Source organism: Magallana gigas, chromosome 6 (assembly GCF_963853765.1).
Source record: "Magallana gigas chromosome 6, xbMagGiga1.1, whole genome shotgun sequence".
Classification (NCBI taxonomy): Eukaryota; Metazoa; Mollusca; class Bivalvia; order Ostreida; family Ostreidae; genus Magallana; species Magallana gigas.
The window spans coordinates 2,034,734-2,158,599 of NC_088858.1; the positions used below are offsets into that span (position 1 = coordinate 2,034,734).

Here is a 123,866-nt window from a genome sequence, read left to right on the forward strand (position 1 = left end):
GGTCCAGCAAATTCACGGAGATGCTACAGCTGTTTTGAAACTCTCTGCAAGAGAATTTGAATCAGCATGGGATTCACGGTTATCCATTTTTGGACGCTGATGATGCGCAACAGAGACATAAGTTTAATCAAAATTGATGTTTATACATGCATATCTAATTAAATTATCTCAAGCCAAAACTCTTGTTAAAATGGTTCTTCTTGATAGTGAGCAATAGCTACAATATCTCCGATTATTTTATCTGAGGTTTTCTGGGGAAAAATAGGAGATGGCTACATTATTACAGCTAAATGAGTAGCCTTTTTAAATAATCAAATGTTGACAGCGTTTACTCGGGAATCATGCCCGTAATGGTTACATTTTGAAGATTTTTTTTTATAAGTACTAGTAAATACGTCTTGGCTTGTGTCGAATCGTCTCGGGACCGAAACGCGGTGTCGTGGCATTTCGGAATGTCTCTGTTGATTTTTCTCTCTCGGAAGGTCTCGGGTTGCAGGTTGGGCTTTTACTTTCGAACTTAGGCTTAGGGCAGTTTACTGTGCAAACAACGCAGAAATTTAAAGCGTATTAATACGAAAACGACACTAAATTAAGCAGACACGGACTTTGTTGATGATGGCTACCGAGCGGTATGACATTGTCATTTTTGGTGCCAGTGGGTTCACCGGTCAGTTTGTGGTTGAAGAAGTAGCCCGGGTGGCCCCGACAGAGAGACTGACATGGGCGGTGTCAGGTCGGTCCATGGAAAAAATCCAAAAGGTCCTCAGCAAAGCTTCCAAAAGGACAGGTAACACACATATAAACAATTTTGCCGGCTTGCCCAAATCGCGCAATGTGAACGTCTAAAGTTTCGTTGATCAGTTTAAACTTCAAGCAATGCATGGTTTGCATGCTGGCCAAGTACAAAGTTTTGTGTAGCATCTATGAACAGTGGAAGTTTGTTGGTTCAAAACTTCAGATTTGATATTGTGATGCAGCTGCATCGTTATTTTTTTGTTTGTTTGCAGGCAATGATTTGGAGGCGACTCCCATTATAATAGCTGACACATCCAGTGATGAGTCACTACTGCAGATGGCAAAGCAAGCCAAACTTGTTCTGAATTGTGTGGGCCCTGTGAGTGAAGCACGCATTTCTCCTCAGTCAGCGATCATTTGTTGTAAATTGTTTTTTAAGTGTTTAAAAAGAAATAAAAAGTATACAATCAACATGAAGTGACATTTTTAGATTAAAAAAGGAAGAAAATTATAGAAATATATAATCTCACTGAAGTAAATAGAGCATTGAGTCATACCTGACTGTTTGTAACTTGAGGCTGGGCTCAGTATGTTTTACATTTAATTTTTCAGTATCGTTTCTATGGCGAGCAGGTGGTGAGAGCCTGTGTAGAGGGGGGAGCCAACCATCTGGATATCAGCGGGGAACCAGCCGTGAGTAAACCACCCAATTCTGTCAACCATTTTCTTTTTTTTTTTAGCTCACCTGAACCGAAGGTTCAAGTGAGCTTTTCTGATCACCCGTTGTCCGTCGTCCGTCCGTCCGTCCGTCCGTCTGTCTGTCCGTCCGTTAGCTGCAATAATGTAGCCCTCTCCGATTTTTTATATCTGATGTTTACTGGAGAGGGCTACAATTCCACAGGATCTCCGTAATGGTGCAAAATTAAGTTTTTAATGCGGCTGACTTCGGTCTGAAAAGATCGATTTTATATTTGTCTTCCTTGAGATAAAATGATTTTTTAATTCAGGTTAAACAAATTAATCGTATATAAATCAAAACCAGATAAAACACATCAGCATGTTTACCAGTCGTCTTTTTCAGCAGCCATGACAGTTCTCGCGTGATTTTATGGGATGTACGCTTGGAGTTTTGATGGGCTTGATAACGTGAATGTCAGTGTAAATAATTGATCTTACCTCGTTATATCACTAAAACATCATTTAAGGAAATGGTATATAATGGAAAATTCATATTTACCGCGTTAATTATGTTTATAATAGGGGAATTCCTATATTCAGTTCAAGATCCGCTCCTGAATTCTCATTGGCTGTCCCAAAATAAAACCGGTCAAGGTCAGTAGACATGGCGGACAAATTCAACTTTCGTTGTTGACATACACGAAAAGTAACCGATATATGGACTATACTTGATATTTTTGGATTAATTTATGCCATAGACATCTACAACGTTTGAGTTCAGGTAAGAAATGCAAATGTTATTGTCATTTATAAACGATTTGAGACGAAATCGTTGCGGGAGTGAATCACTCCCGCACTTGCACCATTACAGAGATCCTAGGGAGTTGTAGCCCTCTCCCAAAAAAAAAAAAAAAGAAAAAAAAAAATCGGGAGAGGGCTACATTATTGCAGCTATCCGTCCGTCTGTAAACTTTTCACATTTTTGACTTCTTCTCAAAAAGCTCTGGGCCAAATTTAACCAAACTTGGTACAAAGCATCCTTATGAAAAGGGGATTCTAAATTATTAAAATAAAGGGTTCAACCCTTTTTAAAGGGGAGATAATTACGAAACAGTGAAAATAGGGTGCATGTCTTTAAAAATCTTCTTCTCAAGAACCACTGCACCAGAAATGCCAATATTTACACAAAAGCTTGTATATATAGTGAAGATTCTAAATTGTAAAAATTATGACCCCCGGACCAAAACTGGGGCCCCAGGCGGGGTTCAAAATTTAACATGGAAATACATTGGAAAAATGTTTAAAAATCTTCTTCTCAAGAACCACTGCGCCAGAAATGCCAATATTTACACAAAAGCTTGTATATACAGTGAAGATTCTAAATTGTAAAAATCATGACCCCCGGACCAAAACTGGGGTCCCAGGCGGGGTTCAAAATTTAACATGGAAATGCATTGGAAAAATGTTTAAAAATCTTCTTCTCTAGAACCACTACACCAGAAATGCCAATATTTACACAAAAGCTTGTATATATAGTGAAGATTCTAAGTTGTAAAAATCATGACCCCCGGACCAAAACTGGGGTCCCAGGCGGGGTTCAAAATTTAACATGGAAATGCATTGGAAAAATGTTTAAAAATCGTCTTCTCAAGAACCACTGCACCAGAAATGCCAATATTTACACAAAAGCTTGTATATATAGTAAAGATTCTAAATTGTAAAAATTATGACCCCGTACTAAATTTTGGGCTCCAAACGGGGTTCAAAGATTAACAAAGAAATAAATATGATTAATATTTTAAAATCTTCTTCTCAAGAACCACTGCACCAGAAATGCCAATATTTATACATAAGCTTGTATGTATAGTGAAGATTCTAAATTGTTAAAATTGTGACCCCCTGGCAAAAACTGGGCCCCCAGGCGGGGTTCAAAGTTTAACATATATAAGAAAAATGTTTAAAAATCTTCTTCTCAAGAACTACATTGCAACAGTTTGGGATATTACTATGCATACATCCTTGGCAATTGTAGATTCTAAAGTGTTAAAATCATGACCCCCGGACTAATACTGGGGCATCAAGAGGGGTTCAAAGTTTAACATAGAAATATATAGGAAACATGTTTTAATAAAAAAATCTTTTCGAGAACTACAATGTCATTCTTTGTGAGATTACTTTACTTGGATCCTCAAATAATGAAAAATTTAAATTATAGAAGCGATCTGATACTGGGGCTCCAGGAGAAGGGGTTCAATGTTTCACATAAAAAGATAGGAGGGAACATGTTTAAAAATCTAATTGTAGATTCTAAATTGGTAAAACCGTGACCCCCGAACTAATACTGGGGCCCCAAGACCCCCAGACCAATACTGAGGCCTCAAGTGGGGTTCAAAGTTTAACATAGAAATGTATATCTAAAATGTTTAAAAATTTTCTTCTTGAGAACTACAATGCTACAGTTTGAGATTATAATGCAAGGGTCCTCAACTAGTGTAGTTGTTAAAGCCAACCATAAACCCCAGACCAATACTGGGGCCCCAGAAAGGGGTTCAAAGTTTAAAATAGAAATAACATATGCTAGGAAATAGAATGTTACAAGGAACTGTTCAGGTGAGCGATGTGGCCCATGGGCCTCTTGTTTTAAGTTTGACAAGATTTATTTTAGTGCAAAATGTTACATTTTTATTTAGCACACAGACACTGGCTCACATATACTGTATGTTGTATTTGATTTCTTTTCTTCACTGGTATTGGTACCTCCTTTAAAATGTACACACAAATATAACTAAAATATATTTGTTTATTCTGGTAGATGATGTCACTTTGAAATTAATTTGTTAATATTCATCATGTGTTAAAATATTTTTAAAACATTCATAATTCATGGCATATTATATTACATGTACAAGAGTATTGGTTTTTTTTTAGTTGAATGATTAGAACTGTTAGTAGATGTATTATAGATGATGCTTTACACTGCTTAACATTATTTACCAGAATTTATTTGTGGACTTTTACTGACAGTATATTGAGAAAATGCAGTTGAAATACAATGGAGAAGCGGAGAAGAGTGGAGTGTTTGTGATCAGTGCTTGTGGCTTTGACAGCATCCCTGCAGAGTCGGGAATTCTCCACGCCAAGCAAAAATTCCAAGGTTGGGTATCCAAACTTTTCATACTGCTAAAACTACAATGCTACTTATTTATTCAAACTATATTTTATACAATATAATATATTGAATGGGATTAGGCAGCAGGCACAGCCTATTTTAGCCCTCTCCCTACTACAAAGTTACCTCACTTCAAACACTTCATTTGTAGTTATTATAGTGTAAGATGATATAGATCAATCTATTATTCAAGTTATTTAATTTCCCTCTATAGCCCTTGTTATGAATCTATGTGGTAAGTGTCTAAAATTATTCCTAATGACATGATTAGAGTACTAATAAGCAATTTACTCCAAGAGAGAATGATTGAAAATGATAATTGATGTTGTTCTCTTCAAGGTAGATCATCCTTTTGTACACATAGATTAAGTTAGCTTTTTCTTAATAAAAAAAATACAGGAAATAGTTTTAGCATACCATGTAGGACAAAATTCAATGGGGAGATTTATAGTGAGAGGAGTGTAAAAAGCATGTCTCCTCCCTTAGCCCATATTTTTCTTCTATCATTTATTTCCCCCCCCCCCCCTCCAAAAGCAAATGCTCTTTGAGTATCTAAGTACCAGTATTTGTACCGGGTATATGTTTGTGACTTTATAATTGAAAGAAGATTCTTTGTTTGGTTTTGGTTTATAGCACACTCAGGAGTAGCAAAGATCAAAGTCATAGTGTACTGTCACTCAAAGGGCAGTGAAACTAGTAGATGGGAGTAAGTCTGTGTGAGGAGTGAAGCATGTGGAATTAGTGGCTGACAACAATGTGAAATCAAGACCACCCCTTGTTACTTTTGTTATTACAAGTCCCACTGTTTGAACCTTGGATGATAATAATGCATGAAACATCCCCCTTTCTAAAATCTGATTCCTCTAATAGTAGAAGATAGAGTTGTATTAAATTCATAATTATTTTTCTTTTAATACTGTGTTAAATAACATTTGAATACTGGTGCTGATGTGCATGAAAAAAGAAAATCAACCTTTCCCAACCTTCAAAATCTCTTAAGAGTTTGAGATAATATATGAACTATCAGATACCGTACATTGTACAATTGTTTGAAATGTGTGCTGAGGTGTGATAGGTTACTTGTCTTTAGGATTTGACCTGATTATGATCAGCTCTAACTGTTACTGTTTATAATGGTGAACCAAACAATTGTAAATGTGATATAATGTAAACTTATTACATTTGGCTGTGTATTCTATTTATTGTTTTTGGCGGTATGCGGTTTCCGCTAAATCAAGTACATTGCTAAATGCCATGCATACAGTGTCATGTATATATAAGAATAATCACATTTAGGATTACGCTAATTCCAATCCACGCCAATTTATTCAAAAAGTAATTTCTGCCAAATATCGTACACCCCAATTATAATACGTTTACAGTAAGTGAAATGTAATACGTTTTCAATGCTCATTATGTAGCATTGTATTAAATCATCCACTGAATCTACTTGATTGACACTTCTGAGAATAACCTGGGTTGATTGACCTTTTGATTGACAGGTGAGATCAACACCGTTGAAAGTTACCTTGAACTGCATGCTGGTCCCCACGGAATGGCAGTCAACAACGGCACGCTGGAATCTGCCATATATGGATTCCTGAACGAGGGGGAACTGAAGTCCATCAGGAAGTCCCTGTTCCCCGAGCCCCTCCCTCCCCCCAAGTACAAAATTGCCAAAAGGTAAACCACTACCTAGGTCATCCAATGCTATCACTTGATTTATATCCTGTAGAAGTATTTAGAAAATATTTTCTTCTTGTGAGCTCTTGAATACCTGTTTGGTAAACTCACATATTGACAATGCCATACCTGACAATGTGATGTAGTTTGAATGGTTTCTATTCAAAAATTGTTTGTTAGGCCTGGCAGGTCAGGAAAAATGAAGAAGAGTTAGAAAAACAATTGAATTGGTGAATTAAAAATGGAAGCAGTGATTGATCCTCTAATCCTTTAATTCAGGGGGATGCTGTTTAAGAATGAGGTCAACAAGAAGTGGACCGCTCCATTCCTGGGCAGTGACAAGTCCGTCGTCTACCGGTCCCAGCGGTACAATTTCAGTCAGAGGAAGGAGAAAGCGGTGAATTTTACTATTCAGTTATTAGAACAAGTTCTTCTCATGAAACAACTACTTACATGTGACTCATGATGTAACCAGTTAAATGACATCCTCCTCGTAGAATAAAAACCTCTCACTTAAAATGACAACTTATCCCAAACTTTCAATTTTACACTGACCTGTCTCACTTTGGATTCAGTATCAGCGTTTAATGCTTATGCTGTATTGACCCTTATTGTAATAATCTCTATTTCAGATTCAGTACCAGCCCTACATGTGCTATGTCAGAATTTTGGCTGTTTTTGGCTTGCTCTATTTCAGATTCAGTACCAACCCTATGTGTGCTATGACAGCATATTGACCGTCTTCGGCCTGCTTTGGTTTGGCCTGCTGTTTGGGATCATGACTAAATTCAGCTTCACAAGGAAACTTCTCCTTCGAGTGAGTTATTAGCCATATCAAAACAATTTCAAAGAAAAGATTTGAAGTGATATTTGAAATGGCTTTTTTCAATTTAGTTTTACTGTACTTTTTCAACAAACTTAAGGTAACCTTTATGCCAACTTTGATTTCAGTATTCTTCTTTTTTTACTGCTGGATTGTTCAAACCTGAGGGCCCTTCCTTGAAACAGGTTATATATTCAATTGCTTCTACATGAATTAAACAAACACAGAAAGATCTAACATATTTCTGTTGTCTGTAAATTTACAGTTTTAATTCCTTTACAGCTTAAATCATGTCCATTTGTGAGATTTTCATTATGAAAACATATTTCCAATAAATTTACATGTAAATTTCCAATGGATACTGGATTATGTACATGATATTTTAATGTAGATTGAAACCTGTAGCTTCTCCATGACATTTGTGTCCAAAGGCTGGAAATCCCTCCCTGAAGGGGAACCCCAATCCCCTCCAGACACAGTTAAAATCACCAAGGTCACTGGTCCAGGTCAGTCTAAATGAGGTCATCAGAATTTAGGTCATGTATAGTGACAGTTCAAGGAGTCCATAGTTTCTAAGAAATTTCTAAATAGATCAATCATATATCAACTATATTTTTGACATAATGGCAAAGAGTAGATATAATTCTCTAAATCTTTAGAAAAAGTTACAGTAAAACTCTTTTATAACGATGTCCTAGGGATTAATGGATTTACTTTGTTATATCAGTAATTAGTTATATCCTTATAACGAATTCATTATATTAACCATACAGTGAATTCACTATATACATGTTTTTTTAACCAGACTACAATTTTTAGCTAATTCAGGCTTAGAATGAAAATACATTCTTTTGATTCCTTTATAAATCGCATTGTAAACTGAAGAATTTATGCTAAAAAAATTCATTCAAACTATTATGTTAAATGGTTGTGCATAATTTTTTAACTGTAAACAAATTCATTATAAAAGTGTTAAATTTCGTTATTATTCACTGCTACAGGACTCAAATTCAGTTCGCTAAATCCGTAAATTCGTTATGACCATAAAATTTTGCAAATATTTCTTAAGAATTTTACCGGGGACTCAAAAAAACTTCGCTATATCCAAGAATTCGCAATATCCGTGTTCGTACTAAATGAGTTTTACTTTAGTTAAAAACATCAAACATCAAATACATGTACATGTTTGTCTTGTGCAGAATGCATTATCATTATTTACTAAGTTTACCATGTTTTCCAGAGGTGGGATATGTGACCACTCCAATCTGCATGGTCCAGGCAGCTGTTGTTGTTTTGAAGGAGAAGGAAAAACTCCCCGGAAAGTAAGTCAAAAAAGTTTATAGCTGTTTGATTTTGGAAAGTTAAATGCATCTTTGAAATTATATATCCATATTAATCTATGAGGTTCTTAGTCAACATTTAGATATACAGTGGGGCCTCAGATATCCGGACGCCAGATAACCGGACGCTTCAGTTTACGGACAATTTTATTTGGGAACAGATTTCTTATACGTTATTTTGTCTCATTTATCCGGAATTCCGCGTTCCGGATCCGGACGGTCTGTTTTTACCACAAAACACTCATTTACTACTAATGCTGCTTCATTTAACCGGACGGTAAAATATGATGATATCCTACTCAGTACAAAAGATTACCCCTGTCAATTAAGTTTCCCACCTTTTTTACGTGCTAGATTCTCATGAGTAGCTTGTATAAACACACTGACTTCCCAAATCACTTTCATGGAAAATTGCAGTGTATCACACACATATCACAATTGGACACAAAGAATTTAGCTAGATACGGTTATCATTATTGTCCGGTTAATATTTCATGACAAAATAATAAGATAAAGCAGAGTTCTTTATATCTAAAAACGTTCATATCGACAGAAAACTCGATCTAGCATGTGCATGTTGCTATATGGAATGAAAGGCAAATAAAACCTAATATCAAAACTGGGAGCCATTGTATACAAATACATTATCATTCATGACAACAATAGACACATTTCAGATATCCGGACGCTTCACCTATCCGGACGATCGGACTTGGGAACCAAAGCGTCCGGATAACTGAGGTTCCACTGTATAATGCTGATTGCAGGTTTTTCCATTGTCTGTGTTTTAATTCCAGGGGTGGTTTACTCTTTCTGGGAATATCTACATTTGTATCTGTGTTCTGTTTACAGGGGGGTGTACTTTTTCTGAGAATATCTACATTTGTATCTGTGTTATGTTTACAGGGGAGGTGTACTTTTTCTGAGAATATCTACATTTGTATCTGTGTACTGTTTACAGGGGAGGTGTACTTTTTCTGAGAATATCTACATTTGTATCTGTGTTCTGTTTACAGGGGAGGTGTACTTTTTCTGAGAATATCTACATTTGTATCTGTGTTCTGTTTACAGGGGGGTGTACTCTTTCTGAGAATATCTACATTTGTATCTGTGTTCTGTTTACAGGGGCGGTGTACTTTTTCTGAGAATATCTACATTTGTATCTGTGTTCTGTTTACAGGGGCGGTGTACTGGCTCCCGGATCGGCTTTCCAGGACACAACTCTACTGCAGCGTCTTTCTGAACACAACATCAAGTTCCAGGAAGTCGACAAATAAACAGCTTAAAGTATCCAGGACTTGCTGCTTATGCATTTAAAGCAATGTTGCTGCTGCTGCTCTGGTCAATATATGAGGGACCTGTGCTCAACATTTATAGTCAAATCAAAAGAACATCCGTCATCAGTGTTTGTTTCTCTTTGTTATAATATAAACTAGTGTTAGTGTTGATACTGTTATAAACAAGCAAACTGTACTTTTATAAGGAGGTAGCAAAGATTTAATGTTTGAGTGATGACAGACTACTTGAGAAGAAGGAGAATGAGTGTAATTTGTAATGGACCAGGATCAAATAATGACTCGTGATATATTATTAAAGGAGTGCTTTATCATCGGTCTTTACTGTATAATACAGTGTGCTGCTTTTTTCTGTGATAAAATTATTTTTGACACTTTTGAATTCTATTTCTTCATAAGGTATTGTTTTAAAACTAAAAAAGTTTATGAACACAATAAGATTTTACCTTATAAAATCAGATTTATGCTACATCTTATTTGCACTATTTACTTTGAATTCATTCAAATGATTACAGTTTGGTTTTGTTGATTTCCTTTTTCTCTGTCAATTTTTTTAGTTGAATAGCAATACCAAATGTTGAAATCCCCATAATGTTTGTGTGGGATGATTATTTTTATACTTACACTGTCACAGTACTAGATTTAAGTGTATGATTTGTTTAAAGTTATTTGACAATCAACTGTCACTCAATTAAATCTTCATGGTTTAGTGCTGCTTGTACGGCCATCTTCTGAAACAACACAGAAACAATCCAACATTTATTATGAAATCGTTAGAATTATCAATGGGCAATTTTTATGAATTGTCATTATTTTTACACATTCTTGGGTACATAATTTGGTGGATTAATTTAAATGAATAATGAATAGAGATATTTTTTTCATAAATATAATTTATTGAGGATTGTTATTTATGGGTGAGTTTACCCTCAAAATCCATGAAAACTGAGCCACCACAAATATTGGGGATTCTACAGTGTATATTAAATATATGTAGTTCCAGTATATTCCTAATTTATGCTTACTTTGGAGAGGTTGCTTACAAAATATTTTCTTTGTCTAAATGAATAATTAAAGTTAATTTAGCAAATTGGTTCTTTGGTTATTTTTCATTTGAAGGATGCAGGAGATCCAAGATGCAGTACAGTTGAGTAAACGACAAAACAGGTGGTGAATGGTTGTCTCTGTGTATATATATAAGTAAACACATGACGTAATATTTATGTGTTTGCTGGACTACGTTCAAGATCGTAGCTGCTATGTAGGGCTACGTAGTTGAACGGAAAGCTAGCCTAGCCGCTACGTAGATATTCGTAGCCTAAATATTTTATGCTAAGCATCAAATTCAAGATGGCCACCTTAGTTACCACTTAACATGAAATCTATTTACTTATTGATATTTTGTTCATCTTTTAAGTTGTAATAAATTTTAACATGTATGTTTCCGCTTGAAATTAACCAATTAGGTCGATGTAATTAGTCTTTAGTTGAATATTTCCAAAGTCAAATCTGAGACCTAGCGGTCCGTTCAATAGACCTAGATATCTACGACCTAGCAGCTAGGCTAGCTGCTACGATCTTGAACGCAGCACAGATAACTTTTCAAATTTCGCGGTAATAGCTCTTCAATTTTAGAGGTAAAAAATGCTTTGACAAAGTGAAAGTACGCAACATGAATTAAAACAGTATTTAAACATGCCTTGTTTTCTGTTTCCTTTCAATTGGAGATACAAAGCGCATAATAACATGTTAAGGATCTGCATTTGACATTGAATCGGTAAGTGGATCTATTGTCATATTCAAAATTGGGAGGGTTTGCATGTGTAACGAGGCCGAGGAAAGTCCTACCACAGGGGTGTGTAGAAAAAAAGCAACTACCTGAAAATCTGATTGTGCATTTATACTGCATAAAACTTCTTCAACAGTTGCTCAATGGTTAAGAAGACATCCTAAATATATCATTTTTTTTCTCGGACTTGGTAGCGCCATGCCTCGAGGAGCTCGGATACAGCCCCTGCCGTGGCCGGAGGTTCTGTTCTACAGGACAGTACACATCAGTGCTGTAGTTTACATCACATGGCTGGTTTACAGTGCTTCTAGAGGTAACAAAACTTCTCCCCAAAAACACAAACCATTGAAGTCGGCAATCTGAGGTCTGGTAAATGTCCTTGTCCAAGGGAGATTCGTTGATACTGAAAAATTTTGACGGAAGTGTCTTCTGGAAGAGACGATCCATCAAAATTTTTCAGTCTCAATGAATCTTGCTGAGATTAGGTTAACCCTTTAGGCTTTAGCTGAGTTGGTAGAGTGTTGGTTTTTGAACTCATTTTACTGAAAGGTCCTGGGTTCGAGGCTAGCTGTTGTCGTCGATCGTCCTCTTCTACATTACATTTCTCTATTACATGGGCGCCCAACAAAATAACCCAGGTGGAGTGGATTGAAGACTTTCATATGAGATTTCTAGGGGATAGAAATCTCAAAAAAGGGGGAAGAATATGATAGATGTGTATATATGCTTAGTACTACTACACTCCTACTAGCTTGTGCAGGGTTAACCCTTTAGCTCATTCGGTAGAGCATTGGTTTTTAAACTGAAGGTCCTAGGTTCGAGTCTAGTTGTGGGTATTCCTCCTCTTCTATTACACTACATTTGAAAAGCTTTATATTAATTAAGATATATGTCATACATTTGAGTTGGACTTATTATTTTACATAATATATGGTATAGATGTTCCTCTCGATTTCCTAATTAGGCCTAACAAAAAAATAGGTTTGTTTCCCCTTTCAGGCTGAAAAAAATTAGGGTCGGTAGGTCGGCTTTTTTTTTTTTCATCTTTTTTTTTTCCCCTCTCCATCTGTTCAATTGTGCATATTAAACCATTTATCTATTAAACTGGGTAAGATAAAAAAAACAAGTATTTGTTGTCATTGTTTAAATGATCTGATGAACTTTTTCCCCGGCTGGTGGGAACATTTCTCGAGCTCAATTGGCATGACATGTGATGCCATTTGTAAATAACAAACATTTACACAACACTGATGACATCTAAATAAGTTCTATAAGCGTTTTTACGACTTAAATTTAGAGGACACAAATAAATTTTAAAATTGGATAAAAACAAAATTTTAACAAAAAACGGAGAAAAACGGAAATTTACGAAAAAACTCGAAAAAATTTTTTGGGTCGGCGGGTTTAAGTTGGGGTCGGTCGGGAAAGCGGAAACAAACCTATTTTTTGTTAGGCCTTACTAAGAAAAATAAATTTAAACTATTGAATCAAACTAGATCTGGTAAATTTCAAGATGTTAGAATAATTAATAACCAAAAAAGGTTCTTATTAGTTAGGACATTTATATATATAAAAAGACTGAAGGAGAAAAGTCTTCAGTTAAATAAAGTTTAAACAAGAAGTTTTGTCTACAGAATATGACGGAGCTTTGAACATCTACGCTTTTGAGCGGGGCTGGTGGTGGATTGGAGCAGATAAGGTAACCACCTGTCATTACGGCTGGGGAATATTTAGATTGTCAAAAACATACCAATATAAAGCATAGAACTGTCCTAATGTTTGACTGTATTTGATTTTATGCTAATACGCATGAAGATATTAAAGATATTGAAGATTTAAACAGCCATCTTTATAGTATATAAATGGGTTGAAACATTTTGATAAAGCTTTTCAATCCACAATTAAATTTATTAATGATTTATGATTGTTTATTATTAATATGTAATAAAAAAATCTATTAGCAATTCAATTGTAAATGTCAAATATACTCTTTCTAACTTTCTCTTCATGAAACATTTACAGTTTAAATCCAATTTAAAGCATCATCAAGACATCATTTGTGTGACTTAAGCAACCCACTTAATGCAATATATATAAAGTAACATCGTCTGGATTATGAAATGGTTAAATACAATCAAATTATAGAAACATGTTAAATTACATGTATATGTAGATGGGAATGTATGTATTCTGCAATGAGCTGAATATCTTTGGGATTGTTGTTTGTTTAGGACGTGTCTAACTATGAATGGCACTACTTCTTCAAGTGGTTCTGGGTGATACTGCCGTTTTATGTCGGACATTTTGCCTTGTCAAAAATCATAGAGTGGAACTTTGTCTGGGTGAGTATGATGACAATTATTTTTGCAAAGTATAACACATCTATTGTAGCTGTCAAAAAAAAAAATTCACAGGATACAAAGAGTTATTCTTCTTTAAACAGTTTGATTGTTTTATTGCCATTAGATGAGGAGATGGGTGGATCTAGCCTACTCTGGGGGTGTTCTTCTGTATCTGATGGGCTGGCAGACCATTCTGTTGTTTCTAGGTCACTGTTTGGCGATGTACATTGTCTCATTTACGCGATCTTTTTTCATTTGCTGGATTGCCTCTCTTTGCCTCCTCATGACCTTGAATATAGAATTCACATACTCCCTCATGGTAAGTTTAAATATAATTTTAAATGTTACATGTGCTCATGTTGCATTATTTTTTGATTATTGTATAATTTTGTTTAAGCTCAACAAAATTTTTTTTAAAAACAATTCCCTAGTTACAGCATTGCACCACATACTTTCAAAATGGTTATATTCTGAAACTAAATATGGTTTCCTTTTATTAAAGAAAAAAAATCAAGATTCATGTGTCTAGTAAAACGACCCCAAATTTTGTGAATGTCTATGAATCATGGTGCCTTGTTTTTACAGCAAGACTGGTGCTGCAAGGATCAGGACGGCAAGTTCTACCTGCTGGTCTACACATTGGCCTTGACCCATCTACGCTACTCCAGCTTCTGTCTGGAAAAGTGTCTCCCAGAGGTCAAAGGTCAAAGTCCATCCAGAAAAGACAACGATAAAATAAAATCTGACAACACTGGACCCCAGCAGAAAGATCCCCACCATGAGGAAGAGCCTCTGGGGACACAAGTGTGTGGGGAGGGATTTGTAGATTTGTTGTTCTATGTCTTCTATCTGCCCCTATTTTTCACGGGGCCACTTTTGACCTTCAACTTCTTTCGAAAACAGGTAAGTTTCTGTTGTAATGTGCTCATATTGTTTTCATGTGAATTTCATTCTATGTAGGATATAATTTTTTAATAAGAATATTTTCTCTTTTTATTTTGCAAACAAATGTGAATATATTCCTTTTTTTTTTTCAGATGAACAGTCCAAGTTCACCTGGTTCTAAGAAGACAAGGCCACTGCTGATTGGCGTGGCCCGAGTCCTCTTCTGGGGCATGGCCAATGAGTTCCTACTTCACTTCCTGTACTTCAATGCCATTCAGCAGAATGGCGCCCTGATGCAGCGACTTGACCTTTGGACCCTGGCAGGGGTGGGCTACTGGAGCGGTCAGTTCTTCATGAATAAGTATACGGTCCTTTACGGGGTTCCGGCAAGTCTGGCCCGCCTAGAGAACCTGGACCCCCCGCAAGGTCCCCGATGTGTGGCCTACATCTACACATACTCAGAGATGTGGAAGTGAGTTTCAGACCTAACAGTTATTAATAGATCCTTTTTACATAAATTTGGATATTTGGGAAGTTGCAAATGGATCTTATACATAGTTTTTGAAGTAGACTTAATTATTTTCAAATTTTTATTAATATTTTGATATTCATGATTTTTATTTAGGTACTTTGACAGAGGGATGTACAGTTTTATTAAAAGGTATTTTGTTCTTCTTTTATTAGGTCAGTTTACAACTTTAACTGTTATATGGTGTATCATTTCATTTGCAATTAGTGACTGATATAATTCAAAAGTGATAACATTGTACAATATGATATGTCATTTTCTAAGTGTGCACTTTGTCAAAGTAAACATAAAAACATGCATGCTGATAAATTTGAGCAGTCAGAATATGTTGGATGAAAACTGAATCAGTAAGGTAAACATGTACGGCAACTCGTAAACAGTTACTATATATTGTGACTGGAAAAGTATTTAACTATATTAAGACCTGAATACAGAAAGCCAATCTGTAGACTGCGGATATCAGCGCATAGACTTTTTATTGAATCGGGCAGATATAATAACACACCTAGAACAGAAAGAATATGCAAAAATTGTACACTTAATAAAATTGAAGATGAAGAACATTTTCTTATCCAATGCAGCAAATTTACAAAAGAAAGAGAGGAACTATTTGATTTAATTTCATCTAAAGCAAAACATTTTACTAGTTTAGAAGATAAACAAAAATTATTTTGGATTCTAAACTGTGAAGAATTAGATATATTAAACTCTGTTTGTAAATTTTTACAAAAGGCATTGCCTTAATTTGTATTTCCTATTCAAATATTGGTTTTTATTTTTTCAATCATATGATAAACTATTTCAGATTTGTATGTTCATTTTTATGTATGGTGTTTAACATAAATATATAGAAGACACTATATTGAATGTATGGAAACATACATAATTATATATATATATATATACATATATACTATTTAATTGTTCATGTCTGTCTTAGCTATTTCAATCATCCAGCTCTTTCCCTCTTGTATATATTTATAGAATGTTTTATGTTCATTGGATGTTGTATGTCAACAGTCTTCATGTTGCCCCTTGAGGGCCCTTAATTGGTTAATAAAGAAATTGAAATTGAAATTGAAATTATATGATTAGTAATATCTGTTACTTTAAATAAATACATGTTTTTATGTTACTATAATTAGGTACATCTTTTTCCCACTGGGTGGATCCCAGGGTGGTGTGTTGAGACAGACCGCAGCCTCTGTGGCCTGTTTTACCTTTGTGTATCTGTGGCACGGGTCGGAGTACTATGTGTTCCTGTGGACGCTGTTTAATTTTGTGGGGGTGGTGCTGGAGAGGATAGCAGCGGTCATTCTGGACGTCCCTGTTGTTTATAACACAGAAGTAAGTTCCACAACAAACACCCTCCTAGCTCCACAGATTAAACTGATATCATGTAGATATAAAAACAAGTACAAATAGTTACCTTCTTATATTTATTAATTTTTAGACTCATAAAAGTTGCAACATGTACTTTGACACATAATTACCCTACAAGTTGATAATATACTGAGCATTTCTTCAGAGACGGTATTTATCCAAGGAGTGGATTCGTCGTCTCCATGGTTTCCTGGCTGTGCCTTTATTCTTGATGTCGGCCATCACTGCGTTTTGCTTCTTTGGTGGGAGTTCTGTTGGGTTCATCTTCTACAGCAGATACATCTCCTCAGGTAAGTGTGTGTATCAGGTAAACTACCTCAGGTAAGTGTATACAGCAGGTACATCCCCACAGGTAAGTGTGTGTATCAGGTAAATTACCTCAGGTAGGTGTATACAGTAGGTACATCCCCACAGGTAAGTGTGTGTATCAGGTAAACTACCCCAGGAAGGTGTATACAGCAGGTACATCTCTACAGGTAAGTGTGTGTATCAGGTAAACTACCCCAGGAAGGTGTATACAGCAGGTACATCTCTACAGGTAAGTGTGTGTATCAGGTAAACTACCTGAGGTAGGTGTATACAGCAGGTACATCTCTACAGGTAAGTGTGTGTATCAGGTAAACTACCTGAGGTAGGTGTATACAGCAGGTACATCCCCACAGGTAAGTGTGTGTATCAGGTAAACTACCTCAGGTAGGTGTATACAGCAGATACATCCCCACAGGTAAGTGTGTGTATCAGGTAAACTACCTCAGGTAGGTGTATACATCAGATACATCCCCACAGGTAAGTGTGTGTATCAGGTAAACTACCTCAGGTAGGTGTATACAGCAGGTACATCCCCACAGGTAAGTGTGTGTATCAGGTAAACTACCTCAGGTAGGTGTATACAGCAGGCACACCCCCACAGGTGACTGCAATAGGTACATCAAATATGATGGATGGATTCATTATTTACCTATCTTAGATAGATGTATAAAACAGGTATATCACCTGGTAAGCAGGTATGAATAAAGTAGATGTCTACAGCAGGTAAATTACCTTATATAAGGATTTTTATTGCAAAAACTGGGTTTCTTAAAAATTGGTTTCACCTTTGTGGCACCATGCCTTTGATGGGTTGTATATTTTTCAATTTCCTGTCAATAATTGCAGAAGTCTTCCTAGTTTCATTTTTAATTAACGTGCATTTGTGGATTTTCTGATTTATTATACAACAAAATCACAATACATTCTGAGGATCTTTTATTTTGAAAGATTTCATGTCACTAGGACCTGAAAATTTGTCCCTTTCATCTAATGCTATGTTGATATCCAAAAGATATTGAATATCATCTTGTAGAAATTAGTTTCATAAAACTACACTGCATCTCTGCCTCCACTCTCAATGGCCTTCAGGGGAAAAAATTGATGAGTAATGATTTGTAGGCTGTCTGGAATATCCAGGATATCTCCTCTTCCTGGTGTTGATACTACAGGAATCTAAGCTGCTTCTGTTTCAGTATCAGGTTTTGTAACTCTGTGGACATTAAAAGGAGAGAGTCGGCAACATTAGATCGGAAATGTTTCATATAGATTGGATTTAGCTTATGGGGTAGTTTCATTTTTTTGATTGATTTTGAAATAATATCTCAATATTGTTATTTCTAGGGTTAGGTTTTTCCCCCCATAATGTATATATTCAATTGTTGGCTGATATTGAATGGTTTCTCAGTCATGTTTGTCCTATGAGTTTTGTCTAATCAAAAGAGGAGTTTCAAGCTATAGGAAACATCTGAAAATATACACAGGCGAATTCTATTTCTGTCAGATTTTGAATAGATATACACATTTTGTTTGATAATATTATTCGTTGTCAGGTATTTAATATTTTTATAATATTGTTGGGGTTTTGAATACTGGTAGTATAATAAATAAGTCAGAGCAAACAGAAAACATATAAACACTGGCATATGTACAGACAAATCCCCTAAATATACATGCATTATTTGTTATTGTAGATTGAATAAAATATCAACTGAAGATTTTTTTTTTCATTGTGTATTTCCATGAAACATTAAATAAAGTTTAGAGAAAATTGATGATAAAGTAAATACTCATAATATTTAAATGATCATAGATGTTTGATCTTGTGCCAGATGAGCTATTTTATGACCAAGTTGATTTTATGGCTTGAAATGCCTAAGAGAAAGAGATTGCGGATAGCTTTGATTACTCTAGATTCACTTTAAGCCCTGGCAATTATTTCATTGATGCAGAATTGTGGGTATTACCTAGCGGATTTGTACGTATTACTCCAAAGATTCTCCTGTCAAGGTTACTAGGAAGGTCAATCTATATTTACTATAGCCCCCTGTATGTTTTTAGCTCACCTGAGGCAAAGTCTCAAGTAAGCTTTTCTGGTCAAAATTTGTCCCTTGTCCGTCGTTATTGTCATTGTTTTGTTAAAATAAAATTATTGAAAATTTGTTAGTATTTTTCGAAAATTTTCTTCTCAAAAACCTTATGACCAGAAAAGTTGAAACCTGGGTATAAGCATCCCTAGGTAGTGTAGATATAAATTTGTTCAAATCCTAATCCCTGATCAAATAAGGGTCTAATTCTGTTCTAATCAGTTAAGGTTATTGTTGCATAGGTGAGCAATGCGGCCCCTGGGCCTCTGTTGTATTATTATTTTGGGTAATCTAATAAGGCACTTTCACTGAATTTGGCTGCTCCGAGTACTTTCTGATTTTTGACACTGGTTGGTTGAAGATAACACAAACTCCCTGACAAGTTGAGAGAGTGTTAAACTGTAAAACTGTAATGGATGTATTGCTGACAAGATGTCATAATACATTGTTAATCTGGGCCCTACATCAGGGTTAAGCTATAATTATATCAGGGATAAAGAGGATGTCTTAGATTACAGCACAGATATCAACTGCTTGTGGTCTGCCAAGGACCTTTTGTATAGTGGAAGTTGTCAAATAACTCAAGTTTATTTGGGTTTTTATGAAGATGTAAACAATTTCACTGATGCCTTCTCCTTTAGGGTTCTGATGGGGAAAAGATAAACTCTATGGACTGTGAAAACTATTTTTTGTGTTGGGTTTGCACAAAGGGGATGAAAAGTGCATATTAAAGAGAAGGAAATATTACTTTGAGTCTTAGTTCTGGGATCAGAACCTATTTCCTGACAATTCTAAAGATGTAGTTCTCAGAACTAGTTGTCCTCTGGAATTAATCATTAATTAGGACTTTCAACTGAATGTAACTTGGTATTTAACATTAAATCAATGTTTGATCAATGCTTGAAGTAGTCCTTCAGTCACTGCAGACTCTTGCATCATCTGGACTCTTTCCAATCAGGTAAAATTTCAGGTAAAATTCAGGTATTCAGGTATCAGGAATTCTCAGGTGATTCACCTTTTAATGAATATTTTTAAAAGATAAACATGTGAACATGTACTCCTTCTGTATTATAATATTCACTGGAATACAGCAAAATCTGTGTCCATAAAATCATGGTTCCAACCTTCTCTTAAACATGATATTGCATAAATTTGATATCCCAGAAACTACAGGCTTCATTGGTTGAGGAGACAGAGCACTTTAGCTGTCCTGGTAATCACTTTATTGGCTATGCAGTCATATTATGGTCTCCAGACATACAATTTTAATAAGTTAAATATTTGTCTTGGATCTATACTCGTGTATGGAAATAGAACATTGAATTCTGACATTATATTAGGAAATACAACTGGTCATGAAGCCCCAGTTTTTGCCTACATCAAATAAAGTACAGATGTCACACTTGGCCTAAATTTTGTGCTAAATTTGGTTAATGAAAATAATTATAGAAAAACTCATTAAAGAAGACCTCTTAATGAGCTCTGACTTAGATTTATGGACCTGATGGTATACAAATGATATTGTTTCCTTGCTGCTTTGTTACTTTAATGGTGACACTTTCTAGGAAGCTGTACAAAGCTACTCTGTATTTATTTCCCAAGGATCAGGGTTGGAGTTCATCACAAATTTAAAGTTAAAGGCTTGACTGTCATGGCAGAAATTTTTCATTAAAGGAATACATCATATCAAGCTGCGGCCTCAGCTACTTTGTAATTTTCCGTATTGATTTAATGTTCTTTGGTGATCTTTAGATGCATGTTTTATGTTGAATGCCTCATTTTCTGGATTTACAATACAGTTTGTTTGATATATCGCGTCATTACTGTGTAACTTTCGCCTTTGTTAGATGTAATCGATTTACGTTCTCTGATTTATAGAATTTTACAAAGACACATCCAATTTGAGTCTTTGAGATCAAAGTCTTTGTTCAAGGCATCAGAACTCTCCTTAATTCTAATCCACACATACAGTGATCTGTTTATGAGTTTCTGCCTCAAATCGTTTGATACACTAATCTGTTTATTTAAGTGAGTATCGTGGTTCATAAGTTCATCCTTCACAGGTTCATACTCCATGAGTTCTTACTTCAAATTATTCACTTGTTCATCAGGCTTAATTGGTTCACTTCATATTCATAAGCCCACACCCTGAATTACTTGTATTAAATACATGTAATAAACCTGTACATGCATTCATATTAATTACCATGCATCTGTTCAGTTTGTACCATAAAGTTTAAACAGACAGTTAAACCTTTGTGCTCTGAATCACCCCCAAATTTACCAGATCTGTTGTGATCTGTTCTTTTCATCTTTAAATCAAATTTAATACAGAGAAATTTTTCAAAGATCAGTTTTGGTACTTTTTAGTAGAAGTCATGATGCTTATTGCCTAAGATATAATCCCATTGTACTAATCCCATTGTACTAATTAATCCAGCTGTTCAGTTTGTACTATAACTTGATTAGTCTCTTTCAGCCTGAACCCCACTATCTAAATAATTGCTCTGAAATTTTTAGATCTGTTATTTTGATCAAATGTATTTCAGTGATTATTTTGATAAAAGTTTGTCATAGGTCAAAGCTTTAGGACTTATTAGTAGAGATCAGTTCTTGCCCAAGATTTTTAATCCTGTTGCACAATTGCACCATGGGATTTGGTCGTCCCATTGTAAAATGTTATGGGAGATTCCTTCCATAATAGGTGTTAATTCTAACTGTTGATTAGGGTATCAACAGCACGCAAATATACAATTTTCTAATTTACAAAGATGCTTTCAAAATGTAATGAAAAATTGAGCTATGTAAATGTGTATTCAGTTTCTCCACTTAACACATTGCACTAATTAATCACTCACAGGGTTAGAAACCTAATTAAAACTCAGTAATTATTTAGAAATGGTGTTCCATGTATTAGTGAGATGAAACCATTATATTATGTGTGTTAATTGAACTTGTTCTCTACAGAATTATGATGACATAATGTAAAAATGGCTTATGGTGATTATTTTTTTGTTGTTCTTCAGGAAATTTCCAGGCTCTGGGGACAGTCTATGCAATCCTCTATTGCTGTGTGCAGTCAAGCATGGAAATAAAGGACAACTTGTATACTAGTGAAAAAACAAAGGTCTCATAAACAGGTAAACATTGGTAAAGAATAGGTAAAGAACAACCAAAGGTAATGGGCTGGGTATAATAATGGGGAATCATTTTAATTCCTGGCGGGTCAATGTTCATGGGTAGCCAAAATTTTCCTGATTCGTGGGGACCTAATTTCGTTGGTAGTGTAATCGGGATAATTTTAATAAATATTATACAAATGATTGTGTACAGGTTCGTGAGGATGTAAATTCATGGGGAAGGGTTGCCCTCGAAAACCACAAACATTGGTCCCCCACGAACAATAATGATTCCACAGTATAGCTAAAGGCATTGCAGGAGATTCACAGGAGAACCTCTACTGCTTATGACTGTAGGGTGGGGTCCATAAAGAACCTCTACTGCTTATAACTGTATGGTGGGGTCCACAAAGAACCTCTACTGCTTATAACTGTATGGTGGGGTCCACAAAGAACCTCTACTGCTTATAACTGTATGGTGGGGTCCATAAAGAACCTCTACTGCTTATAACTGTATGGTGGGGTCCACAAAGAACCTCTACTGCTTATAACTGTATGGTGGGGTCCATAAAGAACCTCTACTGCTTATAACTGTATGGTGGGGTCCACAAAGTGTTTTCTTTTTCATAGATTAGATACAGGCTGATTAGATTATTGAATTATAACATATTTCCCTCTCTCTCTTTTTTTTTTGGGGGGGGGGGGGGGGGTTATTTGGGGGATAAAGTTGGGGGAGGGTGTTATAATTGCTTATTATTCCTAGATCAGATAGCACTTATAAAAACTATGATGGAAATGGCGATGAGATATTTTTGGAATGCCAATTCAATCCTTTACCAGTACATTGTTATTAGTTCTAATAGTGCCCATTGTTGTAATCAGAAAATTCTCTTGATTGTAGTTGTTTGAGTTGCCTCACTGTAGGTCTGTAAAAGTGCAACAGCACTAAGTTATGTGAGCAGTGATGTAGCGAAAAGTGAAAATGTTGCCATAAAACCATTAACTAGATAACAGTCATTTCAGCAGAACCGACTGCAAGCGTCCCAAAGAAGTATTGTCATTAATTGCTTGGGTAACCATGGACAACAATTGACTTTAGTAACCAATTAAAACAAACATTACATCAATGTTAGGGTTTTGTAAGCACCTTCAAAACATTCCCTGTCAAGATAAATTATGAATCAAAATTGAAGTAATATGAATAAAGAGATAAGGAATGGTCTTATTAATTAGTTTTAGCGTTATTACGAAACTGCTGGAAGAGCGTAAAGTGCCTCTGTTGACAATTTGCATTACAATGTTTAATTATTCATCAACTTTCAATAGCTGGTAATCAGACAAATTTGGTAGTTTAAAAGAAACAACAGCCATGCCTGTGTCTGTGCAAACATTACGTGTAGAAATGAGAAAGGTTTTCTAATTCACCGTCCGTGCCAAGATAAATTCAGCCCAGTGGATAACCAGCACTGTTAGCTGGTCCCCGCAATAGAACCTCAGACCAACCCTAAACACAAAACCTGTGTTGGGTTCATGATTTTGAAATTTAAATTCATCATAAAAATATTGGTGGGTGTAAATTATGTTTAAAAAAGGTGAAAGAGTATGAGCAATTGACTGTTTGTGGTTTATCTTTGCTCAACAATTTCTTAACTTTGAGTCAGATTTTTCAACTCCAAATACATTCTCCAAGTTTTAAATGACATTGTCATTAATGATGTTTAAGAAAGTCCAAACAATATGTAACATATTTTAAAGTGAATGTCATATCATAATAATATAATGTCTTACTATTGTTTTCTACTACTGTATCATAATTTAAAATCTAATCATAAAACTATATCATAATATTGTTTGTTTTCCCTTGGACTGAAATGTCACATTTTCATTGGTTTAAACATAGCACGTGATTGCCTCATATATCTCTATATTTGTTCTGTGAGAAATAATATTAGGCAATATGGCCGTCATTGGTCGACGCTTCGCTTACTCATTTCAACATTTCATAGTATTTTATACATAAACTGCATCCCGTAAGTTCTTAAAGTATTTGGAGTAGTTGCCCTTTGAAATTCTTTAAAATTAGAGTAGTTGCCCTTAGATTATTGACGTCACATTGTTTTGTCTGGAGCAGAACAGAATGGCAGCGTCGAAATTGCTCAAATCTCTGCAGAGGAAAGGGTGAAAACACTTAAAATTGAATAGCAACAAAACATTGTAAGTAACATGGGTGAAGCAAAGATTTTGAAAGAGTATTTGAAAGGTGAGATTGAAAATTTTGAAGAGTTTTTAAAAATGAGTTAAATTGGACGAGATGTAAGGCATCTTGTACATGGCTTTGCGTAGATCATCGCTATTTGTGAATAAATATGTCGCTTGAGAGTCCTCGAGAAAACAAAACACTTATTAGGTTAGTTACTGACTCACTACGGAAATATATTGGGTTGATCAATCTCATAGAAGGCTCGGCTTCGCCTCGCCATCTATGAGATTGATCAACCCAATATATTTCCGTAGTGAGTCAGTTACTAACCTAATAAGTAATAATATTGATCTTGTATCACAAAACAATATCAAGATAATGTATCACAATTTAATATAGGACTGTATCATGATTTATTGTAGAAGCAGAAATATTCGTTGTGGATTTAATTTTGTTTTTTTCGTTTGCAGAATTAATCAACACAATTAAATCCATGTTGAATTTTGAACACAAGTACAGTATTCATAAATACAGAGCTGATGCATGATACATCTTAGAGATTATGATATGACTAACAAAATATTACATGTAATTGGTTTAAAAGCAACAAAATTTTAACCCTAAGAAAATATGTGCCTTTACAGTATCGTTATAAAAATTAATGTTATAATGACGCATCATGATATTTTGTCATCTTACCATTTCCTAGTTCTTTTATTATGATATCATCAAATAATTTCAAGTGCTGTATCATAATATTGTATCACACCACTGTATCATAATATTGTATTATACCACTGTATCATAATACTTTATCATAATACTGTATCATAATATTGTATAACACCACTGTATCAAAATACTGTATCATAACACTGTATCACAACATTGTATCATAATATTGTATTACACCACTGTATCATAATACTGTATCATAATATTGTATCAAAATACTGTATCAAAATACTGTATCACAACATTGTATCACAACACAGCATCATAATACTGTATCACAACATTGTATCATAATACTTTATCACAACACTGTATCATAATACTGTATCACAAAACTGTATCAAAACACTGTATCATAATACTGTATTACAACATTGTATTATAATACTGTATTACAACACTATATCACAACACTGCATCATAATACTGTACCACAAAATTGTATCATAATACTGTATAGTTATACCAAATCATCACCAGTATCTTGGCATTTAAACTATATCAAAAAAAAAAAATTATGAAAGAACCCAATATCCAAGCATTTATTATGATACTTCATAAATAATACTGTATCAAAGATCTGTGTTCTGCCACCATTACCTTTAATTTGATCTGAAAGGGAAGCACGAATTATAATTGAACAAAATTAGTTGTGTAGAACACATGTCCAAAACTGAGATTTGGCCCTACAGCAGGAGCCATGGTGTTAGGAAGGGTCCTATCATGCTTCTATATGAAGCCTTTACTTGATATCTTTCCAAGTGTGCTTTTGATAGTAAAATACTTTCGAAAAAAACTACCTTTGGCAATTTTCTCTATCAATCGAAGTATTGACATAAGCCAAGGTTATATTTAATACGTTTCTGTGTGTTCCCCACGCTAGTAATTGTATGCAGGTATATAGATCTGATTATATCATGTGTACTTGACTGACACACTCACACAAAACTGGTTCCCGCTGTTCTGCGTGGTTGTTATACTCAAAGGAATTCAGAGCAACCACACTTCCGGTGTCTTCTGATAATAATCAATATCATGTTTACTGACCGTCAAGTATGAAAAACACAAGTCTACTAAGAGTCTTTTGATACTTGATTTTTTAAAAAAAAAGTGTTTATTAAAAAAATATTTATTAAAAAAACCCAACTATTAGACTGATTTCAGTGGTTAATATTTTAAAAATCTTTTTTTGCAGAATACCTTCTAGTTATATATCAGCAGAAGATATCTGATGCGATGGAAAACAAAAACCTGAAACAATTACTAGTTAATGTTTCCCTATTACATGGAGGTGTGTCCTAGCGTCAGATGTTCATTCTGTGATCCAGCTGTAAACGATGGGCAATACCTTTATACGCTTCAATTTAAGTTTTGGCTGTCGTAGCAGATAGTTAGATGGATGGCGGCATCAATGGTGCTAGTAAAATATAGATTGCCTCGTCGCTCGGGATCAACTAATTACGATATAAAGTCATTGTTGACTCCATCTATGGAGTCTAATAATGGCAATCGGAATCAGAAACTGTGTGCGAGTCTCGGCCCGATGGAAGTGGAAGCCAGCCGGCGAGAGGACCGCTTTGTCTTCATGTGTGAAGAAGAGAGCCAAGAAACTTTACAGGGTGTACACACCTGGAAAACGGACACAACACGTGAATGTCGCCTTGATTATAATGATATCCATCTTTTCTCCAGAGGCTAATCACGTGAAAGCAATATTAAATTATTGATTGCTAGTTTCAGTGTTTTGCTATACATGTTGTCGGTCTGATGATAAAAGGCGAAGATCCATTAGCAAAAACATAGTTTTTGCGTGACAATTTCATTCAGCTATCTCTGGTTGTTTAAATAGTAATTTTTTATCAATTTCAAGAAGTAATTTAAGAAAAGTATCTATGATCATATATTTTTAGATGTATATACTTTGGTAAATTTACATATATAAAATATAATTGGAAAAAATTGATTGTGTGACGCATGTTAACATTCAATTCAGTAATGAATTTCATTAATAAAAAAAAGAACAGGAACACTTCAACAATTGTTTTATTTCAAATTTATTCAAAGTGAAACTTTAAAAAATGTAACTAAGGTGATGAAACTTTGGGAATGTCGTCACATGACTACTACACCCAATGGAAAGGTAGAGAAGTATGATTAAAAATAGTAACAAGATATCACAATTCACGGGTTAACATGGAGGTACTCGTCACAATAGGGTTATTGCAATCAAAATAATCTACGTGCAGCTCGTGTCTGGAAAAAAATGGGGACAGGGTCGGGTTCGGACATTGTCCAATTATAATTTTAGAACTCAAAATTGGTTTCGTTATGACGTGTGTTTCGTCTTTGCCCTCAATGTTTTATTTATGGATACAAATAATTTTGGCATACATAAACAATATTCATGTCGAGAAGGCAGTGTTAAAACGTGTGGGCTAAGGGATAATTGCAAACTAATTTTAAACGTTTTTAAATGATAAATCTATAGATAAGGTTCAAATCTACAAAAGAGATATCTTTAATATAAAGCATGTAGAATCATGAACAGGAACACCTTTGCACATGCACCAAAACCACATACCCTGTTTGTACAACAATGTAGGCCACCGTTTAAAATCACATACCCTGTCGGTTTAACATTGTTGTCCAATCTCAAAGTAAAATTAAAAAATTAAATCAGTTATTTGCATGGTTTGGAAAAAATGGTGGAATATTCAAACACGCTTATTTAATATTTGGGAAAACCCCCAATTTTATACTCTTAGGATTTTCGTCAGAAGACTTTCTACATGAATAATAAAAGAAACTATGTAAATGATAGTAAAACAATAGAATAGCCCCACCCCCGTTTCCCTCTTCCCTTGATTATAATAGTGTTCAAAATATTCAGACATCTCGTAAAATGATCATTCTCAATAACCTTTGAAAAATCGTCTTATTAACAGTTATAATCATCAACGAAAGCCCATCGGCAGAAACAAATAGCTAGAATCTAAAAATGTCAACAATGCAAGGTTCATGGTTGAAATGCTTCGGAGAAATATAATCTGGTCTGTTACATGTAAATGGTTGTGGGGCAATGAATATTGAATTTTAAAAAAAATCGGAAGGGGGGAGGGGGTCAAACATTGCTCATCACCACTTGCCCCCAAATCGGGTTTTACGTCACATATATCTAACAGTAAATATGACTATAATAATAATGGAGGTTTTGGCTTTTCACTTGGTCTATTGATAGTGGGTTTTGATAATTTGATTTGGTTTTTAGTACATGTACTTTTAAAATTGTCATAAGCTGACATCTTACTACTGGTATATCTGTTTACCGACTCCGGTAAAATGCATTTCATAATGAATCTATATCATGATATGTGTCAACAAACAAAAATTCAACAGTATTTTTTTTTAAAAAAACATCGTCATGGCAACCACAACGTCATAACTAAGCGGAACGGTTCGTTCGCTCACATCTCACAGGACAGAAACGGAAATCCTGAGTTTGAGTTAGTACGAGCGGTCACTTGGCGGGAATCTATCACATCGCTTGAAATGTCTTACATCACTAACAACAACTCGTACAGAAAAGTCGAGAATATCTCCGGAATACCACTTACGAAGCATCATAAGATGTCAAGGTCCCTGTCTTTGATATGAGCCTCGTCTGTGTCCAGAGGTATCTTAATTCCGCCCGCAAGTCGCCGTGTGTCCGGACGTCCGTCTATCCTTGCTTTACTTATTTTCTGGATGTTTGAACTGTATTTAAGGCCGGGGCTTATGGCGGGCCGGGGACTCTTGGTTTTCATTTTAAGTACATCATCCGCCATGGACATCACATTCCGAGGACTAGAAGCGTCAATTACGCTAACGTCACTGACAGACGCGGCAGGTCCTAGGGACGATGTTACCTGACGCGATGAAAGTTTGGGAGAAATCGGCCGCGGTGTTGTGGACATTCCCATAGGGTTAGCAGAATATCCTGCCGCTGGCCCCAACGCCAGCATCAACGGATATTCGTCTGCTTTTGATACTGCGCCTTCCTTGGACCCGGCACTTTGTCCACTTCCGGATGGTGACGTTGCTCCTGAACTAGCTGTGCTACTGGGATTTGAAGTTTTATTTCCACTTAACGGTCTGGATGTATTTTGTCCAGTTGTTGGTTGGCGTGTAACTCCAGTTGTTGGATATCTATCTTGACTGTTTGTAGAAGACGAGTTTGAATCTTTCTTTTCGTTTGAAACAGGTTCATTGTTTTTGTTAAAAGTTGTCTGCCCATCATATTTACTATTGTTTATCTCAGAACTTGGTAAAGATGTTAATTTCGAACCACTGGTTTCTCTCTGAATAGCTTCCTTATCCCTTCCACTTCCAATAAATTCTTCTTTATTAGATTGGTTTCCCTCATGTCGAAGCGGGGAAGAAGGCTTTGAACTTCCCGTTTCCTGTGCTATTACTGCCTTATCTCTACTGGTTTGTCTCCCTTGATTAATTTTCTTTGTATCGTTATTGGGCGATGAGATATTTCTTCCAATGGGTGATACACCTCTATGAACACCCGGACTTGGCGAAATGTTTCTATTATTTCCAGGAATATTTGTTGTATTGGAATTTATTGGTGTACTGCTTCTTTGCGTTCCCTCCTTCGCTTGATTATTTTTCATGTGAACATTTGTTGATGTTCCATTTGGATCCTTCGTTGTTGAAGGATCGGGTTCAATATTTGGATTTTTGGAATCAGCAACATTCGGGGATTGTGTACGACTCGAAATTGATACAAGGTCTGATGTTGGCGGTTGCAAATGGTTACTATCTGCTGATTCTCTTGATGCAGAATTATACGACAAATTGGCTTCATTTGTGTCAGTCGGACTTGAGTAAGAACCTCCTGTATTCGACTGTTGCCCTATATTATTGGGCGATACGCCACTGTTCGCCAATTGTACGCCACTTCCTGTTGAGGAGTTCCCGCTGACCGGAGAAACGCCGTACGACGTCGAATTAGACTGCGTAGAGTTGACGTTGTGGTCGCGCGGAATATAAAGTGAACTTTTTTCAGAGTTCATTTTGGGAATAAAGTCAACATCCCGGATAAGAACCACTGGTTTTGCCTCCTCCTCCTCTGTTGTTTCTGCCTCCGCCCCACCATCAGTCTCCTGTGAATTTTCGTGGGAGGAACAAGAAGAGGTACTGGGAGAAAACATTCGCAGAATTTCGGCGATCTGTTCATCTATTCTATTCATCTTTTGGTGTAAGATGTCCATATCTTCCTTCATCTCCAGTTTGATGTCATGAAGGGATGTAAGCATGTGACGCTCGGCCAATGACATGGCGGAGACAGATTGGTTATTATTGGTCTCGTGCCGCACAACCAAAGATTGTTCGATCGTTTCCTCATTTATATGGTCGAGTTTCACGTTACTGCGAATTATCCCACTATCCACTGATTCAGTCTTCCGTAAGTTATTTTGGGTTTCTTCCTTCTCGTGTTCCTTGGTGGGTTCTGAATTCTTTCCCACCATTTTGCCCCATTTGGAGCCAGGTTTTGATTGTGGTTTTTGAAGATCCCCATTTCTCAAGTCTTCCTTGCTTTCGTTATTTGGTTTGTTTTGTTTGCCCTCACCGTCTGGAGGACCGGAACCGTTCATCATCTTCCCCCACTTCGAGGACCCTCCCCCGGTTTTAGGCGCCGAGTTTTCGGACACGTTTATAAGGCGAGCAAAACTTCGAGACTTCTCCGTCCCCCCTCTTTCCCCTCCGTTCATGTCCGACTTGCTCCCCTTTTCGGGGTCCGTGTTGGTTTGCATCGCCTTGGCGTCACTTATTTTTCTGAACCTGGAGATCAGTTTTCGAACTGGATGGTCACTGGATAATTCCAAAGGAGGGTCATTTTTTCTTTTTTCGGCAAGTTCTTTCTCTTTCTTGACGTCGGCCACTTTTCGGAAGATAAGCTATTGTAAAGAAAAATAAATAAGACTTAATTGTTATTTTACATTTTGCTCTTTAATCTTGAAACATGAATTAATGCAGCTTCTGTGAAAATGTTGGAGAGAAGAGCGTACCCTGTGTCTGAGGTTGTAGGTTAGAGTCAGGTTCCTAGCAAAAGAGTTGGCAAAGGCGTGGTAAAACTCCAGCACTTCCAACAGTCGGCCTCGTTTGATGGTGTGAAGGTCACAGTAGGTCAACGCTCGCACGTTTGCCGTTGACTGACCAATAGTGTGTTCTTTCCAGAAATTGTCACCAAAGACATCACCCTTACCTTAAAAGAAAGCACGCAGAAATCGTATAGAATTGGTTTTGAATAGCCCTCGTATTACCAATAATGTAAAATCAAAACTCATAATAACTTGCCATTCGGAAGTGTAAGGAATTCTTGACATCCTACGAATTGATATTTCACATAGAATTAGCAGATCTTAATGTTAATGCTTACTGAGAATGGCAACAACTTCGTCGTCCTGTATGACCTCTAGTGACCCCGTGACGACAAAACATAACGCATCAAGACTCTCTCCTTGGTGGAAAATCAGATCGCCCGGTGCACTGTGGGTCATGTTGAAATGCATAGCAAGGGCCCGCAAGCAACCATCGCTTGCTAGCCGAAAGGCTGGATGCTCTAGGAACACCTTTCGATTTAGATGAACACATAGATCTGCCTTCATATCTTTCGGGCAATAATTCAGGACCTGAAGCAAATAAAAGAGTTCCATTGCAAACATTTTGTTTCATTTCAATAATGATTACAAATTTGATTTCTGTGAGTGTTTCAAACTTTCACCTTGGTTGCATCGATTCCTTTTGTGATTGCCCAAGTAGACACGATGTAGTCCATCACTCGCTCACTCAGAGATTTCGGGACATCGTGCAACTTCATGAATTCACGCACACTATTTAGCATATCGTGGTAGCGTGCAAAGTTAGCGTAGAACTGTTGAAATATGGTTGTCACGTTGGAAAATATAAGTGCATAGAGAAGAGCTGTAAGAGAAAGATAAAACGTGTATTTCCGAATGCAACCAATAAATTATTTGAGAGCAGACAGAGAAAGACTGTGTAATATTTACCTCCAATTATCATCATAAAAATTGAAAATAGCTTCTCATGCTCTGTATTAGCTGCTACATTCCCAAATCCTACACCGGTCATGCATGAAAGAGTGAAATAAAGTGATGTCAAGTACCGCATCCCCTTCCCGGGGCCTCCTGTGACGTCAGGATTCACGGTAGTGTTCGCAAAATAGAAAACGTCCCCAGTGGTGTTGGATAAAAAGGTCAACCATCCGTATGATATTCCGCTCTGAATTTCGCTTAATCCAATACTGTACCAACCACACGCGAACCAGTGAGCAAATAGAATAAACACAAGGATGAGGAGAACAAGCATGGCTGCTCCATACTCCAAATAATGATCCAATTTTCGGACAACTCGACCAAGTCTTAATAAACGGACAACTTTCAATGCACTGAAAAGAGTACTGATACCCTGTAAAAGAAAAAGGAAATTTTGTATTACATTGATAAGATATTGGTATGAAATAGCAATAGTGGAAATTGTGTCTTGTTCCTATGGTAACTTACGTCATCAACATATTGGAATGCATTGAACACATCATAGGGGAGACAAGACAACACGTCAACCACGAACCAACTCTTCAAATAGTTCATTCGGATAATTTTAGAATCGGAGATGACCTCCCCACTAGGTCCCACAAACGTTGTGTGGAAATTGAGGATAATGTCGACAAAGAAGACGACGTCAACGATACTGTCGATGACGAGAAGCGGAACTTGGTCCATGGTTTTGTTTTTAAAGGCGGTGTTGTAGGGGACCGTCACAGCTGTGTAAAAAGTCAGAAACAGGATGATCCAGTCCCAAACGGTTTTGAACAAGCAGTAATGAAGAATGATATGAGGTGGCGTTTTTGGCGCTTCTAGTCGATATTGTGGTAAAACATCAGAATTTAAACTCATCATCTGCAAGGAAGGAAAGAATTAAAGCTTGTCATCTTATTATAAATCTTATTATAAATTTGATAAATGCCATTGACCTTATTGAAGCGCCACCTACGTTTGCAATTTGTGATGGTTTGGAGTTGTCGAACTTTGTGGTTGGCATGTGAGAGGAGAACTGTAGAAGAGTGGATCTGTTCCTGGTAACAGAACGCGCCAACCTGGCGAATTTGCTCAAACCTACAATGATGAAAATGGTCATGTATTCAGGGAATCTATATAAAAGTTTAACTTGAATCTTATTAGGATTGAATGGAATCAATACTGAAGGGATGTTAAAAAATGGTAAATTATACTATTTAATGCTATATGCTTCTTTTTTTAATCACTAAATACTAAGTATGCAAGAGAGAGAGAGAGAGAGAGAGAGAGAAAGAGAGAGAGAGAGAGTACAACACGTGTATGCAAACACGTGTCTTGGTCTCTCGAGTTTGTCTCACGTGTGTTCTTTCTAGATTAATTGAGGGATATATTGACTCATTTGTTTAGACGTTTGAAGACTAATATAAGTCATGTCATAAACTCCTCGGATTTCAAAGTTACCTAAACATTGTCCTTAACCGCCGGATGCTGTGTTCTAATGTCGCGTTCTAAGGACGAGTTTATTTGTGGGGCCATTTAATTATGTCTTTACAACACAGAGCAGTCTGTCTTTATTAATTAAATCAAGCTCTCCAGTCGCAATGTGCACGTGTCTGTAGTAGAATCACGTGCATCCATACATCGATGATCTCAAAGCACATGTTTCTAAGAGTCAATAAAATTAAGCCACGTAAATTTGAATTTCTTTTTGTTTTCATAAAATGTAGTATAGATATTAACGAACGTATCTTTTCTTTGGTCAGGGTGTATATTTTAGCATGCTCTCGCTCCGCATTAGATAAGGTTGGTGTTTTGTTTTGTTTAGAAGTCGTATATTCTTTAAAAATGCAATATGTTAAAAATATTTATGGAAAAAAGGAATAAATTGTATATTTCTGGTAGTTATAACATATCTCAGTGTGTACATCACAATCTTTAAGGTTGAAATTCAAACCAATGGCTATATCACGTTAACTAATAGTATTGAAGATATATAATTTGTTGTTACGCATGCTCGAAAAGAGCTCAATACTCTTGTGATATCTAAGAAACACTTTATCATAAGTGTTATCTTTTTATTTTGTTAAACAATTGCTTAAACATATATCATTCGATTTGATTAAACATCTTCCGATTAAAAAATAACTGCTATGAGTTTGAAAAGATATAGTGTCATTTGACTTTCACAATAAGGAAATTTAATACCATTTCATTTAAAAGTTTCAGGGACCTTTGTAAAAAAAAAAAGATAGTTTATACATGTAACAACAACAGAATCTAAGACGACAGGTCCCCATAAGTTTTCTTTTCGAAGTTCACTTTGCATAAATGTAATTAAATGTACAATCTAATATTGGTTTACGCCTTGATGCTGTAAATACCAATGGAAAATTGTGTTTCGGTTACAGCAGTGACTTGTGTGTACTGTACTCTATAGAATAAGTTCACGCGGTTTACTGGGTAACTGTCATTGGGACTCGATGAGGCATTGTTTGACGGGTTAGGGTATTTATAGATCACCCAGAAAAAGCTTAATAACTGTTACATTATATAAGTGATAATATACAGTTAAAGGAGACTGAGGTGCGTCGTAAATACAGTGGCACCATCAATGGAGTCCATTAACACGTTAACCTCTGTTGTTGTTTATCAGTCAGTGATAGATATGTATGACCAACAACACCGTCCCTTTGTGGCGCAAGTTGATTCACCACATTAAGGGTTTTTGTACCAGAAAAAGAAAAGGTGTGGATACGTGGATAGATAGAAACAGATTAAGATAGTCGGATGGAATGAAGGATAAATAGATAAGCAGAGAAGTGAATGGACGGGTATTCATGGTTCTTAAATGGATGAATGGCAATATTGAGAGATGGACATGTGAATAGACAGATATAAATATCTGGATGGATAGAAAAATTGACTAGTTTGTGGTGGTTTGTAAATGTTGGTCAATGAACCACTTACTGCCCTCCTCGTCGATTGGCTGCTTTAGGGCCGTGATGTCCTTGAATGTACACAGAAACAGCACCACCTGTTCCTTCTCGTTTCTGATCGGTGCAATGTGCAACAGGAGCCATAGTGGGGTACCTGTCAAATTCAACACAAAGTAGAATTATTATTAGGTCAGCACACATATCTGTACAATTATCAGTAAAGACAGATGAACACGAATGATTTACATATTCATTACATGTATAGTGGTAATAAAATATCTCTTTTTGAGTTGTTCATGTTATCACTAAAGGGTCACAGTGCTACCCGAGCAGTTTATTTTTTTTTCTGTGTTAGTGTAATGAAATCTCACGACAATAATTAAGAGGGCTCCACGGTCGTGGTTATTTTTAGGGTAAATTTAACTCCTTTAGTCAAAGAGCTCTGTCTAAAGGTATCTGTTTAAATTCTAAACCTAACTATTTGTTGTTGTTTTTTGTTCTTTACTAAATAGAAGTTCATGGCACCGAACATCATACATGTATTTAAAAGTGTAAGAAAGATCTGACGAATTCTTAAAAAAATGTTTCCAGATATAAGACTCGTTGCGATAATTCTTTATCTCACACCATTAAAACAAAGGGGAGCAGGCAGACAGACCGACAGAAGGACGGACGGACGGAGACGGATAATTACAGTAAAATGAGTGAATTGCGCGTGTTTATCATGTTTTCTTATAGTATTTGTGTTTGTACCAACGAAGGTAAACGTTCAATACAGTAATAAAGAGATCTAATTATTATTGTTAAACATTGTATATTTGTGCTGGTTTTACACAAAAGAGACTCATAAATAAATTTATGAATTAAATGGAGACATAAAAATAGCAAAGACTGTTATCCAGGTACAGTAAGGTAGATTCCGATTGTGACGTCATGCCTGCAGGTGGCCGTCCGTGAACCAAAGTCAACACTTACCCGACAAAACATCAATGGCCAAAATTTGTTAAATAAGCATTTGAACGTTTGCCATAAAAAACAATACACAGTTTTCCTTTGGAACCGACCTGCCTAGTATTTTTCAAGTGCAAATACCCCAGTTTTTGCTGGCATTCTGGGAACTGTTTAAATGACCTATACATATTTGGATACTTGAACTGTCTGAATCCCATTTTACCTGCACTATTCAGGTGTAATATAAAGTAATACTTTCCATCTCTCCAATTGTTAACAGCCTATTACAAAAATAAGCATTTAACCAGTAAAATCTTTGGTATTGATAGCTGACGAAATATACTATATTATTTTAAATCAACTGATATATACATATTTTTCTTATTAAAACTACGGTAAAATATACATGTAGGATAAATAAAAGGAAATGAATTGTGAACATAGACTTTAAAAATATCATTATTATTCTCTGAGACTGTTGATGAAAGGGAAAAGGGGACATGCTTCTGTCTTGACTAAATCATGGAGGAAGATAGCTTTGTTAGCGCACACTCTCACTGAGTTTGGTTAATTACTAGACTCACAAAATTAAATTAAGATAGACGGCTAAACTCTCAATGGAGAGAAAGAAAAAAGAAATGAAGCGGACAGACACGCAGGAAGACAGGGAGGAAAGAAAAAGACAGGGCGACAGAATTGAGAGAGAGAGAGAGAGAGAGAGAGAGAGAGAGAGAGAGAGAGCTTAGTTAAAGCAATATGAGCTGCAGTTTTCTAAAAAAAAAATTTACAAATGTTATTTTCTAATAAAATGACAAAAATATCATGGTACTAAAAATTTTTGTCAGCCATATTTTGTGGGAAAAGTCGTTAGGAAGCCTAAATTGGAGCAAAATTGAATTATTGTCGTACAAAAATTGTTCTGCTATAAATTCCTTAAACAGCTTATATTGCTTTAAGGAATGATCAGAAAGACATGTTATTTAATTCCATTTTACGAACACTACGCTAAAGAACATTTGCGACCTTTATACACTGTACTTACTTGATAAAACGTTTTTGTTAATTATGTCAAATATGTTCGGGTTTTTTTTTGGAGACACAATTAGTTTAGCCAATAAACAGGTATCTTTGATAGTGTGTAAAACCAATCTTTAAACTGGTATCTGCTATAATCGACCGCACTGATGTCGTGAGAGGAGTCGGATGTAAAGCTCATTGCAAAATAACTTTAGTATGAGTACAGTAACACTTCCTAAATAGAATGAGATCGTAATTACAACTGATATCAGAAGATGACCATCTTGATCTCACCATAAAGATCCTATACTGAGATCGCCAAAGCAATGTGAGATCAGAAAATCGACCTACACAACAACTTAGATTTTGATAAGATCGCCAAACACCGATCCTACACCCAAAATCGCCATTAGATCGACAAAATGATTCTACGACTGAAATCGTAGTGAGATCGCTAAACCAATCCTACCACTGAGATCGTACTTATATTGTAATCACAGCGCATTGGTGTGTTACACCTTAGATTGCTCATTTATATTTCTTCGTATCTTTTCATTGAAATTCCTAATAATTATTTATCGGGAACGGAAACCAAGACTACAGAAATTGAGCACCACTCCTCTTTTGATCATTTGGATATTGCTCACGTAAAAACGTTAGGTAAGATTGTGCTTGGTTTTTTATGTGCAGGACATATGTATGCTGAAGGTTGATGGGGGTGGGGGCTATTTGACATCCATCACATGGAATTGTTTTAGGCATTATTAACTCGCTATATTTATAGCTAGTGACCATGTGTAAACGTAAACTCGCTATAGCTAGTGACCATGTGTAAACGTAAACTCGCTATAGCTAGTGACCATGTGTAAACGTAAACTCGCTATAGCTAGTGACCATGTGTAAACGTACGGTTTTTCTTGTAGAGCAGGATCTCTACTTGTGTTTGCTCCATGTCTTCAAACGAACTCTCGATCTTGTCCACCGTCTCCTTGTCCGACAGGTCGCCGTACATAAAACTGCACGTGCTGCTCTTCTGCATGACCTCGGCCCGGTTATACCCGGACAGCTTACAGAACCCGTCATTGCAGTAGACGATGGGGTAGTCCATGATCCGGGCATTTGCCAGCAGGAAGCTGCTATCTGTAACCAGAAGGAGACAAAGTTAGGCGTTAGAATGAAGACCACGGTCTCCAGACACACACATGTTACATAAAATAACAATATCTTTGGTACATTGATCGAGGAGCGATTAAACTTTCAGAACTTTGAAAAACAAACACTAAGTTCATATAACAACAAACATTTTTGAATTGCTAATTAATATATTGAGGAAGATCTAATCATTTAAAAAACTGAAAAATCACTGGAATAAACAGGATCTTGTTTACCGGATCCCATTCTCTATTTATTTTATGTTTGATTAAAACCTACATGGCGTTGAATGTTTTAAATAAGACGCGGTATAAATGACACACAAGAATGGGTTTTGTTTGGACAGATTTTTATAAAATTCAAGCTTTTAGGGTGGATAAACCACGTATAGAGCTTTGGAAGTCCTCCCTATAAACGTATTTACTGCTTATATATGTACCAAATTTTGTAGAATTCTCCACCCCCAACAAGAACTGTACATGAAATACATGTAAACACCACCAGAGCTTTCTGAGATAAAGATTATTTTATACTTTATTTTTTTAAACTTCTTCAAACCCTCTGGTGTTTATCAGAATTAATGTCAGCGGTCGGATTTGGCGCGGATTTTGGTTTGATGATAGGTTTAGTGACTGTACCCTGGGTGTAGTATGGACAACTGACTCCCGGGCCGTGCTGGTTAACCCCCGGCAGCCCAGCAGGTGCCCCTGTATAACTGTTTACATATGTCCTCGTTACCGCGGCAGTTATATGGGTAAATGTAATTTCTTTTCAGTAATATATTACAGGCAGACCGCACGGTTATGTCTGTTAGCACGAGTAATATGTTTGTGTACTATAGGTATAATAATTAAGGTATAAATAGCTTCTTTCAATGATTTATCGAAGACTAGATATAATTTGCATTGTGGGCTGGTGTTTGAACACGGACCTCCTTTCTCCAATTGCCGCACACCGACATACCAACACTGGGGTCCATGTGCTATGGTTAACCAGCCGGATGTCAAGCATCGATCTCACAATCGATGCCACACGCTGTCTGTGCCTTTTGAAATTTAATTTGCGTCAGTTTGGCCATCAATACCCGTGTAGATTTGTACAGCCACATATCAATTATTCTACCGTCTTTGATATCTCCCAGTTCCGCTGCATATTTTTGATTGGTTCTTCACTGCACCCAGTTAAAAAGTTATTATGACGTCACGTGTATCACTTTCCTGTTTTGCATATTTACCTATTTTAAATAATGAAAACAAACTAGTCAATAGAACAGTGAGCGTGTGGCGGCAGGGGGCCTATCGTCTGCTTATTGTCGCCAGCCACTTGGGCCTCTCCACCTCATCGATCTTCTGCAATCTGCGATTGATTTATTCTGGTTTAAATATCGGATAACGACAGGCCGTGATTTAAATTGCAATAATTGGAACCTAATGAACATAAAGAGCCAGAAACTCATTACGTTTCGCGGTAGCCGAACTATGTTTCGGAGAATGAAAGTTCCCATAGCCCGTTATTTGTTTTCACGAGTCTTACAAGGAGACCCATTATTACGTAAACCCTTCAGAAAGTTTTCGCTGAAAAAAAAATTAAATCACCAATTTCTTCAGTTGAAGATTTTTTTCATTAATCATATTTTTTGTTGTTGATTGAATACTGTTAATGTAAGTGTTTTTTTTTTAATGTATTAGGGATTAAAAATCAATAGGAACCATCTTGTCAGGCAACCTGATCTAGTTCGCTTGTTTTATAATAAAATATCTGCAAATATTCCATTTGTTCAATAAAATGATAAAGCATTCATATAGATTTCTTGTGTAAAAATAAAATAAATGGATTTTTAAAAAAAGTCAGCAGATTGTATTTAAAAACAATAGATTTCTGGTTTAAAAAAATGATATGCAAGTCACTCTGTGGACTGTAGCTTTCTCTAATATATATAATTAACAATTAGTGATTCAAAAATTCCAATGTAGAATTTAAATACTTCTGTATCAGGACTTTGTATAGGTATCCTGTATGATGTCAAATGCACAAAGACACGCCTTTTTAATTCCTTTTATTTGGGCGTATATTTTGTAGAGACGAATGAATTTTATATCCCTTTTCTTTGGTTTTTTAAATTAAAATAAGGTCGACATTCAAATGTCCAAATTTTAATGATATCCGAGAATATTTAAGGAATGAATTCAATATGTATTTGTTTTGTACGATATAAAACGGTTTGGGGTAGTTTACGCTTTATAAACTGCGAAGCGGTTTATAAAAAAGCGTAAACTGTTTCAAACCATTTTATATCGTTTAAAACTAATAAATATTGAATTCATTGCTTATAATTTAATTTTTTTTACTCTTCATTGTAGATAAAAACGGTTATTTGACCTTTAAAATGACGTAAAATTGTACAAAATTCTAACGTAACGTCAGGCGTATTGATACGTTTTTGACATTAGTCTTACTGTCATGTTGTAAATTTTGAATTTACCGGGTGGTAGTAAATACAAAATTTACAAGTTGTCATGTTGTAAATTTTGTATTTACTGCCACCCGGTTAGTTCAAAATTTACAACATGACATTACTATGACGTAGGTAACATTCTTTATACGATATAAAATAATTTTTTAGCCAATCAGAAAGCGCGTTACAACCAGAATTAAATTATATGGTTTTAATTTAAAATATTTGGTCTATGTTTTATCCCAATCACAAGGCCCGTCCTGTTCAATCAAGCTAACATACTATAGAACATTGACCTCAAGTCTATTAGGGTAACCTGATCTCCATTACGATGAAATGAAAGCCATTATTTGTCATTTGAAACCAAATTTTGCGACGCATTTCCTGCACGGCACGTGTTATGTCAAAGGTGCATGGTCAGGCGTCGGAAAACAGATACAAAATGCTTTCTTTATTATTATGAAAACTCGTAAACATTTGAAAAGATATCTATGACCCGATAGTAAATAAGTCGTAGCAAGATCCGAGTGAGGTATTATACTCTATAAGCAGAACTTTGTGTTGCCTTTTAGTTGTTTCATTTCTTACCTAGGTTGGAAAATCGTTTTTGTTTGTTTGTTTGTTGTTTTCGTTTTTGTTTTTTTTTGGTTTTTATTGGGGGGGGGGGGGTGGGGGTAATCGGACCAGTTGACATAAATGACAAGCCTTCTGGTATTATTGGGATTTTGACCTGCATAGATGGAAGACATTACATTAGGTCAACCTAGATGACCAGGTACATGTAACTGGAAGTTCTTTGAATCGATTCACGTGTCGAAAAATTAGTTGGGATGTAGAAACAAAATCTTGCTGTAGAAATTACTAACAGCATCACAGAATCGATGGGCTTGCTGGTGTAAGCACTGCCTGCTTCCTGGTAGACGCAAACTGGGAAGTTATAGACAGGTGCTCTGGTAACGGAAGTGTCTATGCAAGGGTATTATGACGTCATCTTGGTAGTGAAAAAGAAAGAGGGGGTTTTATTTACAAAGGATTATAAGAAATGATACTTAAAAGAGTTCAGTTTTAATTAAAAGTTCCAGACTTTGCCTTTTGGCATCGTCGTGGTTTGTTTATTTGAGATATGTCTGAGATTCTTTCCTGATGCCAATTCGCGAGATAAAGAGGTTTCTGACAACTGAGTTCTCCTGTTCCGGTCTTCGCTTAAAAGGTCACATGAACTCTACGTAAATGTCTTGCAGTAAATCGGTCAATTTTGTTCGCAACAGATCTGAAATATAATCGAATTATGAGGGATGCACGGGTAAACTTCTCTGGTATTAGATAAAGGTCATCATTTTAGTATCGCTGTGTTCATAATTAGAAATGTGACTTTTTTACGCATCTTTAGTTCAGAAATCAATGAGAAATTTTAGTCTATTAAGCAATGAATAGGATTGATTGTTTTTAATTGAATATAGTGTTAAAAATATGTTGGCTAATAAGCAAGCAAAGCAATTGCGGTTAGTGTAATGCTGTGACCACAGAAAACGTACATTTGTATTTAAATTTTTTCATAACCTTTTAATGAGTTTTGGGGAACATTTAATGGCGAGGGTATAAAAGATTTACACACATTAAATAAAGGATTTCCACGTTTATTTAAATTAGAATAATTTCTCTCACATAACAATCTATCATATATGGACGAAAAAATATCTATGATAAAATTTCATACTTAGTTACAAATACACATGATTTATTTAAGTAGATTTTGCATGATAATCATGACAGTTATGTTTCGCCATATACGTATATTTCATATTCGGATCAAAGGTAAAAAATCTAATACAACCGACTTAGTATCAATGTGTGATGGTCACGATGGAGACGGGATTCTTAACACGCCATCTGTCGGTAGCAATGCACCGAGGGACATTGCCGCTGTGTGGAAGAAGATTATATCTACAATGTCAACTATTATCTTATGATTAATAATTCACAAGTCGAGGAGCTTCGTGCACCAAAAACTTGCCTAGGTGTTTATTGGGAATCAAATGGGAGATTAGACCGGCGAATCCGAACCAGTTCTACGTATTACAGTGTAGAATTTGATTGTAAAAGATGAAAAGAGAAATATTAAAGCAAAGTTGGTCAGAAAAAGGAATCTTACACTCACCAGAAAACTCTTGTCTTTATCAATTTGAAGGAAGGGATGCAAAACAAAGACAGAAGTTAACTAAGTATAACGAAATGCACTATTAGGAATGATTTTCCTAATAGACCAGGACACATTTGGTTTTCTATGTACCAGGGTCTTCAATATTTTTTCTACCGGCACCTATGCGTATATGCTTATATTGTAAATTTCTAATCACCCACCAATAACTTATCATAGCTGTATCAAAATTATTCATTTAACATGTCCATGAGTTATTTCTAAATGAGAAGTAATTACTAGTATAACGTCTTCATTAACATGGACATATCATCTAAGACATATAAGTAAATGGTATATAAAAAGAACGAGTCCTCACACATTATTTTGCAATCTCATGAACATGTTCAGTTATACCCAAAGCAGTCTTATGGAAGTTGTTTGTGCCAATCGAAAGAAAATTTGTTTACCTGCGGAACACAATAAAAATCAATTAAATGATTATCAATAATAATGCTCTTAATTGCAGGGAACATATATCATTACTTCAATCAGACGATACCGTGATGACGTCAGTTCCTGTATTTTTAACAAACGATATTTAAACAATCTTTTCCTATATAAACAGGTTTTCAGAAAAGATTAAATTAAGACAATCCAAGACTATAATTCCAAATTTGCCGAAAACATTAGAAGGAATAAACTAACAAACAAAGCAGACGACAGTGTATCAAAGATCGATGAGATCTCGTGGGATCTCGCCCAGAAGAAAAGAGCCATCCCGATCTTGTATCAATATATACAATGTGTATATATGTATAAGTCGGTATTTGAAATCTCAAAAACTCGACCCAGGTCAATCAATGAAAATAAACAGATTTGGCTAACGAGCGTTCAGTGGTAGGGGTGGAGAAAGAGGCTGCCCCTGAGGCCCTCAAGTTTCCGGGGGATCTTAGAAGATTAGTTAATACCGGTTCAAAGAGGTCACACAGTTATGAATTGATCCAAGGGTCGCGGTGTAGGTTTAGACTTGGATGTAATGAAGATATATAAAGTTCATACTTTAAGACATTAAAACTTATAATACGATAATTATAATATGATATATGATAATTATTTATAGAAAAAAAATCATAACGAACGTATGAATCTTCTAAAGTCGCATACTTATATTCCTTAATTCAAATATTTGGGTACTGTATTTTCCAGAAGTGGATCTTTTTGTAAAGCAAAAAAACACTTGGTTGAGCAAGCACAGAAAGCTATGTATATCCAGCTTCTATCGACAGTCCCTGTGATACAAGCCAAGGATTCTGTGGCAAGTGAATGAGCCCGATTCTATTAAAATCACACCTCGGCTTTCCTGCCCTGCATAAATTAAAGCAACTAGACTTTGACCCGTGCGTGCACGGGTTGACATTGCATATCGAACATTTAGAAATAGGTACATCGATACACCTTATTATTGACATTTACATAACAAAGCTATAAGCCTACAATAATGCTATTAATTTCACTACACTTTCCTTAGTTTGAATAACCTAACTGTGTCTCGGGAAAAGCCCCTCCCTTACTTATACCCGTAAAGTAGCAGAAAATTGCAGAATCGCTCTGGAACGATTTTGGAGAAAGTTAATGAATGTTGTTATACTTTCATGTTAAATACTGAAATCTGATTGGTTAAGACGCAGTTAATAATATTTACTATTACCCTCAGCGGTAGCAACGCACTTGGCAACGGGTAACATTAAAAAATGTTACATGCGCGAAAATTATGCGCGTACGGTTCGCTGTAGAATTCACGTTATTCCTATATAAAAGCAGTAAAATTTTCTTAAAAATTTTAAAAAAGACATTCAGTATAACAAAATAAATAGTGCCTGTTTGGGAGGATAACAGTTGAAATTGACACCCCTCGAAAACCATTGTCAACCTCCGCTTCGCGTCGGTTGACAATGGTTTTCTCGGGGTGTCAATTTCAACTGTTACCCTCCCAAACAGGCACTATTTATATAATGTTGCCTTGAAAATAACAGTCAAATACATCACAACAAACCTTTTTGAGACTGCAAATACCTTTCAACTAAAAATTTTAATCCATAGAATGGAAGAACTCAACACCTTTTCACCAACGTAATCGTATATTCTTTGTAAAACTGGGTCTGTAGGACATTATTCATTTTTACGATAAAACATATTCTATCTTCACTCTCCTAACAATGTGAATAATGTAACATTTTTGCATGTAATCAAATATTTTTTGTCATCACGAAGATGAAAGTAAGTGCTTAGTTGAAATGTATACTTTCTCTCATAAGAAATCATTAATTTATATGAACAAAATATATAGCGAAAGTCCAATGAAAATTTACCCGTATTTGTATTATCATTTCTGAGTTTATTCAGGCAGATGTGATATTGTGGAAACAAATATAAACTAAAGATCCCGTTAGTGTGAATGTATTGCGCAAGTGCAAGATTGTAAAATCCAAAAATATCCAGGTGATTTCCGGGATTTTTTGAGGAATTTTCGTTGATTATTAATTAGCGAAGCTTAACTGAGAAAAAATAAAAACAAATTGGTAATCTTCAAGTACCAAAGATGTTTAAAATATATAAAACAAAAGACAGTATTCTTCCGATTTCTCGGTATTAAAGACTAAAAATTCGAGTCTATTATTTTAATATAGTAGTATAGATATGAGCTGCATTTTTCATGTTGATTTTTTTCACTAAAATGTTCTTCTCTATTAAAATGACAAAAATATTACGGTTTTTAAATTTCTGTTAGCCATATTTTTGTGGAAAAGGCCGTTAAAAAGCCTTATTTGGAGCAAAATTGAAATATTGTCATCCTGTACAAAAATTGATTTGCTATATATTCCTTAGAAGAGAAATATTTCCTTTGACAAAAATTAATGATTTTTTTTTTTACAATTTATTTATCACAAACGTTTAAGTTATATGCAGACTTATCTCACTAGCAGGGTTTTGCAGCAAAATAAAATTCAAAAAAATACAGCTCATATTGCTGTTAGGAAGCTGGATGGTCCACAAACTAACCATCATATATATCTTACAATTTTAAGATAAGACTACTTAAGTCATAAACTTCCAATGAGTAATTATAAAGAATACATCATTATCTTTGAGCGTTAAAGTTTTTATATTTAAGGTCTTCCGTTTTCCAACGGAAGACCTTATTGTTTTCGTTCGGTTTCTTTTTCCCTATTATTATTATTTTTCTTTTTTTTTCCAACCAATTTTGTGTACGCGATTTCTCTGAATCTACCCGACCGATTTACATGAAACTTTCAGGTCTGATAGATAATGATCTGAACCTTATTGGAAATTTTTTTTAATGATGACGTCACTTCCGGTTTTGAGTTATTCACAATTTAACGATTTTCAGAGGGTCGGCTTGTCCAGGGGTAAACTCCTAAACGATTTAAGATATTGAGTTCAAAATTTCAGGGATTGTAGACAAAAGGTTGTAGATCTGACATGTGGTATATATATTTTCCTGTGACCAAAAGTGCTGAAGCTCGCCCGAGCTCGAAAATTACAGTTAAAAAAGCGTCGTGATTTTTCGTGGTCTTCTTTCAATATCTCTTTCCTCGATAGTATTTTGTTATAACATGTAGAACAAAAAATCTTTATAAAGTCAAGAGCATTGATGTGACATCAACAAAAAGGGGCTGGCCCTTCAAATAAGGGGCTGAGGGGGCTCTAAAGTCTTTAAATGATAACTTGTTACCGTGAAATATTTTGTGATACGTTATAGAACCAATTATGTTCATTCTAACGTTATCCACCTACACATGGCAATTATTTACTCCTATGTTACGTAATTAGGGATTTTAAGGGGCCAAAAGTCCAAAACTTTCATGCTAAATATCTCAAAATGGAGGGAAATTTTAAAAAGCAATATTGAACAAAAGATGCTCAAAATATTAAGCTTAACAATAATTAACCATTATTTCTTTGTTATGCGGTCCCTAATAGGAGTTACAGGGTCGGCCCCTAAAACGACCCTCTCAAAATATCTAGAGAACGGTACAAAATTTGTAAACACATGTTGAACAAAATGTGTTTGAATTGATTAGAGCTTTCATTTAAAATCATGAAAAAGGGGCTGGCCCTTCAAATAAGGGGCTGAGGGGGCTCTAAAGTCTTTTAATGATAACTTGTTACCGTGAAATATTTTGTGATACGTTATAGAAGCAATTATGTTCATTCTAACGTTATCCACATATACATGGTAATCATTTCCTCCTATGTTACGTAATTAGGGATTCTAAGGGGCCAGAAGTCCAAAACTTTGATGCTCAATATCTCAAAATGGAGGAAAATTTTGAAAAGCAATATTGAACAAAAGATGCTCAAAATATTGAGCTTAACAATAATCAACCATTATTTCTTTGTTATGCGGTCCCTAATAGGAGTTACAGGGTCGGCCCCTAAAACGACCCTCTCAAAATATCTAGAGAACGGTACAAAATTTGTAAACACATGTTGAACAAAATGTGTTTGAATTGATTAGAGCTTTCATTTAAAATCATGAAAAAGGGGCTGGCCCTTCAAATAAGGGGCTGAGGGGGCTCTTAAGTCTTTTAATGATAACTTTTTACTGTGAAATATTTTGTGATACGTTATAGAAGCAATTATGTTCATTCTAACGTTATCCACATATACATGGTAATCATTTCCTCCTATGTTACGTAATTAGGGATTCTAAGGGGCCAGAAGTCCAAAACTTTGATGCTCAATATCTCAAAATGGAGGAAAATTTTGAAAAGCAATATTGAACAAAAGATGCTCAAAATATTGAGCTTAACAATAATCAACCATTATTTCTTTGTTATGTGGTCCTTTAAGGGAGTTAAGGGTCGGCTTCTAAAACGACCCTCTCAAGAATGGTACAAAATTTGTAATTACTTATTGAACAAAAAATGTTTTAATTGATTAGAGTTTTTATTTGAAATCTTGAAAAAGAGACTGGCCCTTTAAATAAGGGGCTGAGGGGGCCTAAAGTCTTTTAATGATAACTTTTTACTGAGAGATATTTTGTGAAAGGTTATAGAAGCAAATATGTTTATCCCACAGTTATAATATATCCAAGCAATGTAATGATTTTTTCATGTGTTACGTAATTAAGTGTTTTTAGGGACCAAAATTCCAAAATTTTGGACACCCATATCTCAGAAAGGAAAAATATTTTAAAATGCAGTACAGAAGAATAGTTGTTCAGAATGATGTTCTTAACAATATGTAACCTTTAAAATTTCGGTAAAGGGCCCCTTTAAGGAGAAATGGGATCGGCCCCTAAAACCTCCTTTCTCATATATCTCCAAAACGGTAACGAATTTTTGAACATTTGTTGACAAAATGTGTTAAGATTTAAATGTCCTTTCATTTAATATCAAGAAAAAGGGTCTGGTCCCTTAAATTAGCGGATCAAAGGGCTCTAAAATCGTTTATCTGTAGCCCTTTCAAGAGAGCCATTTTGTGAAAGGTTATTAAAGATAGATTAGGTATAATACGTCATATACTAACAATATAACGATTTTCTCTTGTGTTACCCAATTAGGGTTTTTAGGGACCAGAGGTAAAGAAGTTTAATCTTTTTTATCTTAATTGGAATTGGAAAAAATGCTAGTAATTAGTAAAGCAATGTAAGAGAACTTATAAAAAGCGGTACAAAAAAGCATTAGTACTTCACTCTTTTTTACCTTATCATGTTTTGTTGTCGAAATTCAAAGTCGATGATGTCATATTTCCTTCTAAAAAATCGGACGGAAGACCTCCTCGTTGCTCGCAACGAGATCGTGTCTAGTTTTTTAATATTATTATACAAAGCTCTCCTTTTAAAGGAGATAGACATAGTCTAAAAATGGCCACAACCAGCCCTCTTAACAGCTTGGTTCGCGGGTACCTGGGTCGATGTATAAATCTTGTCTATTTTATATATAACACCGATTGAGTCAGCATGATATGTGCTATTGCAAAATGTTTTTTTTTGCAAATGTTTTGCATTACATGGAATTTTCACTTAAATTCAGTGCAGTTCGGCAACAGATAATTTAAGCTGTATGGGCGGTCGCTAAATTAAACATCAGAGTCACAAGAAATTTTTTAAAAATAATATCCTAATAAACTATCATCTAATAAAGGGGATAAAACCCGACCTTTTAGCTTTGATATTCAATCGATCTATATTATTTAAAAAAAAATGATTGGAACTGGTATAACATGTTATACATCATAGCTATTCTTTTTCAGAAAGTTTAGATTGTCTAAACATTGCGATTTCCATATATCTCTGTGAAATTAAAGGGAGTTAACAGTGACCGTAATTTGTTTATTGGATTGTAAAGTTTCTTATTGCACAAAACAGTGCACGCAGACCTGCGTTTGAAATAGAAACTGAACATTATAAAAAATCCGAAACATACACTTATTCATTAGCACGATTGGAGACAAGCGAGAGATTTCCCTTATTAGTCCTCAGTGGGCCGAAACATGCAAATGTGGGGAATTGAAAATTAATATTTGATGATGCCATTATAAGACCAACACCTCTCTCTCTCTCTCTCTCTCTCTCTCTCTCTCTCTCTCTCTCTCTCTCTCTCTCTCATTATTAAAAAGAATTGTCGTATAAACAAAACTCTGATTTGAACTTTTGAAGCTATATAGACACATATTGAGTTCTTTATCATGTAAAATAATTACATATATTTAATGAATATAATAGGATCACTCATGATTTTTGGCTTATGGTTCTGCGAAGTTTCTGTAGACACACAACAAAATATTTCATTAAACCATTTTGATGTCATTTGAGAGTTATATGTCAATCTTTTTTTTATACATTGATGATATACGCTGCATACTGGAGCAATCACATGATAACATCAACTGTTTCAAGTGTTGTATGGCTCACCATTCCTCATCTAGATAAGCCAAAGAAACTTGTACCCCAAAACTATAAAAACTTACAGTAAAAGTGTATAATCCTTCCATTTACCAATTTACCGGAAGCGCCTACAGTTAAATGAGTAACATTATACATGTAGTTAAAAAGGGGGGAAATATATAGTGATTTCTTAACTCTTCAAACACAAGTCAAGGTGTACATACAATAAATCCAGCGTGATAACAAAGCCATACCAAAGCCACAGCGTACTACATTTGTAATCAAATAGATCGACAACGGAACCTTCAGCCTTACAGTTTAATCTGCAAATCCCAAAATACCTCCCCAGGGCCAAACTTGTGGTTTCCCAATAAAATCAAAAAGGATAATTGTTGATTACGGTCATAATTTCTCTATCATTGTCTTATATTAATAGATTACGACCCTGTGGCTAGACACTGATTGTGCCGAATAAATCATATTTTTCCAAAATCACATGACCACTTATTTAAACAACGTGACATCGTAGATGCGGATGGGTTGCATTAAAATACTAGATCATAATTTTTACACAGTACCGTGCACTTTTCCACAAGTCGTATGAGTGGAGAAGGCTAAACTAGGAAGATTGCTGCTATGTAATATTTTACATATAATAAAAGATTGTTTTAAAAAAAAAATAAGACGTATGATTATACAGATCGTAGACCTTTTCGTTGTCATGGAATCAGAATTCATTCAGTCGCTGGATACATATTTATTTCGTGGTTCTAATTAAAAATTTAGGTGATAAATAATTAGCATCTAAAAATTTGGACAAAAGTGGCAAGTACTTTGGTATTTCTACCAGATATGCGAGAACTAGGAAAAGTATTGACACGGTGGGCCTAGTGCGACACCTAGCGGTTCTATAGTCATTATATCGAACACTTGATTAAAAGGTTGAGTATCACAATTACTATAAATAGAATCTGCAAATTGTTGTGTTATTTTCCCTTTACGAGAAAAGGATAATTACTGCAATACTTTGGCTAGATTTCAAGTTCGATTTTTCACTCAACATGATAGCATTGTTACAGATTACTGTTTAAAGTTTTGTTAATATATCTTTTTCTCTGAATGTGAGTACTGACAGTAAATGTTAATCATTTTAATCATCGTAAACTTCTAGAATGAGTCAAGAATATCCGAGAGTTTATATACAGGTCAACTACAGACAGTGCACGTATGGGGCAATGGTGGAAGGGAGTGAAGTATCATTAGTTTCAGAGAGACAGCGAATGTCTATATTTCTGTTTTCTACAAATACAAATGTTTTCTGTTCGGACGCAGGCACCAGGCGTTATATATATTTTTTCTCATAACAAAGCAATAAACTCTCTACCTAATAATACACATTGCGTATTATTAAATACCTGGGGGTGTACACGTATTTTATTATTACGAGAAAAAATATAATGTCAAATGCCTGTTCTGAATGTTTGTCTGTCTGTTTTCTACATATCTCTGTTTTCTGTTCCTTCCATTTGTAGGAAGGTTTTGTCTTTTAATAATCAGGGCTGTTTTTTACTGAAGAACTTACGACAAAATCGTCCATCTCTTTAGTCTCATATAATGATCCCTAGCGAACAAAATGTACACAGAATTTGGTCGCTGGACTATAGCCATGGAGTTTCGTCACTTCCTGTTTATGGAGACAAACACCTGCGCTTCTGAGACCATTCACAACAGGTTTCTGTCAATCTAGTAGTTCGTAGCACTTTAACTACCTACTCTTTTTATTTAAAATTTCACGTTGGAGACTTTTTTTATCAATCACGAACTTGTCGTTGGACCTTGAATAGTCGCATTATTTATTGAGTTTTCCATTTACTGACGCAAGTTTATTACAAAAGACCTTTTCCTTTCTATTATAGTAAGAAACACCATTCTCGCTTTTCCTCAGCGCATCCTATAATTTATGTACTGTACATAACATATTGCTTTAACCATGACCTACATCATCTCTCATTTAATTCAGGTACTTAAAATATACAAAAAAAACATGGCCTATATAACTTTTAAGGTGGAATATAACACCTGGAAAAAGTCGCTCAAATTAACATGCAGTAAATTACTTGATTATAAAAGATATAATGATAAGGAAACTGTACATATGTCAATTAAGGTGGAATACTGTAAATTCCTAATTAAACGCGAGGAATTAATATCCGCGTAAAATCGCTAGAAGCATCCTTCACGGATTTTAAAATCTCGCCATTATTTTCTGAGAGTTGAAAACTATAAGATAAAAGGAGAACAGTTCAAGGTTCGTGATTTTTTATTCTCGCGATTTGATACAATCCAGCGGGATCGCGGAATTAAGTACTCGCGTAATATAAGGAATTTACAGTAACACACCTGGAAAAAGTCACTCAAATTAACAGGAAATTTTTTGATAATGAAGGATATAATGATAAATAAACTGTACAAATGTCAAATAAGCGAAAAATTTGCAGTTTGGGGATAAAAAGTGAATATCTGAAATAATTATTCCAGTAAGTAACAACAAAAGCCGCTGCGGAATTCGAACTCGGGATGTACAGATCACAAGTCCGACACTTTATCCACTCGGCTTTGGTGTAACTTACATATTTCAGTCATAAAATCGTTTTAATAGAACAAAAAGGTGTTTCGATTAGAGGTCAGCCATTTTGTGATGATGTGTTATTCCACCTTAAGAGAGCGGATGGTCGCAGTCACTTTTTTAGACTCTATTAATTTTCCGGAGAGAAGAGCTTTGTGTATAAAGATAGAGGAAAACATTCAAATCTTTGAGTTAGAATAGATGGAATGTTTCTTTACAAAATAATAGTATATGGTTTAAAAATCATATCTAAAACTACAAGGTAGATCTGATGGGCAATTTGTGGACCAAACAGCCTCCCGATAGAAAATTACAAGCGACACTTGTCGTTACACGTGCTCCGAAACTGACTTTTAATTAATTGCTGCTGCACCATAATTTTTTCAGGGAATAGCTGAATAATTGTTCATGATTTTAATAATACACAGTAGTAAAAAAATTAAAAATACAATTATATACAATGATTTTGCCACGATCAACCAGTGTTTTAATGATTATGTTGTAATATAAAACTGTATGGGCCAAGCTTTCGATCAAAATCTTCATATTGAGAACGACAGTTGAAACCATTACAATATTCCAATTAATTTTTGTTCGCAAGTAACCAATCATTGAACTGTTTGCAAAAATATTACGCGCGAGGTCTTTCATGGAGGCTGGCAGCTGGAATGACGAGTAGATGTAATAGATACATAACAATTTCTATCAGAGCCCGCCAGGTTCGCTTCTCTATGCCGTTCCGTTCAATCATATTGATTTGATGATATTCATGATGTGACGTCATCACTATTGAGAAATGTTCTGTAGTCATAACATAGCCCAATAAACATAGGAAATTCTATGCAGATTGGTGAAATTTTAATGTCACTATTTATCCAGAAGTGCATAATTTATTATTTCAAGTTCGTTGATGTAACAGGTTTTCTTTTACTAAACGAAACTCGGTAATACAGTAAGATGATTATTGTATTTCGAAACACGGACATGAATTAAATATAGGCAAACTTTACGAATACTTTCATCGTTATTGAAATGCAAGCTGCTTGACAAAAGTTGCAGATAAAAGCTTTTCTAAATATATAATAAGAGAATCATAGGCATGAAACACTGGTACTGACACATTCAAACCCTTTCAATTTTGTTTTAAGGGGGTTTTTCACAATGACTGCTAACAAATGATAAAGATAAAAGCCTTTCTTAAAATATTATAGAGAATCATGGACAAAACACATTGTTACGCTCGAGGGCTCGATGGTCGTGGCCATTTTAGACTGTATTGATCTTCTTTAGAAGAAGAGCTCTATACAAAACTATGCAAAAATACCCAAATTTTAAAGGAAAAATGTATGGACCTTTTCTTTACCAAATAATTATTTATAGTTAAACAATTCATATCTTAAGATTTTAGGGAGATCGGTTGGTTAATTTGTTAAGATTTTAGGGAGATCGGTTGGTTAATTTGTTAAGATTTTAGGGAGATCGATTGGTTAATCTGTTAAGATTTTAGGGAGATCGGTTGGTTAATCTTAAGATTTTAGGGAGGTCTATTGGTTATTTTAATCCAGACACTGACCATCCTGCCTCTTTAACCTTAACAACTTTGTAATAAGAGTGATTACTTTAAGACTGCCCACAATGAAGTTTCCAGTGAAAACTCAAGAACACTCCATCCTGTGCTAGAAACAATATGACCGCGTTTTGATCTTAATAATTTGATGACCTTCTCATCTAGGGGTTTTACACGATATTATGTCGACTTATAACTGAGGTATCCTTCTAGAAAGCAAGATAGGAAAAAAGATAACATAATTTTTTTTCTCATATATAAAAACTCCAGACACTAACCACCCCCCGTTGACCAGCATGTACGTGTTAAGTACATGTACTACTGAACCAGAGAGGGAAAATGAATCTCCCCACAGAATATCCCTGGCTTTCATATGGCAGACTTTCGCTTAAATCCGATTCACTGCTTTCATGACAAAGAAGACAAAATAAGCATGGTATAAATTTGTTAAGACTCCGTTATCCATTGAAAGGATAACCTGTCACGAGATATACTAGTATTACTGTAGGGAGGGTCATGCAAAGTAAGCTCTTAAACTGATGGTGTCGTCCAAGACCTTTGGGGGTTGGTGATGGTGCAGGGGAGGATTTGTATCCCACAGCAGCCCTCCTTGTATGACCGAGAAATACTCCCCACCCCCTCTCATCTACTGGACACCGTGACACCCTTGGTAACGATTTATGTACAAGTGTTATCGTATCTTGTTTGCCTTATTTCATGCGGGTCTTAATATGCTGTTCCATTTTATAAGATGTAATTAATTGATGTTTGATTAAAACCAACGGAGCGAAAGGGTTAATGATTAGGAGTTGTAATCGGAGACAAGGCCATTTCCACGTGGTTGACATATCCTTGAGAGGTCACTGCTCTGTATTCGAGACGTTTTACTTCCTTAACTTTGTGTGTGGTAGTCTGGTGTGGTGAAGTTCGATTCAGCCCGCAACCAATTGATGGCGCCGCCATCTTGTTCTGTAAACATACTGAATAGTCAAATAGAACACAATTTCAAGAAGTCTTGTTTGTGATGACAAAATTGTCAGAAATTATTAAATGGGTGTCGTGCCGAAGGAACAATAGATTATCCCAAGAGTTATTCCCCTTTCTAACGGGACATATGCCGTAAGTCGACAAGAAATACAAAACGGTTGCAATGGTTCCTTCGCCATGTGCAATTAGTTGTAAAAATTCAATGTCATTGCCTTGAATGGCGCTACCCCGAAATGGATGTGACTTTTGTCTTAAACAGGTCAAACAAACCTATTTCCTGGTCCTTATGACCCTCACATTACGATCTTATGATGTCGCGTACAACAACCATGCCCATTTTATCCCAAATTATATTCATGCAATGCCGTGTACAACAATTAGTTCATCCGATCCCAAATTACAGTATTGCAATGCCGTGCACAGTTATAAGGTCAATCAGATCAAAAATTACAGTCATGCAATGCCGTGCACAGTTATATGGTATATCAGATCAAAAATTACAGTAGTGCAATGCCGTGTACAGTTAAATGGTATATCAGATCAAAAATTACAGTAGTGCAATGTCGTGTATAGTTATTATATAGGTCCATCCGGTGTACATGCCGTGTACAGCCATTAGGTCCATCCAATCCCATATACAGTCATGCAATGTCGTGTACAATAATTCGGTCTATCCGATCCCAAATTAAAGTCGTGTAATGCCGTGTACATTATTAGGTCAATCCGATCCCATATACAGTCATGTAATGTCGTGTACAATAATTAGTACCCAAATTAAAGTCGTGTAATGCCGTGTACATTAATAGGTCAATCCGATCCCATATACAGTCATACAATGTCGTGTACAATTATTAGTCTATACGATCCCAAATTACAGTCATGCAATGCCGTGTACATTATTAGGTCCATCCGATCCCAAATTTGAGATGGGTGAATAAGGCGTGTAAAATGCCCATATGAGGAATGATAAGACACTGCAAAATTAAAATATCATAATATTTTTAACAAATGATTAAAAACAGTGTATATTTAACGTAACATCGGTTTGTAACCCTGTAATATTTTAAATACTTGTAATAGGTTGATTTAAACTGGCGTATGCGTGTCAAACCTCAAAATAGTGTCATTTTTATAACTTCAATGCCTTTTCTTTTATAGAGTGGGTCTGAACTCCATATTTTTGTCATAATCTAAATGTGGTTTAGTGGAATTTAAACCGATTTTAATCAACAAAAATGTGGAGAGATGACCCACTATACTTTAAAAATGTCATTTTGTAGTCCAACAATTGAACTTTTTAGAAAAATATTACAAGGTTGTAAATTCGTGGCCAATATCTCATATAGCATTTAAACAACGCACTTTGTTGTGAATGAAATGGCTCAGTGGTTAGAGCACCACGCATTTGGTAACATTATAGAACATGGGTTTTTAGGTTGTGGGCTCGATACAACTAAAACTTTAGGATTTATTATTTTTTTCTTATCGTTTTTTGAAATACATGTATTTCAAACTGAATAAAGTTAGAAATTACCCTTTCGTAAACTTATACTACAACATATCAAATATATTTAATTGAAAAAATGTTAAATTTGCAACTAAACCGAATAGGCAGTTGCGCCATCTTATTCCCCCATCTTCTTACAGATGTGTAATGCCGTGTACAATTATTAGGTCTTTCCGATCCCAAATTACAGCAGTGCAATGTCGTGTACAGTCATTAGGTCTTGCCGATCCCAAATTACAGTAGTGCAATGCCGTGTACAGTTATTAGGTCTTTCCGATCCCAAATTACAGCAGTGCAATGCCGTGTACAGTTATTAGGTCTTTCCGATCCCAAATTACAGTAGTGCAATGTCGTGTAAGGTCTTTCTGATCCCAAATTTTAGAATTGCAATGCTGTGTACAGTATTAGGTCTTTGTAAGATATTGTATAACGATTGTTTAAAGTTTATGTTTTACCTAAGTTTCGAAATTCAAAGAATTCAAAACTATCAATAAAAATATTGTTATAAATAGTTTTGGGTTCTTTGAATGACAAAACTTTGATATTACATCTATATTAGTATCCATAGTAGATCTCTTTGTCCGTCAAAATCTCATGATTAGTATGTCCAGGAGCTAATGTTTATAGCCCAACTTACGTATGTTCCTGGCACTTGAGAATTAGTAGTACATCTTGTCATACCATTATAATTGCTTTTACAAAGAATTATCATGGACAAAATACAATGATACATACATATTTCTTATCAATTGTTGTCGAGCGTTCGAATCGCATTTCTGATCTTCATAAGAAATATAAATAGGAAATCTAGCCAGGACGGTGGTCTCTAATTGTCAGCGTCCGAACTGGTCAGTATCTAAAATATCACTAATGAATGGAAGTCTGGCATTGAATTAGAACCTCTTTTATTATATTGTCAGGGAAAATAAAAACTTTATTGTTGAGAATTTTATCATATTAACTTTTGCCTGATCAGACGAGAAGTATTTGTAATTTAATGCACCACCTGTGCATCAATGGCTATCTGGGCGTAACCTGATGAACCTACATGTACTGGGTCTAGTGGTGGATGGAGAATCGTACATGTACTGGGTCTAGTGGTGGATGGAGAATCGTACTTCTTTAGGAAATATGACTGATTGTGATCCAAAGTTTACAAATATTCATAAGAGGGAAGCAAAAATACTCTATTTGTATTCAATTATTTTGTTATATTTTATAGAGATTACCGCGGGTCTTTGCAAAGTCAACCATTGTGTCAATATTTTGAATATCTGAGTTCCAGCTAGTTTTCCAATTCAATGCATTATTTACGTATTTTTTTTAAAAAGTGTCTACTAGTATCTCTGAAAAAAAATAATTCACATTATGTTATAGTATTTCTCAATTTTATACAAATGTTTTACAAACTTTCAAACATTAAATTTTAAAAACTGATATTTAAACATATCATAAAAAATTCAAGATATTCAGAATCTAAAGTTAGACTCAGATTTGTTCTCAGGTTATGGTATTGGATCTGAAGTAAATACATAAACAATGTAGACTGAATTATCCCCTATAAACAATTATGAATTTACATCCTCACATATTACATCTAAACACATGTATAATGGCAAGTTTGTATAACATTTGAATAACATTGAGAAATACCACCACATGATGAGAATAAAATTTTGATAAATGTCTGATTTTCAAAATTATATAAAAATTATATGCGCTGATGTGAAATTTTGTCTTTTGGGTTTTTACTCATATCAGTTAGTGGTTATATAGTATAAAAGACTCTTATTAAATGTGTCTATGATTGAAGCAGAAGCCACAGAACTGAATCTCTACATGGAAACACGGGTCAAGAAGTAGTTTGCAGCTATTTTGATTGGCCGACCACTCAACTTCCTTAAGGGTATTAATATCATTTTGAATGAAAGTGCATACACATTCACTATATAATCACTGTTTTAGAATTGTCGATGTGCATGATATCTGACCATAAAATGCATTTCGAAAATTCTTAAAAAGGTAAGAATTGTGAGAAATCCATGCGTGTTTGAACCCATGAGTTTAGGATTAGTAGAAACACTTGAACAAACCAAATTTGTGAAAAAAAATTGAGAATGTAAAAGCATAGCCACTTAATATATATCAGATTCAATGTTTCCATGGAGCCAAAAAACCTCATCTCATTAGAAATATTGTACATGTGACGTTGCTTTGGCCATTTGTAATAATGCAAAGTACATAACATAGACATTAATTAATCTTGGTCGACCAGCGTCAGACTAGCGTAACAGAGTTCATCATATAGAGTACATTGCTTTCACATCGGGATTTCCTTAAACACAAAAATACCGTAGGAACTTTAGAATTAAAATCCAGCTACTCCATCAAAAGAACTGATCAATTTAGCCGAGGTTTTGCGGGCGAATTGCCTTTGAGTTCTTGATGGTAGTTTTTGTTGAGGCTACATGACATTTACCGATAATGTTCCTTGATGACAGGGGTGGGGTTAGGAATGAGGTGGGGTACATGGCAATTACTCTTCATGATCTTCAATGGTAGTGTTTTGTGGTGCTGGTGGGGTAGAGGGTGGAATTACAGGACACTATCTAGTAGCAATACTTGATCATAGTGGGTACAAAACAGTTACTACCAGGGATCTTATTGGTATGTTTTTTGTTGGGGTGGGGATGGGGTGGGTTTGGGTAAAATGAGGAAAATTACTGGCAGTGATATTTGATGGTTCTTTTGGTGGTTACACGACGATTTCTAGTTACATGATGGTTATTTTTTGTGGGGATTACGAGACAGTTGCAAGCAATGGTCCTGTGGTTTGTAAACAGGGTTGATATACAGTATTCCATCAAAGTATTCATTACAATTCAATGACATATACTTAGATTGATGTACTTTGTTTTATTGTTCGCAAGTAGATATAAGAACCGGAAGCAAAGGGATGAAGCCTGCAGCGAGGCAAGAACAGGGGGATTCCTGGGTCTGTGGAAGGAAGGGAGTATGTTCAAGTTCACTGTGATGAGTTCATTTCTCTTTCGCGTCCTTACCAATGATCCCTATATAACCGATAATTTACAAGCCTGTATATTGCGTGAATGCGACTCTTTAATCATCTTAAGGATGTAGCCGAGTATTATTTGCTCATTATGAATTTCCAAAACCTAATGGCACTGTTCCTATATTCCGTATATTTTAATAGGCATATTTTCAACAATTCAGTAAAATTTTCTCTCAACATAAAAATACGCATGAGATTGGAAACTACGATGTAATATTTTTTAATGATCCTCACCGACTAATTAATTGATTTTATATTACTATAGTTCAAGGTTAAGTTTGTCATTTTCTCCGTCCTTTAATTAATTTTAATTACAAGTTTTTCCGCTGATTTACCATTAATGATGCAAAAAAAGTGTTTCTTTTTTTTGTAAAGAAAATTCATAGAAGAAACGATAGACATATAGATTAATTAATTGTAAAATTGTTTAGACGATTTGATCATTTGAAGTAACTTTTTGGTTATTTCTTCCCTCCTTTTTAAGGTATGGAAACTTGTTCTTTAGAACTAATACATTTAATTTAATACATTTACCCAAAGTTTTTCCTGTGTTTTTTCGTCCTTCAATGAATTCTACCAATTTTTCTGACTGATTTACTGATTTTAATTTTCTGACAGTAATGATAAAAGAAATCTTTTTATTGACACTACGATGTAGCTAGTCATCATTTGAAGATACGCGTTGTGAATCCCCCCAAATCATACCTATATCATTTTAAATTAAAAAAAACCCTCAATTTAAAAAAAGAAGAAGAAGTAAAATGATAATAATTAATGTGAATAAAAATTGAATTTGTCGCATGAAATTTTTTTTTATCTTATAAAATGAATGAGACAGCCAAGCGCCTCCCTACTCCGCGGTCTCGTGGCCCCCACGTCTCAATAGAATTCCAGTTAACCGTATATTATAGAAAGTTCAATTATCTGGATGGTATTAGTCGGCTCGTGGCTGGTCTTTTATTGTCTTTGGGGGTAACGTGGCTACTCCTCATCGTGCGACAGTTCCATATCCCCGCATAGATCAGGCAACTTTATGCCTCGTCAAAACAATTTTAATGCCCGTTTTAATGGAGGATGAGCCATGATTTCCCAGGAGTGATCGTAATTTGATAATTCACCGCTTGTCATCGCTATTTTTCCATGATCTAATTTCTAATTTATTAATAAAGAGCAAACACAATAATATCTTTCATATTTCGCTATTCCCTACGTGTTTTGGAGGTTGGGGTGGAGTTTATATTTATATTTTGTCATATCGCAGGGTGGGGTGACTATATGTTTTGATATATAGCAGGGTGGGGTGTGACTATATGTTTTGATATATAGCAGCAGGGTGGGGTGTGACTATATGTTTTGCCATAACACATGTAAACAAACACCGTATCATCTCATAAACCTCCTATTTGGACATCATTAGTTTTCAAAAACTAAACGCGATACCTTCACAACATCTACCAGTCTTACAGATTAACAGTAATGACGTTACCGTGGGTCTCATATTTCCTTGTGGATTCAATTCTTCATTATAAATAACAAAACTATGATAATTGTCACCCAAAACACCCCACATTCCGCCATTACACACCAAAATTAAATTCAAACACTTACGTTGGCCATTGGACCTTCTGATGATGTTCTCCAAAAATGTATTTTGGGGGGCGACAAGCCCCCTCCTCGCTCCGGGCATATTTATTTCACGTGGGCATCCAGAGCTAATGTAAATCCAATACTATAAGTTAACCGATACTCTAAGGTTGGAGAGAGCGACGACACAGTTCTTTCTTCTTGGCAACATTGCCCATTAAAATCATTTCCGTTTTAACAGACATTTTCACATTCTCTAAAAGGCATTGCTCTTTCTATATCAGAACATCATAATGAGTACAGCAGCTTAATTATTACTAATGAATGTCCTTGTAATGCGCATGCGTATGGCCAGGTATCAGCAGCACCTGACTGGAAGCTCTTCCACTGCTATTGCGATGCGCATGTATCCATGGTGACAGTACCAAAAGTGACAAGTGTTTTGCGTATTCTTAAGAGACTATATTGAGTAAACACAACTGTCTTCCTTAAACTCTCTGGGGTTGCTGTCGCTCGAGTATCCCCATCGGTACTGACCAGGTTACTAATCGGGGAAGAAAGCCACCGAACACCTTACAGAATGCCATTGAAGACAATCGATAGCAGAACAATGGGTAGTAATGAATTATTTATAGATTACCACTTAAGTTAACATCAGTTCTATTTTGTCGTAGAGAAATCGATCGTTTTGTTTCAATGCATTTTACATGAAAGATGAAAACGAGCAGGGACTCGATACAGGTGAAGATTGAAGCGGCGACTGGGCGGGTCGGCCGATCGATGCCGTGAAGCGATCGAAAAAAAGAGAAATGTATACAACATCGATCACTCTTGAAAAATTCATTCAGTCTATTCGATTGTGGACGACAGAACATGTATATCAACTGCATGACACTGCAAGACGTGTATGCCATTTAGAGTCGAGATCGAGTTAGAACAGTTTTATGCGGGAGACCCTGGGACTGAGTAATCTCCCTTTGGGTTGTCGCTGGCCAAGTTGAATGTCATTGTAATATTTCAAAGAGATAATAGGTTTAGAATTACAAGCACAGGAAACTATCTAAAAGAGTTTAGAATTACAAATAATGAAATTATTTTTAACTGCTATCAGTATACATATAACAGTCTGACATTTGGAACCCAATTCGGCCAAAACTAAATTCTTTAAACCATTAACTTGTACAGTTCAAATGATTTAATACACCTCTCAAATTTCATAAACAAATCCAAAATAAGTGATTAATTTTTCACAAAAGTTACTGATAATAATTAACTTAATCTTTTTTTTTTTTTTACATTTAAAACGACCAGAACTCGTCCTCTGAACCCCCTTGGTACCCCTCGCCATCGCTGATGTAACCCTTCGGGTACCCCTCGCTGTCACTGAGGTCCGGACCCTCCACGTCCCCGACGGGACTGTACCCATCATCCTCTTCCTCGGACGTCTTCCTGGCCACAGTCGCTTCATAACGTGGGGATATTCTTTTCCTGAATCCTGTTTAAAAAAGAAGATATATTTAAATGAAAATTTATGAATAGTGTATCAATCAAATATATGTTTGATGTTTAGAAGAAACAAAGCCCCGAAAATTAGCAAAAATAAATAAAACTTGTATTTTTATTACTGCATCAGATAACAACAAATTTTCTTCCAAAATCTTGATTATTGATCTTTACTTCATCAAACCACAAATTACTTAGTTTTAGCCTATCCGTATAGTACTTAGAAAATACAATCCGCAAATTTTAAGGATATTTACCCTTGACAGGCGACGAGCCTCGTTCCTGCTCCTCTAGGCCCACTCTCTGTTTCTGTCCCGAGGATTTACGCTGTGAGCCGCTCTGTTTTTTGAGAACATCGTCACAGGACCTTGTGGATCCACCAACACCCCCTGATTTTTTACAATCAACCTTGTTGGCTGTTGAAAAACTCCGGCTCTCCGTCTGGGGTATCTTTTTCATCTTTGGAGATTTACCCCGCGTTTGTTGCGATGACGTCAGCGACTCCAGAAGGTGGTCCCACTGGACGTTGTTTCCCTCCAGATCGTCACCAGAATCCGGATCCGGGTCTGTGTCCACATTATTTGTTTTAATTATTATTATAAAGTTTTAAATAGGAGCAATTACGTTTATGGAATTATGAACGCAACTAGAGGCGTTTTGGTACATGAAGAAAAAGTAAAGTATGTGCGTTTGCAAACACTTCCCTAAAACATTAATAATTGCTTAAATAATTTAGATGAGCGCCTTCATCACGTAACTACGATGACGTGTAACACAAAACGTTTAATCAATCACGTTCAAAAAATTTGAAATTTGACCGCTAAGAGCTTACCGCCAAAACTTAAAATATTTCCCCCTTCAACTGCAATCGTGACCTCTTTAAAATCCTGCCTTTTCTTTACAGGGCGGACGTTGAGCGTGGTGGGGCTCAAGTCGAGGTCCAAACTTTGCCTCTGCGACCGCCGCGGTCCAGGACAACGGCTACATGTGTAGTCGGCTCTCTTGTAAAACTTGGGAGCAAACTTTTCACAAACCCCACAGTAAAAATGGCTTCCGCACGAGAGTGATTTGACGGGAACACCGGTCTGGTAGCAGAAGTCACATTTACTGGTCGGTTCATTTGATCGGGAGGGGTTCAGCCAGAGATCCATCTTGAAAATAACCTTGACGATAGATGTTATTAATAAGAGTGATTGTGACGTAACAATGCAAATTTCAATACCATTATGACGTCATGAACGCCGACCAATGCCATTCACTTTACCTAAAATGTCACATCTTATGGGCATTTTGGGAGAAGGGAGGGTTTTTTTTCCAAATGCGTCCATAAGTCTTATACATGTATATAAGACAAATTCAGCAATAACAAAAAATGCAAAAGGGGAAATTGTAATTCAAGTATAGTATAACCAGAAGTAGGAGATTATCAGTCTGCAACATGATCTTTATAAACTTTCTACGGATTTACAACGTATCAACACTAACGGTTTGGCAGTTTACATGTACAGTCATTTTTCTTTCGGGCTTGTGAACAAAATTTGAATACCTAACAATATTTAATACGGGCTTGATATTGTCTTTCATGTACTTACAACGGTTAAATCTGTAAAAGTTGGCCTTATCTAGATGCTGTGTCTAATTTTATTATTGCTAAATACAAAAATTAATGTCTTGCAGCATTGACTTTTTTTTAACGTTACAGTGGCTTCAGAAGCAAATTTAGGGTGGTGGGGGCTACTAGACTTTAAATATCAAAATTTTGACAAGCAAAAAAAAAAAAGATTATGGTTACAGTTATGTCTAGCTTAGCAAAAACAGAGTTGCGAGGGGAGGGGCTAAGCGTTAACCGGCGGTCAAACAGACAGCGCAGTATCATCCCATCATGATGTACGTCTGTATCGATCAACTCTACAGCGTCCGCTGCTCATTCAGTTCATCACAATATTAAAGTTATTTTTATGCAAAACAATTTCAGAGTGCAATTTATTTTTCTTTAATTATTTAAACCCTTTTATTTCTCTTTTCCCCGAAGTACGCCAGCACGATACTTCAACTTGCTCGAGGAGTGTAGAAATGGCGTCGTTATCAATTTGTATTGCATTACATGATATTACACCATTCTGTCAATCGCTTCTGTCAAAGCCAGGAAACAGCAAAACAAAAAATCTTAACAGCTTTATTTATTCGCCTTACATTCATCTAACTTTCTCCATTTTAATAGTTGGTCATTCAGCCAATTTCACATTACAAAACGAGTGCTCAAGACGCTATATTAACCCCCCGTGGGTGATCAGTACCCGATATTGAATCATAAAAGAGGGTTTGCTATGTCAAGACCCGAGTTTATGTAGATGTCAAGAACTTGGATCAAATCGGAGAGATAGACAGAGATAGTGAAAAATATACTGCTTTGCAACATGGAAGGAGATAGTTGAAGAAAGACAACTCAAAGATAATTATTTTTTTAAAACCTAATTTCCAAGACCAACACCAAAGGAGAAGGAAAAGTCAGGAAATCGACAAAAGTTTCCTATGATACAAAATAGAATGACAAGAATGTTTAAGAAATATTAGGTCTTTATTGAATTTTATGGCAGTGGTCAAAAGTGGAACATACAAAAAACATTAATAAACTGGCACAAAGTGAACTACAAAATCAGAGTACCCAATGGAAGCCAAGGACCGATTGGTTATCAAGATAAGCAAAAAATTCAATGATTGGTCATTAGGGAAATAAAAGATTCTGTTAAAACGAATATAATTGGTCAATTTGTTTAAAATAATGATTGGTCATCAGATAATAAAAAATCATGTTAAAACTTCAATAATTGGTCACTGAAGGATAGGCAGGTCATGTGACAGAAGGCTGGTCACTGATTCTAGGATTAAAAGAAGGATCAATGATCCTAGTATGAAAAGAGGGATCAGTCTTATACATCAAATCATAAACTATACGTTCTACACTAAAACAAATCACAATGGTGTACACGACACTGCTGTCTGAGATTATTAAACAATAGTTGGTAACTCCAAGCTTGTTAGCTATTTACCATTTATCTGGACAATATTGTACCTTCTATACATATGAAGCAATATGTTATATGTACATATAACCAATATCAATATCAAGGCAACAAATTGCTCTAAACTTGGCTGGCTTAAATAAATGATTTAAGGCCAATTTTAAGTTTGATGTAACATATCTTAAGAATTCATGTATGATCATATGAAAAAAAGAAAACAATTTTAAACAATGAAATACATAAACAAAGTAAGAGCATAAAAAAGTTTACCAAAATAGAAAAAAAAAAAAAAAACTACCAGTAAATATAGACATGCTAAATAGAGTTCCGTCTGGGTTTTCCCCCTAACTATATGAAGATGGCTGGCTAGCTACGTCTGACTTGTGGTCATCTCTCACTATCTCTTGTTTACACAACACACATGCAGAGTCTCACTAAATAACTCTTAGTTCGAGTCCATCTACAACACTCAGACAACTAATGTACAGATACGAGTTCGTTTGGCACTCAGCGAGTTCATGTCATATCACACGTAGTCCATCGCTGCTTTTGGCGCGAGTATTTTGTGACCATTTCCTCCTTCTCTACACAAAAGACAGAATGGAAACATTAATTGATAGCATAGGAAAAAAATCGCGATGCTTAATAACAACAGCATAGGAAAGTTAGATAATATCATCAGATATTGATTATTACATGAAAATGCCAAAGGTAGGATCCATTTATAGTTTGTTCACAGTGTCTCTGGTTATTGAACTGATATTTATTTGATCTTGTTTCTCAATAGATTCTTTGTGACTATAGCCCTATTAACAAGCCTACTGTATTTTCTTTTTCAATAACTGAAAACTGATCTCTAGTTGCACTTTACAAAGCTGACTCTCTGGTTAGAGCTTTCAATGAGGAATATTTAATATTTGATTAAAGGACAAGTGTCTGTTAACATTTTATGAGGATTGATTTTTGATTGCATTTCCTCTATTTTCTATTCTAATGACTGATATCTCATTACATTACCTCTACTTTCTCTTTCTAATGACTGATATCTCATTACATTACCTCTACTTTCTCTTTCTAATGACTGATATCTCATTACATTACCTTTACTTTCTCTTTCTAATGACTGATATCTCATTACACGTTTCCTCTGAAACATCATCAGGACATGAGCAAGTTCTGCCTCCGTTTGGTGTGGGAAGACACAGGAATCGGCATCCGCCGTTGTTTACTGAACAAGCATTGTTTACTGAAACAGATTAGAAAATCTTCTCTAGCAACTGCACGTCAATATATCAAGGTATGTATTTCGTCTAATTCTAGCCAGTTTTCAAATTAAAACTACCATGGGACATGTACTGTAGATTCCTATTTTACGCGAGTACTTCATTCCGCGATTCAGTCGTTTTCCATTAAATTGCAAGAACATAAAATCGGGAATGCCAAATTTTTGTTATAGTGTCATGAAGTTTACATATGTCTAGAAAATAATTGCGAGATTTTAAAATTCGCGAGATGCGCTTCTTGCTATTTAATGCAGATATTAGTTCCTCGCGTTTAAATAGGAATCAACAGTATATCTTTCTACTCATTCTAGCCAGTCGTCAAATTAAAACTACCATGGAACAGGATGACAACACTTACTCCTGGGACATTCCGTCACACTAGTCAGTCCGTACAGTCGCCCATTTCCTCCTACTGGGATCTCCAGAGACGCCCTCGGACTTCCTCCTCGGCTAACCTCCATCACCGCCTTCCTACAAATGATTTGACGACATTATTCATAATGAAAATATTTTAGGAGTCACAAATAAATTTGAAAATTTGGATAAATAATGTAGCAGGATTTCAGAAAGAGAGCATGATCCCACATACTGCTGTTGGTTGTCAATAGCAATATTCAACTTACTGTGACCAATCTGTCCAGAAAATGTTGTTCCCATGGTAACTGAGACCAAAGGGATAAGGTGCAGAGTCGGTCAGAAGAACACGCCCCACTCCATCCTCTCGTATACACTCCACTTTACTGGTGCCTGTTGTAAAATCAAGAGATTAAAACATCTAGTAAATCCAAAGCCAAATAAATTGACTTCCATTCATTAGAACTGAATATTGTTCAAGATAAAACAACCAGACTTAGTGTCTCAAATAGATTTTGACCCCTTCATGCAGAAATTTCCTGTTTTTATCAAATAAACCTTACAAGTGCAAGTGTCCCATTCTGACTGTATATAGAAATTCATATCTATTCTTATGTAGTCCAGACTGGTCAATCAAAGCTGTATCGTAAGCTCCAGTGACACAGATTCATTGTTTGAAACTCACTGCAAATGTCAGTCTTATTGGTAAAAGAATCAGGGGGCTACCCTCTGTGACTCCCTCCTTTATCATAAGTAATCTGAATTCACTCACCTGCATCTCCCCAGCACACCTGGCTAGAGTACAGGTCGACGGTCAGGCCGTTAGGAAGTCGTAGGTCCGACTCTACAAACACCTTCCTGTTGGTGCCATCCATGTTTGCCACCTCGATTTTGGGGGTCCCTCTATTCCAGTCGGTCCAGTACATCCTCCTGCAGAATCAGAGTGTTAGAGTCTGTATTATACTTGTACATCCCTAAACACCTGTGGTGTGCATGCTTGTTTAACTTTTACTCTCAACTTATACTGCTGTCATATGAGGCACCACAAAGTACTAAATATCACTATTAAAATTGTATATCACTGATTTTCATACTCTTCATTGTACTTGTATATCAAAGAATTAACAAGGTGTGTTACTGCTGTCATGTGACTGACCAAAATGGTCCATCAAAATAAATCTAAGAGACAAATAAAACACATACAGAATGATGAATTTAAAACGCTTTGAAGCTAAAAAAAAAATCAAAGCCACGTAGATACACTCTTTTGCCAACAATATTCTATAACATGGCAGAGAGCCACTGAGATAGACTCTTTTGCCAATAATATTTTATTTGTAAACTTACCCTCTCTGTGGACTGACCACTATCGCCCTTGGGTTGATTAGTTCCCTCTCAAACAGCCTCTTCCTGGAAGTTCCGTTCAGCCTGGAGACCTCTATACAGTCCAGCTCGGAGTCTGTCCAGTACATGTTCCGGGAAACCCAGTCAATGGAAAGACCCTCGGGAGACTTCAACCCTGAAAACAGACAGGAACATTCAATCCTAAACACAACACTGCAGATATCTTCCCACACAAAGGGGACTTAACCCTCAAATCAAGAGTAGTGTCACATACAAAGCCAACTTGTACACTTTAGTTTCTTAGGCCTCCGACATCATGATTGGATTGAGAATCATTACTTTATAGAATGATGGATCTTTTATCAATCACTTACCTGATACTATCCTGTTGAGGTTTGAGCCGTTGGCAGTCACGTGGTAAATGCTTCCCTCTACCACATCCGTGTAATATACGCTACCATCAGCGCAATCACTGTCCACACCAACAATCAGCTGATCTGTAACAGCCAATCAAAACACTGCATAAAACCAGCATTGCCAATTAAAGGAAACATAATCCTTATTTACAAAACACAGAAGAATGAACAAGGCTAAAGGACCCCGATCCTTCGTTCTGATTGGTTTTGACTGGTTCACTCACCGGGCTGGGACAGGATGAGCTGCCCGGGACCGTCCTCCTGGTTGATGTTGACACGGCTGATGGTCTTACCCTGAGACAGGATCAGGTAATCCTCAGAACTTGTCCCTGTACAACAGAACAAGTTATCTCACAGATCTAAACCACCCAAATTCTCTCCAAACACACATAAAAAGTTTTTAAAAACTAGATAAAACTCTGAAGTATTTTTGGCAGCAGTAAAATGAGGTTCATCATTAATTACTTTATGTTACATAAAGTCATACTCACTGTAGCAGATCTTGCCATCACCACGGAAACCAGAGTTGCACTGACAGACGTAGATGTCTCCATTGGAGACACAGTTTGCATTTCCATCACAGACAGAAGGGTTTCTCTGACAATTGTCACCTAATAAATATAAATGATATAATATACATGAATTAAAAAACATGTTCTATCACATGAAGTAGTAAACCTAGGAGACACTGCTATGCAATGTCATAATTATACTATTTCTAAATTTGAATTAAAGATTGTCTTCCATTATGATTTACAAAGGGGAAAATATTTGTAAGTACTATAAATATATGCTGTAAACTATATATCGCCTACCACTTGGGATACAGGATGTTCCGTCACCATCGTAACCAGGACGACAGCGACATCTGTAGGAGTCCACAGAGAGGCTGTACAGACATTCAGCAAACGGCGAACAGTTGTTGATCTGGTTACAGGATATCTCTGAATAGAAATGTCAACAATGCTCATTATGCAGAAACTCAATTGCTTTGTTGGCATATTCCATGATGCGCACTAGCGCATCATGGAAAATATGCCAGCAGAGCAGTTGCTATTCATAACGCCATGTTCACTAAATAATCGTTGTTTATTACTTATATTTGCATTTTACCACTCTCAAATACCCTGTATTAGCATAGACCTTGACATTTAGCTATTGCATAAAAAATAAACATTCAGACTGCAATGTATCATTTTAATTCACATGGATTTGTAAACAGAATCAATGATATGTTATAACAGTAATTCCTTTAAAATGTTATTATAAGACATGTTTTGATATTAAATACATCAATTTTATGGAGTTGGAGAAAAACATAAGATATATTGTATATAATAGTTGTTTTAATTTATAACGTCATGGAAAAGTATATGACGTCACACCTTTATGACGTCATAGTATACAGACAGAGCAATTGCAATTATAGAAATATAATTGCAGTTCCTCCGTATGGACTTACAGTGGGAAAGAACAATGCATATGCAAATATGAGTACATAAAGGCAGGATATAACAATCTTTGATAACTATGTATATCCCTTTGGTAACACCCACCTTCTTGTTCACACCGTTTCCCGTCCCCTTGGTATCCTTGGTTACAGCGACAGGCGTACCTGTTGGTATACCTAGGGTCAGGTAGACACTGGGCGTTGACATCACAGTCATTGTAGACCTCACAACCCTCAGGTTCACAGGTAAGTCCATCCCCTACAAACCCACAGACAGAGGATTAACTAACTATACACCACAGACAAAGGATTAACTAACTATACACCACAGACAAAGGATTAACTAACTATACACCACAGACAAAGGTTTCATTTACACAACTAAGGAGCATTGATATCATGTCTAATGACACATCAAATTGCATGCAATTCTCTAATCTTAATAAAATAAGGGACATGCAATGTCAGCTTTCGTTTCAGTTGCTTTCTGTTACCAGGGTAACGGACTCACCTGTGAAACCATTTCTACACAGACAGAGGTCCCGTAATTCAAATGGGTCATACATGCAGTCTGCATTAGGATCACAGATCTGCTCAGTACGGCAATCCACCTGAGTGCAATTAAATCCGTCACCACGGTAATTTGAGCGGCACTGACACGTAAATTCCTGACTGGAGACATCGAGCAAGCACTCTGCGTTATCACTACACAGCCGACAGACACTTGGGACCTCTGATAAAAAGAAGAAACGAGTGTAAAGCTTCTTATACCACAATATTTCAATATTTCTCACAGCTACAGAAACTTCAAACAGATTGTTAAAAACATGATAAGGCTCTAATACATTTAAGATTCTGCATAAATATTTATATCTGTTAAGAATGAATCATATTAATAAAACTTTAACATATTAACTTTAACTTTTTATATATAACAAAAATATTGATTATTCAATAAATTCTCAATAAAGAATCTTTTTGTGTGACCAGCATAATTTGAATTTGAAATACTGACCAATGAGAGAGCAGTATCTGCCGTCCCCTGTGAACCCTGGGTTACATTGACATGTGTGAGTGAAGGTGTTGATGTTGAAGACACAGGTGGCATTGGCATGGCAACGGTCGCACTGGTCCTTGTAAGCCTGACACACTAGACCATCCCCACTGAACCCCTCCCCACACTCACACTTATAGCGCTGCTCCTGAAAGTCGTAGATACACTGGGCGTCCTGGTGACAGACCTCGGGGGCCTCGTTACACTCAAACGCTGAAAAACAATCAAACATTTAATATCTGACAGATAACTTGAATACAATTCTTCAATAAGACTCAAACTGCAAGTCTTGTTAGACAAACCTAGAGTTGTGCAGTTTTTTCCATCCCCATAGTAACCAGAGTTACATTCACACATTGGCCGCCCGATATCGCTGTTGAAGACGCAGCGAGCGTTTGGATGACAAACATCGTCTCCACACAATCTCACCTCACCTACAGATAAGGACAAAATGTAAAATATCAGCTCCTCTAATACTTCCCCTACTCACCACAGGTTTATAGACTGATATCTTTGTTCTTTACTTACGCTGACATTGTAGACCGTTTCCAGTGAAACCAAATCGACAGGTACACTCAAAGGAGCCGGGCAAGTTGTAGCAGTCCGCATTCACATCACAGGGGCTGTCTGTACACTCATTCACATCTAAAAATCATCAACATCATTAATATATCTGAACTTTTCTAGTTTCCTGTATAATCAAGGTCAAGTGAAGCCAGAGAGCAGAGTACAAAATGAGATCAACATCTCCTATCTGTTTAAGTGCTGGACACAGAATCAGGTGATTTTCTGGAGTTATTGATTCAATTCAGATGAGATAAATAATCAGGAAATCAAGGTGTTATTTTATCTTGACATTCGGTTAAATGGAGAACCTTCATGAAACAATTCTCGACAAAACTAGTGGTCCTATTTGGCAGTGACAATCTGTAGACTGGTGGTCCTAATTACCTTAACCATCTGTTACCAGGAGGACCTATTTCACAGGAGTCTTAAAAATATCAGTAGTTCAAGTTACTTTGGGATTCTATAAACAAGTGGTCCTATCTGTAAACTAGTGGTCCTATCTGAAAACTAGTGGTCCTTTCTGTTAACCTCTTTGCTATCTGTAAACTAGTGGTCCTATCTGTAAACTAGTGGTCCTATCTGTAAACTAGTGGTCCTATTTGTAAACTAGTGGTCCTATTTGTAAACTAGTGGTCCTATCTGTAAACTAGTGTCCTATCTGTAAACTAGTGGTCCTATCTGTAACTAGTTTGCTATCTGAAAACTAGTGGTCCTTTCTGTTAACCTCTTTGCTATCTGTAAACTAGTGGTCCTATTTGTAAACTAGTGGTCCTATCTGTAAACTAGTGGTCCTATTTGTAAACTAGTGGTCCTATCTGTAAACTAGTGTCCTATCTGTAAACAAATGGTCCTATCTGTAAACTAGTGGTCTTAGTTACCTTGACAATCTGTGCCATCCCCAATAAAACCAGTTTGACACTGGCACTGGAAGTTGTTCCCGTAAGAAATACACTCAGCGTACTGGTGACAACTAGCAGCACCATCTATGCAAGGATCCAGACCTGTCCAAAAATATAGTCAAAATTTAACATTATAAACAACCACTACCTTGTTCTTGAGTTTTCCCACTTTTCTACTGCCCATGAAGAGAAAACATGAACACTCAGGTTCCCTCTCATTGGTACGTTTTGTAACATGATTTTTAAACAACAATATGCAACATTATACCAAAATAAACAGAAATTTTGAGGCAGAAATTTAATTCTTGCTTGCTGTATGGAATGTAATGAATTTAACAGCTACAAAATGTTATTCAATCATAAACTGGATTGGGTAGTTTATGCATTAGTAATTGTGTTACAGATAATAAAAAGAGCATTAACTGTGTTTCAGTCCTGTTTATATGGACATTAACTTTTTAAGCTATAAAATTCATTCATTAAATTTCTGTTTTCTTTCATCAAATACAAAATTTAAGGCAAATAGTAAAAAAAATTGAATTAAGTTGTACAAAATATAAACATAATGCCATGCTGATTAATAATTTTTTTGCTCACGAAATTTTGACATCCACAAAATAATTGTAAATGTTAAACTTAACCAATCAAAAAGCCTGTTACAAACATACCTGACTGACTAACTCCAACCTTGCCAGTGATGATGTAGCGGACAATGTTCTGGGATTCCTCGAAGCTGAGGTAGTTCCTGCTGGTCATCAGTCGGAGGACGCTGGTCTGGGGGTCTGTGTTGTGGGGACACTCGGTGAACATGATGGTCTGCTCCAGCTGATACTGACGCGTGACCCCGTTCATCACGTAGCGGCTCGTGGAGGTTGACTTCCAATGTCCTGGAAACGTAATCAGATAATCACATGACAAAGGCCGGTTAATCAGAAATGTAATCAGATAATCACATGACAAAGGCCGGTTAATCAGAAATGTAATCAGATCATCACATGACAAAGGCCGGTTAATCAGAATGTAATCAAATAATCACATGACAAAGGCCGGTTATTCAGAAATGTAATCAGATAATCACATGACAAAGGCCGGATAATCTGAAATGTAATCAGATAATCACATGACAAAGGCCGGTTAATCAGAAATGTAAGCAGATAATCATGCAATCAGAAACGTAGCAAGATATTCACACAATGTAGTCCAGTTAATCAGAAACATAGTCAGGTAATCACACAATAAAGGCCAGTTACCCTTGATATGTAATCAAATAATTGCACAACAAAGGATTACTTAAAGCAAAAATCCTTATAGGATGAACATTAAGGTTTTACAAGGTGAATTACAAAAATATTATTTGTACCCAAAATTGTATAATTTTGAACTTTATATTTTTTTCAAAAATTGCAACTAAATTTTCTGAGGTTCAATGTCAGAAAATTAGTTTTTTCTTAAAATAATACATGCAAAATTTAAGCACCTTATGCTTCTTAAAGTTTTTGGATCACTTTAGGGTTTTGATACAATGTACCATACAATTTAAGTGATGGCCTTAACAATTAATTCTGGGGCAAAGAAAATATAACAATGTGCAGGTCAATGAGCAGATGTCTTCCCTTAGAAATGATTATTTCCTCTTTGAAACACCTTTACATAATTTGGCATCCCACTTGAACCCCCCTGAGTGCCCCTACCTGGTGCGACCCGCTGGTATTCCTCAGTGTAGTCCCCCAGGGTGATGGTGGAATTAGGGGGCACTGTGGGGACGCTACCCTGGACCTGGGTCTCCAGCCTCATGTGACCTTGGGTGTCATGTCCAAAGAACTGCTGTGTAATCTGAGCCTGCTCCCCGGATGGATAGGTCATCACAGCTGTGTGGTTCAGTACTCCACCTACAAACAACCATCAGATACAACACATAATCACTATCTACTAATCAGCCATTATTTATAATGTCCTACTTAAACATGGTTTACATACATGGAAAATAACATTCTAAAACACTATGCACTAAATAACAACTAAAAAGTATAATGTTTTAAAAAGCTCTAGCATAAAGCCCCAATAAATGTCATTGTGTTACCGGTCAGCATGAATCCGTTCTTGGCGTCTGGGTGCTGGGGCAGAGCGAACATCCATCCCATGATTCCACCTATGGTGACCAGGGACCGCATATTTCCCTCCAGCTGGGTGGGGATCCGGCTGATGGCAGTGTAGGCCCGTCCGTCCCTCGTCACGATGTACACATGCATGTCCAGATTATCAATGGTGTAACCATTCAGCTCTCCATACACCTTTCCATTGAGTCTCTGAGGTGCTCCTGAAATACAATGACACTTAGTATAGCTGACCATATACAAGTATAACTGTTACTATACTACTATAGCTGTCCATATACTAGAATAGCTGTCCATGTACTAGTACAGCTGTCCATGCATTGGTATACCTGTCCATATACTAGGATAGCTGTCCATATACTAGAATAGCTGTCCATAAATTAGTATAGCTGTCCATGTGGCTATATCACTCTAACTATTTTTAGAATCGGTAGGACAACAAAGTAGTGCCTTAAAGCAAAATAGTCCCTATACTTGCAGAGTGTATATACATTTATTGGGACATTTTAAACCAGAATGCTTGACACATGTCAGAAAAGAGGATTTGCAATTTTAAAAACAAGTGTCAAAATTGAATTATCATTTGAAAAAAAGGATTGAAATTGTTTGATGTACACCCTTTCCAAAACTGAGAAACTCCCTACTTTTACTTTCATTTTCAGAGTTTTTCAATACAGATCCAACTTGCCAGAAAACAAATCTGACTTCAAAACACAAAATTTTAACAGGAAAGAAACAATTTGATAAGCTTTCATTCAAGAGGTCCCTCATTGTTGAACGAAAATTAGGGCCGGAGCTATGAATCCTAATGTTAACATTACCGCCTATTGAAAATGCATTAGTGGACTATACTCATGTACATGTACTAGGAAAGATGTCCATGTACTAGAATACAGTCCCTATACTAGTATAGCTGTCCATATACTAGAATATCTGTCCATGAACTAGTATAGCTGTCCATGAACTAATATAGCTGTCATATATTAGTATACCTGTCCATGTACTAATATAGCTGTCATACTCTAGTATAGCTGTCCATACACTAGTATAGCTGTCCATGTACTAGTATAGCTGTCATATACTAGTATAGCTGTCCATATACTAGTATAGCTGTCCATGTACTAGTATAGCTATCCATGTACTAGTATAGCTGTCCATGTACTAGTATAGCTGTCCATATACTAGTATAGCTGTCCATGTACTAGGATAGCTGTCCATATACTAGTATTCCTGTCTATGTTTTAGTATAGCTATCCATGTATTAGTATAGCTGTTCATATACTAGTATAGCTGTCCATACACTAGTATAGCTGTCCATGTACTAATATAGCTGTCATATACTAGTATAGCTGTCCATATACTAAAATAGCTGTCCATGTACTAGTATAGCTGTCCATGTAATAGTATAGCTGTCCATACACTAGTATAGCTGTCCATGTACTAGTATAGCTGTCCATGTACTAGTATAGCTGTCCATGTACTAGTATAACTGTCCATGTAATAGTATAGCTGTCAATACACTAGTATAGCTGTCCATATACTAGTATACCTGTCAATGTATTAGTATAGCTATCCATATATTGGTATACCTGTCCATATACTAGGATAGCTGTCCATATACTAGTATACCTGTCCATATACTAGGATAGCTGTCCATATACTAGTATACCTGTCAATGTATTAGTATAGCTATCCATATATTAGTATAGCTGTCCATATACTAGTATAGCTATCCATGTATTGGTATACCTGTCCATATATTAGTATACCTGTCCATGTACTAATATAGCTGTCCATGTATTGGTATACCTGTCCATATAATAGTATAGCTGTCCATGTAATAGTATAGCTATCCATGTACTAGTATAGCTGTCCATGTACTAGTATAGCTGTCCATATAATAGTATAGCTGTCCATGTATTAATATAGCTATCCATGTACTAGTATAGCTGTCCATATACTAGTATAGCTGTCCATATACTAGTATAGATGTCCATATACTAGTATAGCTGTCCATATACTAGTATAGCTGTCCATATACTAGTATTCCTGTCTATGTTTTAGTATAGCTATCCATGTATTAGTATAGCTGTTCATATACTAGTATAGCTGTCCATATACTAGTATAGCTGTCCATATACTAGTATAGCTGTCATATACAAGGAAAGCTGTCCATAAATTATTTTAGCTGTCCATGTACTAGGAAAGCTGTCCATAAATTAATAAAGCTGTCCATATTTTTGTAAAGCTGTCCATACACTAGTATGTCTGTCCATACACTTGTAAAGTGACATCTTCAACTACTTACCATTCTCCAGACAAGTGTTCCCGTTGCCATAGTAATTATCCAGACATTTACAGCAGTATCCGCCGGTGTAGTCCACACACTTGGCATTTAGGTGGCACTGCTTGGCTCCCTCAGTGCAAGTCTCACCCCCCAGGGTTGGCTCAAAGATCACCACTGAAATTTACAGCGAGTCAGTGAGTAAAAGCATTTTAAATACTCTGAATTTGAAAACTGGTTTTAGTGTTGGGCAATTTTTGTGAGTTTTCAAAAATTGGTAGGGGTGTGGTTTTGTAGTTTTTCTTAAATGTAGAATTAATAATATATTGGTGAAGTTAATTTGTGAGGGATACTGAGATATCAATGAATTTTTATGATTCCTTAGTAGGTACAAATACTGATAATTCAAAACCAAAGGACAGACCAACAAGAAGAAGTGGGGGAAAAAAACAGTAAGACCAAAGAATTTTCATGCTACTATAGCATGTACAAATATAAAAATTAGAGTCAGTTACCTCCGGTGTTGTCCTCCGTGTTGAATGTCGGCCCCTGGATGTCCCCTCCATTTAATCGACCAATGTTAAACATCCATTGACCCGGGACCTTCACATTGGAGGCACTACACAGTAAATCAGATCAATTACAGCCAACTTAAGAAATTGTTTGAATGTTATATCTTACATAAAACAGAGTCCCACTCATCCTCATTTGATAACACTGTTATTAACACTGAAGTTAAGAACAAGACAGCTTCGTTCCAGCCTTTCAACACTTACAGAGATGATGAAAGAAAAAGTGAGCAAGCTTACTTACCTCACACTCCCCATAACTTAACAATGCTACACAAAATTAATGGCAGGGTATGCATTAAATAATCAAAAAAACTTGATAAAGAGTATAACTTGCACAAAATCATCAGACAACAACCACAAAACTTTAAATTCTCAGAAAAAAATATGGTATCAGAATTTTCTGGTATTATTCAAATCTGCACATTGTGTCCTAAATATACGTACCTACACAGTTTTATCAAATTCCTTACAGAGGTGAAAAAGGAGTTGCACCTATAAACAGTTCATTATCATATTCAACATAGGACCAAAATTGCAAGTTCAAAAGGGCCGAAATTCCAAGAAAAATGATAGAATCGGATTTTCACATTGTGACCTAAATATCTACAAAGCTTTATGAAATTCCTTGCGGCAGTAAATAAGAGTTGACGAGTTGTGCTTGCAAAAAAACCCAGGACAGACTGACTGAGGGATGGATGGGTCTAAAACATTCATTGTGTGGGGTATAATTAGAGGCATCGATATCAAAATGGCTAGTTAAACAGTTCTTACACTTATGTAGCGAGTTCAGAAGTTCTGACTTACATAGCTACTTATGTAGTTCTGACTCGTACATAGCTAGCTCAGAAGTTCTGACTTACATAGCTACTTATGTAGTTCTGACTCATACATAGCTAGCTCAGAAGTTCTGACTTACATAGCTACTTATGTAGTTCTGACTCGTACATAGCTAGCTCAGAAGTTCTGACTTACATAGCTACTTATGTAGTTCTGACTCATACATAGCTAGCTCAGAAGTTCTGACTTACATAGCTACTTATGTGGTTCTGACTCGTACATAGCTAGCTCAGAAGTTCTGACTCATACATAGCTAGCTCAGAAGTTCTAACACTTACGTAGCTACTTCATCAGCGTTACTTTTTCCACTGTATTTCCCAATCCTAAAGGCTCTCTTCTCATCACCAGCATCAAATCCGACTTGGCCTGGGGGGTCCTTATTTGTATCTCCTAATTTGCTTTCACTTGTGATCCAGTTAATGCCTCCGTCCAGATAATTAAGTATGGCAAAGGTATCCGATCCATCTGATACTAGAACTATTTGGAATGTGTTTAGCTATCAAAAGAAAAAAGAATTACTTCTTCCGTTAAAAATTAAAAAAAGAATGATCTTTAATTTGATACAGCTTTTTAGAATTCTCTGCTCAATTTTCCCACCAGATGTTCACAGTATTGTAATTTGAAAATTTCCCATGCTTTGGGAGAATGTAGAAGACCAGTTTTATGGACATTAATGAGCTTTCTAACCAGTTTCATGGACATTGATGAGTTTTTGGACAGAGTCTGCTCACAAAGCTCCCCCTGACGATCAGTGTTAACAAGCTTGTTGATTGGCTGATAGGTTGTAGAGCCTAGTGATAATGGACAGGAGGTGTTTACTGTTTTCCTAACAATGGCCACACGCCCTGAATCAACAACTGCCAGGAATCAGCCGATATCACTGACAGCCAAACTCACCTCCAGATGTATCCTAGCTACTCTAACAGTGTGGGAACCAGTCAAAAAAGATTTCATCCATCTTTTGATAGTATAACTTCAATCAAAATAATCATTTAGAAAAAAAAACCTACCAAAGCTTTAACAAGTTAAAAAAAAATTCAAAAAATTCTATAACTATATAAAATTATGGACAGTCATCCAAAAACAAATAAAACATGACCTGACCTAATATCAAGAAACTTTCTATCTATTATTCTGTAACCCTTTATCTGTAACCCTATAGGAATGTTAGGATTCATATTGTATGGTATGAAATCTGTTAAATGTTGGCTGCGAGATCAGTTTCCATACCTTCTCATCAAACACATCAGATACTCAGTGTAAAACACTTAAAATTCTCCAACCTCAAGTGTCGCGAGATTAACAAACTGTATTGTTCACGGAAACACCAAAGTAGCAGTTTATTTTTACATCCATTTCATGAAAAGCAAAAATTATAACAGATAACATATAAATATATAAACCACACTTCCAATGAATGTCTGCATTGGGGGAGGGGGGTTTTATAAACAAGAGTCACAATACTTTAGCCTGACCCTGTACATTCCTGCTGACCAATGTATCAGGATATAGACAGGGGTGAGTTTTACAAAATAACTCAACAACTTAGTCTTTGATCTTTCAAGTCTCATGAAATGATTCCTAAAAATCTATACAAAACCATTTACTAGTACTGGTATACCATTACATTTCAACAGCATCACTGGTAAGTGAAAGAATCTAGGTTATTAGTACACTGTAAATAAATTTGGTCTTTAGTTAGTTGTAAACAGTGGCACAGATCCCTACTCCCACATATCAAAAGATACAACTCCATATGTGCACAGCACATCCAATATTTAAAAGTTCAACCCAAAGAATGCTAACACTGAATAGGATTAATGTTAATCCAGTGAATGCTGGGACTGGAGAACTCAGCATGATGGAAAGATTGTTTATACAAGATTAGAGATAATCTCCTCCCTCTAAATACTTCACTTACATGTTTAAATAATATCCTGAGAGAGAGAGAGAGAGAGAGAGAGAGAGAGAGAGAGAGAGAGAGAGAGGGGGGGGGAGAGCACCTCTATATATCGCACCAACTAATCTAACAAAATCTAATCATTGTCAGGCCTATGTATAGGCATCAGTATCAGATACACAAGTGTAACATTTTTCACCCATTGCCTGTCCTCTGTCAACTTGATCAATGAGGAAATAGTTTTGGAAACTAAATATTCCCTATATCTAGAATGCATAAAAAAAATCTGTGTCATTTCTCTTCAAGTAAGGCTAAAATTAAATTACTGTATACATACAGTGATATATTTTTGCCCCTTGATTTTTTTTTTGGGGGGGGGGGGGCTTCTTCATGCACAAATGGTTTCATCCCTTCTTGAATTCGCCCAGATGCAATTGTGTTAAAAGAGATATTATGGATGCATGAATGGAATTCGCCCGCTGACAATGAGGGCAAAAATAAAACATGTGCGCATATTTCCCAGTATACAGTTTTCTTTGTTTGAACTTGCCTCCTGTCTCATTGAAATCCCTCCTGCTGATAAAATGTTAGTTGCAAAATATGAAGAAATTTATTTTTCATATGAAGATCTTTATTTTTTACCAATTTTTAATTGGTTAAACTTCAAGTTTGAAAATAACAAATTTCCTTCCCTCCCTCCTGGGTCTAGGGTCAGCGTTAATAATTTATATGTTTGATGTACTCTGTCCCAAATTTTTCATAGTGGGTAGGTAGGTAGCTCTTTTTTCTTTTTGTTTCTTGCACATTGATAATCTGATAATCAAACTATTTTGTTTTCTATACTGAGAAAGCTAAACAAATTCAATATTTATTGATTATTGATGATTTAAATGTGTTTTTAATATGACATGGACAATCAATTAAAAAAAAATCAAATTCAAAATGCTGAAAAAAAGACATTGGATAGGGACAATTTTGATGGGTCGGTCAGAGTACATCAAACAAATCAATTTTTAAATTAAGCCTATGTTCCATTGTAAATAATTCTGAATACCAAACACTGCCCAGAATCCATGATAAATTAAAAAAAAAATTCACATATTACCAAGCAGATGAGATTGGAACATCGGGAGCTGGACTCCAAAGTCTAACTTAGGGTGAAATCGCCAATAATCAACACAAATTGTCTCAAAGCTGACTTAATGAAAAACAACAAAATTATACAATTACCTTAGTGCTATTAGCAGGAAAATATCCCACATCTTCCCAAGTAGCAATGAAGAGGCCTGTGGCCTTGAAATCCTGGTAACCTTGGAAATGACCTTTGACATCAGAGGAGGCTCTTTCCAGTAAGTTTTCATCCTGTGTTTGTCTGAGATCATTAAGACAGAATAATAAATTAATTGGATTTCATATTCACTATGAAAGATTCTATAATGAAGTTGTTTTACCAATGTGAAATTTTTCAGACAATAAAACAATAAGCATTTTAATCACATTCTAAATGAAAAATATGAAAAACTTTAAAATTCTTAATATTAAAGCTATTCAAGCTGCTTAATTTATGGGATGAAATTGAGTCAATTCAGGTTCAACATCATTCTAAGGAGATTGAAACACTTAAGAATTAGCCTGCTAGAATCCAGAGACTATACATGTAATTTAGCTACAACTGAATTCTACAGTATGTTAATTTAACGCTACACCTGAACTGAAGACGAACCTGTAATAAACACTTCCTGCAGCGGACGTATCAATGTCAGACAGGAAAGCTGCGATTAACTTGTACCTAGATCCCAGACGCAGTGTGGGTAGATACACTGGGACCTCATAATCAAATGATAAGTGTCCATTATTATTGACCTGAAAACAAAAAAAATCTCTGAAATTAATAAGTTTGTACTACTCCAATGAGTCATTCTTCAGCGTTATACTACATTTAGCAGTTTACTTTAAAAACCATCACACACAAATATTATATGTCACAGTGTACAACTGGATGAAAAACAAACATTGCTATCCCGGGGAGAAAAATAGAAAAACTTGTATAACATATACCGGTATATGTACATCTTCAGTAGCCAAGGTGTTTACATGTCTGCAACACCAAAATTGGAGAGGAGAGGAGCAGATCGTAACCCTTTGCTACATGTATCAAAGATTATATATATACATGTATATGACACGGCTATATAAATCTGGGCTACGTAAACTATCAATCTATTGGCAAACCACAATTTTATTTTTTTTGCAATGAGAAATAACATGGACCCTTTCTAAATGATCTTTGTAGACTAGTAGTAGGCCATGTAGTTTTTAGTCTTCAAAAAATAGGGGTACTGGTGACTCTAATATGTGAGCTAAAAAAATTTAGTAACATTTTCTAGGTCTTTCTATGTGCATTATGAATATGACGTCACTCTTAGAGTACTATGGCATTATATATATTTGTTACAGGGTTGCAGTTAAATTGACCTAATTTAATTTATATGTGGTCATAATTCAAACCATATTTATAGGTCAACTACAAACTAACTTAACTAAGTAACTAGTAATGTTCTTCGATAACCCATTTATTACTTACAACTTGTTACCATCAAAGCTTGGGAACATTGATATTTGTTTAATGCCAAATATACCTTATTTAAATGTCTTGTTTATTGTCATCGATGCCATTGTCAACATATGCCAGAAACAGGTATTTTTACATGTACCACCGTTTCGCTTATCTAAACCACAGAGTTCACTCTTCGCTACTTCAATCAATAAAGATCGCTGTTATGAAAAAAATTATTCGTCTTAAATTTTTCAAGTTATTTAATTGTTTGCAAAATGATTTTGGTGGCAATAGTTGCATGTTCCATTGCCCTTGATGTGGAGTGCATGCCTGAGGACCAAGTTCAAACCCTAGCAGAAACCAATTATCAATCTCTCTTACACTAACAAAATGACGCAGAGTCAAGTCTGGTCAGCATACCATATATCAGTGTACCGTATATAAAATTTATAGGATGGGAGGGGAGCCACTCCGAGAGACTGAGAGACAGAAGTCTACATTGATGTACAAACACATGCTGGCCTACCAATGATTGGCTTGTGTTAAAATAAATATCAATTTCACTTCAAAAAAACTCTATCTTTCACCAAATTTACCCAAACTATTTTCACTTGAACTTGCTGAATTCGTAATTAGCCGCTTTTTATACCGGAACAGCTGCATGTAGATGAATATAGTGTTAAGAACCGTTCATAAACTTATTTTCCGGATGCTTTGTGTTGATCGCTTGAACAAACACAATTACTGGAAGAGTTTTGACACCCGGATTAATTTTGAATTCATTAAATTCTACATAAACATGACAGGTTTCGTGTCTAATGAGAGATTATGGGGCACCCAGGTGGGACGAACAATTGGCACTCAGAATTCTCCTCGGTACAATGCGATGAACATACAAATGATACATGTAAATACCGCCATCTATTTTACTGATAGGAATGCATAAAAGTTGTCTCAAGATTAAAAATTAAAGTTTTTTTTTCATTAAATGATTCTGGACGTATACAATGCATTATTTCACAGTGTTTTCATCCGAGTATCTAACTCCAACGATACGACTAGCGTAGCTTTATGTAACAGTGAAATGTGTTGTAAAACCGAACATCTCAAGAAAAGGGTTATCGGAGAAAAAAGAACTAAAAGCAAAAAGTATGGTGGTACTCACAAAAATACTGTTGTAGCGCTGATCGTAGTAGACGATCGGGACATCCAGGGAGACTTCATTGGAACTAACATCATCCCCTCGCTCTAAAACCGTATCCCCGAACTGGTAACCATAGGAGTAGAACAAATCGTAAGGAATTCCCTCACATAAACCGATCCACGCTGCCCCCAGCAGCACTACCCCGAACACCCGAGCCTCCATGACTGACCAGTAGAGTGAACAATAGTCGGGTGATGGCTAAAGCATTAACTTTAATCCCCCCTGTAGAGCCGACAATATAATCAGAACGAGCAAGAATTTCGCGAACTGAGGCGGAGTTTGATTGGTGGAAGATAAGAGCTCAGATTATCCTGGGAGAGGGAGAGATAACAGAATTCAGCTTCTGACCCGATTCCTGGCGCTTCGATTACGTACCTCCCCAAACTTACATTTTGAACTCAAGCCGCGGAGTCAAGCCACGCGTGAGAGCGCCGTGACTGAGGCACAATTAGGCTTTGTTGTTCGCGCATACTTCGAGGCATTAGCTGGACAGTCGTCATGAGTCAATTTTGCTGAACAAAGTATTAATTAAGGATTATTTTTACAATAACATTTACAAAACATCAAACTCCTTACTTGTGGAATGTTATATATACACACTTTATATAAATAGATGTACCTATATAAATTTAAAAAGTTCGAATCTTCCATCCGTTCTTTTACAGCACATCCTCTACGAATTCAATTCAACTAGAAAGAAAATTTTTTATTTGGTGTTTACACAAAAACAAGGACGTTGCGACCCAATGCATGATAATTATATTGTATAAGATTTATAAAACCTTTTTATTGATGGAAAAGTTGCCTAATTTCCTACCCTTATGTTTAAAAAATCTAAATAAAAATGGTTCTCAATGTAACGCAAAAAAAAAGAAACAAAGAGAATAAAATAATTTTTCCTCCACAGTCCTTATTTTGTTTTGTTTTTTAAGTATAAATTTTATGTAGCATTTAGCGTAAGCCAGGAGAATATATTTGTGCCTATGTTATAACGCACTTTGAGAAAAAATTGTACGGGTTAAGTCAAAATAATTATTACTTTTATATACAATAAATGGTTGTTTAAACCCTTGTGTAGCTTAATTTAAAAAAGAACCCATCGCATTCTCAGCTAACTTGATAAAGAGTTTCTAGATGAGAATTTTTTTCTCATAAGACAATATCGACAGTTTACACATGACATAAAGAACAATTCGGGAGATTTGAATTATCCTGATATGACATAAACTTCATCGCTTAGCAACTACATTTTCCTATTTTGTGTATGCAGCAAATTTACTTCTTATCTGGTATGTTGAGCTATGCAAGAACGAATACATGTATGATTTGTATATATTGATAATGGAGATCAATGAATAACATATTTCAACTGGCTTATTGCATGTGCTTGTAAACAAACATAACGTGATAAAAGGATACGTTAGTTATGTTGATCAAAAACAATATGATCTTTTAGAAGATCAGTGCGAGAAAAAAAACCCACATCCTAATGCTCATTTTAAGTTTATAATAATCTAATGTTTGTTTATGTAATTTCTTTTTATTTAAAAGTGATTTATTTGATTAGAAAATAAAAACAGAATGTTGAATCTCTTATAGATTCTTCAACATACCAATGGAGAAATTATTGTTTGGCTAGCTCGTTTTCTCAATATATTTACAATAGAGCATATTTCAATTTCCGCTCTTAAGCGATTAAGTTGCTGACTATCATATGTTTTGGAAGGAAAAATGAGGAGTAGGTGTCCTTCTTCCTGTAATCAAGTAAATGATGCACTGGTGATTGACCGGTATCTTTGTTTAACCCCAACCCCCACCCCAATCCCCGTTCTCAAATACGGTAAGTATAGATTCACCAGTGTTAACAAATCATCATACTAATAGAATTTGTGATTATACATATTTTTCCAAAGTGCGTTAAGAGTGTCGATACTAAAAAATGTTGATGTACCATCTTAACGCACTTTGGAAAAAAATTTCAAAGTGGGTTAACTTGGTCCAAAATTTAACGCACTTTGAATTTTTTTTCAAAGTGCGTTGATTTGGTCCCAAATTTAACGCACTTTGAAAAAAATTTTCATAGTGCGCAATTTTTTCAAAGTGCGTTGTCACATGCCTAACATTTTGTAGAGTTCTATATTTGTCCATCCAAGCATGAACAAGAAATTTTCGCTTGTATAAAAAACTCCAGTAAATGTTCATATAAAAATACCTCATGTTACGACTTTTGCGTACAGTAGTTTCATTAAAAGCTATACCTGCAATATTTCAAAAAAAGATTCGATAGAAATACAGTCGTCACCTATATATACCCATGGTTTAGACTGATAGGTTTAATCCCACCAACAAGAATAAAACAAAACCTATATAAAGTTTTACAATTGTTTGGAAGATGAATTTAATTTTGATGTCAGTTGTTTCTCTTCTTTTCGCAAAAGTACCATTATTTCAGGAAAATACTTTCAGTGTTCAAACATGTGCAACTTTTTAACTCTTTTATAGCGAGCGCAGCTCGCCGGCGCGCAGCGCCGGCGCGAAGCGAGCTCTACCGGCAAGGCGTGTGTGAATAGAAAATTCGGACTAGTTGCACATTCATTCAACGGATTTTTTTGGCGTCAGTAAATCGGACCAGTAATGCATCGTTTTAATCGTCCCAGTAGTTCCCTGTAATCATGGCAATTTTTATCACTTCACACTCTCACGAGAATCAGCAAGACAAATTTAGACAGTAAAAACAATAACGATGTAAGCGACATACAGTCAATGTTACCTCTAAAGTTCACCTCAGTACACTTTCAATCAAAAATAATCGTGTGACGTCACAAACGTTTACACATTGATCCGATATATTTTTTCGGAGTCAGTAAATTTTGACCCACAATTCATAGTACCAATGGTTTCCAACCTCACGTTCCAACATCACGTTCTCCCGAGAATCAAAGTAAAACCTTTGAAAAGCTTATAAGATGTGTAATTTTAAGAACATCATGCTTTTTAAGTAAATAAAACAGTATACTTCGCATACTTTTATTTCTATGGGGAGTTTTAAAGAGTAAGACGACACTTAACCAACGTCAGCTTTGACGTCACAATAAGCACTGATAAGGGGAAATTACTCTAATTGAAGTTATTGTAAATCTGCTGAAAAGACCAAAATCCTCTTAAAATCTTGCAAAGGCTAAGATAAAGAACAGCTGACGAATAAGGACATTTCTTCAGATACAGGAAACGGTTGTAAATTGCACTAATTTGGATGAATGCTCACAAATATTTTATTCACTATAATTAGGGTAATTTCCTGAAACGTAACGTTATACGTAGCAGCGCCTTTTTTTTTTAAAGGGAGTGGGTGGGTGGATGGCAGCCTCATCCAAAAAATCTTTGCAAGCAAAAAGAAAAATAAATCATGAAAATTCTAATCCTTCAGCTCTTTAGCAGTTCAATGGTTTCTTTATTTTCACTTCCATTTATTACATGCGGGGGAGGGGGGGGGGGGGGACAACATCATGTTCTTTTAACATGATAAGCAAATATTTTTAAGCGTAAATTAAATATAAAATTAAACATTAATTACCTTTTTTTAAGTGGAGGGGCAAATCCATGGTAAGTCGATTTTCTATGTATAAATTGACAAAAATGAAAAAAATTTTAGCATGGGGGGAGCTCTATGATGAGTCAAGTTTTATATGTAAGTTTAAGAAAAAATGTCTACTGCAAAAAAAAAGGGGGAAATCAATCAATCAATCATAATCACAATCACTTTAAAAGAGGAGATGCAGTGCAATGAATATTTTTATATTAAAATCTTTATTATTTAACAACATTGTATCTGAGATTAAACTATTGTTCTACGTATAAATAAATAAATTATAACAAATCTTATAAACTATGAATAATGAAAATTTACTGAAATATAGGTATGTTTTATTTTTTGGCATTCAAATTTCACGTTGTTAATTTTATTTTATTAATTTATTATAATTCATTGTTTGATCACATGCTGTGCTCGCCCCAACGGTCGCACCGTAAAACATATTAACTTAAAAGTAATTATACAGTCTTGGAAAGAATTTGTGGTAGTTTTAAATTACAAAATGCTTTGGTAATTTACCTTTAAATATACACGTCACGTTTCAACTATTCTAGTATTACGTTTGCTTATTTTTATGAAATTAGTATTATATGTAGCTGTAAAGCCTAAAGTGAGTAAAGAATGGAAGAATGCATCAGTTATATATTAACATTCAGAGCAATTTTATCACGAAGTATACATGTATAAATGTTGTGTTAATTTTTGTAATCATTTTAACGCTATATACATATACTTTTTTTTAAAATAAAAATTTGTTGTTGATAATGTACACACTATAAGAAACATAATTGTTTACACGCCATATTTTTCATATTCTTGTACCTTCTATTCACACTTTCGTCATCTTCCTAAATCATAATACACAGGTAGATATATATTTCCACCAAATTTTACATAAATATTCTGAATTAAATTGAAATAATTAGGCCTTTAAATTAAACCTCAAAACGCATTACTGAAGGATTGCAACAGTAAAAAAACCCATTTAAAGTTCTTAATTTTCTCGTATGTACACAATTTTTATAACCCCCCCCCCCCCCTCCTTTTTTCAATCGTTTTTCAGAATAAGTCAAAATCTAGCATTTTTAATCCATTACTCTTTCTATCATTTTCCCCAAATCATTTAAAGTCCGCTGGATTTTTTTTATTGCATGTTATATATCTCGATGTGTTCACAAGCACCTTGGTTTAGCATGCACAATTTTGGTGTAGATCGGCATACGCCCCTTTTGGCAACGAATGACGTCACGCTAGCCGAAAATGGCGGACACGGAGTTGAATGTTGACAGCATCATCTCCCGACTTTTGGAAGGTATGTGGCCATCATTTGATTGATTTGAGAATATCTAATGCTTTAATGAATAAAAGGAGATGTATTGTTATTATTAAAAGTATAACCGCAGGCTTTGCCACACAACTTTGTGAAGAAAATTTATATTGTAAACAAAACTCAACAAACTTCTTCCGGTTGCAAATATTTCCCATATAACGAGCAAGACATGTGAACATGAAAATTAAGCGCTCGTGCTCTACAGAGAAATAAAGAACTAGTCCATATTTGTAGAATGATTTTTTTCTTATAAATATCCTTAGAATCTGGAGTGAAAAGGAATACTATCTGGTTTGATCTATGGTGGGGTATCTGTTGATCTAGGGATGACATTCCACATTCTTCATGCTTGCAATTTCACCTTCTATACATGAATTGTCGCTGATTTCGCAATGTATTGAGATAAACATAATCCGAAGTTTGTAAATAAGTGAGAAAAAATCATTCCTATTAATAAGATGTAAATTACTTTTGTGCCTTTTTATAAAGAAATCTTTGAAGGGGTTGCTGTACAGAAGAATGTTATCACACATGTTCAACCTAACATCAACACCACCCTGAAGGTCTCCACTGTGGATTCAAACGCACATAAAATTCTTATCTTTCAGTTATGCTATTTCCTACAATATTAATTATTTTTATGAAATGACCAGACATTTTTGTTCACTCTCAAGAAGTGGTCACACAGAGTTGTCCTGATCCACCTCTCTACTTAAACCCCCATGTTTTGATTCTGGTTACCATGTTAAAGTTAAAGTGACAGTAACAATGTTCTGACTTAACTATGATTTAATTGTTAATTTGACTGAAATACTGTACTGATAGATATGTTTTATTTTTATGCCAGTGAGGGGATGTAGGCCCGGTAAGATAGTTCAGATGACAGATGCTGAAGTAAGAGGCCTGTGTCTGAAGTCCCGAGAAATCTTTCTAAGTCAACCCATTCTCCTGGAGCTGGAAGCTCCCCTCAAAATCTGTGGTAAGTACTGGTATACATACGATATGACTGAGAATAACAGTCAGAGAAAACAAACCTTACAGTAACTTACAATGGTGATGGCAGGTTATGCCTTTGATCATCATTCATTGTTGTTACTATTGTTTTGATTTGAAACAATTGAAAGCAGAATATGGCTGCAGCAACAAGTTTCAAGATTGAAGATATTCTGTACTAAAATGACAAAACAACTGTTTTATTGTTTTCATACTGAAAAGGTCTATATACTATACCAGACAGTTCCCTTTAAGCATAAAAGAGGCAGCCATTTGTCAATTTTTTGCCTCTTGGTTTTCAGGTGATATTCATGGACAGTACACGGATCTCCTTCGACTATTTGAGTACGGAGGGTTCCCCCCGGAGTCCAACTACCTGTTCCTCGGGGACTATGTGGACCGGGGGAAGCAGTCCCTGGAAACCATTTGTCTTCTTCTAGCCTACAAGATCAAATACCCGGAAAATTTCTTCCTTTTGCGAGGCAACCATGAAAATGCCAGTATAAACAGAATATACGGCTTTTATGATGAATGTGAGTGTCTTGATACTTTTACACATATCTTTCACTATTTTATATATGCATATTCTTCAACATTTAAGAGTGGCACAGTTTCATTCATCAAGATCAACTAATATTGATAGGCATGGGCATTAGAACTGGTTCTGTTTGACATATATTATGCTGTGTTGTGGTTGAATACAAACATTTACATGTACTGTACATAGCCCTATTTACATATACACCTACCGGTATCAGTACACAGCTCTGTAGTTAGGGTCAGTCTCAGCAGGGCAGATTAGCTTCTAGGATTGATCCCTGCTGCAGTGCCTTATACTCACAGCAAACAAAATTTGGGACATAGAGGAATCATCATGTCTTTTTCTTCTGTCTGTCAGTCGAATAATTCATTTGTCCATACCATTTTCATGTCGGATTCTATCATCATTCTTTTAAAGAAAAGAAACATCAAAGTGCTTTTTTGGCACAGAAGTTGCTCATGGCCTGAGTGAGTCATACCACTATTTTTATAGCAGTGATCTGGGAAGCTTAATCTTGAAGGCCTCATCATTAATCCTATGCTGTGAAACATGTTTTTACATTAATAATGAGATTATATCATATGATTCTGAACAATGATGGATGTTTTCTTTATATTTCAGGTAAAAGAAGATTTAATGTGAAGTTGTGGAAAACTTTTACAGACTGTTTTAATTGTTTACCCATTGCAGCTATCATAGATGAAAAAATATTTTGTTGTCATGGAGGTAAGAATTTGTTTTACTGAGGGCGAGACTTGCAGATTTTTTATGTGTTTGTGAATAAATAATCACATTTTGAAAAAATAAGAGAAAGATATTTACCAGCTTGTGACTTCAGTGCTGACTACATTATAAGCTCCTTAGGTGATATTTGCCAATGAGGCTGGTCCCGTAATAGTGGCCAGCAGGTTTAAAAACATGTATTGACAACTGGTCACTGCCATTCCAGGGCTGACAAGGGCAATCTTAAGTATTCTGCAATGGTCCAAGATCTTCGAAAAAAGATTCTGCCGAATATTTTAAAGTGTTTTATATTAGAAAAATATTTATGTAAACAGACTGTCAGACAAATCCGAAAATCAAAAAATTGTCTATCACATGGAAGTATAAAGTATGTTGGTGTAGGATAAAAGTAACCATTGTTTTCTGTGTAGGTTTGTCTCCAGACCTCCAGTCCATGGAACAGATCAGAAGGATTATGAGACCCACAGATGTCCCAGACACAGGTAAGACGATCAATGCTGTCTCAGGATCAGTATAGACACACCTACTACTCCCAGACACAGGTAAGACGATCAATGCTGTCTCAGGGTCGGTATGGACACACCCACTACTCCCAGACACAGGTAAGACGATCAATGCTGTCTCAGGGTCGATATAGACACACCTACTACTCCCAGACACAGGTAAGACGATCAATGCTGTCTCAGGGTCGGTATGGACACACCCACTACTCCCAGACACAGGTAAGACGATCAATGCTGTCTCAGGGTCGGTATGGACACACCCACTACTCCCAGACACAGGTAAGACGATCACTGCTGTCTCAGGGTCGGTATGGACACACCCACTACTCCCAGACACAGGTAAGACGATCAATGCTGTCTCAGGGTCGATATAGACACACCCACTACTCCCAGACACAGGTAAGATGATCAATGCTGTCTCAGGGTCAGTATAGACACACCAACTACTCCCAGACACAGGTAAGATGATCAATGCTGTCTCAGGGTGGATATAGACACACCCACTACTCCCAGACACAGGTAAGACGATCAATGCTGTCTCAGGGTCGATATAGACACACCCACTACTCCCAGACACAGGTAAGACAATCAATGCTGTCTCAGGGTTGGTATAGACACACCCACTACTCCCAGACACAGGTTAGACAATGCTGTCTCAGGGTCAGTATAGACACACCCACTACTCCCAGACACAGGTAAGACGATCAATGCTGTCTCAGGGTCGATATAGACACACCCACTACTCCAAGACACAGGTAAGACGATCAATGCTGTCTCAGGGTCGATATAGACACACCCACTACTCCAAGACACAGGTAAGACGATCAATGCTGTCTCAGGGTCAGTATAGACACACCCACTACTCCCAGACACAGGTAAGACGATCACTGCTGTCTCAGGGTCGGTATGGACACACCCACTACTCCCAGACACAGGTAAGATGATCAATGCTGTCACAGGGTCGGTATGGACACACCCAGTATTCTCTTAGAGGATGTGGGACCTTAACAAAAAATTACACCAACCCATGTACGAAATCTAAGAAGCTCTTATCTGCAAGTACAGCACATGATTTAAAAGAACTTCCATTTAAAAAATGTTTTACTGTACATAATTTATTAACTATACTATTCAGGAAATGTAAAAAAAAAAATAGTAAAATAAAAATGATAAAATCTGACCTTAAAAAAAGTTAAGTGAATAGATATTTAGCTCTTGGCTATACAATTTAGGACTGTAAACTCAGGTTTGATATTTGACAAGTTAAATTATTAATATATCTTTTCACAAAATTGATATAAATCTCAATTCTATTATTCTAGATACTGTGCTTTTGTAGCTGTGATAAACCTTACTGTACAGTTGACCAAGCCAAGCTCCAATGTTGCTATGAATTGATGACTGAATCTGTTGTACACATACCATAATAATTTCTTTTTTTCAGGTCTACTGTGTGATCTTCTGTGGTCTGACCCAGACAAAGAGGTGCAGGGGTGGGGAGAAAATGACCGGGGGGTGTCCTTCACGTTTGGTGCAGATGTTGTTAGCAAATTCTTAAATCGTCACGATCTAGATCTAATATGTAGAGCTCATCAGGTGAGTGCCCTCTGCCGGCTCTAACAGTGTTGTCAATTGTAATGAACAAGAGTGATCTCAGGCCTCTCAATCCTCTATAATTGGGGCCGATATTCAGCCCCATTCCCAACGTGAAAAAGGCATCTTTTTTTCCCAAAATTGAGTTTGCTTTTCCCAAATTGAGATTGCCTAATATTAGTAATGTAACTCAATTATTTATTCTTAATATATATCTTGTATATTCAGCAGTCATAAAAGAACTGTGAAGATGTGCAACACTACCACTTGTAAACTGTTTCTTGTGATCGGTAACTTAGCCAGAATTTCCTCAGACAGAGACCGTGTAATTTTAAAAACGATGTTTAATACTTTGAATCCTGATATTACAGTTTGTTAATAGGCTGTTAGTAGTTTATAATTCTGCAATAAATGTTAAAATTATTATAAAACTGTTTATCTGAACCGATCCTCTACTAAACAGTAGTAAGTGGGTTGAAGGGTTGGACTAATACCCCAAACACAGAGAAGTACAGAGACTAATTTTATAAATACTGTCATTATGCTAACACAATCAAAAAAAAATTATCTATAAAAGGTATAAATACAAAGATAGATTAAATTTTACATTAATACAAATAAGATAACTTTTTCAAAAATTCTAAAAAAAACTGTTTCATTATTTTCTTTGCCATTTAACATATAGCTAGTAATTACACAAAAACCTTTGGGGAAATTTTACATCTTCAGTAACAAACTGTATCATTACTGTGAATTAACTTTTTTTCTTTCTCATTATTATACACACATGTTCCCAGTTTAAAAATGATTTTAAAAAAATTAACCTTTAAAAAATCCTATCAATATACCCTAGTTTTTGTTCTGGGCACTTTACATTAAGCAAGGAAAAAAATTCCCAATTTCTATCAAAACGTCGCATTTTCCCCAATCTATTGGCTCCGGCCCCGGTACCAAAAATGGGTGTGAGAGGCCTGATTGTCCCTTTTATTTCACTGTTGTGTTCTATAACTAGATTCTTTTTATGCTTCAAATTCTGCAGCTTTTACATATGATTACACATCAATTAAAAAAAAAAATACTGAACTGTTGTTAACTGTGTCGATGAATGATTGTAATTTTGAATTGTATATGGTATATTTCTTATTAGGTTTGATTATATAAAAGTCTCTTTAACTTTAACATCTGAATGACATGTAGCTCTGTTTTTTTGGTCATTGATGCACTGTTATTTTTATCAAACAAAAGAAAAATTCATTTAAAGACCTTTGTGCTATTTATAACTGACTATTTCTTACATTACAGAACAAAATTCAAGTGAACTATAGAAAAATATGACTTTTGCTTACAGGTTGTAGAAGATGGCTACGAATTCTTTGCCAAGAGACAGTTAGTCACATTATTTTCAGCTCCAAATTACTGTGGGGAATTTGATAATGCAGGAGGAATGATGTCAGTAGATGAAACACTCATGTGCTCATTTCAGGTAAGAGAACTAGAATCTACAGTCAGTTATCTACAATCAATTATCTACGGTCAGTTATCTACAGTCAGTTATCTACAATCAGTTATTTACAGTCAGTTATCTACAATCAGTTATTTACAGTCAGTTATCTACAATCAATTATCTACAGTCAATTATCTATGGTCAGTTATCTACGGTCAGTTATCTACAGTCAGCTATCTACAGTCAATTATCTACAGTCAGTTATCTACAATCAATTATCTACAGTCAATTATCTACAATCAGTTATCTACAGTCAATTATCTACAATCAGCTATCTACAATCAATTATCTACAGTCAATTATCTACAATCAGTTATCTACAGTCAATTATCTACGGTCAGTTATCTACAGTCAATTATCTACAGTCAGTTATCTACAGTCAGTTATCTACAGTCAATTATCTACAGTCAGTTATCTACAATCAGTTATCTAAAGTCAATTATCTACGGTCAGTTATCTATGGTCAATTATCTACAGTCAGTTATCTACAGTCAATTATCTACAGTCAGTTATCTACAGTCAGTTATCTACAGTCAATTATATACAGTCAGTTATCTACAGTCAGTTATCTACAATCAGTTATCTAAAGTCAATTATCCACGGTCAGTTATCTACGGTCAGTTATCTACAGTCAATTATCTACAGTCAGTTATCTATGGTCATTTATCTACGGTCAATTATCTACGGTCAGTTATCTACGGTCAGTTATCTACGGTCAGTTATCTACAGTCAGCTATCTACAGTCAGTTATCTATAATCAGTTATCTACAGTCAATTATCTACAATTAGTTATCTACAGTCAGCTATCTACAGTCAGTTATCTACAATCAGTTATCTACAGTCAATTATCTACAGTCAATTATCTACAATTAGTTATCTACAGTCAATTATCTACAATCAGTTGTCTACTGTCATCTGCAGTTAGTTATCCAAAGTCAGACATCTGCAGTTAGTTATCCAAAGTCAGTTATCTACAGTCAGTTATCTACAATCAGTTATCTACAGGTTTTTTTTATCTTCAGTTAGTTATCAACAGTCATATATTTATAGTTAGTTATCTACAGTCAGTTATTTATAGTTAGTTATCGGCGGTCAGTTATTTATAGTTAGTTATCTACAGTCTGTTATCCACAGTTAAATACCTGAACATTGTAAATGTCTTGTGTATTGAGTACTGGGTTAATTGTTACAATGAGACAACAATCAGTCAAAGAAGGATGTTTGAAGAGAGGGTTAAAAGTAGAAATGGGAACTTCAGGATCTGTAGATCTGTAGAAGTTTAACTGTACATTCAGATCGATTATAAGGTTTAATTGTAAGTTTTCTCAGCTGTGAAATGTTTTTATCTCTATCAAATAATATTCTGTTTTTGTTGTTTAAATCTTGCGTACGTTTTGTTTTTGTCTCATTGTTTTGTTACTTGGATATATTTGCTAGTCAGAGACTTGTTTGATGTAGTTGTTTTATTGGTTTGAACAAAAGTTTTATTTGTTTTTCACTAGATTTTAAAGCCTTCGGAAAAGAAAGCCAAGTACCAGTACGGAGGGCTAAACTCAGGGCGACCAGTGACGCCCCCTAGGGGCCCCCAGCAACCACAGAAAAAATGAAAAAAGAGAAAACAATGAAACAAAATTTAAATCACCACAAGAGTAAAAAAAAAAACCAAAAAAAAAAACTCCAGGGGTAACATTTAACAAGGAATCAATTAATTGAACATATCACAAGTTGTCCAGTATATAGGTGTGTGCTGGAATTAGACAGAGTATAAACTGCTCGTTAGATATATATAGATATTCAGACATTGATGACCCGTAGAATGCTGGGCTATGTTCCTGAGCCCCCAGGATAAACCCCCAGGATGCAATGGAGGGAAATCCTGTCACTTGGAAACCCATTCCATGGAGAAACCACCATTAACCATAGTTTTAATTTGTTTATTTTTATTTTTAATGTTGACATTTAGGTATTGGTTTTAACTGTGTAGAAATGAAACGCCCACTCAGAGGATTTTTGAACTGTTGCTTCATGTACTGATCATCGACCACAATAAGACACGTCTCTTGTTAAGAGTTCTGAACTTTGAAACAAGCTGAACTGTGATAACATGTTTTATATCAGCAAAAGGAATCTGTTACCTGGACCTTTTTGTGTGACCCTCATTTGAATTTAAATGATAAATAAGACGTCTGATGTAAATTATTTTGTAAAGTCCCTGGCAATAGGTGCAGCCTTAATGTAAAGCATGAGGAAGGGATTGTGAATGGCACAGACCTTGTTGGTTCAGTCAGCCTTGTATTTATTATTATTATCTGCCTTTTGTTTGTATCTGGACATTTCTGTTTGGTGTATGTTCTCTTTTCTGTAGTATGTCCCCTGCTGTAATATTTTTGGGCTTGACAATGCAATGAAAGATCAATCTAGATCTGTCCACACGTCCTTATTGTTATTCAATTACAAACAATACATGTCTACTGTACAAATTAAGCCTGATTTGTGTCATATTGAAGAGAAACCTATTGTATTTGATTGTAATATAAGCTGTATGATATAGAACCGTTTTATTAATCCCTTCAGAAGTTCAGGTTGTACGGCTGTGTTATGTGATGCGATTACAATACTTACATCAGCACACCTGTGTCGTCACCATGTTTCTCTATGTTGGGTACTGTGTTGTTCTCTCTGTGTTCATTCTCTGTTCATTCTGTGTGTGCTCCTCTGTATACTGAAGGTCTATGCAACCATCTGCTGCAATAAGCAACTAACAGTTAGCAAACCTTGTATCTGATAAAGGACTGAGATATTATAATGAGTAATAACTGTGTCTTGTCACATTTCTATGTCGGTATGAATTTGATTGATGTAAGTATAGAATCATGACCTTCTGTGTGTGTTGGTATAAAATAAAGAGATCTGCTGTTGACTAGGATAGCCAAATATTTATACATATATCTGGTTTGTTGTTTTTAAGACATGTCACCATAAACTTCAACATTATTGCATATTAAACTATTTCTGTAATTTGACTGTGTTGTGGTAATTTTCTAATACTGTGTAAATATTCAAGGCTTACATGATGCCGTTTTCGTGCAGGGTTAATCAAATAATGTGATAATGTGGAAAAAAGTTTGTTTTATTGATTTGGGTTATTTTATTCTTACCTTACCAAATTAAAATTCGTGTTATAAGAAGTCCGTGAATGAATGCCGGATCGATCGTAACGCAACCGACCATTACTCGACCAATTAATAAAACTCGAGCAGCAGTAGAGGAGCAATCGAAAATACTATGGTTATAACTTTGGTCGTCTTTAATCTGCCCATCTTTGCTAGCTAAGGGTTTCTGATCCGTTCCTTCTTTTCCATGGAGCTGGCTGGTAGCACAAAAAAAACCCAATAACGCATGGACGCGTTTTTCTATTGTTTTTCTCTCTTTTAAGGTAGTACAAAACAGAAAAGCTAAGATTTTCCAATAGTTCAATTTTTCTGACATTCTGTTATTTAGAATGAAATCTATATAGATATGTGAAATAAAACAAAATAAAACCTCAACCTTACACAATATTCCCCTATTTAGCCTCAAACCTCAACCTCAAACACATCTGTTTCCTGGCATTGTGTAGTATGTAACACCTGCAACTACTCAACTGTACTTTACGACCTACTAGATTCGGCCGACAGTAACACATACTCAGTATTATCATCAAACCAGAGTTATGCTAGCGCGTCGGATTCTCTGATGTCTAGCCCTGGTCATCCACAAGCCGCATCATCACCAAAGCCAAACAAACCAAAGGCCTCACCATCAAAACGACAGCAGAGTTCACTCAGAATACTCATTATCAATTTTCAGAGTATTAAAAACAAACGTAACGACCTGCAAGTTTTATTGGAATCTACAAGACCAGACGTCATACTTGGAACTGAAAGTTGGCTATCTGACAAGATTCATAGTAAGGAGATCTTCCCAGATTCCCTAGGTTTTAACATCATTCGTAGGGATAGAAAAGGAGACCCGCATGGAGGGGTGATCATATCAGCACGACATGACCTTGGCCTCACACAGAGTTTTTGTAGCGACAAAACAGAACTAATTTCAGGAAACATCAAAATAGGACCTAGGAAATCAATATCGCTCAACTGCTTCTATAGACCACCAAATAAACAAGACCTAGAATATATAGATACAGCAGTGGCAGAAATAAAAAACCTACGAGAGAAAAATAAGAACAATATTTTCCTATTAGGAGGTGACTTTAATCTTCCGGACATTGATTGGACCTCATATGATACCCACAGCAATCAGGTACCAACACAGGTCAATCAAGCTTTCATCAGGATGACCGCAGACCTGAGCGTCCAACAATTAGTGAACAAACCAACAAGAGGAGAGAACACTTTGGACCTTATGTTTACATCCCATCCAGGTCACCTTGAGAGATGTAAGACACTACCTCCAATCGGAAACAGCGACCACGACATCGTACTATTAGACCTAGCAGCTAAAGCAACAAGACCTAAACCTACTAGTAGAACCATCAACCTCTGGAAAAAAGCCAAAATGGAGGGAATTAACAAAATCCTTACTGATAACTTCACTGAATTTCAAACCACCAACTTCAGTGATATCAACGCAATGTGGAATAAATTCAAGAGCATCATCATGAAAGCAATGACCACATACGTACCAACTAAACAGACCAAGGAGAGATACAGCCACCCTTGGATGAACACACAGTTACGTAAAACTAGCAACAGCAAACAGCGCACATACACCAAAGCTTAAAGATCTAAAAACACTAAAGACTGGAAGCGCTACAAATTCTTCAAGGCAAAACTACAGAAAGAATCTAGGATTGCTCATGGAAAATACATGGAAGACATCATAAGCACAGATCATAAGGAGCAACCGAAACGATTTTGGTCCTACATTAAGAGCAGGAAACAAGAATCCACAGGCATTGTTACACTCAAAGACAAAGATGGACTTCTCCACAGCGATACACTAACTAAAGCTTCTATCTTAAACCATCAGTTCCAATCTGTCTACACCAAAGAAGACAAACATAACATGCCACACATAGGACCAAGTCCATTCCCAACTATGGACAACATCAGAGTCAGCCAGGCGGGAGTTTACAAGCTACTCCGTGGACTTAGACCATTCAAAGCCACTGGGCCTGATGAAATCCCAGCCTATATGCTCAAAGAAGCAGCTGGACACATATCACCATATCTGACCATAATTTACCAGAAAGCTTTGGACTTTGGAATTATTCCTGACGACTGGCGAGCTGCCAACATTGTCCCAGTCTTCAAAAAAGGAGAAAAACACAAAGCTTCTAATTATCGGCCAGTCTCATTGACTTCAATCTGGTGCAAACTATTGAAACATATTGTCCACAGCACCATCATGGATCACTTTGACCGCCACCGGATCCTTTGTGACAATCAACATGGTTTCAGATCCAAAAGATCGTGTGTAACACAACTACTGATAACATTAGACGAAATTGGAAAGAATTTAGACCAAGGAGAACAGACAGACATCATCCTGCTTGATTTCTCCAAAGCCTTTGACAAAGTGCCCCACAAGAGACTCCTCCAAAAATGGACTATTACGGAATACGTGGAGTAACACTCAAATGGATACAAGACTTCCTAAGCAAGAGAACACAATCCGTATTGCTTGAAGGGCATAAGTCTGGCCCCCTAGACGTCATCTCAGGGGTGCCTCAGGGAACAGTCATCGGTCCCCTATTATTTCTGGCTTACATTAATGACCTGCCACAATCAACATCCTCTGAGGCAAGGTTATTTGCAGACGATTGCCTAGTTTATAGGAAAATAAAGAATGTGAAGGATAGCAAGACACTTCAAGACGACCTTAACAAACTCCAAGAGTGGGAATCACGATGGCAGATGAATTTCCATCCTGAGAAGTGCATCGTGATACGGATTACCAACAAAGGAAACCCACTGATAAGGAACTACCAACTACATGGTCACACACTAGATGCAGTCGAGCATGGGAAATACCTGGGAGTCACCATAAACCATGACCTACAGTGGAAGACACATATCAACCAGACAGTAGGCAAAGCATCAAGGACACTAGGCTTTCTGAGAAGGAACCTAGGACGGTGTAAACCAGAAGTCAAAGCCAACGCCTACATCACCATGGTCAGACCAACCCTGGAATACGCCTCCACTGTATGGGACCCTTATCAAGATAACCTTGAAAAAGACCTAGAACAAGTACAGAGAAGGGCAGCTAGTGTCGTGTACAATGAATACCAAGACGTATCCCCAGGCTGTGTCAGCTCCTTAATGGATAGACTAAAATGGGAGCCTCTTAAAGATCGCCGCTGCAAAGACCGACTCACCATGGCATACAAGATCCGCAATAGATTGGTGGATATTGACCCCTCCAATTATTACAAACCCGGAGATTCAAGGACCAGAGGAGGCCACCGCATATACCAACAGCGCACTCTAAAAGATCAATACAGGTACTCCTTCTTCCCAAGATCAACCAGGGAATGGAACACTCTACCGGAAAAAGCCACAACAGCAGCTACACTAGAAGAGTTCAAGGCCAGCCTTACCATCCTGCCAGAGGCTCTGACAGGAGCTTCACACACCTAGAACTCCTTTGACCCCAGATGAACATAGTTTTATTTGTAAATAATTTTCTTGTAAATAGTTTCATTAAGTGAGGAGGCAAGGCCTCATGATTTAACGAGCAAGAGTCATTTATACACTCAAGAAGAGTCCGACTCTGTATTGAAAGAAGAAGAAGAAGAAACCTCGCTACCATTTTAATCTCCTTTCAGTGGAGTGTCAAATAACATGGTCATCGTTAGAACTTCCTATGCGAATAAGGTACATTTTAAGACATTACAAATGTTTGTTCTGCTATTTTTTGGTTACTTACAAACACTGAAATAAATTCGAACAGGTAACTTAAGGTTATTTCTGATGTAATGTATAATGTAAAAATAGCACTTGGAAATAATCTTTTAAGACGAAACACTCAACGGTGTCAAAATAAAGATTGTCTGGTTCAAATTTGAATAGAATTTAGCTGTATGATTGTCATGACCCCTTAATCAAACTATATAGAAATAATGCTTGACTGTTAGGTTTTAGATCATTTGAGGTTTAAGTGTATTCGACGGAGGCGAACATTGATAAAAATCCTAAACGAGGTCATCATATTTGACCTTTTGATATGACCTTGAAATTTGATGGACATAAAGTGTGAACACTGCTGATGTGTTTGGTCATTACAATGAACAGAACACAAGTTAACACATTTTTAAGGCAAAATGCACAAAATACATGTGAACTCCATTTAAAGGGGCATATGGTCACGATTTTGGTTCAAAATTATTTTTCCGATTTTAATACTTACAATGCTTCAGAAAAGCATTTTAAATAGTCAACCGAAATTTGAGTGTCATTTGTTGAGTTACAGAGCTTGAAATTCTTCGTTATGCAAACAAAGCGTTTGTTTACACTTTGAACGTTGAAGTTAAACCTAAAACGAATGTATTAAACGTTAAGAACTGTTTATCTATGCTTAAAATAAATAAAAAGATAGACAAATAAGCTGGAAAAGGATTTTTTACTTGTATATTGAACCTATGTAAACAAAAACAGGGCACGAGCCTTGTTTACATGACAAAGAATTGTGAGCCCTGTATCTTTCTTCTAACTCTACGAATGACTCTCAAATTTTATTTTATCGTTAGAAATGCATTTCTAAAGCATTGTAAATAGTAAACACATAAAAATAGAATTTGACCAAAATCGTGACCATGCCCCTTTAAATGTAGGTTTCGAAATCATCAAAATACGCTGTACGTCAATTTGTTTCTGCCTTAAGTAATTGATGGGTATAATTTACATGTATATAATTTTCTTAAGATAATGGATTAAGATTTAACTTTTACACAATATTAAACCATTATTTTGTGTTTTTGAAAAAAAGTTTCAAATAATTAACTTCACGGGTGTTTTGTACTACTCTAATGTGACCATCAGGCAGAACTTTATCTTCGTTATTCTCTTACAGTTCATGAATACGTCTCTTCGTTTCATGGAACTTTAGGACAAGTGTACGCAATCAATCTGATTGAAGGGTTTTGTGTAAATAGTCGGTCTCTGGCGGAGCTTTAAAATGCAAGAGGAAATAGTAAACACTAAACACGGCCCCTCTTCTGTGATATCGACATAATGATCTGGGCTAACAGGTGCACGTACAACCGAAGTCTGCTAGAAAGTTCAATAGATTGTGACGATTTAAGCATTTAGATCACGTCCTTTTGCAAGACGTTAATTTTTTGTATGTTATTTTCATTTTGGTTCTAAGACCGTCTTGAAGATGATCGCATATTTGGTTACCAAAAAATTAAAGCAAATGCAGAGTAGATAAACAGAATGTTCCCCAGTCTGAAGTAGATGACCCCTACACGATTTTGATTTTATTTCTTTTCGAAAAATTAGAGCCCCAAAACCGCTGCCTGTGTGATGTAAGGGATATACTTTTTCTTCAAACTAAAGATTGTTCCATTTTAAAATACCCACCCAAGCCTTTGTTTTCTGCAGAAGTATAAGGTCTTTTTAATATAAATTTAAACTATATGATATGTTTCAATGTTCAAAATACACCCATTTCTACACGGGGGGAAGCTTCTATGGATTATGTGTGTGTTCCTCATGACATCCCACACGCGGGATAAAGAACAAGAGGCCCATGGGCCACATCGCTCACATGAGGAACAATGTACAATAATACATGTGGATCTTGTATAAATAAAATCCATTTTCCCCTTGGATATTCTTATGTTTATTATCATTAGTCCCTTTTCTAAGAGGATGATTTTATAGTCATATTATATGTTGAGTATTGCAGTTCTCAAAAAGATCCTTAACAATTGTTTATATATGGGATATAAAGCTACATCAAACTCTGAACCTTCTTGTGAGGCCGAAGAATTGTTCTGGAGCCAAAGTCTTAACAATTATAAAGAATCATCTGGCTGATTAGTTTCTGAGAAGAAGATTTTTAAAGATTTACTCTATATTCCTATGTAAAACTTTAACACCCCCCAATGTGGCCCCACCCTACCCCCAGGGATCATGATTTTCACAACTTTGAATCTAAACTACCTGAGGATACTTTCACACAAGTCTCAGCTTTCCTGGCTGATTAGTTTCTGAGAAGGAGATTTTTAAAGATTTACTCTATATATTCCAATGTTAAACTTCGACCCCCCATTGTGCCCCACCCTATCCCCAGGGGTCATGATTTTCACAACTTTAAATCTACACTACCTGAGGATGCTTCCACACAAGTTTCAGCTTTTTTACAAAAATCTGTACTCCAGTTGTGAGAACAAATTACATGATGTTGATATTAGTACAATAGTTGATAAGACAAAGGTTAACTTATTAGACAATGATATGTCATGTAAATTAGAGGGTATTATCACTAGAGAGGAAGCCCTTGCTGCTTTGAAGGGAATACAAAATGATAAAAGCCCTGGTACTGATGGCTTCTCTGCAGAATTTTTTAAATTTTTTTGGAAGGATATTGGCCACTTTTTGATTAGATCATTAAATTTTGGATTTAGTTAAGGGGAATTATCTATAACTCAAAAACAAGGTATAATATCAATACAACCAAAAGGAAATAAGCCAAGAGAATACCTGAGTAACTGGCGCCCTATATCTTTACTTAATGTTACATATAAGATAGCATCAGCATGCATTGCAAACAGAATAAAAACAGTCTTAAACTTTTTAATTCATGATAATCAGAAGGGCTTCCTCAAAGATAGGTTTATTGGAGAAAATACTAGGCTTATATATGATGCTCTTCACATCACTAAAGAAGAACAAATTCCAGGAATGATTTTACTTATTGACTTCGAAAAAGCTTTTGACTCCATATCTTGGAGATTTATGTATGATACGTTAAGATTTTTTAATTTTGGTCATGAACTCATCAAATGGATATCAGTATTATATAATAAGGCAAAATTATGCGTTATCCAGAATGGGATCTTCTCAGAATTTTTTGAAATTGGAAGGGGTTGTCGACAGGGTGACCCTGTTTCTCCATATCTTTTTAACCTGTGTGTCGAAATCATGGGACACATGATTCGACAAAATATAAATATTAAAGGTATTAAAATAGGAAAAGAAAAAATTTGTTTACAACAGTATGCTGATGACACAGTTTTGTTTTTAGATGGATCAGAAAAATCTCTCAAGTCTGCTCTCGACCTACTCTTCCAGTTTTCAAAATTTTCAGGGCTTAAGCCTAATATTAACAAAACTAAAGCAATCTGGATAGGATCCATGATTAACAGTCAAGTTTTGCTTTGTCAAAATACTGGGCTCCAGTGGACATATGAACCTTTTACAGTTTTAGGTGTAACTTATACAGCTAATCTGGAAAACATGGAACATCTGAACTTTAATGAGAAATTTAATCTGGTACAAAAAAAAATAACACAATGGTCAAAAAGAAACATCTCTCCTATTGGCAAAATTAAAGTTGTGAAAAGCTTATTCTTATCCAAGTTTACCCATTTATTTACAGTGTTACCTAAACCAAACTCTCAGTGGATTAAAAAATTAGAGCAAGTTTTCTAGAGATATATCTGGGGTAATAAAATTGATAAAGTATCTAGGAAAACTTTACAGTTGGACTATGATAAAGGGGGATGTAGAATGGTTCATATTGATACATACATAAAATCTCTTAAAGTTACTTAGATAAGAAGGCTTCTTCACTCTAATTCGGAATGGTCCATGTTTTTCAATGAAGTAATTAATTGTAACACTGCTCATCTCATACAATTTGGATCACAGTATTCTAAACAAAAAGCTAATTCAACAACAAATCTATTTTGGAAAGAAACTCTGTCTTACTTTGCTGATTTTTTGGATTCTATAGAGCCAAAATGTGAACATGATATATTATTAGAACCTTTGTGGTTTAATGAGAAGATCAGTGTGCAAAATAACTATATTTTTTATAAGTCTTTATATGAAAAGGGTTTTTATATTTTATATGATCTGCTGGATAAGCAGGGGAATTTTATTAGTTATGAACAAATAACCAATGATTACCTAGTTAAGCTACCATTTACTAAATACGAAGGCTTAAAAAAGGCTATATTAAGCTCCTGGCCCAGTATCAGGCAATTTTCACATGAATTAGTAGTGAAACCGTACCAGTTAGAATCTATAAAAATTCTGTGTAAAGATAAAAAAGGCTCAAGAACATTATATGACTTTTTTATTTCAAAACTACAGCATAGGCCAATATGTGAATCTAAGTGGGAAATTGACTTAAATCTTGAACCAGACTTTAATTGGAACCACATATATCTCAACTCTAAGTTAATCACAAAAGATACAGAACTGGTATGGTTTAATTACAGAATAACTCATAGAATTTTAGGTATAAATAAATTTTTGTATCTTTCTAAGATAAAAAACAATAACTTATGTGCAATATGTATGTTAGAACCTGAAACTTTTAAGCACTTATTCTACCAATGCCCATTAATCTTGAATCTCTGGACAAAATTGTCAGACTATATTTTTAATAGATCTGGCAAGAGAATAACATTTGATATCCAGAGTGTACTATTAGGTAATCCAGATATGGATCATGTAGTTAATTTGATTATTATATTGGTAAAAAAAATTATTTTTCAAAGGTCGAGAAAAGATATAAAGATATGTTTTGAAATGTTAATGTCCTCTTTACAAACCTATTACAATACTGAAAGGAAACTATTTACTACTGTAGACTTTACTAAGAGATGGTCACCATGGAGTTGTCTCTTTCCAGTATAAATATTTAATTAACACATCAATGATGATGTAGATATTAATCTTCTTCTTTTTCTTTAGATAATTTGTACTGTATGTATCCTGAAATATATATAGGTGTATACAAATACACTGTACCAACTTGCTGTGTGTGAGAGTCTGTGAGAAAGGGGTGTTCTGTCTGTCTGTCTATATACTATAAAAATTTGAAAAAAAAAAGTTTCAGCTTTCCTGGCTGATTAGTTTCTGGGAAGAAGATTTTTTAAGATTTACTCTATATATTCCTATGTAAAACTCCGACCCCCATTGTGGCTCCACCCTACCCCCAGGGATCATGATTTTCACAACTTTGAATTAACTTTACCTAAAGATGCTTCCATACAAGTTTCAGCTTTCCTGGCTGATTAGTTTCTGAGAAGAAGATTTTTAAAGATTTACTCTAAATATTCCTTTGTAAAACTTCGACCCCCATTGTGGCCCCACCCTACCCCAGGGGTCATGATTTTCACAACTTTGAATTAACACTACCTGGTTATACTTCCTCACAAGTTTCAGCTTTCCTGGTTGATTAGTTTCCTGGAAGAAATTTTTAAAGATTTACTCTATATATTCCTATGTAAAACTTTGACCCCCCATTGTGGCCCCACTCTACCCCCCCCAGGGATCATGATTTTTAAAACTTTGAATTAACTTTACCTAAGGATGCTTCGACACAACTTTCATCTTTCCTGGTAGATTAGTTTCTGAGTTGATTAGTTTCTGAGAAGAAGATTTTTAAAGATTTACTCTATATATTCCTATGTAAAACTTCGACCCCCCATTGTGGCCCCATCCTACCCCCGGGGGTCATGATTTTCACAACTTTGAATTTACTCTACCTTAGAATGCTTCCACACAAGTTTCAGCTTTCCTGGCTTTATGGTTCTTGAGAAGCAGAATTTTGAAAATTTCTTAAAATTTTTCATTAATTTCTAATTATCTCTCTTTGAAAAAGGGTGTGGCCGTTAATTTTCTTTAAAACTTTGAATCCCTTTTGCCTAAGGATGATTAGTGCCAAGTTTGGTTGAAATTGGCTTAGTAGTTCTTGAGAAGATGTTGAAAATGTGAAAAGTTTACGGACAGACAGACAGACAGACGGACGGACGAAAGACAAAATATTAACATTTTCAAATCGAGAACATATATTACCTACAAATTACAAGCTTGAACCGTATGTTGTATCTAAGTTATCAAAACATGAGAGATCAGTTTTTGCCCAGTTCTGATGTGGAACTCAATCGAATCTCATTGAAACTGGACGTTTCCGTAATGAACGAATATGTGACCATCTTTGTATACTGTTCAGAACAGTGTATTGATGACGAAAAATATTTTCTTTTATAATGCACTTTGTATAAAATCTGAGACAGAAATATCTCCACATTTTTAGTTCAAAACACTTTGATTATAGTTAAAATGTATTTGTTTCATTTATCAATGATTACCCATTACAAACAGCCAAATTTATAAACTCTCCTTACCATCTCAAGAAAAGTATTCAAAACTAAATGTGTTCAAACATTGTATAACAGAATCGCAATTTGTCAATGTTCAGAAGTTAACATAATATTAATTTGAAATCATGCATGCATACAGTTACAATTGTATTAAGTGACTTGTAGGTCTAGGGAGCCGGGTGCATATTATTAATTTTCATATATTTTGTATTACAAATGTATGCATAATGTCACTATAATAACAATTACTTACTTACTATTAATGATAATATAAAGCAAGCTGCATCATCTCTTATAACTAGCAAACATTTATAGGCGTCGTGATTATATGTTGGTGAAGGCCAGATACCAGGGTACAACGAACTACAATCAAGACTTTTTTCATTTATTTTGTTAAAGTAGGAAAAACTGGGTAAACTTTTTTGTGTCGTTTAATTAAACTGTCTGTAGTGTATATTATGAAAATAAAACCCCGAACTATCATTTATCTTCCAATTGAAACTACTCCAATCTTGCAAGAAAAAGTTTGATCTCAAGTTCTGGCAACACAAATATCCTGTCTGAGTATCTGTGTCAGGTGACAATTCAAGTCCAATTTTAATCTTTTATAAAATTCACATGACTTAGAATTTGAGTCAAACCTGCTGTTAACACAGCGAACAGCAAATCAGCTTTGTAAATCTGGGAGCCAAACGGTAAGACTTGCATACATCGTGGCATTTTAGAAATACGAAAAGCCTCGAAATCTTTCCGTTTTTTTTAATGCATGTCGATTAATTTAGAAGTGAATTGCAACCTGTAATATTAAACAAAGAACCTATGGGTGTTTAAGCTAACATGATAAGTTTTTCGATGAAAATTTTTACAATGATAGAACAACAATTGAAGAGTTAAGTGAGATTTGTATCACTTGAATAGAGCTAGGTAGGCCTATTAGGTTAGCCGCCAACTGTCCTGCCATGCGTTAACCTTTTTGTTACTCTTACTTTTTATGAGAATATTTATTTGGTTTGAATTTGAGAAGTAGCTTAATGCTTCGAAAGCTACAGATTTTGCCTCATACCATAATAGAAAATTTTGTTGGGTCAGATATTTTTTGGGATACGACTATACTTTATAAACTGATCATTTTTTCAGTTCTTTTACGTTACTCAGTTTTGTTAAAAAGTTCATGGAAATACATATGCACGGAATCTAATATGATATGCCTAGAGTAAGGAAAAAAATTGGACTGTATCTTGAATGTTTCTCTCAATGTCCCCATAGACGGAAGTTGATATTTATGATTGAAGATTTTTCTTATCAAAAGAATATAAACACTCATACAATCACAAATTTAGAAGGATGTCCGCAATTTGCAATTTATACATATTTTTTTTCAAAGTGCGTTTAGTATTTCAATGATAAAATATAACGCAATTTGAAATTTTTTTTTCTCAATGCGTCAACTTGGTCCCAACGTACTTAGAACATTTTTTTCGAATAGCGTTATTGCCCAAAATGCACTTTAAAAATTCAAATAATGACTTTGAATTTCGTGATAGCTTTCTTTCATTTGTACAAAAAACCTGAATATATTGTTTACATAACCTAGTATTGATGATTACTACACGTTTAAGTATTTAACCAATATGATTTATATCTTTATGTACACAAATAAAAAAATCCTGGTTATATTTTGTTGTTATGATTTAACTCTACATTGTCATCAAATTTGCAGGGCCGAGCCCGATTGTATATTTATTGGAATATGCAAATTCCTTTGAAGGAAACGTGAATCAAATATCATTAAAATTTTTCAACTTTACATGTATTAAATACATATTTCAAAACACGAAAATAATGTAACATTCTAACCAATAATATTTCATAAAGGTTTTACCATATAACAACCTCTAAGCATGTCTAAGGAGCATTGTAATGAGACTCAACACTTAAACTTGTTTAATTAGTTTGAAGCCTAATTTACACAATCGGATAATTCAGATATAACTTGCCCCAAAAATCAAACTGTATAAATAGGAAAAATGAAGTCAGATGGAGCCAGGTAGAATAAAGGCATGTTCTTTTCTGTATGGATTGTAAGAAAGTATTGACCAAATATTAACAAGATCAGAAAGATTGATCTGAATACAGTGCAATTAAAAAGTTGATTTTCCCAAACGTTTGCAGTGGATGAGTCTCGATTTATCAAGTACAAATTATTTTCTGTTATAATAGTGGCAAGACAGAAAAAAATGAAATGCACATGATTCAGAAATGCTTAATATATATATATATGGATAATACCATTGTTCTAAAATATTAGATTTGTAAAATATTAGATAGGTAGTAAGTCATCTTCTAATATTATATTATGATTATAAAGAAGGAAATATGAATTAATTACATTTCTGACAATCACCGAATGTAAACGCTACACAGGAGTCAGATGTGAAATCACAAAATGATAATAATAATATTGATAATAATGATAAGGCAGATATTACAAATCAGACCGTGTAAATAGGCTGTAATGTATCTATGATTCAAACAGGTAAATAACTTATTTCACAAAATTGTGTTTAATATGTGCTGATTACTGAAGTTATCTTTCAGTTTTCCCCAATTTACAATTAAATTAAAAAAAAAGATACTAGAAATACGACATCATAAATAGAAACAAATGACTTAGAGTACACAAAGCGAAAGTTTAACATGCGCTTAAAAAATTGTATATTAATTTTGAATTATTTATAGAGATTTAGGCTTTTTTATGAAATTATTCAGACTTCACGGAACATTCATTGCCTCTTATGACAAAAGCTCACAATGGGATGAAAATTACACTATTTTAGATGATCAGCACAGTGTTAGTCAATTACTAGACTATCTATAACGGAAGCAATTAGGTCCCAGATCTAAATATCAACATTATTAAGTACGTGATTTTTACGTTTGTAAATTCCTTTAAAAGGGATCTTTTATTTGGTAAAAACCCTTGAAAAAAATCAAAGGAATGATTGACCTTAAAAATGAATACAATCATTTACCACATTTAAGGGTGTTGTTTACTCAGGGTTTGAGTTCTCAAATTCCGATAGTTATAAAGCTCAATGTAATGAGTAAAATTTGTTCTAAACACAAAAAGTATATATGAAATGAATAATTATTGACAAAACATTCAATAGTTTTACATTATTATGGAATTAGGCTCAAACAAAAATTGACTTTTAGCCAAACCATATCTCAAAATTTTGATCATTGACCTCATATAAATTTTATGGCAACAAAATAAGGTCAATATAAGTAGTTCAATATCATAAATGTGTTTGTATTATCATCATTCAATTTTTTGTAAAATTGGATCAAATATGGGTAGGGATTTGAAAACTGATAGAGAAAATTCGGACTGAATTATTTTTTAAAATTGCTGCTGGAATCTTAATGCTGTGTACTTATCTAGTGCCACTACCATTCATAAACTGTATCTTATTTTTTAAAGTGTTTAATTATTTGTAATATTTTTATAATTAAGAAAATCTCAATCATAGTATAAAATTTTATGGGATTTTTCTTGATTTTTCAATATATATTTAATGGCTATTAACTCAAAAAGTAGGCCATTGACCTACTTTTCTGAAAGTGAAAAATAACAATACAAGCAAAGGTCTATAACACACAATAGATGGTTTTCCATTATCATCAGTGGATTTTTTTTTCATTCTGAGTAAACGTCATCCTTAACCTTTTTACTAGAAATCTTCAAAGTTTACGCTCTCCGGCGAAAGAAATTGGATCGAAGGGTCACAGACGTTCGGAATGAAATCACTGTTGTTTTCACTCGTTCTTTGTCTGGCACTGAACAAAGCTCATGGAATCTACGGAGGTTGTATGAGCTTTAGTAGCAGTACAAGCAACGTATCAGGACATATTGAGGTAAACTTATTATCTGTTTTTTTAAAGATGTATTATTAACAAAAACAATGGAACATTAGAGAGACTATATTGGTTTTTACAATATTGAAAATGAACATGCTTGTTATTGGTTGATAATGTTCATACCTTATGTGTATAAGATGTGTCAATTAAGCAAGGCGACATTCGTGTATTGTAAATTTCCTCGTTAGATGATGTAGTCTTTATCAAATAGGTTTTGGTTAAAATATTCAATATTTATATTTCAGAAGTATTCCACAGACTATGTAATTGGAGAAAAAAATGATGATTTTAAGGCCGATCGTGTTTTAAGGCCGATCATGTAATTTTGTTACATGTTTTAAATTGTATCTAGTAAATATATCCTGCATTATTTTTCTGAAGTATATATATATATATATATATATATATATATATATATATATATATATATATATATATATATATATATATATATATATATATATATATAGATTAAACTAACATTTTTAAATGGATGGCAACTTCATCGAGGCCCATGTTACAACTGCACAGAAAACGACGAAGGATCTGATGTCACAGCTCGACGAAAGCAATACATAAATGACACACATGACCCTTATGCTTTTGGAAAATGGTCATTAACAGAAGAATTTAGAAGCTTTGAAACTCTAAGGGAAAAAAATCTTACATATGAAATCAACAATAGGATGAGAAATGTTGTTCTTATGGTCAACACACACGAGCGCTGGGAATTGGAAAGCTCAGAAATTAATTTACTTTTGCCAATAAACATTAGCAAACCGTACCGAATGGATATAATGTAAGTATCCAAACTAACAAAAAATAGCATCAATCATATCTCATATGTTACACGGTGCTTGCGTTTTGAAAGTATACTGTTTGTTGGATAAATTAAGTGGTGTCACTTAGTTTTATTTCACATTCAAATAGCTTCAGGAAGGTTTAAAAAATGTCGAAACTCCATATACTCTATACGTACTCTATGTTGACTCTGAAATCAAGGTACATACTTTATCTTACTGATTCATAAAAACTCAAAGCTACTTAGAGTTTCGAGATTAGATTAAATATACATAATTATAAAAATCTTGTGTTTGATTTATCTTCCGTTATGCTTCAATATCAGGGTCTTATACATTTAGTACTTCAATACAGGGGCTTACTGATAGAAATCTTTAAGTCAAAGATATAGTATTGTCATCAGCTGTAAAGACAAAATCCGACTTCTTCGACAGAGAGAAGAAATATTCAGACGATGTAATTTATTTTGTATTAAATTGTAAAGTTACTTTGATTGAAGATTTGTATGCAAGCAATTCTCTTGTTCTTAAAACGGCGCATCGATGACTGAGTCTTATCAGTTTCGTTTTTGGCTCACCTGGGCTAAAATCTCAAGTGAGCTTTTCTGATAACTTTTTGTCCAAACAGTAAAAGTAAATATGAACAAACAATAACCTACCCAAACTAAACAAGAAAAAAAAAGGACAAATTATAATAAAGTTTAAAAATGACAATAGTACTGCCCAAACGTTTGATGCAATTTTAATCAAATTTGATTAAAAGTGTTTTATGTCACATTCTTGTCTTATTGTGCAGACGGTAAATTCGAGATATGGTCATTAAAATGGATAAATAGTCAAACATTAACAATCAGACTGATGATAAACGCCTTCCAATGAAGACGTTACCATACAAAAGTCAGATTCAGGAACAAATATATATATATTTTTTTTTGGGGGGGGGGGGGCTAACCAAATCAAAGTTCTGAAGTACTGTTTTTATGCATGAAGTGTACATTTAGTAAAGACTGGCAATTTCTCTTTCTTTCTCTCCCTCTCCTGTGTTTGCTTGAACTTTAGAAACGTAGTGTTTTTCGTGCAGAAACTGGTGAAACGAGGTTACGTTGTTTCTTTCTTGGATTTACTATCATTTATCTACTGTGTTTGATGTACGGCCGCCAAAACTTAAAAAAGATGATGACAATTTGCATTATGTATGAACGACACACATGTTAAATGTGCATGCGAAGTAAGGCAGCACCGAACGTGTCGGGCCTCGACCAAGCGTCTCGGTCCGTGCACAATTCACCCGATTTTTAAAAGGGAACACAACAACGAGTAAAATGACGCTTGCCAAGTGCCTCTAGGATGAACGAAAGCGCTTTAAATCAATATATCTATACTACTATATCAAAATAATAGACTCGAATTTTTGGTCTTTAATACCGAGAAATCGGAATAATACTGTCTTTTGTTTTATGTATTTTAAACATCATCATGATCATTGGTACTTGAAGATTACCAATTTGTTTTTATTTTTTCTCAGTTAAGCTTTGCTTATTAATAATCAACGAAAATTCCTCAAAAAGTCCCGGAAATCACCTGGATTTTTTGGATTTTACAATCTTGCGCTTGCGCAATACATTCACGCTAACGTGATCTTTTGTTTATGTTTCCACAATATCACATCTGCATGAATAAACTCAGAAATGATAATACAAATACGGGTAAATTTTCATTGGACTTCCAGAACCAGATAACAACAGAAGAAATTTAGCAATCTCAGTGTATCATTCATAGATATATTGCACTTAATTTTAAATATTTTAGTATACATTTTCCCTGTTTTGTGAAATTCGAACATGCTCTACGTTTCTTATTTTTATTGTGCTTTTCAAGGTTTGAAAACGTAATGGATGGGAATGTGACGAATATGGGCCGAGCTGTCCCAGCGTTTCTACAAGTATCAGTGGACCCATATGACCGGACTGATACAAAGAAACCAAACAGAAGTCCTGAGGTCTTGGTAAAACCGTATTACAGGTTGGTTAAGATTGCCATCTAAAAATGTTAGTTCAACAACACCCACTTATCGATTATATACATCCTAACATGGAATAAGGGGTCCAGTTACCTAATTTCCTTGCTCTCTCTCTCGACTCTCTCGGCGAATATTAGCACGATAAGTTGCAGGGCTAAATCATTCAAGATCTTTGCATATGAATAATTTTTCATTATCTTAAACAAAAGGTAATTTTCTATTGCTTTGATTTCCTTTTGATAATTGATTACATACAGTGTTCTTAATTAAATCTTTACAATAGCAAAAAGAACACCTAATTACTATTAACTTGAGAAATAAGGTAAAAATGGTGTTTAGGAGTACCTTACAATTCTGTATTTTCACATTTATTTCTTTGCTAGCAGTACATTCTTCACAAAAGTAAAATTTTAAATACCTTACAAATTTGTCTACGTACAGTGTTGTTTGAAATACGCCGACAAATGGAGAGAACTGTAATATCTTGGCAAATTTTGAGAATTTAACCCTAAATATAATTTTAAATTCAACAAATAGTTTGTAAAACAATTTCTATTTCTTTAAAACGCGTTTCAACTAATTTATTGTAACACTTCGGAAGAATGAATTACTCAAATGCTCTCCTCTTTATTTTACGGACGAGAAGCGATAATAAGGCGGTAGGCAGAGATAAAAGATTTAATGTGGGGTCGAATTTTTGCATAAGAATATACAATTCAATTCAATGGTTTATTGACATTACCATGTTGGCATACAGTCAAAATAAAATCAAATGACAGACAAACGAAAGAAAATTATAACATATAAAGGCTACAGCATGCAAGCCAGTTTTATACAATACTTCATAGTCCCTGGAACTGTTTTCTCTGCATAAAACATTTATCCAAGTAGATACATAGACGTTTCGTAGTATTATAATCACATGGATTAACAATTTCTATTATGGGATCGATACCACTGTACAATTTATCATTGAAAATATCACAATAATGAAATCGAAGATTGTCATACACAGGACAGTTAAGTACAAAATGTTTTTCATTTTCGACTAATAATTTACAAGCATAGCATAAACGTTTTTCCTTTGGTATAGTTGGTTTACAATATCTACCTGTTTCAATGAATAGTGAATGTGCACTTATTCTTAATCTTGTTAGAGATATACAGATTCAATCTTTAAAAATCTTCTTCTATAAAACTGCTCGGCAAGAAAAGCTGTAACTTGTGTGGAAACATCTTCATGTAGGGTAAATTCAAGTTTCTTCAAATCACGATCCTCAGGGCTAGGATGGAGTCACAATGGGGAGTCATTTTCTCGAAAACCGATCCGAAAGAAAAGCTGAACTGGTGTGAAAGCATTGTCCATTAGGGTATATTCAAGTTTGATAAAATCATGATCCCCAGGGGTAGGATGGGGGCCACAGTGGCGGGTTGAATTTTCACATCAGAATATATGGAGAAAAAACTACTTCTCAGAAACTGATTGGGCATAAACGCTGTAACCACACAGGAAGCATCCTTAGTAGGGAAATTCAAGTTTATTCAAATCATGATCCCGAGGGGGTGGGTGGGGCCACAATATAAGGGGGGGGGGTCACATTTTTACATAGGAATATATACAGGGAAAATCTTTAAAAATCATCTTCTTAAACAAAATTTGCCTAGAAATGCTGTAACTTTATTCAGTTCAAATAGTGTAGATTAAAATTTGTCAAAATCAAAATCCTCAGGAGTAAGGTTGGGCCACATGGGGGGGGGGGGGGGTGGTTGGTTGGTTCCAATTTTACAAAGGAAAGCATTTAAATTATTCACAAAAACACATAAGTTGATATATAAGGTTTGACTTACTAGCATATTCAAACATTTTGACATTGTTGATTCTTTAACATGTTGGATTATGGCCTCACAAGGGGTTCAAAGTTTGAGGTAGGTTTATAACCCATGTATAAACAGTTGTTTAAGATCTTCTCGAGAACTGAAGTGTTCTTTGTGATATGACTGTAAAATCGTCCAGTTACATAGGGGCTCAATGGTAAACATAAGAATATGCAGAGGAATCTTTTTAGGTCACCTGAGCCAAAGGCTCAAGTGAGCTTTTCTGATCACAATTTGTCCGTTGTCTGTCGTTGTCGTTGTCGTCGTCGTTGTTGTCGTCGTCGTTGTTGTAAACTTTTCACATTTTCATCTTCTTCTCAACAACCACTGGGCAGATTTCAACCAAATTTGGCACAAAGAACCACTAGGTGAAGGGGATTCAAGTTTGTTCAAATGAAGTGCCTCGCCCTCTTTAAAGGGGAGATAATTGAGAATTATTGAAAACTTGTTGGTATTTTTCAAAAATCTTCTTCTCAAAAACTATTTGGCCTGAAAAGCTTAAACTTGTGTGGAGGCATCCTCAGGGAGTGTAAATTCAAATTTGTTCAAATCATGGTCCCCGGGGGTAGGGAGGGGCCACAATTGGGGGATCAATTTTTACATAGGAATATATAGAGAAAATCTTTAAAAATCTTCTTCTCAAAAACTATCAGGCATGAAAAGCTCAAATTAAAATGGGAGCATCCTCAGGTAGTGTAGTTTCAAGTTTGTTCAAATCATGGTCCCCGGGGGTAGGGTGGGGCCACAATTGGGGGTCAAGTTTTACATAGGAATATATATAGAAAATCTTTAAAAATCTTCTGATGAAAAACAATTCGGCCTTAAAAGCTTAAACTTGTGTGGAGGCATTCTCGGGAAGTGTAGATTCAAATTTGTTCAAATCATGGTCCCCGGGGGTAGGGAGGGGCCACAAGAGGGGGATCAATTTTTACATAGGAATATATAGAGAAAATCTTTAAAAATCTTCTTCTCAAAAACTATAAGGCCAGGAAAGCTCAAATTTGAGTGGAAGCATCCTCAGATAGTGTAGATTCAAGTTTGTTCAAATCATGGTCCCCGGGGGTAGGGTGGGCCACAATTGGGGGATCAAGCTTTACATAGGAATATATAGAGAACATCTTTAAAAATCTTCTTCTCAAAAACTATAAGGCCTGAAAAGCTCAAATTAAAATGGAAGCATCCTCAGGAAGTGTAGATTCAAGTTTGTTCAAATCATGGTCCCCGGGGGTAGGGTGGGCCACAATTGGGGGATCAATTTTTACATAGGAATATATAGAGAAAATCTTTAAAAATCTTCTTCTCAAAAACTATAAGGCCAGGAAAGCTCAAATTTGAGTGGAAGCATCCTCAAATAGTGTAGATTCAAGTTTGTTTAAATCATGGTCCCCAGGGGTAGGGTGGGGCCACAATTGGGGGGATCAATTTTTACATAGGAATATATAGAGAAAATCTTTTAAAAAATTTCTTTTAAAAATTATATGGCCAAGAAAGCTCAAATTGGTGTGTAACCATCCTCAGATAATGTAGATTCTAGTTTGTTCAAATCATGGTCCCTGGGGGTAGGGCGGGGAAAATCTTTAAAAATCTTCTTTTAGAGACTTTTTGGCCAGAAAAGCATAAACTTGTGTAGCGGCATCCTCGGGTAGTGTAAATTCAAGTTTGCAAAATCACAGTCCCTAGTGGTAGGGCGGGACCGTGATGGCGGTTTGAATTTTTACATAGGAATCAAAACTCGGTACTTGATGTGAAAGCACAGGTTTTGCAGATTTAAGTTTGATGAAACCATGATTCCCTAGAGAAAAGTGGGGCCACGAAATGGAGGGGGGGGGGGGTATATAGGAATAGAGAAAAATCTTCTTACAGGTACAACAACAAAAGGGGCTTGGTATTTAACAAAAAGTAAGAGGTGGATTACGATTGGCAGATTTTCAATTTTTTTTTAGCAAGATCTACTGTACTCATTTGTCAGGATATTTTGATACTGTAATGCTAAATTGATCAGCATTAAGGCAATTGTTGCTCAGGTGAGCGATGTGGCCCCTGGGCCTCTTGTTTATATACAGGATGTATTATACGACTTTGTTCAGATATTTTGTATATGACTGCATAAAGCTGATTTTATTGTTGATTCTATTGTTGCTCAGATCGATGGGCAAGGTGGTCAATGGACCTCTTGTTTCATTTAGAGAATTATATGGCATACAGAACAAACAGATTGAAAAATGCTTAAAAACGATCAAAGATACCGTATCTCAAAAATTTGATCATTGACCTCATATAAATTTTATGTCAGCAGAGTAAGGTCAATATACTTAGTTTTATAATATAAATGTGTAAGCATTATCGTCATTCAGTCTTGGTTCAATTGACTACAAAATGGGCAGGGATTTGAAATCTGATAGAAGGAATTCGGACTGGAATATTTACTGCAAACGTATTATATTTAGGTGTACGATATTTGGCGGAAATTACCAGTAATTTTTCAACAAGTTGGCGTGAATTTGAAAATAGCGTATTTCTGAATGTGCCTCTTCTTGTGTATGTAGTAATGGCATTTAGCGATGTACTTGATTTGGCGGAAGTGGCTTTCCGCGAAAAATGCTAAAAAATACACAGCCAAATGTAATACGTTTTGCAGTATTCAAATTGTGGATGAAAACTTAATGCTTTGTATGAAAAAATGGCAATAACAAACTGTCAACCATCTCAAAATTCCCTAAAACGAAATACAAATTAAAAGCAGAGCAACAGGGACCTCTAAAAATATAGAGGTAGGATCAGGTGCCATGGAGGAGTGAGCATCTTCTGCTGACCGGTCACACCAGCCGTGTGCTCTTTGTCGTAATCGGGGAAATATTTTGTCACTGCAATTCATTAACTGTATTTCATTTTTTAAAGAGTTTAGCAATTTGTATTATTTTCACAATTAAGAAAATCTTAATCATATTGTAAAATTTTTAGGTATTTTTCTTACATTTTCAAAAATACTAAATGGCCATTAAATCAAAAAGAAGGACATGGGCCTTTTTTGAAAGTGAAAAATAACACTATCATGAAAGGTCTATAACACACAATAAATGTTTTTTCTTTATCACCAGTAGATTTTCTTTCATTCTGAGTAAACGCAATCCTTAAAGCGAGACATAATTGAATAATTATTTAACTGTATAACAATTTTAATCTGAAGAAAAATGCATCAAAATAAGAAATTCATTTACACGAGGCTGTCTCTGCATAGTTAACACAGTTGTGCGAGGCGTAATGTGTGCGCAAAACAGTGATATTCGCCGCCGAATGCCTAATACTATACACGTAATCCTCACTCTTATAACCCATAATTATGTTGGAGGTATGAATCATTTTTAATCTGAGATAAAGGGTAAGAGGTCAAAGCCAATATCCATGTTTCTTTTTTTCATTATAACACTTTGTTATTAGAGTTTTGCTCTTCACATGCTATTATATATAAACCAGGGGTTTGAGTCGATGGAATTTCGGATAGCCTTAAGACTTATATATGTCCATTAGAAATACAAACACAAGGTCAGCGTGTTGCAGTCCTTTTTTAAAAAGAACAGCAACTTGTTTTTTGATATAAATTCATGTCGATTAAAATATACATGTAGAAAAGTGTTGACTAGTGTAATTAGGAACATCAAGAAATAATTACGTTTTTATTTATTTTCTCCATTACAGTTGCCGCTCCTGAAATCTATCAAATTAACTCGGACTAAAGAAGCTTTAAAAATTATGCAACATTTACAAACTACATGTACGCTATACGGTCAAAATATTTGTAAAAGTCCTTCGAACAACTACTGCATAACACCATGGTTTTGTACAATAAAAATTCCTTATCATATAAAACCTTCAATCTAAAAGACTAACGCAAAAGATTATTTTCTGTAATCTTACATCTTCTTTTAAAGGATTTTTAAAAATTTTTCATTTTGTTTTAGTCTGGAAAACGAAAAGACGCATACAATTCACATACCAGCTGTTGATGATGATGATGATGTTATTGAATGTGCATTCTCTAGGTTTCTGGAAGCTGGGGCTTTTAATACACTTGTTAAAAATCTGACTAATACAAATATTATAATGATGAGTAAAAAGGTACGGTTATTTTTCACCTTTTTAAAAAAGATTAAGCACATTTAAGAAAAACATAGTCCTATCTTTTTTAATTCTCACTTTTCTTTGAATGATCGATTTAATGAGCAGAGGACAGTTACAGAATACTGACACTGTTTTATTTCTTTGTGAAGGATTGTGTGCTTACTATCAACCTCAATAATACAAGATTCAGCGTGGGCGACACTTTTGCTCTTCCAATCACAGTTAAGGACTTAACAAGGAAATTTATCGTGACATCGAGTGTCATATCCGCATATGGACGTACAGTAGGAAGAGTAACTGTTTTGGTAAGGTTTTTTATTTTTTAAAATCATGTATGACGTTCGCGATGTTTTTCATTGGTATTCAAGCTAATCACGAGTCGTAAATATTGCACTCTAGCCAGTATAAATAGACCAGCAATTATTATGCCATTGTTTACGGGACCGCTTTCCCCAAGCATCAAATCCCTCATAGCTAAACTCTCTTAAAAAGTTAGTGGCAAATAGCGCCATTTCTTTTAAAATTGCTTTGAAAATGAATTCATGATAATATTGCAATATTAAGTACTAGGTACCAGTACTTACTTGTAATAAGTGAAGGACAAACCTGATCAAAATAAAATAGAATGTAGATTTTGAATTATTACTGCAAGGAAAGATCTAGTCATTGAATCAATTCAATATGAAGTATGGAATTCACACATGATAGACATAGATATAGATAAATTCTATAATGAAAAATTTTCCTTATGACATTATGGAACTAAAAACAAGACATAAACGCATCTTAAATTTTCCTTTTGTATCAATTGGTTTATTATGTAAAAAGAAAAGCATAGTGGTTGACAAAGTTAATAACCAACTTGAAATTTTGTTGTTTTATTTGGCTTTTTTTGTAAAAAATCATATAGGTTGATAATAACAAAAACATATCTTTAATAATGGAAGGAAAAATATTTTATATCAGAGAGAGAGAGAGAGAGAGAGAGAGAGAGAGAGAAATCAAGTTGAAAAAGAATTTATTTTCAAAATTTTGTTTTTTCATTTAAGTTAATCCTTTAAAAGCATAGAGGTAGACAAAATCAAAAACAATTATAAAAAGTACATCAAAGTACTGATAGTACTGAAAAGAGCTAACCCAGCTTCTGTATGTGAATAACAGAAATATATATATATATATATATATATATATATATATATAGCTTCTGTACATTTTCTCATTAATGCGTGGCAGCCCTTCAATTATGTACATTAAATTCGCAATACTCCGTACATTTGATTCACAATAGCCCGTGCAGTTATGTGCATAAACCCCTGAAACTGGTTTCCTAACCAGTTTAATTGATGTATACCTCTGCTCATAGGGGCGGTTATTCGATGCACCGGAAGTAGAAGTTAACGACAATAAAGCGCTGAGTTATGCTTAGCGCTTTAAAAATACCCCCCCCCCCCCAAAAAAAAAACAAAACAAATAAAACAACAACCCCAATGCATTCTGACAGTAATGCATAAGCATTACACGTCCCCTACCGGTTTGTATTATTCTATGAAAGCTTCGAAGAATACAACTATTTCAGAACAATTATAAATGAGATGTTATGCTTTAATAAAAGATAAAAGATCAGAGGAAATTCAAACTATACAGTTGATATCGAGATCAAATACAAAGTGGGTAAAATAATATTCTTTATATTATCTCCTGTAAATTCGCCAAGTCAATTAATTATTCGCTGGCAGATATTAGTGAAAACAATGCACTGTTACGCACAATATCATTTCTTACCATTTTCTGTTCCCCGAATCAAACCAAACAACCAAATCCTATAGCGAACCCGATTGTAATAATCAAAGTACTGAAGTACTGACGGGAGTTGATTTTAACGATTATTATTTATCTTAGCATCAACGATACGTTATTTTGCATGGCAAATGGTTTTTACACATGTATGTATTTGAATTTGACTCATTTTTTTATAAAATGAATTTTTTCCGAAAAGAATTTCGATAAAACCCATATGAATCATGCCGTGTAATATTTAAAGATACTATTAATTCCATCAAGGTACTTATCAGTAATCGAAATATTTTTAAAAAATTGTATGGATCCTAGCAATATTGGACTCTAGTTTCGTTCAACCAGACGCTCGTCTGTCTCCGTTAATCTCCGACAAGCAAGAGAGATTCTCTGCTTGTCGAAAATTTACGTAAACCACCGATCGTGTGGTTGAACGAGACTATAGTAATCTCAAGCGTAGGAATACATGTCACTACAAAAAAAAATCCAAATTGTTCCTACCATTTAAAATCTGACTATTTTCATGGTATTCATAAATAAGTTACCTTGAAAAACAGTGCTTCAAAATTCATTACAGCGAATTTATCGATCATTTTCGACAACTTAGTCTGGTCAGCGGTGATGATTTGTGCTTAAGTCCAACACTGTTTCACTCTCGGTTTGGCAAAGTAACTGCATAGGAGAGTTGATTAAAATCAACTCCCAATAATGCAAAAACCTGCCGATTAAATTAT

The 123,866-nt window shown here is 35.3% G+C and overlaps 7 protein-coding genes and 1 long non-coding RNA gene across 11 annotated transcripts; 5 read left to right on the forward strand and 3 right to left on the reverse strand.

Annotated features, from left to right (window-relative positions):
* The first annotated feature begins 466 nt into the window (after positions 1 to 466).
* On the forward strand, positions 467 to 10,813 carry LOC105329334 (saccharopine dehydrogenase-like oxidoreductase). Its single transcript, XM_011430532.3, has 11 exons — positions 467 to 787; positions 1,008 to 1,114; positions 1,348 to 1,428; positions 4,438 to 4,567; positions 6,085 to 6,265; positions 6,545 to 6,662; positions 6,963 to 7,082; positions 7,217 to 7,273; positions 7,480 to 7,594; positions 8,329 to 8,410; positions 9,609 to 10,813. Exons 1-11 carry the CDS (start codon positions 613 to 615, stop codon positions 9,703 to 9,705), a joined length of 1,263 nt encoding a protein of 420 aa, XP_011428834.2. The 5' UTR covers positions 467 to 612; the 3' UTR covers positions 9,706 to 10,813.
* A 140-nt stretch (positions 10,814 to 10,953) lies between these two features.
* Positions 10,954 to 27,136, forward strand: LOC105329333 (protein-cysteine N-palmitoyltransferase HHAT). Of its 4 annotated transcripts, none has more exons than XM_066089203.1 (12): positions 10,954 to 11,500; positions 11,707 to 11,825; positions 13,147 to 13,211; positions 13,744 to 13,854; positions 13,979 to 14,173; positions 14,440 to 14,757; positions 14,892 to 15,211; positions 15,365 to 15,400; positions 16,414 to 16,615; positions 16,797 to 16,941; positions 22,071 to 22,184; positions 24,834 to 25,123. In XM_066089203.1, the coding sequence occupies exons 2-11, from the start codon at positions 11,711 to 11,713 to the stop codon at positions 22,178 to 22,180; spliced, it is 1,617 nt and encodes a 538-aa protein (XP_065945275.1). In that variant the 5' UTR covers positions 10,954 to 11,500; positions 11,707 to 11,710; the 3' UTR covers positions 22,181 to 22,184; positions 24,834 to 25,123. The 4 variants fall into 4 exon arrangements, with proteins under 4 accessions (XP_065945275.1, XP_034325087.2, XP_065945276.1 ...); XM_034469196.2 differs by lacking the exon at positions 24,834 to 25,123 and adding an exon at positions 26,294 to 27,136 and having other exon boundaries at positions 11,342 to 11,500; XM_066089204.1 differs by lacking the exon at positions 24,834 to 25,123 and adding an exon at positions 26,294 to 27,136 and having other exon boundaries at positions 11,359 to 11,499; positions 11,703 to 11,825.
* Positions 27,137 to 28,508: 1,372 nt separating this feature from the next.
* On the reverse strand, positions 28,509 to 61,699 carry LOC105328025 (potassium voltage-gated channel subfamily H member 1). The gene is made up of 10 exons (XM_011428742.4): positions 61,116 to 61,699; positions 37,997 to 38,227; positions 35,151 to 35,273; positions 33,160 to 33,281; positions 32,670 to 33,065; positions 32,157 to 32,574; positions 31,871 to 32,070; positions 31,526 to 31,778; positions 31,155 to 31,351; positions 28,509 to 31,043 (listed from the first exon to the last, which is right to left on the reverse strand). The coding sequence occupies exons 1-10, from the start codon at positions 61,192 to 61,194 to the stop codon at positions 28,719 to 28,721; spliced, it is 4,344 nt and encodes a 1,447-aa protein (XP_011427044.3). The 5' UTR covers positions 61,195 to 61,699; the 3' UTR covers positions 28,509 to 28,718.
* A 569-nt stretch (positions 61,700 to 62,268) lies between these two features.
* On the reverse strand, positions 62,269 to 63,786 carry LOC105328024 (uncharacterized). Its single transcript, XM_011428741.4, has 3 exons — positions 63,427 to 63,786; positions 62,852 to 63,160; positions 62,269 to 62,586 (listed from the first exon to the last, which is right to left on the reverse strand). The coding sequence occupies exons 1-3, from the start codon at positions 63,743 to 63,745 to the stop codon at positions 62,390 to 62,392; spliced, it is 825 nt and encodes a 274-aa protein (XP_011427043.3). The 5' UTR covers positions 63,746 to 63,786; the 3' UTR covers positions 62,269 to 62,389.
* Positions 63,787 to 65,153: 1,367 nt separating this feature from the next.
* LOC105328023 (nidogen) lies at positions 65,154 to 84,820 on the reverse strand. Its single transcript, XM_034469195.2, has 25 exons — positions 84,414 to 84,820; positions 82,415 to 82,554; positions 81,922 to 82,063; positions 79,070 to 79,287; positions 77,898 to 78,001; positions 77,407 to 77,559; positions 75,065 to 75,301; positions 74,676 to 74,873; positions 73,653 to 73,871; positions 72,964 to 73,086; positions 72,047 to 72,163; positions 71,821 to 71,952; positions 71,480 to 71,731; positions 70,976 to 71,197; positions 70,571 to 70,723; positions 69,830 to 69,958; positions 69,506 to 69,625; positions 69,239 to 69,343; positions 68,973 to 69,095; positions 68,602 to 68,773; positions 68,027 to 68,184; positions 67,524 to 67,647; positions 67,259 to 67,371; positions 66,719 to 66,863; positions 65,154 to 66,201 (listed from the first exon to the last, which is right to left on the reverse strand). The coding sequence occupies exons 1-24, from the start codon at positions 84,612 to 84,614 to the stop codon at positions 66,721 to 66,723; spliced, it is 3,798 nt and encodes a 1,265-aa protein (XP_034325086.2). The 5' UTR covers positions 84,615 to 84,820; the 3' UTR covers positions 65,154 to 66,201; positions 66,719 to 66,720.
* A 4,414-nt stretch (positions 84,821 to 89,234) lies between these two features.
* LOC105337924 (serine/threonine-protein phosphatase PP1-beta catalytic subunit) lies at positions 89,235 to 96,927 on the forward strand. Its single transcript, XM_011442862.4, has 8 exons — positions 89,235 to 89,356; positions 90,222 to 90,353; positions 90,670 to 90,900; positions 91,530 to 91,634; positions 92,063 to 92,134; positions 93,600 to 93,751; positions 95,097 to 95,231; positions 96,755 to 96,927. The coding sequence occupies exons 1-8, from the start codon at positions 89,305 to 89,307 to the stop codon at positions 96,857 to 96,859; spliced, it is 984 nt and encodes a 327-aa protein (XP_011441164.1). The 5' UTR covers positions 89,235 to 89,304; the 3' UTR covers positions 96,860 to 96,927.
* A 4,243-nt stretch (positions 96,928 to 101,170) lies between these two features.
* LOC136276101 (uncharacterized) lies at positions 101,171 to 101,896 on the forward strand. The gene has a single exon (XM_066087068.1). The coding sequence runs from the start codon at positions 101,171 to 101,173 to the stop codon at positions 101,894 to 101,896; it is 726 nt and encodes a 241-aa protein (XP_065943140.1).
* Positions 101,897 to 112,347: 10,451 nt separating this feature from the next.
* LOC136276301 (uncharacterized) lies at positions 112,348 to 121,310 on the forward strand. Its single transcript, XR_010714788.1, has 4 exons — positions 112,348 to 112,521; positions 112,995 to 113,323; positions 115,203 to 115,346; positions 121,179 to 121,310. It is a non-coding gene; the product is annotated as an uncharacterized lncRNA (long non-coding RNA).
* Positions 121,311 to 123,866: the final 2,556 nt, after the last annotated feature.

Excerpts from the sequence above, each read along its gene's own strand:
- LOC105328023 (XM_034469195.2), bottom strand. The coding sequence starts at position 84,614 with ATGGAGGCTCGGGTGTTCGGGGTAGTGCTGCTGGGGGCAGCGTGGATC. Across the intron at positions 75,302-77,406 it reads GAACACTTGTCTGGAGAATG|GAGCACCTCAGAGACTCAAT; the intron begins GTAAGTAGTTGA and ends ATTGTATTTCAG. Across the intron at positions 67,372-67,523 it reads TTCTGGACAGATTGGTCACA|GAAGGCGGTGATGGAGGTTA; the intron begins GTAAGTTGAATA and ends AATCATTTGTAG.
- LOC105328024 (XM_011428741.4), bottom strand. The coding sequence starts at position 63,745 with ATGGATCTCTGGCTGAACCCCTCCCGATCAAATGAACCGACCAGTAAA. Across the intron at positions 63,161-63,426 it reads AAATATTTTAAGTTTTGGCG|ACCCGGATCCGGATTCTGGT; the intron begins GTAAGCTCTTAG and ends ATGTGGACACAG. Across the intron at positions 62,587-62,851 it reads AGGCTCGTCGCCTGTCAAGG|GATTCAGGAAAAGAATATCC; the intron begins GTAAATATCCTT and ends TTTTTTAAACAG.
- LOC105337924 (XM_011442862.4), top strand. The coding sequence starts at position 89,305 with ATGGCGGACACGGAGTTGAATGTTGACAGCATCATCTCCCGACTTTTG. Across the intron at positions 91,635-92,062 it reads AATATTTTGTTGTCATGGAG|GTTTGTCTCCAGACCTCCAG; the intron begins GTAAGAATTTGT and ends TTTTCTGTGTAG. Across the intron at positions 95,232-96,754 it reads CACTCATGTGCTCATTTCAG|ATTTTAAAGCCTTCGGAAAA; the intron begins GTAAGAGAACTA and ends GTTTTTCACTAG.
- LOC105329333 (XM_066089203.1), top strand. The coding sequence starts at position 11,711 with ATGCCTCGAGGAGCTCGGATACAGCCCCTGCCGTGGCCGGAGGTTCTG. Across the intron at positions 14,758-14,891 it reads TCAACTTCTTTCGAAAACAG|ATGAACAGTCCAAGTTCACC; the intron begins GTAAGTTTCTGT and ends TTTTTTTTTCAG. Across the intron at positions 15,401-16,413 it reads ATGTACAGTTTTATTAAAAG|GTACATCTTTTTCCCACTGG; the intron begins GTATTTTGTTCT and ends TACTATAATTAG.
- LOC136276101 (XM_066087068.1), top strand. The coding sequence starts at position 101,171 with ATGAATTTCCATCCTGAGAAGTGCATCGTGATACGGATTACCAACAAA.
- LOC105328025 (XM_011428742.4), bottom strand. The coding sequence starts at position 61,194 with ATGCCCGGAGCGAGGAGGGGGCTTGTCGCCCCCCAAAATACATTTTTG. Across the intron at positions 38,228-61,115 it reads CAGAAGGTCCAATGGCCAAC|ATAGCAGCTTCCTGCTGGCA; the intron begins GTAAGTGTTTGA and ends TTCTGGTTACAG. Across the intron at positions 32,071-32,156 it reads TTTTATGATGATAATTGGAG|CTCTTCTCTATGCACTTATA; the intron begins GTAAATATTACA and ends TTTCTCTTACAG.
- LOC105329334 (XM_011430532.3), top strand. The coding sequence starts at position 613 with ATGATGGCTACCGAGCGGTATGACATTGTCATTTTTGGTGCCAGTGGG. Across the intron at positions 788-1,007 it reads CAAAGCTTCCAAAAGGACAG|GCAATGATTTGGAGGCGACT; the intron begins GTAACACACATA and ends GTTTGTTTGCAG. Across the intron at positions 7,595-8,328 it reads CACCAAGGTCACTGGTCCAG|AGGTGGGATATGTGACCACT; the intron begins GTCAGTCTAAAT and ends CATGTTTTCCAG.